The sequence below is a fragment of the Anarhichas minor genome, unplaced genomic scaffold (genome assembly GCF_050575085.1).
Source record: "Anarhichas minor isolate MPS153535 unplaced genomic scaffold, ASM5057508v1 ptg000090l, whole genome shotgun sequence".
Lineage (NCBI taxonomy): Eukaryota > Metazoa > Chordata > Actinopteri > Perciformes > Anarhichadidae > Anarhichas > Anarhichas minor.
Window position 1 is genome coordinate 1,232,600 of NW_027466536.1, and position 123,183 is coordinate 1,355,782.

The 123,183-nt window shown below is 41.7% G+C and overlaps 4 protein-coding genes and 1 long non-coding RNA gene across 10 annotated transcripts; 2 read left to right on the plus strand and 3 right to left on the minus strand.

The window, feature by feature from the left end:
• Nucleotides 1–2,246: 2,246 nt before the first annotated feature.
• On the minus strand, nucleotides 2,247–11,787 carry LOC142938866 (uncharacterized). Its single transcript, XR_012949699.1, has 3 exons — nucleotides 11,636–11,787; nucleotides 9,285–9,343; nucleotides 2,247–6,690 (listed from the first exon to the last, which is right to left on the minus strand). It is a non-coding gene; the product is annotated as an uncharacterized LOC142938866 (long non-coding RNA).
• Nucleotides 11,788–14,175: 2,388 nt separating this feature from the next.
• n4bp1 (nedd4 binding protein 1) lies at nucleotides 14,176–31,717 on the plus strand. The gene is made up of 12 exons (XM_076082094.1): nucleotides 14,176–14,694; nucleotides 17,339–17,566; nucleotides 17,743–17,916; nucleotides 20,099–20,625; nucleotides 21,472–21,835; nucleotides 22,119–22,451; nucleotides 23,104–23,339; nucleotides 27,133–27,263; nucleotides 27,477–27,573; nucleotides 28,211–28,318; nucleotides 29,098–29,199; nucleotides 29,378–31,717. Exons 1-12 carry the CDS (start codon nucleotides 14,383–14,385, stop codon nucleotides 29,754–29,756), a joined length of 2,991 nt encoding a protein of 996 aa, XP_075938209.1. The 5' UTR covers nucleotides 14,176–14,382; the 3' UTR covers nucleotides 29,757–31,717.
• An 8,599-nt stretch (nucleotides 31,718–40,316) lies between these two features.
• siah1 (siah E3 ubiquitin protein ligase 1) lies at nucleotides 40,317–60,634 on the plus strand. 6 transcript variants are annotated; one of them, XM_076082140.1, is made up of 7 exons: nucleotides 40,320–40,453; nucleotides 41,343–41,478; nucleotides 52,962–53,018; nucleotides 55,604–56,239; nucleotides 56,925–57,106; nucleotides 57,809–58,105; nucleotides 58,393–60,634. In XM_076082140.1, the coding sequence occupies exons 4-7, from the start codon at nucleotides 56,164–56,166 to the stop codon at nucleotides 58,762–58,764; spliced, it is 927 nt and encodes a 308-aa protein (XP_075938255.1). In that variant the 5' UTR covers nucleotides 40,320–40,453; nucleotides 41,343–41,478; nucleotides 52,962–53,018; nucleotides 55,604–56,163; the 3' UTR covers nucleotides 58,765–60,634. The 6 variants fall into 6 exon arrangements, with proteins under 6 accessions (XP_075938254.1, XP_075938256.1, XP_075938255.1 ...); XM_076082139.1 differs by lacking the exon at nucleotides 41,343–41,478 and having other exon boundaries at nucleotides 40,317–40,453; XM_076082142.1 differs by lacking the exon at nucleotides 55,604–56,239.
• Nucleotides 60,635–64,706: 4,072 nt separating this feature from the next.
• On the minus strand, nucleotides 64,707–83,647 carry lonp2 (lon peptidase 2, peroxisomal). Its single transcript, XM_076082135.1, has 17 exons — nucleotides 83,338–83,647; nucleotides 81,478–81,613; nucleotides 80,670–80,783; nucleotides 78,629–78,760; nucleotides 77,328–77,450; nucleotides 77,076–77,239; nucleotides 76,456–76,550; nucleotides 74,269–74,387; nucleotides 74,040–74,179; nucleotides 71,846–71,987; nucleotides 71,340–71,490; nucleotides 70,407–70,533; nucleotides 69,209–69,348; nucleotides 68,108–68,193; nucleotides 67,375–67,582; nucleotides 67,082–67,272; nucleotides 64,707–67,005 (listed from the first exon to the last, which is right to left on the minus strand). Exons 1-17 carry the CDS (start codon nucleotides 83,568–83,570, stop codon nucleotides 66,775–66,777), a joined length of 2,532 nt encoding a protein of 843 aa, XP_075938250.1. The 5' UTR covers nucleotides 83,571–83,647; the 3' UTR covers nucleotides 64,707–66,774.
• Nucleotides 83,648–87,083: 3,436 nt separating this feature from the next.
• il34 (interleukin 34) lies at nucleotides 87,084–105,056 on the minus strand. The gene is made up of 7 exons (XM_076082153.1): nucleotides 105,011–105,056; nucleotides 99,297–99,400; nucleotides 98,013–98,090; nucleotides 97,703–97,780; nucleotides 93,407–93,514; nucleotides 89,203–89,386; nucleotides 87,084–87,203 (listed from the first exon to the last, which is right to left on the minus strand). Exons 1-7 carry the CDS (start codon nucleotides 105,054–105,056, stop codon nucleotides 87,169–87,171), a joined length of 633 nt encoding a protein of 210 aa, XP_075938268.1. The 3' UTR covers nucleotides 87,084–87,168.
• Between the last annotated feature and the right edge of the window lie 18,127 nt (nucleotides 105,057–123,183).

Here is a 123,183-nt window from a genome sequence, read left to right on the forward strand (position 1 = left end):
AAATATTTTAAAAACATAATAATTAAGAGAACATTGTTGTTGTGAAATATCAGTTCTATAATAAGGGAAGGGGTGTCCAAATGATAATTAATCTTTGATGACACTTCAGTCAAACAGTCAGTGCAAAAATGACTCCATCTGCAAGCTGGTGTTTGTCAAGCAGTCTTGATTTGAACATTCTTGTTGCTGCGGTTTCTTATCCCCCAGACTCGAGTCCGTAGCAGCTGTGTGACGCTTTCTGCCTCTTTCCATTTAACTTCCTTCTCCTGAGCGCTGCAGTTGGTGTGAAAAGCACGTTGGCGCACCGTGGCAGCCTTGACATGCTCAAACACACACGTGGTTAGTTTGTGTCACTACCTTTAGTCTCACTTTTACACACACACATGCACGCGCACACACACACACACACATTTTATGACCCCCCTGTCCCATGTTCTCTCTGTCGGTCCTGGCTCCAGCTCCAATTACCTGGTGGCTACGGCGGCAGGGCCCTAAATGGGTTGTAGCACCGAACAAGCATGTCTGCAACGGATCGCCCAGTGGGAGGGAAGGAAGAGGAGGAGGAGAGAAAAGAGAATGCAGCGCTAGAGAGAAAATGAAGAGTAAAAAAAACAAAGGGGGATGAAAAAAACTGGAAGGTTAGACCGAGAAAGACGAGAGGAGGTAGAGGAGAGAAATGCAAGACAGGAGAAGAGGAGGAAGTCTTTGAGAAGATGCAGAAGCAGGGCGGAGGAGGAGAAGAATAAATGTGCCTCCTGCCGCTGGCCTGCAGAGGAGAAGAGAAGAGGAGAAGAGAAAAGGAGACGAGGAGGGGTACAAGACGAAGGCAAAGTCGTCTCAGTTTTGTTCATTCAATATTTGAAACAACATGAATGCAGGTTTGTAATGGTGTAAATGCATGTTAACACATTGATGGTGGTGGATGTGTTGGATTCTCATTCTCTCAGGTTTCCAACATCTATGTATCATTCCTTATTTTTCCTCCCATCCCACAGTTCCACATTATTAATCTCTCTGTATTTTCTGTCATGTCGCTGCCATTCTGTATGTTTTCCTCGTTGTCTTCTTGCTCTAATGCCTCTTTTCTTGTCTCTTTCCTCTTGTCTCTTCAGCGTGTGAGGAGGTAAAGGATAAAGGGAGGAGGAGGAGGAGGAGGAGGAGGAGGAGGAGGAGGAGGAGGAGGAGGAGGAGACAGAGGAGAAGGAAAGCTAGCACAATAAAGGCCAGGAGTGGGTGAGAATGAAAAGGAGCTGTCATTTCCTACCCAGCTTATTAAGAAAATGATCTTACTGGGCCCTAATGCAAGAAACAATTTGTGTGATTTGAGGTAAAAGCAAATTTGCTTTATTGGGCTATTTTTGTAACCAAATAACAGAAATGCAACATCAAAGGAACATTATTCTGAACGCCCGTTGGATACATTCAACATTCTTAATATAAGTGTATAACATGAAGTCAAAATGGCTTCTGTCATTTATACTATATTTTCTAAATGCCTACTGGTGAATTGGCCGTGGTAAGGCAGCCGTCCTGCCTTTACAGCATTTCTGTTGGTTCCATTGAGAATCTATAGGCATCAAGAACTTCATTAGCTTTAACATCACAAAACACAAGTATTTGTTCTTGTAACAGGAAGTTAGTTTAAAGGTAAATAAGTCTTATTTGTTATTGTTCCACGAAACAAAATGTGCTTAATATATTTTAACATTACGCCAATGTGGCAACACTTTACTTTAGTATTCATACGCTGAACACTGAATACATATACTCTATAATGCACAGACTTAAGGATATTTTTTAAACTGTTCATTAATATATTAACAATTAATGAATGATTGATAACACTGAATACTGTAAGTCACATAATAAAATATGATGATTCCCAACTAATACAGTTTGTAACCACTTACTACTCTTTAAATGTGTCCAAACCAGGCGTGTTGAGCAGTTTAGTTCAGTTTCAAATTCCCAAAACTCAAGGTCCACTTACTGGATCTTTGTGGGGCTTTCAGTCAGATCTCAAGGCTTTCATCAGCGGACGGAATATTCTCAGTCGTAATGAAAGGTGAAAAAAATAATTACATCTATAGATGAATAGATTAAATAATTTCATGGACAAATTCAACAAATGAATATATACTTCATATTCCACTTCAATGTCAAATAAAAAGATGTTATGTGATTATTATATTGTCAATCATTCATTATCTTTTTCAGATGCTTAAAAAAAATGTGCTTTCATTCTTGACAAATAGTAAATATCCTTATAACTATATTACAGTGTGTTATAAACAATATATTAATGGATATTTGCTGCCTGTATGTGAAACAGCCACAGTTGAAACTCTCTGAGTTTGTGTGCAGCGAATTACAGATCCTTTCACATTTCAACTGAGGCCAAGTTTCTTTTCTTTCCAAAAAGCACCTTCCCTCCATACAAATCAGTCCACTGGTGCGTAAACCTCTGCCGAGCCATACTAAGCGGTTATCAAGCATTCACAGGTTGAAAGATCCAGGAGCTCATTATTCACGGTTAAGTGAAACACGAGCTGATGTAGCATCCGGTGTCTCTGAGAGTACTTTGTGTTTAACACTGACAATCAACATTTTACATTTTACTACCTGCCATGCCTTATAAACTGAGGCTTGTTAAATGGTGTGGTGATTTATCTTCTGTTTCTTTGTTTTTATCCTTCAAACTGTGGTTGTATTTTAATTTTAATTTGAAATCCTTCGCATGGGCCATAAAGCTGTGTGTGCGTGTGTCTGCACACACAACAATGGTGTTAGAAATATTAGACCTGTGGTGATATTAAAGACAACACAACAGTGAGGGCCGGCTGAATATTATGTTGGTGAAGATCAGGGTGTAATACATTAATACAAAATATAATATGTTTGTGAATGTGCATCCACGGTCTCTCTCTCTCTCTCTCTCTCTCTCTCTCTCTCTCTCTCTCTCTCTCTCTCTCTCTGTAGTAAACACATAAGGCAGTGTAATGCAACATAGATTATTAAGTGACATTAAAGAGGGCATTATGTGTCATTATTACCACATCTTTCAACTGATTTTAAAGATGTACAGATGCTGACAGGTTTAATGGTGGAGTGGAATCAGGAACACCTGAGTCTCTGGGAAAAGTGTCAAACGCCGTACTGACCATAGTTATGGAATTTCCTGTGTTTCTGAAAGCTACAGTGACTTGGTGGCAAATGTCCGACGTGTAAACAAACATGGGCGCGTCATGTCATCATTAGAGGTACGACGGCCCTAATTTCACACTCTTTAGATCATGCAAACATGTATTTACTAAATAACAATTCAGTAAATTCATATCTATGTAGCTATTTGTGACATTTTGTGTTACAAAGTCAAGAAAGCAATGTTTAAGTCAAGCAGGATGTTGCCTCGCACATAAAAGAATGATCCCAGTCACTTCCACACAGCGAGGATCGGTACTCTGTATCAGTTAAAACCCAAAGTCCAGGTATCTGTATCGGCTACATTATGTATCACCAGTGGTGGAGGAGGTATTCAAATCTGGTAATTAGGGAACAATAATGATACCACAATGTAAATATACTTAATCACAAGTAAAAGTCATTCATTTTAAAAAGATATTTAATTAACCGTACTACACAAGTAGAATTCTTTTAAAATAAACTCGTAGTATCTTGAATAAAAGCACTCACAATGCCCCTTTTTAATAGTATTATACATGTTTTTGGATTGCTTTTATTATTAAAGAAGTCAATCCTCTAGAGCACACGTGTCAAACTCAAGGCCCGCGGGCCGAATCCGGCCCGCCACGTCATTTTATGTGGCCCGCGAATTGGCCAGCAAAAAAAAAAAAAATTTATTTTGGAAAAAAAATTAAAAGTTAGACTTGAAAATAAAAGTATCACCATGGTCGAAATTATGAGATAGAAAGTTGAAATTATGAGATAGCATGTTGTCTGTGTACCAACATTAACACTATCACAACAGGTGGACAGGAGAGGGAACAGCCCGTAAAGCGGTTTTCCAACAAGTGATTGAGTTGATAAAGATCGACAAATAATCCCAAAATGTCCACAAAGAGAAAAATTGATGCAGAGGGAAGAAAATGTAATTTAAGATGGGAAAGCGAATACATCTTTGTGCTTCAGGGAGAAAAACGGGTCTGTCTTCTGTGTTATGATGCGTGTCGGTGATGAAGGATACAATTCACGTCGGCATTTTGACACCAAACGCGGAGCTAAATTTAGCCTCCAAGAAAAACATAAAATTGTCCAAGAATTAAAAGGCAGACTGCAATCACAGCAGAATATATATATATATATATATATACAGACTTTTACAAATGTCAGTTTGTGAAGAAACACCATCGCAGACCGAGTTCAGGAACTAGCAGCTAATCTAACAACACAGCTAGCTAAGAGATGAGCAGGTACTTGTATTTTTCATTAGCTGATGATGAAAGCACAGACAACACGGACACAGAGCATCTTTCCATGTTTATAAGACCTGACTCTCAGTGAGGAGCTCTTGGATGTAGCTGCTATGCACAGGACGACGACAGGGAGGGCCATTAGTGATGCAGAGAGGTGACAAAAATAGCTTTGAACAAAGTTAATGTAATAACTTGTGTTTGATGATATTTGTCTTTGTTATTTTCTTTAATAGTTTGATCTTTGATAGAGTAATGTGGGTTTCTTAACCCTAAATTAAAATTATTTATGTTATAATAACAGAAATGTGCTTAAATATCATTTTACATTTATATAACTGCATGTACAATATTTTTACACTTGAATAAACAATAATCAAAAGCAGAGACAGTTATTTAACAATATGTTAGGAGTAGTTACAGTTATACAGTCTTACAGTTACAACCGGCCCTTTGAGGGAAACCGTGATGCTGATGTGGCCCGGAGTGAAAATGAGTTTGACACCCCTGCTCTAGAGGTTATTATTAAATTACTTAAAATAAAAAATTTAAAATTAACAACCACGGAAAATATAATTATATTATTGGATTACACTGACTAACCTGCGTAATCTAATTATATTCACTTTTGAATATGATTACGCAGGTTTGATCCCTTTATTGTGAACAAATGCACATGCAGCAAGATGTGAATCTGGCTTTTAAGGACACTGAGGTCATGTCTTTGGTCCTGGGATTTGTTGGGGGAGCGTTTTAAGAGTTGATATATTTAGTTTCGACAAATTTAAGGCCAATAAATGACTCATTTTCAAAGTTTTGTAGCTGGTAGTGTTGCGATCGCTTTGAGACAGCGTTCAGATCTTCCTCCTGGTACAGCCCTGAACTTTTACCTGAAATCAAATCAAATCTGATTTTTTTCTTCAAAGCTGCTACAATCCATATTTTACATTATCAGTGAATCTGTTTACTTAGGAGTGATCAACCTATAGAGAATCAGCACCTGGCTGCAGTTCCCCTCATCTCAACTTTCAGCTGATTGTTCTGGTTTTCCAGCCCGCAACTTACTGCTGGTTGGTTCACGGTCATTGCTCTCTCCGTAAGCTCGACAAACCCACTGTGCGGTGTGCAGAAATTGCTGAGCACCAAGCAGCAGACAAGTTAGCAGCAAGTTGGTGAACATAGAGGAGCGTTTAGCTGCTAAAGAGCCAGATATTTCCCTCAGGAGTTGGTGGAGAGACACACACACACACAGCTACTAAAAGGAGAGTGAACATTAGATCTGCATTCATCCGGCGGCCATGAACGCGGCGCCAAACGAATGCAAATACAGTAATTCTCCGTATCTGCGTCAAGCAAGTGATTGCTTGCAAACAGCAGCTTGTTTCTGCTGCCCCCATGTGGCCAAACAATACAAAACATCTCAATCAAGATGTTCAGCTTCAGACACTTTTTTCTCAATATCGGGGGGGGGTGGGGGTTAGCTACCACCTGAATCTACCTCATTAAAAGTGAAAAAGTGCGATCAAGTTGAATTCGTTTTTTTCTCACTCATGCCAGAAAAAAAGATCCCCTTGTTTCACTTTCCATCAGTTTACAGTCCACGCTGCCTTCTTACAAATCAGCCAAGAGCAGCATGAACATGAAGTCACATGACTTTTTTTGTCTCATTCCTTGGTCAGTCTCGGTGACCTCTCATCCTGCGCCGTCAGCGGGGCCCGGAGGTTTTGCACTGGTTGGCCTCGTTCATCCTCCTCTCCGTCACACCCCCATGCTGCTTTTGACTCAGAACTCTGCCTGTAAATGTTCCCTCTTTCTTCTCTCTGTTATTTCACCCAGTGAGTGTGTGTTTTTCCACGTCTCCATATTTTCAGCATGAATCTCTTGTGTTCTTCTTTAGCACGTATGGGCGGGTGTCTGTGTGTGTGTGTGTGTGTGTGTGTGTGTGTGTGTGTGTGTGTGTGTGTGTGTGTGTGTGTGAATGGGTAAGTGACTGTTAGGGTGTGTGTCCAACACCAGTCCCACATTCTGCATCACCATTCATCTCAATTTAACAGTGCTCAATGCGTGACTCGCTGCTGTGCATGTGTGCGTGCGCCTGTGTGTGTGTGTGTGTGTGTGTGTGTGTGTGTGTGTGTGTGTGCGCGCGGCTATCAGAGCCTGTAGATGTATAAATCATTGGTCGAGATTACGGCTGTTTTATTATTCATGATGCAGGCCTTTTATTGCCAGCGATATTTATCTCTTCGCTATCTCCCATGACCTGCAAGAGAAAGAGGGAGGAGGAGAAAGAGGGAGAAAGAGAAAGAGGGAGGAGGAGAAAGAGAAAGAGGGAGTTGGAGAAAGAGGGAGAAAGAGAAAGAGGGAGGAGGGGGGGAAGTCAGTGTGTTCGGAGGGGGTGGGAGGCTTTAGCTGAGCTGTACATAAATAAATTTGTTAAGTGGGCGGGTGTGGTTGAGTATTTGTGTGAGAGAGCGTGTGTGTGTGTGTTTTTGTTGTTGTGAGTGTTACCTTCAAATCTCCCAGCATGAGGCCGAGAAACCAAACGCAGCAGTCCTGCATGACACATTTTGCTTTTCCCTCCCTTTTGCTTTTCTTCCTCTTCACAGACGCACTATTGTTTTTGTTTTCTGGATAAATTAATTATGAGTGCATGTGTATTTCCAATGTTGTAAGTGAAAGTGCACCGTATAATCTGCCTTTGCTGTGATACAATCACTCATTCCTGCATAATCATTTTATAATATAATGTTATAATCTGTTTCCCGCCTTTCTTTCTTTATTCAGATGCTGTAGATGATGGATCAAGGTTTTACTATCGACCCATTTTTCAGCCCCACTACTGAGGCCTGAACTGTGGATAGTTGCTCATTCGTTAGCTCAGTCTATTCAAATCGCTTTGGTCCGGTTTCAGTCTCTGAGAGACGATGGTGGGACGGTTTCCCTTTTTTTTCTTCTTGTGAGCAGATTTGACCTGAGCTCCAGAGTCAACCAGACATGGCTGAACAACCCGAGTGCGAAACAAGAATCTATGTATAAGATGATTCTGCAACACGCTGGATTGAGTTCAATGATGTAATAATTCTCGTTGTTGATACTATGGTATCATTAAGGAAAGATCATGTGAATGGCAAATAAACATGTGTTATGTTTAGGCAACTAAAGAATCCTAACTAAGGTCCAGCTGAGTTTTAATGTCTGCATGCATTCAAAACACAAAAGTGTTAGCAAGGTATGTGAATCAAAACTCACCTGAAAGAAAACATGAATGCTTTTAGTCTCATCTAAAATATTGGGTAGTGTGAGGAATTTCAGTTTAAAAGCATTCCTAGTATATTTAATAGCACCCCTAGTGGTGGATATTATCTGTCAATATTTACTTATAGAGGTCTTAAACCAAAGAGCATAGTCATTGAACGTATTGAACACTGTAAGTATAGTCACTGAGTGTATTAAACACTGTGAAGAAGATTTGCTGAAAGGTATTGAACCATGAATGTATTAAGTGTTAGGTGAGTGAGGGAATTTCAGGTCACAACCATGCAAGGAAGTGAGTAGAGTCTGTGCCAGCGGGGGATGGACGAGCGCTGGCTGAAGAGGAGTGATTGACCAGGCCAATGGGTGAAAGGCCAGGAGGAGCTTATTGGATTTCAGCCAATCACTGAGCTGATCGATGGAGTGAAGAATGTGAAACATGAGACTTTTACTGACTTTCCTGGGGACAATAAGAGTCTTTTTCTGAGGACATCTTCAGACTCTCTGCGGGCCATCGGCCAGACACCAGTCTGCCGGGTGGCCCGGATTGGGCCTCTATTTCATGAAATATTATGTTATTAATAGTGTGATTCAGTTTGTAACTGTTTTTGCGTTTGTGGGATAATAAATCCATTTGATTTTAACTTGAACCAGCTGCTTTTTGGCACTGCTTTGTTGACGGAAGACGGAGCAGAGCGGTGGGGCGGCCTTCCATCGTCTGCGAGAATCTGGACCCTAACAGTAGTGGTGCTCTTCAGCCTCTTGTTGCCGAAATGAGTATTACAACAACAAACACAAATTGCACCGAATCAAACCTTCTTTTTTTCACCTGTTTCGCGGATAATACATTTTTTTAAATTACATATAAGATTGTCCTGATAAAACTTTTTTTAACATATTCTTAAGTCATAAACACAAGGCGAGAAAACTATTTCAGATCAGACTTCAAAAATGGATCACAAGTATTTGACTTTCCTCACTTGACCTCTCAGGGCTTCCGTAGAAAACACTTCCTGAATCATGGTGGAGGGAGCGGCAGCAGCAAATAGCATTGGCATGAGCGTATCGGCTGAGTAATTGTGAGTCAGGTTACAAATAGAAATTTTAAAAAATCCCAGCATGCGTTATGACTAATCATAGTAGGAACTGGTGTTATTAATAACATCAACAGTGGCTCTCAGTAACTCATGTACAGGGATGTGTCCCAAACCAGCCCCCTTGTTGACTCACTCTCTGCTAGTTGTGTAGCCTAATGTACGCTCAGTAGTTTACTCAATAGTTAGCAGTAGGTTAAGATTTGTGACACTCACTAACCATCAGCGTTTTGCTTCAACACCAATATAGCTATAGAGTCACACAATGGCCATTTTCACATCCTTAAAATGCAGCACATTACAGTGTTGGATATTTATCAGAAAATAGTGTAAATGTGAGTTTTGAGAGCTCAATATAGTGGACATATTTACGACTAGTAAAGGTAGTGCACGTCTGCCTTGGGCCTGTAGCTGTGCTGATGACTGGACGTTATCTGTTAGCTGATGGCCAGCCATTTTGTGAGGCATCAATGAAACAAAGGATGACTATCAGCTCATGCAAGCTCACCTTCGGTGCTCTGCTTGTGCTCCTTTCCATTCCATTTCCAAACAGTGCAGCGGCGTTTTCTATTGGACGTACAAGCACATCGGAGTTAAACAAAGGGGAAGTGTGAAACTTCAATATAAGTACAAATAGAAGACAGAGAAAATATTCGTATGCAAAATGTAATGTGACCACTATGCCTCATTGCGTGTTTGTGTATGCAGCTTTTTCTGCCAAAGTCTACAAAGCAAACACAGCCAGAAGATATCACGTTACCACGTCAATTATAAATGAGCTTTTCAATATGCTCGTGAAGCTCCTTAAATGTCAGCAAAGTGATGGACAGTTTCCACCACTGGAAAAGTGGCTGCTGCCAAAACAAACTGCTGGAAGCAGGCTGCTTCTGAAACACTTGGAAGTGTTTTGCTCTGCAGGTTTAAATCATACACAAATAAATAATGTTCGTTTTCTCCCGGGCTCTCTTTAATGTTCTTCTCTTGGGCTACATTTACTTTCTGATGAATGTTTAAGCCAGAATTCAAGTAATTAATTAATTAATAACGATCTAAGACCCGCTTCTGACTTAACAGGCGCCCGCTGGCGTCTTACTTTGGATATTCAAGCTATCACTGCAAAATTCAACTTGTGTGGATTCTGCTGGGTTTTGAGGCCATTTGAACTAAGTGGTCCCCAAAATACTGTAGTCTGTCTCCGTCCCTGAGTCTCTCTCTCTCTCTCCACCTCTATCACACACACACACACACACACACACACACACACACACACACACACGCAGTCATGTGGAACTAAAGAGGAGCATGTGTCGCAGGTCAGCCTCAGTTTCACCTCACAGGTGGCAGTCACAGCTGTTCTCGCACACGCACACACACACACACACACACACAGTAACTGCAGTATGGAGCCCCCTGGTGAAGCACTGAGGCAATGGGAGGGTGTTCACTCTGTTTAGACTCCTTAATATTTCCACTGACAACAACTTAACGTGAATTTGACATGTATTATGTTGGTAAATGTTTGCTGTGTTGTCCTGTATGCTAGAATTTTGAATCATGAGGAGTTAACACACTTTTCCGCCATTCTTTTGTCTGCCTGTCCACAAAATGTAACTGATAAGTGTAATGTCTTCTTCACAGAGCCACTGGCAGGATTTCAACAACTCTGTGTAGACTGACAGCACCACCCATCACAGGAGCACTGCCAAAAACTACAGTGAAACTAAGCAGCGCGGTACAACGGTGGATATTGCTGTTACCTCCGTCTCGGTTTTTCTCCCCCTCTCGCCACATAATACATCACAATGAACTTTAATAAAGACAATATTCCTTTGCTGGTGCGTCTGGACCTCAAATAATGAAAAATATTGATTTGAAACATCTTTAAGTCGATATTACTCTCTGTCATCAGGGAGCACGGCTAGAAGAGGGCTCCGCATCGAGTTGCATTCTGAAGGTTACAGCACCATCTAGTGGCTGCTGACGGTGCAGACAGCTTCAGTCACAATTCACCGTCACCTGGTTGCTGTTGCTTTCAGGGCCTGAGCAGCAGTGATGCATATTTTTTTTAGCTTCCTGGAGAAAGTGTAACCCAGAGATGGGGAATTCTTCCAATCTGCCAGTGCAGTAATATGCTGACGCATACATACTGACAGTAATCGAACTCTGCATATTACTCACGTGGCGGGGGCTTTGCTAAAAGAAGCATAAGGAATTTTAACCTGAACATTATCTGCTTCATGGAATGATAATTTTTCACGACAGCCCCCGTGCGTCAGTAAGAGGACGTGAAATTAGCTTTAAAAGAAAGATTATTAGACGACCACTGTCACAGAATGATAGAGCCAGGGACAGACAGCTATCTTGGCAATGTATTGATACAAATATTTTCATCTTATTTCATTCTTATTTTTATTTTCTATACATTTTGCAAGGGACGGAAATTAACCTACGGTCTTAAAGCTTGAATTTATCATAAAATACTTGCATTGGACGTACATATCCACTCTCTATAATGTATATTGCTACCCTTGGCTTTGTTTCACGAGTGTGAGGATCTTCTCAAAAAGTGCATACTAGATTTCAAGCCAGCAGGGTCAAATGTTCCCATGGCCCCAAACGTTTCAAGAGCGATGGTAAGGGCGGAACAAGGTGGGTGAGACTTTCTGAGTGGCGGCCTACTGTAAGTGTAGGTGCAGTGGAGATGATGAACTCTGACTGTACTTAGTGGAGGATGTGGTTTTTCAAAGCAACTTATTGTTTTTGTTTCAGCCCTTTGTGATATTGTGTACCTGACTGAATAAAACACGTGGGATGGCACTCACCAGCCTGGCAACTGCATGGTTTCACTCACCCTCCTACCTTTTCTTTAAAGTCAGGGTAAGTAACTTGAGAGTTCAGTACACTCATGGATGATGTCACCACAGCTCATGGATTCATTTTTTTGCTTCGAACCTGCTGGCCGGCCTTCTGCGTAGAGATGCTCTCCCCGAGTCGGCGTGGGTTGTTCTCCAGCTTCCTACAGTCCAAAGACATGCAGGTTAATTTAATTGTTGACTCTAAATTGCTTGTCGGTGTGAGCGTGAATGGTTTCCATGTGTAAATGGTTTCCTTGTGTCCAGTCCTGTGATAGTCTGCCGACCTAGACTAGACGAATAGACTTAATTACTGTAACGTGTTCTGTAACACTGTTATGAAAACTTCTGCTATCATCTGAATAAGGAGTAAAACATTAATTATTTTCAAGTTGGAGCGCTTTAGACTGGCAAGTTTAAATGTCTGGATTTATAAGGACTATGCCAGTCTTGCAACGGTTCATTTTCTAAAAACTTTTAAGATCAATTACTGGAAAAGTATAAATGCTGTCGAGTTGAGTCCAAATACAATTTGAATGAAATGACAAGCACAATTCAAATTGAAATGCGTTTCTTTTTATCATCATGAAACAGGTCTGAAGAATTTAGGTTGTAAAGTTTTGGAATACAAATAGTTCCAATGGCATAAGAGCACAAGTGGTCCTAAACTAATGCTTAATCTGTGTTATGAATATGAGGGCGTCCTTGGAAAATCATCTCAGCTGCAAGGAGTCCCTGGCCTCAAAAAGTTTGAGAACCCCTGAGATAATGGATGGATGGATGAATGTGAGCTTTAATTAATGGCATTGAGGTCAACTGGAAAGTGACTTAGAAATGAATTAGGGTTATCAATAAGTCTGAAGAGCATGTTTCAAAAGATAAGATTGTAAACTTGTTATTTGATATTTTGTATAGAAAAGTGAGGTTCAACTACTAATTGAGATGTTCATTTGAAGTTGGTTGAAATGCTGTGTATCATGTATTTATGGACATTTGTATTTTTCTTGTAAATCTTTTACATATGCCTCAAGTGTTTTCTTCTATAAAATGTATATAAAAAAAACAATTATACCATATGATGTTGTTGATTAAGTCACATATTGATTACTAATTGATTGTCCATAAAGAAACCAATAACAACATCAGATACCACGCTGATGAAGGAGAGATAGCAGAAAACATTTGGGCAATGACGCATGGTATGCTGAAGAGAAGATGAGTGAGGTGTTTCATTTTGATAGAGTACATGCAGGTTGCATAAATGTAGTTTCCATAAATAAGGGGAAACACAAAACATCCACGGTGATTGCTTTACAACACAAAGGAAATGTTATTCCAGCTCCATCGTTCAAACTACTTGATTTCAAAATCATATTTGCTTTCTTCAGAGAGCTTATTGTCCGATAAGACGCGTCTTTGTCTACATTTGTCATTCTCGCTTGTCGAAACAAATACAGGATGAGGTTGATATGACAAATGGTGTCTTAGGTTTCAGAACCGCAAAAACGCTACAGAATCACTTTGAAAAAGATTAGAATTAGTAACAGTTTCTGGCAGCACTAAAGTTCAAATATATAATATGATCGCTTGGTTTCAAATTTCAGTTTTCTGCCTGCTTGTTTGCTTTGATAGCTGTGAAGAATGTTAACAGAATTTAGCATCAAAAACGACATGCGTGAATGAGCTTATTAAACTGATTTCATGTCAAGTTTTGTCTCTCAGTTTTGATTTTGTAGTATTCCAAACCATCATTTACACATTATGTACCCAGTTCTAGACTGTGTTCAACCTTTAGTCCACATTCAGCCGTTTCCAATAAAGTTAATGTTTGCTGCAAATGTCTATAGGCCCCTACTGAGCTCCCAACTACGGTTCTCTGCACAATGTGACAGGTACCTTGTCACCTTCACGTTCCCATTAAGTCCAGTACAACCAGTACTTGAAGCAAATACAAGGACATTTAATTTTGTGTTGATTTTGGCGTCCCTTGTGGACAGAATCCGTAGTGTTTCCACAAGCATCAACACCACAAAATAAACTTTTAATGCATGCACATACTATTTCTGATATTTTAATTTAGTAATGCATATTTGCAAATAATCTAATTAGAAATATATGTGACTTTACGTTTCACAACACATCAACACACAAGCAATGGTGGAAAAGTAACTATGTAGGCTACATTTACTCAAGTACTGTACTTATTTGAGTATTCTACTTGACTACAGTATCTCCATTTTCTACTACTTTCTACTTTTACTCAACTACAATCTAGAGGAAAATATTATATTCGTTTTACACAACTGCATTTTGATCATTTTAGTTACTTTCCACATGGGCTATTCTGCTAAATTAGTACTTTTACTTTGGTACCTCTTTTGGTATTTGATGCTATTATTGTGTACTTTTATTTACGTCAAATAAAAAAATGCATGACTTCTCTGCACTATTACAGAACAAATCTGAGTACTTTCACAACTGCAGATAAGGATCTTAGCCGTGCCGCGAGGAGCACAACTGTCGTGTTTTGATGACGCCATCACTGGGACTTTCCGGATACGTCATTCGGGGCTTCCGACTTATTAAGCTAGCTCTACCTCTGTGTTCATGTCGTTAGACACTGTAAACGTCGCCTCGTTGCTCTGGAGTACACACCAAAAGATACCATGAAAACACCAAAGGCTCCCAACAGCGCCGAGAGGTTTGAATATTGAGACGTCGTTGTCGGGAGCAACGGTCAGACTGAGAGGCGGAATGTCAACAACGCGGCCTCTACTCGGAATGAGACGAGTCACCGAGCTAACGTGCGCCGAGCAGCCGGCCAGCAGGCTCCCTGCGTCAGCCGGGAGGCTGCAGCTAGAGGGCCCCACTGTGGACGAGTTTACGGTGCTAGAGGAGAAAGAAGATGAGCTGAAGTGTGCCAAGCCTCGAGTGGAGCAGGTTTTTAAAGTAACATTCACCATTATCGGTCTGTTGGACCACACGGGACAGCCGCACGGCAGCAAAACATCACGGCAGATATGGCTGCAGCTCCGAGGGAACAGAGACGACGTGTCGAAGGCAAAGGTGAGGTCCTCCTAAACGGATCGATAAGAGCCCACTGCGACACGGAGTTGTTGTTTGTTTGTTTGTATTTTATCCAAAGATAAGACCAAATAACCACCACACTGGCAGTACCGCTCAATGTCTGCCTGTTTGTGGCTCATGAACAGGTGTATCAGTGTTCCTTGATTGGCACCTCTCGGCTCTTTAGTCACACATCTCACCAGAATGTTAACTGTTATAACGCCAGAGCTGGGAGATGATGTCGTATTCAGACTAGGTATGGTGAAGATGTCGTCTGTTTTGTTTGGGTTTTGCTGGTCTATACAGGTTGTTGTTGTTGTTGTTGTAGCTAAGAGATACAGTTAAACAATGACTCTACCTTTTTAGACACCACATCCGCAGTACAAACGGTGTTTTCTTGACATAATATCAACCACCCCATGTTTAGATCAGATATTCACTGACAGCGACAGTAGTCATAACGCTCCCAATATAAAACCTCACTTTTGACATTGTGGTGTCAGGTCGAAGATGTCATGACATTTTATTTTGTATCGTCACTGGCCATCAGTTAACAAAGAAGCCACCAAATGATGTCATGAGTCACACCCATGGACATAAATACATCATTTCAGTTTCAAAATGTTTCTGTTTACGTGTTGCATTTGTTTGTTGTTGTTTGCGTTAAGACCTCTTGCCGTTTGTTACATGCACAGTTTGTTAGCCATTTTGTGGAGATGTGGACAGACATTACAACATATTGTATGATTTTCTTTCTCAGTTGGAATTTCTTTTATTGTGAGCATGTTGATATCAAGGACAGTGTATTGTGCTTGTATCAGTTATACAATCCTAATTTGTAAATGCATACTTTCCACCAAAAAGGTGAACTAAACAACAACAGTCAATTTTAGAAAGGCACCTGGGCCTGCAACGCATTTAGAGATTATACACTACACTTGCATATGCAAAACAGCTGTCGGCATCTGTGGCATTTATTTACCCCTGAGTGACTTCCCATACATCTGTCACACTTCTGCATCTTGTGTCATGGGTCTCTTTTCGTGCGCAAGTTGCTCCCACCAAGAACCAGCTGTTCCAAGCGAGCAGTCAACCGAGAATGTGCTGTGGAAATGGTAACTTTGCTGTCAGTCTGTTCAAGTCATGATAAGAATGTCACAGGAGTCATAAATGGCTTCCTGCCCAACCATACTAAAGTGGTGCTTCCTCTAGTTGGGAAATCACTGCCATTATTCCCATGACATCCTTTCTTGTAATGTAGTTTCACCAGTTTGCATCTCACTTGAACCGTGAGAAAAAGACCCTGCGCGTGATTGAAAAATAGTCCCGTTTTGTTACTTTCTCTTTTAATAATTTGCCACACTTTGAAGCTGCTTCTCACACACACTGGCGATGAAAAGCTATCTGCTTGAATTTTAGAAGGTGCAATACAGTTTGTGACTGGCTGTATTCAGTTTAATTGTAAATTAATCAATGGCTGGCCGCCAAGTATTTGCTTTTTATTCTTGAATATGTCATGAATTGCTTTATAGTGTTTGTTTTTTTATTGTTGCTTCGACTAAACAGAGGGAGAGTCTCTGTACAATTCGTCACTTTGGTTTAACGGTTTGAATTTGAACTTGAATGTTGATTCCTTGAATGTTGATTCCTTGAGGCAAATCTCCAAATACAGCTAAAATGCAGCCACTCTGTTTCCCCTCCATAGCCGTAAAATGTCCGAACAGAATCCCATTACCGGAGCTTCTTTCATCCTGTTTCATTGGTGTGTTGTACTAGAACTCTCTCTCCAACTGTCAATAGACAAATATCAACCTTTTTCTTACCATTCCTTTAGCACTCTGCTTGTAACGGCCGGAGACGCCTGTCTGTGTGCTGCTGTTTAATATAATAAATGGTGAAAGTTGTACAGAAAGCCATAAGGCAAAATAGCATGGCATACATACAGTAATACATGCTGCAGTACTCTTAAAAAGTACACTGACTTTAACACTGACTTTTCCCTCCAAAAATGTCAACTAAACTAAAAAACATATTTCTATTAATAGTTGTACGTCAGCTACAATATCGCAGCCCATTTGGTGGTTATTGCCGAGGGCCGCACCTCCTCAGAATCCAGACTCATTTCATTGGTTGTTTGATTTCAAAAGGAACACCCAAATATTTGTGAGCTGGTTCTCTTTCAAGTCTGACGTCCTTTCTTTCTGCGTCATTGTTGAGTCATTTTACACATTATTGCTAGAGAAATGTGACACAGTATCTGTTCGGAAGTAACCGCACCCACCTGCGGCTGATTCATCCGTACATTTCCCACAGCCCAGGAGATTCCCTGAATCAATGACAGCGAGTTGCGTGGGCGTTTGTGTGTGCTCATGAACTGAGAGAGAGCACGTACAAGCAATTTTTGCACTAATCCTGTAAAATAAATGTATATATTTCATTTAGCCTAACGTGCTTTATTCCGAATTTTGCCGAAGGATGTGTCACTAAAATTCTTGTATTGTAGGAGCCCTGTTTGGCTTCTGTTTGTTCTTTTTATCAGCGAGTGTGTGTGTGTGTGTGTTTTTTTTTCAGAGTTTGTTTGTGGAGTTGCAAAAAACAACACATTCCTATATAATCACAGCATTTTCCTCTCCTTGTCATGCAGGAATATGTTCGAGGACTCTGTGACCCAGAGCTACAGAAAGAAGAGGGGTACCCGGTGGACATGCACTGTATTTTTGCTGGGGCCCGGGGCCTCTTCCTGGAAAGGCTCATACGCGACACAAGTGCTGAAGTCGTGGTGCCTGAGCCGGGCCGCCTGCGGTTGTTGGGCCGGGCTGAACCCGTAGTGATGGCCCAGAGCAGAGTTCAGCAATTCGTAGCACTATTCCAGGTAGGGGTTTCTAATGATCTGTGGTTTTACTATACAGTAGTTTAGTCCAGTTGTGGGACGGACATTTCTTTTAAGTGTACAGAGGACTGTTCATGTACCGTCAATCTAGTAGTTGCAGAAGGCTTTACAGCAACTTTCCTAGTCCCATTGAAAATCTGTGTTTGTGCTGTATCCAGGAAAAGCGAAGTCTGCCGAGTGACACAGAGCCCACAGTGAAGCGAGCGTTCAAGTCCTTTGTGGAGGAAAGGGATGACAAGTACACTATGGAGCTTCTTCTGCTGCCCAGTGCCCTCAAGGAAGAGTTACTGGGACTGGCTCATAGCCCCACTACCACAAACACATCCTCCCTGGTTAGTGTATACCTTTTTTTTTTTTTAATAGGATTTATTACAGTACAGCAATAACCACTGTGTCTAGCTGAAATGCACTAGAGTGTCTTTGGATAACTGTAGAAACTTTAGAAAACAGTGGCTGATTTCCAAATTGTGTACTTTTTTTTTAAACTTATAGTACACACTTTAGCTGCCTTGACAAAGTACGTACTGCTGCTTTTGCTCGTATATCCGCTTGCATACTACAAGATGGTGTAGTAGAATATCCCGGTATTTTTGGCATTTGACATACTGTGTTTTGGGACAAACTAATAGTGTGGTAGTGGGTACTGGAACGCACTGTAATGTTAAACCCTTGGGCACTGTGTGACGTTCTGCCACAGCTCAGTCAAAAATCTACAAATTGTGGGTTGTTGGAGTGTAATTGTAACTTTGCAGCTAAGGTGCAAGGATTCCGTTGGTTTCATTTCACTCAAATACATCAAATCAAGACGATAGTGACGTGCATATCTCACCCCGACTGAAGGGAATTTACTCCCTGCTCTTGCTGGGAGAGGTCACCAGTTTATTTGCCGATACACTGGTCTGCATCATCAGTTTGACATTTGACGTCTGTGTGTGAAAATGTTTGTCAAGTGCCTCGAGGAGTCGAATTTCGGCAATATTCAGATATGGCAATGAAATGATGTGCGTTCGCCACTAAGTTAGGTAATCAACATGTCAAAGTAAATATCCATAGCAAGGTATTGAAAGAACTCCTGGTTAGATGTGCAATAAATGCTAAAAAAAAAGAAAAAAAAAGTGAGAATTTGATTAGTTAAAAGAAGCTAGAACTGCCGATTTGACATCCACCACCGTGGCCACAACAACTCGCGCAAGCCCGACTTTACCTCCAGCACCTATTTACTCCTCCAGCGTCTGCAGGGCTGACATCTCGGGGGAAACCCTGTTGCTGTTCCAGACGGTGGTATGATCAGTTCAACTGGATCAAGTACAGTAAGGAAAAAGATGCAATCTTTTGCAAGGCCTGAAGGTATTTTCCAGAGTCTCCAACTGAGTTGACATTTGCAACTCTCGCAACAGACACGCTTCATTGTCGGTTGGGATGCATTTGTTGGTGTAGCTCACTGTCTTAGGTTAACTAAAATCTGGATCTGACCTTAAGCTGGTGCTGCTTGGTTGGATTTTGGAAGCGCCGAATGAAATGGTCAGGATAACTTGCGCACCGATGCTCTCCTGCGGCACATTCAAACCAAAATAATATTTTTTCACAGCAGCGGAAGTGACCTGTGAAACTGACAAAAACACAAGGAAAGTCCTCGGGCATCAAGATCAACATCGACTTACAACAGATGTGGAATAGTATTCTGAACAGTGCATTTCGGAGGCTGCTCTGTCAACCCTGTGTTCATGATCTGGTAGTAATGGTGATTTAAAAAAATAAATCTTTACATTTGCTTTCAACTAAGTAGATTTGGGATTGCAGGATGATCATGGAAAATGTTGATTTGGAAAAGTGAAACACAAAGATCTCGTGCAGTTTTACAGGCCTGCCCAAATGTTTTTATGCGTCCGCGCTGGCGACAACCGTGGCCGGAGGAGTTATGTTTTCGGGTCGTCCGTCCGTCCGTCCGTCCATCCTGTTACTGCGAACGAGATATCTCAGGAACACCTTGAGCGAATTTCTTTAAATTTGGCAAAAACATTCACGAGGTCTCAAGGTTGAACTGATTCGAATTTGGTGGTCAAAGGTCACAAAACGCATCTTTAGCCATAACTCAAGACTTGATATTCTATTATGTCAATTTCACACAAATGTCTACTAGGATAAAATGATGAAGTGAAGACATTTTGGACAGACATGACTGGAGGCGAGGCGGTAATTCTAGTGTTTGTCCTTGGCTGCAGGATACCTTTTTATATTAATCAAAGTAAGGCAGGTTGTTACTGTTCCTGTTCTACAGGACGTGCATCTCCAAAAACTCAACATTTCTGAGACCAAACAAAGCTTGAGACGTGTTTCTTTGACAGCTTGACATTGTTCTATCCATGTTTTAACCTAATCTCACTTGTCCAATGAGAACGTTGAGTATTCCTGCTGGTCAGGGTTAGGGTTAGGATGGGCGAGTGTTTGAGGGGAACTTTGTTCTGTCCTTCTTAACCACGGTGATGTGATGCGATGCTGTGTTCCCTCTCCCAGATTCAGCTCAACCAGACGCTGCATCCCAGCATGGCCGAGGTCGACCAGGACCGCTCGCAGAGTAGCACCCCCGTGACGGAGCTCTCCAACCGCATACTCGGCACCAGCTTTGAGGAGAAAGGGAGCGGCGCAGCATCTGTCGGAGGAGGTGGTAAAGCAGCAGGAGCGATGGGCTCGGGTCCCGAGGCCGTCCTGCTCAACGGCACGAGGCCCTCGCACAAGCGGCGCTCCTCTGAGAGCGAGAATCGCGACACAAAGAGACAGTACTCCCTGGAGCGGAGGGACGAGTCGCCGGAGAGGGCGAGAGAGAGGGAGCGACAGAGAGACAGGGAGGGCCGGGGGGGCGGTAGCAGATCCAAAACGCCCTCGGCTTCATCCTCCCTCTCCTCCTCCTCCTCCTCCTCCTCCTCAGGAAAAGCAAACACAGTAGCCGGTGCGCTCATGTTGGACTCAAGTGAAGGAGTCTCAGATGACGGGGAGGCAGTCAGCCCAGAAACCAACCTCCGCTGCTTGGTCAATTTCTTCAGGTAAAGGTCGTAATAGTTTGAGATGTTTGCAAAACCTATTAAGGGAATTCCTTGTTAACCGGATATGTAGTTGTAGTCAAGTATAACATGGGGATTTTGTATTTACATTCTTTATTTGTGGTTTTGTGTCGGTCTATACGGGGTTCTAGATAACGGTGTGTTTAAAGGAAAGGTTTTCATATTTTAAGTCTGTATTAAAACCGTGCTCATAATCCCATCTGTGCATGGAAAGACTGAACTTTTGCTGTTCCTCCTGTACATACTGGCCATGAAGACATACCTTCGTAATGGGATTTCAATATAAGAGGTGGGGCTCAAAACTCCACAGTCCAATTTCTGTGCAGAAATGCATTCTAATGTTCAGATGAGGCTAAAATGAGGCTTCAGGGGACTGAGTTAGAAAATGAACTATATTTCCCTGCTGAGCAGCAGTGGTAGGATAGTGACAAACACACGGCTATAGCTTTGGAAAGTTCTTTCATATTAGCATTGGTTGAATTTTAGAGCACACTTTATACAAAATACGGACTGTAGAACAGAGGCTGACATTTTTTCAGGGATTTTTTTCCTGTGGGATTAACCCGGGATTGGAGTCAACTTCCCTATTGAATCATAACTACACTTGGTCAGTTTTTATATCTAAAGATGCAGTTCTAATATGAATAAGAACGGGACGGGACCTTTACTGTGGAACTGTTAGGAAGCGTTAGGAAGGCAGCCAGTATGGACAAGAACAGCTACCATTCAGTGTGCATATGGGCATGTATGAGTATTACAAATATTAAACCCGTTCTCAACACCTCTCTTCCTGTAAATTAAAACAACGTTGAAACTATTTTTCTTCAGAACCATGGGTTACCAGCAGGAAGTGGTCGAGCGCATCGTCAAGGAGACGGGACAGACGGAAGATACCTTCCTCGTTCTGGAGAAGATCGTCGAGGAAACCAAACGTTGTGAAGCGGGGTCAAACGGAGGGGAAAAAGAAAGACTGTTGAACTCTGTGCGCCCTCCAGACGCTCCCTCCTCATCCTCCTCATCATCCTCCTCCTCTCTGGTCTCTCGATTCCGAGACAAGGAGCGCGAGCTGAGCAGAGCGTTGGTGGACCAGGGCCGGTCTAAAGAGAACATTAAGCCCAACCAGCACGGAGGCAGAAGCAACGGTCTGGGGCACCGGAGGCAGTGCAGCAGCAGTGAGACCAGCACTCAGCAGGTAACACCCTTTAACAATCAAAAAAGACTGTTGCTTCTCAGTTCACCAGCCCACATCACATTTCCAGCTCTCGTATCTAAACTCCCACAGACGTATTCTGTTTTCTTCAAAGCCGCCTTGTCATCATTGTATCTTCTCTCCTGTGCTGAAAGCTGATTACACCCGCTGTACCTGCCTACATGTCCCAGGATGCTTTGCATGCAAGCTCTAGGAACTCTAATATAATGCACTGTGTTTCGCTCCCAAATGAACAAAAAACAAACTCTATCCAATCTCATTTCAGGCCATCACCATCAAGAGGAGCTCTAGTGCTCAAGGAGGCGCAGGAAACTACGAGGTTATTACCATCGACGACGACGACGACGTCCTCATGCACAGCAGAACAGCGGATAGTCGGACGTCCCGGATGATGACAGTACCACACCTGGACACCCAGTCCGGATCCAGAACAGACTACTTAGCGCGGGGAGGGGGCAGCGCCTCGCACAAGGACTACCTGTCGAGGGGCGGGACTCAGACGTTGGGGGGAGCAGTGAAAGTTGAGACTGTGACGGCGCTGCGCAGCACGCCTCAGTGGTTCACGGCCACCACCACCTCCTTAACACCGACCCCCAGTGTAGGTATTACCCTCAAGTCCACTCATGAATGCGTTTGGCTTTTTCGTTACTTCTCTTGGCTGTTTGACCGTCACGGTGCAGAATGATGTATGTGCAGAGTTTCTCTCCTTCAAATGTCTATTTGAGATCAAGATGAGTTCTACAATAAGAACTTGTTTAGAAGCCAATCACGATCCAATAATTTAGTTTAATTTAAATTGAGTGTGATGTGAAAAGTTAGAAAGCAAACTCACTTAACATTAACCGCACAATTCTAGTATCAGTATTTGTATATGTCTTTAGAGTGTCTAAAGGGGATCCACAATATATTGGCTGGGAAAGTCGGGGAAGTTGACGAAACAGTCGTCAGACAACTTCCCGTTAGTCAGCTTACATTCCTACTGATGAATCATTTCTGGTTATAGACTAGATGTTTAAAGAACCAGTTTTACTTCTGGATGAAACTGATAAACCATGAAACAAAATAAGACAATAATATGTAATTGTCTTATACAAAGAGGGACAAAAATACCAGAAAGAGTATGAAACAATGTATTTTGTCTCACCTTTCTGAATACAGATTTTTATTTCATTGAAATGTGTTGGACCAACCTTGATGCCTCCTTGTCTTTCTGTTATTTTACAAGTCATTTCTTCTGTTTTCCTGCTCAGTCGGCTCAGCCCATCCCCCGGCCCTCGGCCTCTCCCTATCAGACCATCGGCCACATGGGGTTCCACGGGGTCGGAACAAGGACCCCTCCTGCGAACGACCCCCCCGCGCCCCCGGTGACCGGATTCGCTCGTTTCAATCAGTCGCTGCGGACTCCCTACGCTCTGAAGTTGCCGAATGAGCCGGGACGTCCGGAGCTCAGGCACATCATCATAGACGGCAGCAACGTGGCTATGGCGTGAGTCTGCACCACACACAAGCAAATATGAAGCCAGAAACACACTGCTCTGGCATAAAGCAGGCTCTGCCCTTACATTGATACATGAGAAGTACATTTTAAAGGGATGTATTTAATAGCAGTGTGTCGTGGAAGCTGCATACCGATTAGAAACCTTCGTGTGGCAGAAAAAAAAATCAGAACCATCTTCACTGTGGATTCTAATATGCAGAAATAAGGGTTCAACCAAAGAAATCCTTCAGATACACATTCAGCAACTAACAAACAAAGCATCCAGTTTTTATTTCCAAGCAAACATGCAGATGACGTTTCTGTTGACAGACTCGGCACTTCTCAGAGGGAGCAAAGAGCTCTGTCATCCTGGAGTCCGATCTGTTTAAATCTCTCTCGCTGCTGTGCTCGGGCTCCTTTCACTCTTGTGGTGACACTAGTGTCATTCTGACAGCCTTGTGGCATTTGGTCGGGGGGTTTTTGTTGAAGTGTCGGTGTGTGTGTGTGTGCAGTGCACATAATATTAGTCCAGCTCACAGCATATTGGTGTCACTTCTGGTACGTTAAGACTTTTCTGTCTTGAAGCCCTACATTCTTAAAGTAAAGTCAAAAATACAAGAACATTTAGGACCAGATCTGAAGTAGAATGTTGACATGAGAAAAAAATATTAATTTCATGATGTTTATTTTTATTTATGATACTATTATCTCCGTCGGCTCACTTTGACTGTTTTAGCCGGTGTGTTCGGCTAACCGCTAACGGCTATATCGGACCTACCAGTATACACACATTGTATGATGAGTCTTGAGTTTGACTTTGAGGCGATTGCTTGTTTTCGTTGTTTGACTTTGTGTGTTTCACGATGCACGAGAGGCCTTTTGTGTCGAGGCGGGAGGTTAGCCAATTGTGGGCCGTGTTCATTCAGTCACAAAATACAGCAGTGGTCGTTGCAGACACACCTGGCGGAGATCCTCACTCTACTGAGTGCACATTTCTAGTTGTATTTGTTTATGATGTTCTCGTATATATTTGCACTTCGTTACTGTGTGACGTGGATATGAAATAGTTAAAAAATGTTAGGCCAGCTGTTCAAAAAGCAGCATCAGAACCAGCATACTTAACAACTTAGATGACAGTTGTAATGCCACACCTGTAGTATGTGCACCACGTTTTTTCCTTTTACACATGAAGCCGTCACCCTTCCCATCAACATCGGCATCGTCATCAGTTAAGGTTACACACACACGCTCTCAGTCACACTCTCAATCTAAATGAGCCACCTGTTAGGGTGCGTAGGCTGCAGCTACAACCCTTATTGTGTGGGTGCAGCAAAACTTAGCCCACGGATTCACACAATGTTGTTACTCATCACCTTTGTGTGTGTGAGCCCGGCAGAGCGAAAGCGAAAGCAGTATCAATATGATTTGATAAGTGTGTGTGTGTGTGGTGGGGGGGAGTACTACGGGGTGTTTTTGGGAAGAAAGGCCTTTTCTAGTAAAAATCTGTTTGTATTATCCAGAAATTATGCAACAAAGGAAGGATTGTTTGTATCACTCTCTGCTGATGTGTCATCACAGTCCGTTAACGCCGGGTGACTTCGTCTTGACTTCTCTGTTTTGCAACCGCTTCTTTTTGGGCTCAGTTCTGTGTCACTCCCACTCTCCCTCCCTCCTCCCTGTAGTCCTCCCTGCCTCCTCTCCAGAAGACTGAACATAGCCTGAACAGAAACCTTTGACTTCACATCTGTCATAAGGGATGAGATGCTATCATGTTTTTATGAGGTCATGTGAAGACGGAGACACGGTTATACGTCTGGTAGCCTGTTAAACCGCAGCACCCAAGACAAGAAAATATTGGAAATGTTTTCACGGATCACATGAATCCAGTTATTTGTCGTGTTCTGTTTTCTTCTCGTTTGTTTATTTTTTATTGGAAGCAAAAGGCCACAACTGCTTCAAAATGATGTCCCGGCTTCCACCGTGATTTTACTGTTTGCATTCTCTCTTCCTGCTCTGGTGTCCTTCATCACTTTCTTTTTCAACAGTGGATGGAACTTCCCTTGTGTGTGTGTGTGTGTGTGTGTGTGTGTGTGTGTGTGTGTGTGTGTGTGTGTGTGTGTGTGTGTGTGTGTGTGTGTGTGTGTGTGTGTGTGTGTGTGTGTGTGTGTGTGTGTGTGTGTGTGTGTGTGTGTGTGTGTGTGTGTGTGTGTGTGTGTGTGTGTGTGTGTGTGTGTGTGTGTGTCCCCTACCTTGTGTTTGTACGTCTGTGCTTGTAATGCGATGTCACACAAAATACGTTTGTAATCAGTTCCGTGCACTGCGACAGTGAGTGGAAAGTACATCAGTGTTTTGTTTGTTTTTGTTTGCCTCACTGTTTGTGCGACGGGTGTCGGACCGACGTCACTTTGCTGGAGACCTGCTAAATATGTTGTGTGTCACAAGCAGCCACACAGACCGTTTGCTGTGCGTCTCTGCTTCACCACAGCTCACGTGAGGCCAGATTGATGATCAAGTTAGTAACCCAGAGCAAAGGGAAGTTACCAGTAGTGACAGAAATGCACATGACAAGGAAAAACAGGGTGAACAGAAGCTCCATTCATAAGGCTCAGTTTAACCAATCGGAACAGTTTTGTAATCATTTCTCTCAGAACGTCAGTTTGCCAAATGCTCCTCCAGCACTAGTTTGGCTTTTTGGACTCGGGACTTCTTACATCTAGCTGGCCATTCAGTCTTGAGTCAGATTTAATGCACGGTCAAAAAGAATTCTGTTGACATGTAGATTTCCCCAATAGGTTGAATGATTATCACTGTCAGAAAGATGGAAGGGTTTTGAGGCGTCGTAATGAGGCAGTCTGTCCTTTAACACACAAACCTGAGACCATCAGATAAAGAATAACGTGTGTGTATGTATGTGTATATATGTGTATATATATATATATATCTCTTTAAAAACATCTTTGCAGAGGACGTCACTAATGTTTTGAACCTGTGGCTTGCAGCAGCCGCAGCCAGCTTCCTGCTCTCAGGGAGTTTCTTATCGCTGTTGGTGTTTGTTGGTTGTGATGTTTTGCGGTTTTCTGTCCAAGCGACCCATTTGTTGTATTACAACTGTCTGACGTGAGCGTACAGACCCAAACACACACCCACTGCATCTCACACCATCAGCTGAACCAGATTGTTGGCGTTGACGTGCAGTGTGCGTGTGTGTGTGTGGCTGCTTATTTGCATTGAGTACAACTAAAACAACTTCCATTATTTCTGTTTGCAGGGGAGACTATTGAAAACCAGTTTGACAGTCAGTGCTGACCTGCTAATATGTTATATTCTTAATTTCTTTTACTTGGTTGCATCAATAAGACCTAGTTTGAATTCAGCATTTGCAGCACTTCCTTACTTTCTTCATGTTTTTCTTCTTTTATTCTGATTCAACGATGGCCGTAGGTTTTACACATAACTGCAGGCGCTTGAACAATACTTCAGCGGTGACTCGGCTGAGCCAAGCTTGGCCTTTTTTGTAGCTTTGTCGCTCGTAGTGTGAACGCATCATTAGAACATCATTGACTTGTGAGGATGTAGTATGTAGAGATGGACACTTACAATTCTGACACCTCAACTCGTACTATCTGCCAATGCGATACCAGTGCTCCCTTTCACCCGCATTTCATTTTAATTCATTAGTTATTTTTATAGTGATATAAGGCTAGAGATGTTTGTGGCACCACAAACTGAGGTGGTGGCTCACGGCATCCACATGTTCCTCCATCTCACCGTGTCCCTCTCCTCTTCCTCGGCACCTCTCCAGGCACGGCCTTCACCGCTTCTTCTCCTGTCGAGGAATAGCGCTGGCTGTGGAGACCTTCTGGAGGCTGGGTCACCGGGAGATCACCGTCTTCGTCCCCCAGTGGCGTCAGAAAAGAGACCGATTCACAACAGGTACACATGTTCATACAGCGCTGTCCTGAAGAAGTAGAAGAGTGATGTGCTTCTCATTGTTTGGGGCTCTAATGAAACAGTGATTAGCAGGTTTAATTAAGGTCCCATTTGCTGTGGGGTTAAACCCTTCTAAACAAATTGTCTGTGCGTTTTCTTCCTTTCCCATTTTTATTATCATGTAATATTAATAGAATTATTGTTATCTTATTACAGAGCAGCATTTTCTAAACCAGCTAGAAGACCTGCGACTGCTCTCCTTCACTCCCTCCAGAGAGGTGTGTGGCCAGAGGATATGCTCACATGACGACAGGTACACACACACACACACACACACACACACACACACACACACTTTTCTTAAACCTTTGATTAAATCTGACTTCTTAGAGGAGAGAGTCCACCAATCTTGAGTTCTTTACATCCAGACAGCGACATGTAGACACAGGAGACTCTGGGATTGAACCGCTCGGTTATCTTTCTGTTCCGTTATGAACGTATCTCTTCCTAAGCAGGTATCTTAACACCGTGTCCCTTACTCTCACCCCACCCATCACCAACTACAGTCACACTGTATTTGCATGATAGAGATGAGTAAGCTTATTAGCTAGAGGACAGATTCAACAGTCCAAAAGTGGTGTAATATGATTCACAATTGTGCAATAACTGCTCTGTAATTGAACCCTGATTGTGAGTTTTGAAAGCCAGATCTCTCAGGACCTTAAAATTGATCAGCAAATATATATATGTTCTCCCAGATATAATAGGTCATTTGTGTTCAGGGTTTGTAAAGATTAACGTAAAAGTCATCCTGACTCAGCAATCCTCTACCGGTGGATTCACCTCTTGTGTGAGCCGCGAACGAGCGTCTGACCTTTGAGCGAAGGGAAAATCCAGTGTGTCTAATCACTCACACACACTCACACACACACACTCACTCTCTGTGTTAGGTTCCTGCTCCACCTCGCAGAAAAAACAGACGGGATCATCGTAACCAATGACAACCTGAGGGACTTTGTCGACACCTCGGACACCTGGCGCAAGATCATTCAAGAGAGGTGATTGTATGCTACGTATACACAGCAGCTCCGTCAGTCATTCGCCTCTACAGGATACTGGAAAGTCCAGCGAGGCAGACCGCCAGCTGGCTTACAAATGTTAAGGGCGTAGGTTACTATTTACTGCCAGTTTATTTACATTTACTACCATTCTTGTTGCTCTTAAAGGAAGAACAAACAGAACCCAAATAGCAAATTGACGTGGGGAACAAGACTTAGAAGTGTTGTTGGACTGATATGTAAACCTAATGCGTAGATAGGTTTTTGTTTCAGTGCATATGAAATACAAAACATTTAATTAACTATAATTTTTTGAGGTTTCATTTTGATTTAACATTTTAAAAAACATGAGAAATGGATATTATTAGGACAACTGGTCTAACACGCTCTACAGGTTTAACCTGTGTCCCCCATTCTACGCAATGGTGCTGTCACAGGTTAATTCCTGGTCAGACTAGTCTGACCAGCTCAGGCGGATTAGTTAGACCTGTGTTTGTGAAGCCAGGTTGGATAATGTGAAATATGTCCAATAGACTTGGAATTATTCTTCTGTTTCGATAAATTTTTGACTATCAGAAAACTTGCAAGCAGTTTGTGTTATTTCTTGTAAACGTCCACATTAAAAACAGCTCCGAGTTTGCACTAAGGATGAAGATGAAGCAAAGGCTTTCCTTCTGTGCCCTTACCCTCTAAGGCCAACATTTGTATTAGTTTAGACATTGGTCGACAATAGAATCACATTTGTGTAACGGTCATATTTCTTTCCTTTTCACTGATAGGTTGCTTCAGTTTACTTTTGTGGAGGACCACTTCATGATCCCTGATGACCCTCTGGGGAAAAACGGACCTCATCTCAACATCTTCCTGCGTAGAGACAACAGGTGTGTTTCAGCTGCACATGTTTGTACGGTTAGAGCCGAGAGGGAACCTGTGACATCGATCCTTTTTATGATTGTTACGTCATGTAAATACTTTCACTCGTGATACGATGAGCTAATGAATGTTGAATTATTGTTGTGGCAGTGTTTTCTCACCGCTCTCTCTATTCCTCCCTGTCAGGAGGGCTCCAGTCACCCCTCCCCCTCTGAGACCCCCGGACTTCCGGCCGGCCTCCCAGCAGCAGCAGCCGCTTTACGTCCAGGCCCTCCACTCCGCTCCTCGGCCCCCCACCTCCACACCTCGGCCCCCTGCCTCCCTGACGCCCCATCCCCCCACTGTGCACTGGCCCCACTCCGGTCCCCCCGAATGGCACCCACCCCGCCACTCCCATTCCCTCTCGCCCTCACCCCCTCCCCAGCGGTCGCCGGGGGATACGTCGGAGCTGAAGAGGAAGCTGTACGACATCTTCCCCGACCAGAAGCAGCGGATCGACCGCATCCTCAGCGACAACCCGTACATGAGAGACCTGAACGCCCTGTCTGGGCTGCTGCTGGGATAAATATCTGGCTCACGGACAATCAGCAGACACGCGCAGTACATATGAACACATGCAAGAATATGCACGTGTCGGCATAAAAATAATTTATTTCACCATTTCTTCTAGCCTGGAGGTCATGTGAAGTTTTTGATTTTAATATTATTTTCCACAATGACCGATTGGCAAAAAGTCTTTTTCCGACTGATATTTTTCTCGCTCTGCTCTTTGCTCTCAAATCGATTACAGTGAACAACGCTGGTGTCTACAGAGCCAAAATGTTAACACATCGCCATTTAAGTCTTTTTGGTTCCGATGGTCATAAATCATTGCAGATCCTTGACAAACAGTCCGGGGGTTCCTTGAATGTGGGACCATCGCTGGGAGAAAACGTTTTGGACCAACAGCGGTGAACTGGTCACACTGGTGCCGGTGGCTCGAGCTCAGTGCTTGACGGGTTTCCTCTCCTTGTTTACCATCAGACTCTAACGCGTCTCTGAATACACAATCGATGAGCTTTTTATGGATACAAATTGGGACATAGACAGGTTTTGCATATTCTTACGTTTTCAACATATTAGTTCTACACTTGTTATGTTATGTTCTGTAACAGTACAAAGTTTAACTCGATGTCAGTGAGCAGTTTCAGCATTCGATCATCGACAGTACTACTTTTTTTGGGCAGTGTACTTCTAGGAAGCAAGATGAGATCACTAGCTTTAGCATCATAAAATCACTATCAGTGACAGTTGATGTAGGACAGAAATCCCCAAAAGTCATGTTTGGATATTAGACACAACTAACCACATTAGGCATGTGTACGGCCAGTATTTTTAAGCTATATAGATGGGCAGTTATGACCGTGTGTAGTCCTCTCATTATTTCTGATTTAGTTCACTATATGTATTTTACAGGCTGAATTATTCTCACTTAGCAATCCATTTCTCATATTAAAGCAGAACTGCCCGTCTCTATCCCTTTGAAACATCCTGGCCTTCGCTCCTCAAATGATTTCCTGACTGAATCCGACATCACCAATTCTTTACCAAATGTCAAAACAATGACAACTAACTTGTTAAAAAAAAAAAGCATAATTCTTCTTTAGTCATACATCTTGTGTTTGATGATTTAATATCATTGAGGATGCTTTACCGTAGAATTTCATTGTTTGGCAGAAATGTGGCTCAATAATCAGACGTGTTTGAGTGGCATCACTATGACATAACCCCCCCCCCCCCCCCATCCCCCCATCCCCACGTCCTCCATCACCGGAGACGTGTTCTAAATGATCTCTGAAAAGCTGCGGAAGAACTCGGGTGCTGAAACTGAATTTGCTGCTCTGGTTAGAGATGTGGTTGAATGTGTCCCCAGAATCAGTTGTTTTTCAGGAGGATGTGGTCACTAGTTCTACATTAGCGTTCTCCGTTTGTAAGTCCACCACACTACAGGAGTTTGGATTTATCATTTAATTGATTGAGTTAAAGAATCCACTTTAATTTGAAATCACACACCATACGTTTGCTCGGCAGAAGAAAAATCTTGCAAAGACATATTTTCATGTTACATTTGTAATTAGTGTTTAATAGCTGAATTGAATGCACTGAAGGTAAGTAATGGTGTAGTGACTAAAGCAAGGTTCCATCGATGAATCGTCGGAGGTCTTGTGGTGTTTTTTTTAACATGGGCCGCAGCTTGCATATTTGATGTGCATCTGAGTTTTGTAATATACACACATTTTATCTCCTTGTAAGAGAAAAAGAATCTCTGCACAACAATTTTACAAGGTGTCTAAAAGTAAGTTTTGTTTGTACTTGCTATGTTGTTGTACGGATTACTGAAGGATTTTCTGTTTTTGTTGTATCATAATTCTTTTGTGTATATCGATTTTTCTTTTTTGTAAATAGAAGCATTTTTGGCTACGGTGCACATCTGGTTTTATGTATGTGGAAAAAAGGAAATAAATACGGTAGTCCCCATAAACCTTTTTTTGGGAGTGTAGTTTTGTGTTTGTTCACATGTTCACTCATCTACCATGTTTCAAATTGTTGTTCCTTCAATTCATTTTTCAGAGGCAACAAAACTGTGATGACAAAAGGTTAAGAATCACACATTCAAAAGAAAGTTTGCGACGTTTTGGGTAAGGCGCCCGTGCTTTCTTTAAAAGAATTTTATTAAAAGACTGATATCACTCTTCTGGACAAGAAATGGTCTATAACCACCAGTGAAGGTGTTCATACAATAACCCTTTAGAGGTGCTGGCATTATGATTTTAATACCTGTGACCAGAGTCAGGCAGTTTCCCCGCTCCTAGTCTTTATGCTAAGCTATGCTAACTGGCTGCTTAGTGGTAGCTCCATATTCATCGTACGGACATGAGTGGTATTGATCTTCCCATGTAGCAAGAAAGTGAATATAGGTGGTAAACTGTTGCTTTATATTTTTAAATTGTAGTTACAAGTTAATTACATTATGTAAATATTATTAAAATACATTGAGCAACATTATTTTTGTACAAATTGGCAGTTTTGAGTTGTTTCCTGAACTCTGATCTATTTTCCTGTCGAGATTTTTTTCTAAATCTTTTTTAGTAGTTGCCTAGTTGGGATTCATAGTCTGTACAACAGTTATTTACAATCCATGACAATAGTTATTGAGATATGTCAGTCTGGACCACAGTGGTGGACCAGCTGCGTGATCGACAGACGTGGCCATCCCGAGAGCCAAGTCGCTAAAAAAAAACATAGTGCAGCTGGCAGATTTTTATGGAAACTTCAAAATCCTTGATCCTTGCAAGCAGTTGCCAGGTCAGGCTGGCCCACAGTGAGCACTACAAGTTCAAGTTTTTTTTTTGCCATTAAAAAGTACAATTCAAATGCGATGAAATGCATCTGCCCTGGCTCTCTCAGCCCTTAAAAACCACATGTAATAAATAAGAAACTCTTTCGGGCATTTTCCTGAGGGAAGGAATGAGAAGAGGCCACATGCTGTTAAAACATGTCATGTCTTCATTGAGACATCCAAAAACTGTCCACATTTAGGGTCGTCTCAATCAAAACGAATAACTATCCAAAAGAACCGCCATGAACATTGGTTTCACTGTCCCGAGATGGAGAGCTCTATTTTCAACAAGACAGCACCCCGTCGTCATTGGGCAGTTGTGTGTATGTGAGACGATACACATGTTGAACACCTTTTTTTTCTTTTGGAAAAATGGAAAAAAAAAGAAATAAGAAGCAGAAGTTCTCCGCCCTGCTTTAATCAGATTCTGGCTTTATAATGTTTTAAAGGTGCTCACTTTGCCGTCATCTTCTTTGCATGTCTTTGTGCAGTGGGAAGGCCTGTGTGCCTTTAGTTTTCATGGTTTCCTGGAATGTGTTTCAAGTTCAGGGTGTGAACTTTGGATCGCTTTAGTTTCTGTCTGTCAGTGTTCAAAAAGCAAGAACATGGCAGATGTCATAGAGAACTAGAAGAACACTTCCACATGCTTCTCTCCAGTAACTCTTGCAATCAATCAATTCAATTTTATTTCAGACTCAGGTTCCAGATAAGACAAATATAATGAAATGACATACAAAAGAACAATACAAGTACATAGGCCTATAGCAATACTACAAATACTGCAGCTTCTGGGGAAAAAGGCATTCTGATGCACTTTGACAAAAATGCTTTGCCACAGTGCACTAAAGATACAGACTTTCTCGCTTTATTGCTATTACAAAAGGTTTGAAAACACACTCATGTTAATGGCATAGTGTTGCCAGAGTATGAATACAAAATAATTAACAGTATTTGACATTGGTTAACTCTGCATTTGACTTTCTCTCTCACCTCCTCACACAGCTGCTTCAGCATTCAGATGGCAATCCTGCTGTCGAGCTGTGGTCATGTGCTTCCGACAGCACAACAGGTCGGAGTCACTTCTGCAGATTGTTCACTAGGGGGCAGTGTGCACTGAGATATGGCCTCCGCAGATGCGTTTTCTCTCAGCTCACGTGCAGAGTAGTGCATGATGAAAGTGGACAGACTGCAGAGCCTCCGCGGAGGAAACGGATCAGCATGCCATCGCATCCCAGCAGAGACATGTTCTCCACTGCAAAAGAAGAAATAAACGCATGGACGGATATTTTCAAACTCTAACTCAAAATGTATTTCATTTGAGAGTATGTAACATACAACAGCATGTTATTGTTTGGATGGTAAAGGGGCACAAACATCCTGCTGTGGGTCTGCCACTAAAGAGTTGATCTTAGATCGAGTAGGGTTTTAATTCTCACTCACGTTTGATGGTGATATGGTTTGTGGTGGCACATTTTAGTAGTGTGGTGTTTTTATTTGAAATGTGGTTCACATTATCTTCTTCGCAGGTAGAGTACTCGGTGCTGCAGCAGGTGGTTGGCTTCCACACACAGCGGTACGACCCACACTGACTGTTGTGGCCTCTTTATGAAGCCCCTGTGTCTCAATACAACTATTAATACCTTTATTTTCTTCTATAAAATGCAAATGATTAAAACAGAGTGTTTAAAAAAGCCTTAAACTTCAGATCAGATAAAAAAAAAACTTTTATTTCAGTTGTGAATGAATTAAAATGTATTATGCCTCCTCACCAGCAATAGCCGTGGCCAGAGGCATTGTGTTTTTGGGTTGTCTGTCCGTCCAGGTCCATTCTCATGAACAGGAAAACCTGGAAAACTTTGGCCCGAAAGTCCATCTGGACTCGTGAATTAACTGATTTGATTTTGGTCATCAAAGGTCACTGTGAAGTAAAAAAAACAAAAAACCAACACCATAACTCAAGAATTCATACGCTTATTATGACAATTTCACACAAACGACATGATGAGGTAACGACGTGTTGGACGGACATGCATGTAAACTGCAATGTTGGTGAAGGACATACTACCGCCAGGTGGTATTGTAGTTGTTTTTTTTCCCTATTTTCCTAGTTCTTATGATGATGATTGTCAACAGGCGTGATTGATGAAGACAGCAGACGTGCACTCGAAGTTGGCTTAAGCAAAAACATTTCATATTGCTGTTTACACTCCATATAAATTATTGATTTAATTAAATTTGTAGTATTTCTTTATATCTATTGAAGTATTCAGTTGTGTTTTTGACTGGACAGATGCTGGCTGACAGTACAGTTAAATCTATGGCTTGGTTTATTGTAAGGAAGGCCAGATGTTAGTAATTATGAGGACTGTGGCTTTAATTTCATCTCCAAATCTACAGGCTGCCATCTTTTTGAGCTCTTTTACAAGCGTTGTTTTTCAATTAGATTTACGACATGGCACATCTTTGTGAGCAATGTTTATAGTGTGAAATTCTATTGAAACAAACTGTTTGCAATAACTGTTTCAGTTGTGGGGGGCTACGAATAGAGGATGACTTTTCATTAAAATGCCAAAGCACCCTGAATAACTGGTTTTAAAGTGTTGCGTTCTCTTGTGTGGTTTGTTTTAATGAGGGTTATGTTTTTGTAGGGAATCGGGATAATCCCTTTAGTCTGGTTTTTTATCATTTTAAACACGGCCTTTAAAACCATTTTTGTCTTTAATCTTTGTCCCAAGCCCGAACAAATGTCCTGATTAGGGCTCACATCACCTGTTAAAAAAAACACAATGAATATTATTTTACCACCTTGTTACTTCATGACTCGCTTATAAACCTGATATTGAGCTGATGATATGGTACAAAAGTCATCTGCAGGAGATGAGACCCAAGCTGTGAAACATTAAATACAAAGGATGCTAATATGCTCTCTAGATTCGTGGTGACAGTACTTGTTGCACCACCAAACCCCACAAACCCCAAAGATTTACATTTGCATTTCTGTTATTAGACAAACTGGGCCTTCCCTGACTCTCCTGTTGGGTTTGTTAGAGGCAGGACAAAACTTCGCATTGAGTTGATCAGGAAACGCTCAGCTCCACCCAACTTGAACCTGAGCAGCGGTCTAATGAGCCTGAATAACAGAAAACATCTGTTTGGTTGTGAAAGGCCTTTGACCAACTAGCATCCCCCTTCATTCCACCTCTTATCCAACACCCACATTGCAAAAACACTTTGCTTTAATCTGAAATATTTAGCTGGTATGGTCAAATTATAGTAGTATTTTTACTAGACTGGTTTTATTTTGTTTTTTAACCTTTTCTAGTAATTGTTAAAACACTTTTAAACACGCATTGAGGTTAAATTATTGTGCGTCTGTTTTTCTTTACTTTCATACTATTGCTTATTTTATTGGTTAATTCATTATCCCTCAGAGACAAAAGAAACTCACATAACGCAGACCAGGAGCAGTATTACAGAAGCAACATATGCCTCTTGCAAAGGCAAATACAAATGCAGGTGGCTTGTGTTTTCAGAATAATACAAATAAAAATACAAATGCTAAAAATCTGCCCTGGGGGAATCCCCTGGAGGCCAGGTATTGTAATTTGGGACAGATTGGGGGTACTTCTTGTAAGAGGCCTTTGCATGCAGTGTATACCTGCACAACTTTGACAGTAACACTGTTTGACTCAGGATTACAGAAAGAGAAGAACAGTTTTTTTTGTCTCCCTATGAATTTTTAGCATTAAACCCTTAGACTACACCACTCTTAAACAAGTGCTTTTGTATTAAATCGTCTTAGGTTCCATATTTTGGTACATATGACATCCCTAAAGAGTTGGTTCATTCTAAAAACAAATGTTTCTTTTTTTTAATTTTTAATTATTTTGAATGAACTCTTTTAAGAAGCATTAAATGCTGTTTTTTAAATATAAATAATCATAGGATAATAACAATATTTTGTCATTTAAAATGTTTTTAATAATCCAAATCACTTGAAACCCTTCAAAGGGCAACAGTGGTAAAGGCAGCACTCACACACACACACACACACACACACACACACACACAGATCCAGGTAAAATTGATGTGGCCTGGGTTTATGCTAAATGTTTTATCTAAATTGTGTTTTCTAATGTCATGACATCTTTTTCTCTGTCTGACACGTATAGCAAAAATAGGAGTCTTTGAGGCTTGTGGTCGCAGGATGTGATCGTGCCTCCTTCCACCACTTCTAAGCAGAAAATGGGGAAATACTGGTGCCTATTACAGAGTTGTGGCTTTTGCACACTTAATGAGGCCACTCAAGTCTGTGCCACTGTTTCCCTGTTTCTCTGAGTCAGACCCTCAATTGCCTTTCTTGTTGCTCCGCGGTCCTGTGTGTGTCATACTCAAGCCCGTAGTTATGGTTATAAAGACACTGTGTCTGTGCTGCACTTGTGCTTTGATCACTGCCACACAGACCATAATTTAATAGCCGGATTTCATGATCAAATAATTACATTAGTCCACTGTGAAGTTACTTGGTGCCCTGGAGGACTTTAGGCCACACGGCGGGATGGTCGGAGGAAAACATGACTTAATGTATTGTGGGGCAGAGTTTCTTCAGCCAAAGAAATAACCTCTTCTTGAGTGTGTCATAACTCTCGTGTCCTCATTTTGGGAACCCTCATGCAACATGTCATGTGACACATTTTGGACTTCCGCACATGCTAGACCAGACTCAAGACTGTCACAGAGGAAGGAATAGTTGGACATTTTGTAAAATATGCTTCTGCGGAGAGTTAGATGACAAGATTGGCATGTCTGTGTGCTAAAAGAAATGAAGCTTTGGCCAGTTAGCTTAGCTTAGCTTAGATAAAGATAGGGAGGAACAGCTAGCTAAGCTTTGACCAAAGGTAATAAAATCTGCCGATCAGCACCTCTTACTAATTGTAATATCATATCTTTGCTATGCTTTTTTGTTGCCTTTTTAAAGATCCACCCAGCAGGTTCCCCCTTCTTACCAGTCTTTTTTGACATGCGCTAACTAGCTGCTAGCGGTGTCTTCATATTGAGTTTATGAGAGTGTCCTTTTGACAGTTTCACAATACGAGCTGCCACAACAAGCATAATGACTAATAAATATGGTAATGTCGGATAAAACATCATATTTTCAGACAAACATATTCCGAGAAAGACGCTCTTGCACCGTGGCACATCAGCAGCATCCTAACAGTAATACTTCGAAAGCCACACACATTCCCGATCCAATCCGCTGCTGGCCTTAAACTCGGCTATTTCCCATGTTTGACCTCCCCTGACTCGCAGACAGCATACTTGAGCTGGAGTTTAAAGGACAGGGATTCAAAGCCAGTCCTCTCAAGGGTTTTCCACAAGAATCTCAGCAGCACAAGTCCTCAGTGAGAATCCTGAGAAACCCACAGCTAAGAATTTGCATTGGTTTCGGGTAAAGCGCTGCCAAACAACTTTATGTCTGGAATTTGCTGATGAACATTTCTGCCTGCTCCTTCTTCCTCTCGCTCATCTCTCCTTTCTGTTCACATATCTTTCCGCTCCACCCTCTGCCTCTGCTCTTCTCACCCTCTCCCTTGCCTCCATCACGTCCGTCTCCTCACTTCCTTCCTCCCTTTCTCTCAGACTCTCTTCTAGGCCTCCTCTCTCCTCTTCAAACTATCTCCCTTCCCTTCCACATTTTGCCTTTCCTCAAACATCTCTCATTGTCTTCTTCTTATCATTTGGATATGAAAAATAAATAATACAACCTGTATGTTGTTATTTCCGACCATGAATTCAAATTCCAGCAGCATACCATCGCAGCTTAACATTCTCTTGGGTTTGGATCACCCCGCTTCCTCTCCCTTCCTTCCCCCAGCCCCTCTCCCACTCCTTGCTGCTCTCTGTGCAGTTTCATTCCTTCTTCGTTTGCTTCATCATCTCATCATCGAAAGGAAGTGGGCTCACTTCATCCACAACTGGACAACTCTCATTCAACGATGCTGACTTTGAAAATGAGACAAATCCTCCCGACTAACTTTCTAAGCATTAATTACATTTGTATGATGAATATTTGTTTCATTCTAGCCTTCTATTTATCTATCTTCTTTCATTTGTTTCATACCAAGTGCATTGTTTATTATTCAGTAAAGCATACTGTGAATTTGGAAAAGTGTCCTATCCTTATTAGAGCATAGCAGAAGTAGTGTAATTTGTAATATGTTGAGGAGGCGTGTATGCTGTATTTATGATATATCACAAATACCACAAATGTCAACCTCTAAGTGGTACTAGATAAAAAGTCAAGGGATCACCAAAGGCACTGGGACTAATCCGCTGTGCACCATGAATATATCCACCAAATTTTATAGTAATCCATCTGACAGTTGTCAAGGCATTTCATTAAAAACCATAATGTCATGGTGGCATTCGAGGAAAAGTCAAGGGATTACCAAAAGCATTATAAGGCTTCATCCTCTGGAGACCATGAATGTCAGTGCAGAATGTCATGGCAATCCATTTTACAGTTTTTGAGATAGTTCAGTCTGGACAAAAATGGTGGGCCGACCGACATTGCCATCCCTAAAGCCCAGCACTAGCGTGGCTGGTAAGCAAATACAGCATATTCACATATTGGTGTATGCTATTTCTCCAGAATGTTTTTTTTATTATTCAACCTATAACTCTTGCAAAATGTGTTTTGTATTACCCATATGTTGGATAAAGAGGTGACATAGGATAATTAAAGAATGCACCATTTCCATCCAGAAGAAGAAGTGGTTGTACTCTACAGTGGTCTACTTTGTACTGTTCAGAGAAAGAAGTGGTGTACTCACTACGTTCAGAGGAAAAATGTCTTCCTCTCTGTATGATTACAGTAAGAAGCAGACTCACAGTCCCTAAGCCATTGTTGATGATCGGATGATTGGCTTAGCCCATATTTACAAAAGTCTGTTATTTCTCTCACTTTTCTTGCTGTCTGAGTCCCTCTCGCTACCCCAATGCGCTCAGGCTGCTGCTAGCCTGCTGGGACAATGCATTTACATAACCAATCCCCTTCTGTAATCCAGCCCGTGTAGCCCCTCCCACCCCCTCCCCACTCTCTTCCAATCTCTCTGATGGTGGTGGACTGGGACTCCCTTATATCCAGATTACTATGGAGGAAACAACATGGCCTCTTAATCTAATCTCACCCAGCTACATCTTTAAGTATCAAGACTGAATCTCATGGCTTCCTTCTCAAGTGCTGAGCTACTGGACGTGTTTCAAGTTGTCACCTAATGTGCTGTTAAAAATAATAACTCCAAATTCCTAATGCAATGTCAGGCACTTGTTTTAAGGTAATTAAAAAATATATTTCGTATTCATTTTTTTTATATTCCTTTTTGGTTTAAACACGTGCGTTTTTTTAGTTTTTTTAAAATTATTATTATGAATTGGAGAAGTAGAGGTAAACAGCACTGCCCACCTCGATTCTCTGGGGATAATGCAGGTGTGTGTGGTCGTGCGTGCATATGTGTCAATGGGCTGGGTGGGATTATTTATGAATTAATCGATTATAATTTATAGGTGAAAATCATCAAAACAATATCAAAGTAGGAAGCTGGGTTTGTGGCAGATATGTGTGCATGCATTTATTTTAAAATTGTTCATTTGAAATTTGGACCAATATGTACAATGTGCGATTCGTGCAGAGCGCGCTCCCGCGTCAAACTTCAACAACTGTGCGCGCTCTGGAGCGGCTGGTACTTAAAGCCTGGCGTCTCGTCTCTGCTACAGGAGCAGTGTGAATGTGTACACCGAACTCACCAATGAAACACGATTAGGAGGGATCCCGCGTCTTTCACTCATTTAATTGCAGTGAACTGAAGGATATTTCGTCCGAGGTAAGCGGGTGTGCCGTAGCGAGCGAGACGTCGGATTTTGGAGTGTAGTGTGTGTTGGTGGGAAAACAACAGCCCTGCTGTAGCAGACGTTAGCTTCTTCATTAGCGCGGTGCTAATGCTGGCTGGTAGCTAGCTGTGCTTGGGGGAAAAAAGCTGGCTAGCCGTGTCGGTAACTCCGCTTGTTTGTTGTCGTGACGCCTTAAAATGCAAACGTCTCTGCGGTTTGCTGTCGATTGGCAAGCCTGCTGAGCAAACGGGGTTGTCAGCGTCCTCTGAACGGTGCACGAAAAACGTGAAGGTATCGGTCTCTTGGCTTGTTCGCACACTTGCTAAGCTAGCAAGTCACCGATTCAGCTAGCTAGTAAGCTGTGGGCCACTGCTTTACGGTACAAGGCCTTGTGTGTCTATAACAGTCAACGCTAGCTAGGCTATGCCGTTGTCTGCCTTGCCAGACAAGGCCATTTTGCTTTCTAAGCAGGTTAGTTCAGGTCAACAGAAACCCACCGTGGCATTGTTTGGCGTAGCCACGTTACTGGCATAACCTGGTTTTGTGACTGCTGTCGAGGAGGTGATGAATAATGTTGACTCAAAGTACCGACTGCGGCTGCTGTCAGAGATCCACCGGGGCTGTGTGTGTGTTTGACCTGTCTCAAAGGAGAGGACGAGTGAATGTCAGCTTTTGGTTGTTATTGTTCTGATCTACTTTATTACACGCTCATCTCCGAGCAACAGATGAGCAGGTCGCATTAATATCTGCTAACATGGACACCTGTAGATGTGTTGACTATGTTGTCAGCATCAGAACTAATGATATCTCAGTATGACCTCATGTTTAAGTCAAGTGAGGGAGCCCCACTAATGATCACTTTTGTTTGTTGTTGTTCCTAAGTTCTCTGCTCAGGGTGAGGTGGGATGGATCCATGCTGGAAATAACGAGAGGTCGCCTAATTTAAAGGATTCACAAGAGAGACGAGGTCTAGTTGTCCAGGACAACAAACAGCAGTCTGGAAACTTTTAGATGTGATGTAAGTGACATTATTGTCGTCATCAATGCTGCAGATACATAAATGAGGCTACATTTATGTACAGGTTTGTTTGACAGGTTTCACTTATGGCCTAATAATCTGATGCATTATACAGATGCGTAGCGCAAAGCTCATGTTCACTGTTGTGAGTGCACCCTGTGGTGATGGCAGATGTTTTGAGGGCCAGGCAGATACAGTATGTGGTCTTCACTGACCAAGATAGACTACTCGGCAAGTGCAGCCACATCAGTCTTTCTGCATCTCATCAATGGAAATGACATGAATCGAGCATATTTCACAAACGCATAGAAGCTGTGCGTTGTCTACAACAAAGCACTTTGTCGGAGAACAACTTCAGAGTTAAGACTACTACAGAGGTAAACTCTGCTAACCAATTTCCAGAGGAAGAGCCTGTGTCATTCTGAGTTGACTATTGTCAAACTGTAGATGAAGAACCTTGCTGTCATCCCCATATTGCTGGTACCTTTGCAACTATCAACGGCACACAAATTGTGCTTCTATTAATTGACTTACAGCGCAGACAGCTTGTTGAAATGGGTGGGAAATATTAAGGCATCTATTTTGAATGGACATAAAAAGTCCACTGTCCATCATTTTAAGGTTTGATTTAAAAACAGCTCATAAATCTTACCTTTTCATGGCTAGTCTTAGACATTCTTTTCAGTCAAAATAATAATAATAATTGGAATCAGTCCTTGAGTGTGTGTGTGTGTGTGTGAGACACATATGTCGTCTTGAGATGAGGTCTGATGAGCTAAAATAAGCAGAAATCGCACACACACACACACATGCAATTCTGAGAAAAAAAAATTGGCTTGTTGTTTTTTGCTGAGTGTGCACTGCTCTGTACAGTGTTGGTTGTCTGTAATGCAGCAGCAGAGATGAACCTGTTTTGACCTCAGGGTTTTCTGTAGCTTTTAGAGAGGCTTAGTCGTTTTGTAATGTAGCCACCGGGTCTGGTTTCATATGTGGGTGGATGTTGACAGATGCCAAGATGACAGGGATTTATGTTACGGATAGGAAAGACTCACTCTCATGAAATCCTCGTGCTCGGTGAAATACAAAAAAAAAAAGATAATGGTTTGACGTTTCATATTTTGTTTAGCCTAGACGGATGAAAGATATAACTCCGTAGTAGTGGCACGTTGTCAGTAACTGGTTGTAACTGTTTGATGCATACAGCAGTACGTGTTCGGGACAGCAGGGGAAACAAAGATTGAAGGAAATGCATAATGTAAACAGTGACTCCTGGGCCATGTCTTCTGACCAAATAATTCATACAAGGGCTGCAACCAGCAGTTATGAGACAAAGCACAACTCTTTTTAGCAAACGTACCCACTCAAATACGAAATGAAGTCACAGATAATAAACGTTCTAAGAGCCCAATATGATCAGAATCCTAACGCGTTAATTCACTTCCCAACAATGATGTTAACAGGAACAGAGCTGAAACAAGTGGTTTAATAGCCACAGATAAAGTCCCTGCACACAAATTTCACTTATTAGAAGATGAGAACAATATAATATTGTGGCTTTTTTGATTGAAATCACTTCAAACTGGAATGAACTGAATTTAAAGCTGCAGGGCAATTCAGTGAAATTCATTTTTCTAAAATGAAGTACTTTATTTTAAGATGCACATTTTTCAAAAGCTTTCTGTTTATATAATATATTCTGTAATGCAGGCCTAATATTTTCTTGAAACGAGAGGACGTGTTTATTATTAGATTATAATTTATCCAGTTAAATTTGAAATCTGACAAATATTGTTGAAATATTATTCAATTTAACTTTCACTATTTTATTTGACAGTCAGTTGTTTACTACATACAGACGTTGGCTACATCAATATATACGGGACTAAATCATAAAGCCAGTTAGACATTATTGTGACGTTGCGGACCTTTGCATGAGGACATTCTCTCTAACTGCACCTCGTTAAACTTTACTTGAATACCCCAGCTCTATAGAATATCAGAAACTAGCAAGTCGTTTCTGTGCATTTTTATAAATTCCAATTCCTTTCTAATTGCTTGTTATTACTGACCAACAGTCCCATATTCATATTGACTATTGTATATGACAAAGAAAAGCTGCATATCCTCACATTTGAGACGTTTAAACGTGGCGCTTAACCATAAATCAATTATCAAAATAGTTGGCAAAATGGCATTTCATTTTTTGTCCACTTAAAAAAAAATAGATTCAGCTCTTATAAATAAATCTCTCAAACATTTGCAGATGGTAAAAGAAAAACAATAAACGGACACGCGTAGCAACATATGCTAATATATATATATATGTCTTCATTAGATCTCCTCTGTCTGTTTAGAGCCTGGCTATATGGCTATCCCAATATAGGTCATGTTTATTATTATCATATCAGCACTGTGCTCAATTTGGACCCATTCTCGCATGCTTTTGTTGGTACGTGGCCTTTCTGTGAACTGTTGCAGGTTAGAAACTTTGTGTTTTTGATTTCTCCTCTGCGGTAAATTTAAGTTACGTTGTGAGTTTTGAGGATGATGTCACCGGAAAAGTGTGCCGATAGTTGAGGTTTACAGTGGCACTAAAAAAAACCTGGCTCATCGACCAAAGTGATTCGCCATCGGTTCTTGCCTTCGTTCCTCGTTATCTCTCCGATATCCGATTTCTTCAACGTGCTTTTGCATGCTAGTCTGTCCCCCCCCCCCCCAGTACGTGCATGCCCAGTGTCACATGGCATACCAGTGTATTTCCTCCACAGGATGTTTTGTTAACTAGATGTCTATGGAGTTGTGCAAATCACATATCAGTCTTTAACAAAAACAAATCTTTCTTAAGCGGTATTTTGATGCTTTATCCAGGAGAGTTTAATCCTGATTCAAGCCGTGGAAGAGCTCCAACTGTGAGTCATGTAACATTGTCTATAGGAAAACAAACCCCCAATGAGACTTCCAGAAAAGGAACGTTACAACTCTATCTGTGCTTTCAGGCGGTATTGAATCTTTTATTATTTTTACTGTACTGGCACAACATCAGCAGCACGACAGCTGTGCGTGTGCATGTGTGTGTTAGTTAGAGAGAGGGAGGGAGACGGATAGTGACTCATTGGCTCTGTATCAGTGAGGTAATTCTAGATCTGTTGCTAATGCCAAAGGGAGTCCCTGCTTGCTTTATTGCTCTCCGTGTGTGTACGTGGAGGCAAAGACAAGGTGTGTGTGTGTGTGTGTGTGTGTGTGGGGGGGGGGGGGGCTTTGTGTGTGTGTGTGTTTGAGTTTCTCCTCTGCCCTGATATCTCAGCTCTGCGTGGCTTCTCCATGGTAACAAGCTGCTGCGCTGCACCGTTACTCTGTTGTTTCTCCTGCTGTGGAGAAGATGTGACGGCAAAAGCAGAGTAAGCTTCTTCAGTTAAGTTACCCGAGTGGTGGTGTCCGTGTATCATTCAGCGATTTATATTCTGGGCCAGGGCTGAGATAAGAGTACAGTTAGTAGAGAAGTTGTCATTCGACCGGTTCAGAAAGTCTGCCCTCAGCAAGCAGGTCTGTTCTTCTGAAGAGGCCTACGAACCGCCAAGAACTAATCTAGCGTTGATCCTTTGCTCCATGAAGAGAAAAGGCTGTACCTGGCTCTAAGCACTTGTTTTAGTCTCCGCTTAATGTTAAAGCACTTCATACACAAACATCAAGACCTGAACCAAAATGAATTGTAACTGCACCTAAGACTAAACAAACTTGAATCCAGAAGACGTGAGTAACAATTAGCGCTTCCTGATGCACCGCCTTCTGTTTGTTTGTGAGTGGTTTCCTCTGTTACCTTATCTGAGCCCAACGGGAGTACCTCTCATTAAAAGTGAATTGACTCCTGTTACATTGAAAACTTCCATCTGCTCTTACACACACACACACACACACACACACACACACACACACACACACAGTGTAGTCTCACCTTTCTCTGTTGGAACAGTAACATTGACAGTTTAGTAGCGTCAGAGAATGTGGCCCCCGGGAGTCGGGTTGTGGCCGCTGGTTGTTGGCCACTTGTGTCTGCCGGAGATTTCCAGCGCTGTCTCTAAACCTGGCTAAAAAACACACCGTCTTTTTGCTCTTATGTGCTGATCTTACATCCAAATGTTACGTCCTGTAGACGTCGGGTTAACACAGGTGTTTGTGGGGCCAGTAATCTGCAGGTCAGAGATTGTAAATGGACTTCCCTGTGTGTGTGTGTGTGTGTGTGTGGGGCCGTCCCCCGCATGGGTCATTCCGTATTAGGAAAATATGACTTGAGACTGGAAACTAGAATTGGCTGCAGGATGAACTCGGCGATGGTGAACTGATTGAGACCAACGAAAGCTCATCAAGGGTGATAATCAGATCTTCCGACGCATTGTTAAATGGCACGTGTTTGGCATGTGACATTTCTTTGAAATGAAAAAGCCTTAATGATCAATCAAAAGAATGCACTTCTGAACAGGTAACGGAAGAGAAGATATTTCTGCCAGATTAATACATGCCGGCCTACCGAGCAGCGGCAGCAGTCACTTCATATGGAAATGTCGGCTCGTGCTGCACTCTGTTCCAGCGCGTTTTACAACATCTCGATCTCACTTGGCATTTTGTCTCTCTTGCTCCCTTAATTTCGGTTCCGTAGTGCTGTATTTGCATGACAAAAGTGTGTTGAAGATGTAAATAATGTGTCTTCCTCTTTGTGAACCGCTGGCTGTAGGTGATGAAGTGTAAAGGTCTCTGGTGATGAACTGCTGCTCGGGTCCAGATGGCTCATTGTTGCGTCCACTGGCCCTTCTAATAACACACTCTTGGCATTGGCCTGTGTGTGTGTGTGTGTGTGTGTGTGTGTGTGTGTGTGTGTGTGTGTGTGTGTGTGTGTGTGTGTGTGAGAGACGGCGGGTTCTCTTTGTGCCCATATTTCTTTCTGCTGCTGGATGTCTGACTGCATTATGTTTTGTATTGTGTGGTGATAATGTGAACAGATGCAGCGTAACGACGGTGAGGAGAATACAGCAGAGGGGGTGCAGCAGTATGCCTCCTGTCTTTGGTTTAAGGGATCGTTAGGATTTTATCCATACTAGTTCTCTTATCGATACAGCTCACCCATACTCCTATCGGTTCTTTTTGATCATTTTGTGACAATTAATAAAAAATCGGTTTATTATTCATATGTAAACAGTCATTCTTGAGCAGCAAGGTTTAAATAAGTCAATATTGTAGACTATACTATTTCAATGCCAACAACAAATGTAAGTAAATCAATAAATATATAAAATAAACACTATTCTTTGCAGCAAAGGGCTAAAAAAGTTCAACCACACAGCTGCGCCCCTTATTAATAACTATGTATTAAACAATTCAGTATATACTGACAGACTTATTAGTTACCTAAATCCCTTTGACTCCACTGTAGAGAAGAGGTGCAGATCTCTGACACTCGTCCACTCTCTCCTGTGTCTTCTTCTCTGTAGCTGCTAGCGTGGGACTGGCGCTGGTAGAGGGGGGGGGGGGGGGGTCAAGTGCTGGGTCAAGGCTGCAGCCTAAATGTTGTGATAAATTGCTGCTATTACCTGTCTTACCTGTGAGGGTCACAGCGATCTTCTGGTTTCTCTGTAAGAGAGCATCAGTATTTGTTGCTTTTTTTTTTCTGATGTCACAGGAAAGGGGTTTGTTATTTGCAAGAATATTTACAAATCTGTACACGCAACAACAATCCCTCTCAATCGTCACTTCTGACCCACTAGAAGTGTGTGTCTGTATCTGTCTTTTCTTCTTATTTTGCTGTGTTCGGGACTCTTCTGGGTGTCAGCGAAGAGCATTTGGAGCCCACGTGGAGGTGTAACCTCCAGTTAATAAGCAGGGTGTGCATCCCATTCTCGTTACTATGTCGATCACCGCCGCTTTGTCCCGCCCCTGTGCTCACCGAGGCTCTACGCATGTGGCCCTCTCTTGCGTACGGTAACGCACGGGTTGTTACATCGCTGCGTGTTTTCATGTGCTTCTGTCTGTATTTGTTTCCTCTAGGGATGCACCGATACCACCTTTTTTGTCAGTACTTACATTTGAGTACTTACAAATACCATTAGATGTATGACTTTGAAAAGGAGCACAAAACTGTAGACAAGAGCACTACGTTCTTCATAGATCTAGCATCTTAATGTTGTTCTCAAAGTGCACCACATCGATTCATTTTACTTTAAAATATACAATTTCTTTGCCCCCGTGGAGGGTCTGAGGTTCACCCACCATACAAAATGTGATAGCTAGCCTGTATGCGCTAAGCTAGCTATTGCTTTATCTTCTGCTGACAGATTCTGGCTCACAGTGATATTATGGTTTCACTTGGGCTTCTGTTCCTGGCTAGTGTGTGTGTGTGTGTGTGTGTGTGTGATACTGAGTCTGCAAAAGGATGGACCAAAGGAGGGGAGAACATTTTGTACAGCTGGAATGATTCTATAAATTAAACGGTAACATTTTAATCATCGCGATGGATGTCGATTGAAGAAATGGATCACATTGTTTTGATCTGCAAATTGTGGCTTTTGGATAATTTTGCTGATGTCTGAACTCTGATAACAAACACACACACACTACACTCCCAAGGTTTTACAATTCAGCACTGAGAATTGTGATTGAATGTGATAATTACACCTATTACACTGTGGCAAACTGTGAGAGGGGAAGTCGATAGAAGGGCAGAATGAAAAGAAAGTGAGGTGTGGTCTCAGTGAGGGCAGCTGCTGGTGCAGCCTCCAGCCAGACTAGGCTGAAATATGAGACTCGCCCAACCTCAGAGCCGGGCGGAGGGAGGAATGAGAGAATGTCCACCGTGGAGAAGGAAGAAGAGAAAATCTGCTGGTTCGGGGCAGAGCATGCACACAGGGAAGTGAGGGGCAGACAGGGGAAAAGGAAGAGTCACTGACATGACAGATGAAATATAGCGGGGCAAATAAAAATGAGTACGAATGGAGTCGTGGTCTGTGTGAAGGAAATAGGTTGTGGAGAAGAAAGGGGTTGTGTGTTTGGTTGGAGCTGCCGAGAGAGAAAGGGGAAGGCTGTTAGTGAGCATGCTCTGATTGGACTAAACGTTGGATGCTGGCTTGGCTTCTCTCTCCGTCTTTGCACAGAAACACACCCAGCAGCAGTGACACCTACCGCACTCCAGGGGACAGACAGAACATGGCTTGAATAAAAGAAAAAAGTCAGAGGGAGAGTTACTTTGTTTGGGACTTTCCCTCCTTTTTCTTCTCCCGTGAGCTACAGCCCTCTCTTCTTCCACCGGGGAGAGAGAGAGAGCAGGGCTTTGTTTTCCAAATCGGCAAAGGATTGTTCTTCCAGCAACTCTTTTACACCCTATAATTTTTTCATAGAAACCAGCCCCCTTCTTTTGCCGTGGGAATTGTGCTTCAGTGCTTTAAACAGTGACTTTTGGAAGAGGATGTACCGTTCTGAAGCGGCATTGGCGCAGCGCCAAACGGACCCCGAAGATCCGGCACCGGGAAAACCAATGCTGGAACTTTTGTAAAAAGGATCGTTGTCCGGTGTCGGAGACGATCTACAGTGACTTGGCTAAACCCCGTCTGATGTTGTCTTTAGTTCCTAGTGGCTGATTGGGAGGGGCCAGGGAGTGGCAGGTTGAACACACACTGACCTGCTTGGTGTGCCTTCTTATTGTGGCATTCAGTTCGGCCTGATCGGCAGGTCGGACATAGACACTGCCGCTGTGGTGTCGTCCTCCCATTCCCATTATATTTTTTTTTTCAGGGTATCAAGCATCTCGGCTTATCCTTGTCCGGACACGGCCCTCGTTCCCTGGACCCTCATGAGCTTATGCTTCCTAAATGGGGGAGCGGGGGGGAGAAATGTGATCCTCTGTTTTGTGGTGTGCTCTGGGCAGCTGCAACAGTGCGGTTTCCATGGAAAAGGCCAGAGAAATATGGCGACGAGGGGCTGCGTGAGCGCTCTATGTCTCTGGTCCAAGTGAAACCCAAGCCAGCCAGCGTAGCACTGCAAGCTCCGCCCTGGAATTCCTGGTTCAGACTCTTCTCATGTGTCGCCACAAGGAGCGTGCACGGGACTAAAGGTGAACGGGCTTTTAAAAGGACAATGCACATGAGCTCACTTACTTCTGGGGAAAATATTGACCCCCTTTCTCCTCGATGCGTTGTGTACAGCTGTCCTTGTAGCTTCTGCTAAGGTGGTTTGTAAAATGCCTTTAAAGTCCCGCGCTCAGTCCAGCTGCAGCTCTCTGTGTCCGGTGATACATTGATACTTTGTGTAAAACAAGAGTGTGCGTGTGTTGTGACAGAATACGCGTTGAATAGCTTGTCCGGGTACAGAAGAAGCTTTAAGCACGCGTGTGTGCATTGTATGCGTGTATGAACACTGTACTTTGTGTGTGAGAGAGAGAGACTGAGGAAAGAGGGGGCTGTGAGTTGAGAACAAAGAATGTCATGTTTGTGTTGAAGCCCGGCTTGTTTTGTGCTCGTGCTCCGTTCATCTCTCTGCGGTCTCTTTCTCCTGTCTTCTTTACTGCAGCCTTCTCTTCTATCTGTTTGCTACCTTTCCTTCCTCGCTACTTGTTTCTTTCTTTTCAGTTCTTTTCTCACTTTTTTTGGCTTCGCTGTAGAATTGGAATCTCAGGATTCTGAACATTTGCCTCTTGTCAAAAAAGTCCTGTGTTTGTAGTGCTGAAGGTGTTTGTATGTGCCGTGTTTTCCTAGCGTGTGAATGTGTTTTTTGTCTTATGTCCAGTTGGCGCTTGCTGCAGGCTAACTTGGGTACTTTAAACTTTAAAGCATTTTGAATTTGTGCTTTGTTTAGATAGACTATAAACTCTCCCTGGAGATCTGTCTCTGCTGTGAAAACCACTGATGCTTTGTGACAATAACTACTTTTGTTAGCCAACATATTGCCCCAGAAATAATTGTGATAAACTATATTATTGTCATTGTCAACTAAACAAAGTGCAAAGTAATAACATATTAGCAATAAGTTAAAGGAGGGGGACAGAAGCAGCGTGAACAGAAAATACGTTTGAGTTGACTTCTTTTCTGTTCATTAGGTGAGGCACTGAAAACACCTCTTAGCGCTGCGCCCTATTGTTATAATGGAGGGAAGCCCTGCTCTTTATTCTGGCGTCATGTTGACATTCTTCTTTAAACAAACATGCACGTTAACACGACGGACGCTAAGTTGATAATGCGATGATCCCGGCGAGCTTAAATGGGATCCTTGTTGGTGCTCGATAAACACAAATGTAAATGCTTCAAAACCGATGTCACTTTCCCTCCATGACTGATGCTTCTAAGGCGTGCCGTTCTACATTACAACGACAACAGTGGCTACGTTTGCATGCACTCGATCATCCAATTACAATGTGAATGTGTGTGTTTCCACACATGGCGTGCGCATGTAAACCCACAGACAGGTTTTTACTCTCTGGAGTCTTTCATCCTGTTGGAAGTGGACGTAAAGAGATCCTTTCCTAATGTGCTTTCAATGTAAGCCGAGGGGTCAAAATCGCAAAAATGTATTCAAAAGTTGATCTGAAGCTCCTCTAAATGATGTAAATCAAGTGCATGTCTTTCAAAGTTAAAGACATTTAAGTGCGTGTTACCCTCTGGGGCAGCATTTCTTCGTTGAGCTGAAGTGGAGAGATGGTAACCAAAGAAATAGTACATTTTGTAACGTTGGGAGATATTAATCTGACTCTGCAGAAGCTTATTTACTTTAGATATAAATGTTTGGATACATTATTTCACAGAAAGAGGACTACTTGATGACAAGATTAGTGGAAGATTCTAACGAGCCGCTCGGCTGCAACAATAACCATTGCACTAACGGGGCCAATCCGGCAGCTGGGTCTCCAGTTCACCGGCCTGGGAGAGTTAGCCGCTACGGTGTTGCGTGCATTGCCGTGGAAACATGCAGCCACTTTCCCAGTTAGTCTCCACTGCAACCGTTAGTTTAGCAGCGAGGTCCTCAGCTGTGCGCCTGCCGTTCTGTTTGTCTTGGCTTCAGTGTATATACGGCTTATTGTAAAGGTGTTTCCCCTTGAAAAACATTCCCTTTTCTTTTTAGAGCGGCTTTGAACCACAGGGAAGTTTTTGTAGCCTTGAGAGTGTTGATAAGAGATGGAAGAGGAGAGAAGCTGTGCTGTGCCGTCCCACTGCAACATCTTTGGCATGTTTGTCACGTGTGGCGCAGAAAGCAGTGAAGAGTCTGCGTTTGAGTTTGATTGAGCGAGCAAAAAAAGTTGCTGAAATGGAAAGTCTCTGCATATCTTTCCATGTTGATGCATTCTCATGATGTAAAATAAGTGTGTCAACAAAGTGTGTAATGGGCTCCACCTTACTTTTATCGCTGGCTGAGTCGCGTCTCGTTCTCCGTTTTTCCAGCAACAAACTGACTTCTGAACACGTGCAGGTACACGCTGTTTAGGATCTATACTTTGTCTGCTGGGTCGGCTTGATGTGTTGCGAGTGGAGAACAGAAACTGGCGGTCTGTTGATGGGGGACACACTATCGACATGATTGAATTAGTTTTCATGTCCGAAACCTTGTAACAATGATCTTATACTGTGGACTGGAATATACGTATGCATTTAGAGTCTGGATATTATTGCATCGTGATTGTGTTTAACACTTGAGAAGTGATCTCTTATCCCAATACAGGTGTTTCACGGCTCTGTAACAGCTGTTGAAGCAGTTTCTTTTCACATAAAGTAATAACTGTTCATTTATTTGAGTGGAGAACGGCTTCTCTGCAGCCGGTATACTATGGATTCAGTGGCTGCGGAAGCGGTGACGGGCGTCTAAAACATTGCAAATCACCACTGCGTATTTGAAGTGGCTATTTGAACGGCAGACATGGAATATACCGAGGTCAGGACGACATTTTCTCTGGCTAATGGTTAGCTGTGCGGTCAGAAGTTCTGAAAAAGCGTATTGTCCAACCGCGAACCAACTGTTCCGTCACTTTTTGAAAGTGATTCATCAGCATAACACGATCCTGACACAGTAATTAGGAGCCACAAAATGTAACGTACGGATGTAGCTCTGTCTGCTTTATGAAATATGAATTGACGTTGCTGGGAAACCGGTGTGGAGCCAACAGACGGCACAGCGGGGCGATTTTAGAAGTCTAGCCTAATGTACATTGCATTAGCGGAGCAGTAAGTGGCCTAAATGCCTTTTGAATGAGCTCAGTGTATGAAAGTGCACATGATGGTCTCCTCTAGCCGAGGTGAGCTACCATGAACATCAGACTGTCATCGTGTCAATCACATCTCTTTCCTACGTGAACTAATCCCTCTGTGGTAAACTCGCTGTCTGTTACTTCATGTTTATTCTAGGCTTACTGTTGTGCTGTTGTTGTTTTTATTTGGTGTGATTCCCAGACAGTATTTTCTAACTTTGTTACTCATGTTTGTTTCCCCTCTTATGTTTCTTCTTCTCTCTCTTTTCAGAGGTCCCCACATTTCAAGAGAAGACGAAAGCCTTATTTGGAAATCTTATGGACGAAGGTTGGTATTTTTTTTTCTCTCCCTGTTGGTGTACAGCTGTGTTTGATGACGACGCTTCCAGCAGCCTTTTCTGTTGACAAACTTCCCAGTTCCTTCTATTCGTGCGGCACCATTTACTCGCCCCCCCTTTTGTTGAACATGCTGTATGAACAGTCACAACATAGTTGTGCTGTTCTGTTGCTGCTTTCTGAACAAAGAGGACCGCTTGTGTCCGCTCCACTTTCTGTCAGCATCCTTCCCCTCACCTCCTGACACGAAGCAGCGTCGTGCTCGTTGTGCTCCCTCTGGTTAGCTGACTCACACTCCACCAGACCCTCTGAGCTCATGCTTTCAGCGCCTTCTCTCACACAATGTAGTTCATTTTGTTACCAAGGTCCTCTGGAGAAGTATCGTTCCGCAATGTCAACATTGTAGAAACTCCAACCCAGAACCACGTGGACTGTAAATTCAGACTGCCACCTGCTAACAACAGAAGGCTGCTGGGCCATGCGGGTCCTTACTCTTGTCTTTATCTTGGCAGTGTCTCTTCTTAGCCCCCCCACCCCCCAATGTGCAACTGAAGAAGTGCTACTCTGTTTATCCCCCCACTGGCTCTCCTTAGCTGGGCTTGCTGCTACTTGTTGTTGCTTTATATGCTGCCAACTAGCTATTGTAGCCGGTGTTAGCCAGGAAAACCCGTGTGCCAGCAGTAATGTGTAACCACCAACAAAACCATTCAGCGTGTCTGTCTTACAGTGAGTGAAACTTGTCTTTAACGTTCTCGTAGCTATTATACCACCCCCAGCTCTGCCAAATCCCAAAGTGTGTGTTTGTGTGTGGGTGGGTGTGTGTGGCTCAGCCGATCCGAAGCAATGTGTTCATCACATCAATCACATCCGAGCTGGCTTTTTCAAACCTTACTGTGCACCAGTGAAAATGAGTGACGGATGATCTCCTTTTTTTTTTTTTGAATTGCGATCTTAAGTTGACATTCTAACATCATATAGTTGAATTAAAACCCTCGCATGTAGGCGTTGGGTGTGGCAGCTCAAACGTTTCTCAACTCTGAGACTGTTTCTCAACTCTGAGACTGTAGAACTGGCCCCCCCTTTTCCTGGCCTCCAGTGTTGTTCTATTTCAGTATGTACAGTTGTTCTGCTGACTGAGCTGCAGTCTGTATTCTTAGACAGCCAGTACAAAGCTACAGCGTTAGCTTTTCCAACCTCACATGCTAGGCGACTGTGACCGTGGCCTTGGCCGAGCTGAATGTTCCGAGCTAATTTGGTCCCGCCGCTCTTAGCGCTGCTGCTAGCATGCTAGCCGGCTAAGAAGTTCTATTAATAGCTGCCGAGGCATTATCTCCACCGCAGCAGAAGTGGTCACGGTTACAACTAGCTGATTATCTCTCTCATCGGGTCCAGTTGGTCCACCTCTGCAGATGCACTTCCAGAAGTGGGACCCGCCTGCTAGCATTGCTGCACCGCTTCCAAGCTAGACGTAACGGGGGAAGCTTATGCAAGTAGTGATGACGTAGATAAAAGCATCGCTTTTGGTTTAAGGGGTGAACCCAAAGCCTTCTGGGAGGAGTCAAAAGTGTCGACATGAAGTCATAAATCACTGAAATGTGAAGGTTTCCCTCAATAGAGGAGCACTCTAAAGAACTACTTACTCTATGCTGCTGTGTTTGGAAAACTAAAACGGACCCCAACTGTGCTTTTTAAAGATTTTTCATGAATAGCTAATTGCTAGTCATAGAAGTAGTAATTACTGAATCGCCATAAAGAAAATAAAAAATGACTTGCAATCACCACACAGACCCTCACATACATGCAAAGACCACCTATGATGTTCCCCGACTCTATTTCACACTTTTGATTTTTTTTTTTTTTTTTAACGAGCAGCTAGGATTGCCAAATTGAGCAGCCATTACCGAAGCGTTGGCAGCATTTTGCCCGTGGGTGTTCATTTCCCAGCTGTTGAACTGTCTGTGTACATATTGCAGCGCTGTCTCACCACCCGAGTCTCTTCTTTTGTTCTCTACCTCCCACTCACGCTATCCTCCCTCTCCTCTCCATTCTGTGTCTCCCCGTGCTGCGTCCGTCTGTGGGTTAGGGCTATAAAAAGGATGAACTCTGCCAGGTAGCAGAGTGGGTGGGGACACAGGCATGCACACAGTCATCCCACCCAAACCCTGTACTGCCCAGAAAAGACCTCACAGGTGAAACATCCCCTTATCCACCTGTCATTACCTCCCTCCCTTTTTTTTAATTATCTCCACACCCACACTGCTGTGGCCACTCTTTGCTTTCCTCTCCTCCTCCATTGTCCTCTTCACCCTTCACCCACCATCAGTTCCCCATGTTGCTGTTAGGTTTTTAGTTATTTCTATCCTCCACGGCTGTACTAACCCTGTATGACTCTAAACTTGCCTGTCTCGGTCCTCTTCCACCCCCCCCCCCCCCCCCCTCTTTCCTTGTTTATCATCTCCTTCATCCCTCCTTCGTCTCCAATAGCTCTCGTTCTGCCCTCTTTTCCTCGACACAAACCTATTCTTCTGCCCATAATTTTTGCTCTTCTTCTCTCTACTCCTCTCCTCTGCTCCACAGGCCACCCCATAGTTAAACACAAACCTGTTACCAAGGCAACTGCTCAGCACGATAGGAAACAGCAGCTTCACACACACACACACACACACACACACATCTGAGTTCACTTTAGTGTCTGGTGGTTCTTATGTGATGTTACGGAAAGACGGACAGAGAGCCGAAGTGTTCTCTGCTCATTCCTCATATAGTGGCATGGAAAGATTGTGTGCCCCCCCCCAAAAAAAAGGGAGTGCGGGCGCTCCAAATGAAATCCACATGCCTGCAGTTACCAGTGTCTTGACTCCCAAAGGCAACAGTAGAATTGGTTTAAAGCCCTGTGGTTACAGATATGACGTCGCCTACAGCAGTCACACACATAGCAAAGTGTGGTAGGTCGACTAGTCCACAGTGGGTAACCACACCGATCGCCTCTGTGAAGCAAGTCTTTGTATCATGTGACGGATTGATTCTACATTTCTACACGTACTGAATCTATGAGGAATGTAGTCGTACCGACAGAAGCCACATTTTAATCACAGCTACTGGATGCTTTTATTCTGAAATGTGTGAGTTTATTGTTGATGGCTGAGCAATGCAGTATGTGGCCAACACACGCAGTGGACTCTGCTTCCATTGCTGCAAGAGCTACTAAGCATGGTGAGTGTCACGGACAAGATGTAAAAAAACACCCCGATATGTTTGGCGTGTACCTGCATGTGATCATGTAAACTGAGTGGTGCAACCTATAAATAGTGCTCCTCTACAAGGCCCAACATGTGTTCACTGGGGGCCAAATGTCCCCAATCAATCCCCGGCTCCGGCTCTGCTAGTCGCATGTCGATGTGTCCTTGAGCAAGACACTTAACCCCAAAAAATTGCTCCCATAGCTGTGCCTACGGTGTAGAAATGTGATAGACTCTGAATTGTAAGTAGCTTTGGATAAAAGCGTCTGCTAAGTGACTGTAATGTAATGGTTATCTAGAATGGGCTAGTCGACATTTGTACAATACAATATTTACTCACAAAGGTAAAAAAAAAAAAAAAAGTCTATCAAATCAAGCACACAGGCCGGCTAGGATAACTAGGTACCATGTCGTCAGTCTCCGCCTTCTTTTCCCGCATCACTTTTTAGTGGACTGCCCATCAGCTTTGATGTAGAGGTGTCAGTGGGAGGTGCCGGGGACTTAGCGGTCATAACTCGTGCTGTAAGTAAGGAAAGTTAAAAAGACAGATCTAGACCTACTTCTCTCTGATCCAAAGACCGTGTATCTCTGATATAGTATCATATAATGTGCTGTAATCTGTAACATGTCGCTCTCTCTCTCTTTTCCCTTCTTTTCAGAAATGAGTCGCCAGACTGCCACCGCGCTGCCCACCGGAACCTCCAAGTGCCCCCCCTCCCAGCGCGTGCCCACCCTGTCGGGCACCACCGCCTCCAACAGCGACCTGGCCAGCCTGTTTGAGTGCCCCGTCTGCTTCGACTATGTCCTACCCCCCATCCTGCAGTGCCAGTCTGGGCACCTGGTACGTGCCGTCCGGCCTGGAAACTAACCAGAGCCGGTTGTTGTGTGCAGCAGAGTTTAGATGTCAAAATGAGCGCCTCACTTGATTTACATTTGAAGTTAAATGGAACTTAAATACAGGTATATTAATGTCCTCAACAGTTTTGATCATGAGTAGACAAAGCATTTGAAGCAGGAAGCGTTTTGGAAGCAATAGTCATCCCTAAAGATGCTGACTTTGGCATAAGCTGCAGATTTTAACAGCTGGACTGACTGACCTGACTGTATTTCTTACGTGCTATATAAATGGAACTATTCACATTTTTACAGCCTCTCCTCAATGCACTGTGTTCAGCAGCCTGCAGTTCAGTCGAAGCGTTGTGGAATTTTTGTCACGTGACTTTTGGTCTCAGCCGAGTCAATCGTGGCTTCCTAGTTGCGCTTTATTTGGGACGAGGTTTCTTAATGAGACTTGTAGAATACAATGTTTTTGATGGGATATCACAATTTTAGGCTTTGTTGCTTTTTCTGACGGAAGCGTTTGTTACGCATGATGTGTTCAGGGACCGTCGGAAAGGCGCAAATCTGACGATAATGACGGTTTTACAGCATCTGGCTGATAAAACGGTGTAGTATGGGCGGGTTTTGGGGGTTCAGAGGGGTTAAAGAGAAGAACATCTTGTGGAGGTAAAGCCGCTAACTTGTTCCCTGTGTCCCTCCCCAGGTATGCTCCAACTGCCGGCCCAAGCTCACCTGCTGCCCCACCTGCCGAGGCCCCCTGGGCTCCATCAGGAACCTCGCCATGGAAAAGGTGGCCAACTCTGTCCTCTTCCCCTGCAAGTACGCCTCGTCGGGCTGCGAAGTCACCCTGCCCCACACCGACAAGACGGAGCACGAAGAGCTGTGCGAGTTCCGGCCGTACTCCTGCCCCTGCCCCGGCGCCTCCTGCAAGTGGCAGGGCTCCCTGGACGCCGTCATGCCTCACCTGATGCACCAGCACAAGTCCATCACCACACTGCAGGTCAAACATTGTCTCCTCGGCTGCTTTATTGAACTAAGCGTAATACGGATATACAGTGACGTTTGTCAAAACAAAGGAAAGTCTGTGCCTAATAAGCTAGCTGTGTGTGTGTGAGGATGCTAAATGATAAATATGGAAAGTGATTTAAATACTTGCTTTTATATATTTGTGATAGCTCATTATGGAAAATGAAAGAAGCCTTCCCTGTGACGGTGAGACTTCTCATTATACTGTAGCCTTGAGACATGATGGATTAACCTGTCTGACCTGTGTGTGTCTCTAACCAGGGGGAGGACATTGTGTTCCTGGCCACGGACATCAACCTGCCGGGCGCGGTGGACTGGGTGATGATGCAGTCGTGCTTCGGCTTCCACTTCATGCTCGTGCTGGAGAAGCAGGAGAAGTACGACGGCCACCAGCAGTTCTTCGCCATCGTGCAGCTCATCGGGACCCGCAAGCAGGCCGAGAACTTTGCCTACCGGCTGGAGCTCAACGGGCACCGGCGCCGCCTGACCTGGGAGGCCACGCCGCGCTCCATCCACGAGGGCATCGCCACGGCCATCATGAACAGCGACTGCCTGGTGTTCGACACGTCCATCGCACAGCTGTTCGCGGAGAACGGCAACCTGGGCATCAACGTCACCATCTCCATGTGCTAAAGAGCCTCCAAGAGAAGAGGGTCAAAAAAGTTACGGATTGTCAGGGGGCATTTTTGTTTTTAACGGGGTCAAATCGGTTGTGACCTCACAGTGCCCCCCCTCTTCCCCTCCCCCCCTCTCTCCTCTCTGCCTCGCCCCTTGAGACGTGGAACTGGACTGTCTGATCGGGCAGCCGTGGATGCCCTGGGGGTGGGGATGGATGAATGGATGAATGGAGTGCAGGAATGGATAAACACATGGACATAACTGTGTAGCGACGGCTATAGACTTCGAAACAAACACACACACACACACACACACACACACACACACACACAAGAACATATATACATGTGAGACTCATGCACGCACATGCGATCTCGCCCTCTCTTGGTCATGAAAACACGGACACAAACTGAAAGGCTGTTCAGACAAACTCGTCTCTTCAAGTGATTTCCCACCACTCTTATTTTCGTGTCTCTCTTTCGTCTCGTCCCTCAGTCATCCTCCGACATTTCAGACACTGCGGCTCTGCCCTGACAGCTACACACTGGGGAAGCCTCAAGCTATTATTTCAACACAGACTCCCGGTCAGTGCTGGCCCCCCCCCCCCATTTCCTATGGTTTGCAATCCACCTCAGAACCCCTCCGACCTGCGGGATGGACCGGCTGACAACGTGGCTGTGGCTGGGTTTCACCCCGGTGGGTGTCTTCACATTTAAGCTAGCTCAGACTGGAACCCAGTGCCCATGAAGCGCCTCATCGCAGATTCTGGTGTTTATCGTCACCTGTGACTGACGTGGCTTATCGATGGCTGGGTATGGAACGGCCACCCACAGACATGGACGGCTGTAGCGCCCTGGAACCACAGACGGCCAGTTCTATCCGGGATGGCAGACTCATCTGGTTTCCTTCCGGTCCACATCGGTCCACCCGAGGCTGAAGATTGAGCATCTTAAAATAGTTGACTGTCGTTGTTGATAGTTCTTAGAACAGACTCTGCTCTCATACTTAGGAAAGCTCTCAGCTACAGCAGCCCTGGATTTATTTTTTTTTTTTTATTTTTTATTTTTTTTTTTTCATGGAGGTCACACACACCATTCATTACAGACAGTGTGTGCAGGTGTAATAGTGGATGAATTGATTGCGTGCCGGAGCATTTTTTCACTGCGTGTTAGAGGGGGGTCTTTTTGTTTTTTTTAGAACAAGGAGGAAACAAACACTGCATTTCAGTCGAGTCAGTTTTCTTTTGGAGTTTATTTTTTTTTAAGTCCGTTTCTTTTTAATTATTTTAGTTGTCTTTTTTTGTATGCGAGGAGAGAAGAACTCCTGGTATGTATGTATGTATGTGTGTGTGTGTGTGTGCCTGCGTGCGAGGTGGGCATGTGGCAAAAAGCCTGCTCATTTTCTCACTTCTTTCATTTGCTCTCGGCCTCCGTCTGCCGGCGTCGGCCTCAACCACTGATTGACTGATCACCCAACCAGGAATGAGGGACAGTTTCTACCGTTACAATGTTGCTATTGTTATTATTAAATGGAGATTATCATAATTATCTTATTTTGTAATGACTTTTAAAAACAAAAAGTAAGAGACAGTTGTAAAACTTGTGGCTAAACTTCGGTGTTTGTAGTTAAAAAGCAAGTTGTGTCATTCTTCTGAAGGTTTGTGTTTTTCCCGAGTTGGATTGTTTTTCCTCTATTCGTCTCTCTGTCCTCTCATTTGTGTGGTAAGTCCTTTCTTTCTTTTTTGTCTACGAGGAGGGAGGGAGGTCAAGCCAATCATCTCTCCCTTGCTCTTCATGTGGAGTCTCAGTAACGTTGCTGCTCTCCCTCGACTCCTTCACTTCTTTTCTGTTTTAATTTGTCATTAAATAAATCTATCTTTTTCATACCTGGTGCCTTTTCTTCTTTTCTTCTACTGTGTGCCTCAGACCTCAACACTGGCTACATTTATTTAATGCAATTCTGACGAGTACCAATTATTTGTCTCTATACTTAAAGGAGTTTTTGACTGCTAGTAACTCCACAGGGCATCTTTTTAAGATTTTTATTAGACAATTTCCTTACAGTCCCTCTAAGATATTCAGCTCATTGAGGAAAAAGCTATATTTTTTGTTCTGGCTTGCGATCAAACCACACGAGCCTCCTCAGCAGATGGGGTTTGCCCGGTTGTCATGGAATTGTAGATGTTTTAAAAAAGAAAAAATATTTCCGGGCCTCCTCTCCCATGCTTGCTTCAAAGTTCATTTTCATGACCGCTGCGCAATGACATGCCTTCATTTCAAGTTCTCAAAACTGCGATTTGATTTCTGATTTTTAGAACCGGAAGAGGGGAGCTAAAATCAGTCTGTAGCAGTACGTGCTCTACAAATAGCCAATGTTCTACCCGTGGAATGTGAGAAGTGTGCATACCTTGGTTGGTTACAGGGACGGAACAAGAAGCGGCAAACAAAGGAGTAAACTGGTTTGGCCTGAGTAGTACTGTATCAATACAAACTTCTCGGGTGACATGTCTTATTTATTTTTTTAATCGTCTCTCTTGGTCAGGGTTGGCTTGAGAACTCAAAAAGTTGCTAAGAAAACCCCCCGGGGATCATGCTGCCATAGGAATAAGGTGTAGAATGGCATCATGTGTCGTCCTGCAAATGAATATTTTATATTTTCTGTAGGAAATGATTTGTGACCAGGAAGGATCCTAAACTATACTGTTGAGTCCAGGACTGTGCCTCCTCTTAGCACAGTCGGGCCGTGTGTGATTGTGCCTGGCAGCCCACCAGGTGTGAATCGGCGCATCTTTATTACCTCAGCAAAAAAAAAATACAGTCTCAGCAAATCTTTGGCTAAATACGTCGACACTGCTAATTCATACTTCAAGGCTGTTCATCATGATCCACGTGCACTCGTTCAGCTTCTTATCAAAGTCAAATAAACACCTCAATACAGGAAGGTGAAACTATATCAATGCTGTTAAATGTTGAATTGATCGTTTCATCTGCTGCATAAACGGGTAGAGTGTAATGTAGTAGCCTGAGAGCCGGTGACACTGTCCTCGATGCTTCCCACGTTTCTCATTGTTAAGTAGGGCAGCCTGTGAGGTCAGATAGGTAGATCAGTCAGGCAGCATGGAACACAGTAATAGTGTTGTGCATAAGAGCTCAAGTTTTTTTTTTTTTTTGCTAAAAAGAATCCCTGAAGAGATGCGAATGCTCGTTCCTTTGACAAGTCTTCTGTCCGCTTGCAGGTTGCGCTGTGATCTCACCCTCTGGAGGTAAGAGACTGTACCAGAATGATTTGGGGGATTTTGAGAGATTCACTATATATAGAAAGAGCTAAAATTGTTACATCAAAAAGACATGGAAATATGATTATTCGCTTTCCGGACGAGGGTTGGAGAAGAAGAAATATTCCTCATGTCTTTAGGCCTAAAGGGATTTGGCCCAGCAAGACCACAAAATTAAAAAAATTGTCCATTATTTTAACAGTTCATTATCATATGCATGATAACAGGTATGTTTATGCATGGCAGTGGCACTAATAGGCCATCGCTCATTTTTCGTTTCCACATTTGTTTAAAATAAAAACATCAGTTTGAATAGCTTCTGCATGAGTATCATGCAATTGACAGACAATGTTGATATTGGTATCAGCTGACATGGTATGTTTATAAATGGCAGTGGCACGGCCATACTCACTGTACCCACATGTTTAAAATAAAAACATGAAAATATGAACCTGTGTATTATTTGAATAGCTTAGTATTGAATGCACAATAAAGAGGTATGTTTATACACGGCACTAGGCCCAGTTTAATATAAAATACAATTTTATACAATATATATAGTCGGGGGTCCGTGCTCCATCTCTCTATCAGTTTGGGGGTCCTTGGCCTGAAAAACGTTGAAGACCCCTGATCTAGATCTTCAGCCTGCCCCTACTGTCTTTAACACCCCCACCAGTGTCGACTCTCCAAAATCTTTACTTTGCACAATTTGATAAATATTTGTTAACTGTAAATTAAGTTTCTCCTGATTGAACAACCTTTGCCTACCTGTATAAGTGTGTCAATTATCTCCCGTTTGTTTCAGTTCTCATATTTATTATTTTTGTTATGTATGTTATGTTATTTCAAACTAATTTGCAATCATAACAAGCGTGGTCTTTGTTGGTGAAATGTTTCTTGTACACAAAGAACAATTACTCACTGTCAAATCTTTTAGGTGTGTTTTCTAGACTTACACGGGTTATGAAAAAAAGTAGGAAAATAACCTTTGTGTTGATTTTGGAAGTTTGACCAAGCTTCAAGATCTGAGAGACAATCATGATTTAAGAGTCTGCTTTTGAACAGCAACCTCCTGGCCTCCGTGTAGTATAACTCAACCTATCCACAAACATTTAATTAAACGTTGGAACACCTCACCTCTACTGCAATGAGCTCGGTTCCAGGATGGATCAGTAAGTGAAGATTTCTCAGCCCCCTTCCCCACACAAATAACTTCCCTTCAGTTGCCTACTGATCCTTATCCTTCATATGAGCACATTTTATCCTACAGTAACAGATATTAGTTTATGTATTTCAAAAAATGTGGTGCACGGTTATAAAATATCTGAACATCAAGAACTGGACAGTATCATCTTCAAAATGAATTGGTGTGTAATACAAATCCTGATTATGTTTGTTCAAACCTTCCCGTCCATCATGTGGTCACAGGCGTTCAGCTAGTCTGCGGGGACCACACCTGTAATCAGCTGATGCAAGATCACACGGTATAAACTGTGCGTGCGGGGATGCTCTGCCATGTGTAGTGGGTATGCTGCAGTATTCTAAGCCCACCTCAAGGGCCTCTGGGTTATACATTAAGGGCCTCAACTCAGAGAGGAAACGTGTGCTTGCGGTGAGGGGGGATGTTGAATCAAGAGGGCTTAGAAAGGTAGTCCTAATACTCCGATTTAACTGAGACTGGGTGTGTCTGCAGTGAACTTACTGTGACACACATGCAGTGTACATATATAGGCAAAAGAGCGGCAGGAATTGGTTCGGCGGTTTGCATCGACTCCCAAGTCCACAAGTCCATACTTGGCGTACTTGGTATTGAGAAAGGCCCGCAGACTTTTGAATTGGAACAGTACCAATACAAACTTTGTATTTACAAACTTCTAGGCTGTAGTTTTGTAATAGATACATATTTGTAAATTCATATTGCTTTGCGGTGTAAGGCAGACATCAGGGCGCTATTAGTGCAAATATGAACTGAATACAAGAAAAAGATGAAGAATTACATAAGATCAAGTAGATGTATATCAACAGTTAATTGCTGTGTACAATATTTTGTTATCCTCAAAATTATGATAACATGGTCGTGTTTTGATCAATATTTTATGATAACAATTAATCAAATGATGGCATGTAATATGAAAGAAGTGTCTCATAGCGTTCACTTTCACAGCATCATTTCCGGCAGCAGCAGGAAGCTGTTTTTAGCAGAACGAGCTTCTTTGCTAGCTGCCCAGCACCAAATAACAGACAAAGTTAGCATCTAGCTGGTAAACATAGTAGATTGTTGGGGAGAAACAAAGGCTCAAATATTGGACATTCATCATACTCCAGGTAAATGCAACTGTGTCTCCTTATCTGCTGGATATGTAAACAAGCAACTGTTTGCTGACAAGTTTGCCATAACAACTTGAAAGTTGATGCCAACGGCACATGGAAGAAGTTTGCCTTCAGGACTTTCTGCCAGAAAGGGTTAATTTAACCCAAACCACGATAACCTAACCAAGTAGGTCTGTTGACTAAAGATTTCAGGCAAATAAAAAGCTCTGTGTGCAAACTTCAAGTGCGTGTCAGTGTTGTGTTGACAGCTTCTTACTGCTGCCCCCAAGTGGCCAAAATCAGTTATTGCAAGTTGGATGTATATGTTTTGCTACTCATCAACGTAACAATGAGACAAATACACATAAGGAGCTGCATGCGATACATTTTCTTTATTTGTTTTATCATTTGACAAATTAAAAACACAATACAATCCCCAATTCTTCACATTGCTATAAAATGTCACAGCTGATGTTTGCTTATTTTCTTGCAAAAGAGAATATTTCTGGAATTGACACACATATGCTGTGTGCGACATCTGTACCCACGGAACTCTTTTGATGCTCTTTGCTCTTATATGTGTCTGTGCAACATGTTCTGCAGGACCTGCATTACCTGCATTTCATGGGGGGGGGGACACACACTTCACGCTGGTGTTTCAGATTACATCGTTACAGAGGAGAGAGAAAAATATGACCTCTGTGGCACAGAGTTGAAAATACTATTTTCTTCTGCTTCATATTGAATTCAGCTGGGATACAATTTCATCCCTGTGTGTGAGATTAATACAGTCCCTCACTGAAGGACGGGAACATCTGAAGGAATACAAAAACACTTTTTAAATATCAAGCATCTTTAATTCAGCTCTTAATTGGTTATTTAGAGGAACAGAAGTGCATCATGGTTAGTATGAAATCAGATTTGTGTCTTTTCTAAAATTACAGTCTTCTACACCACTCATCTTTTATATAATAGCAATAGGTTTTTTAACCCATTCTTTAGTCAGCACCTAGGAAACACAATTGTGGTGACAGACTTCAGCCTGACACTGACCTCTGTGCTGTGTTCTTATCTGCAGGGTATACAGTCTGCACACAGTACTGGGAGATAGATAGATGATGTAAGATAAAGTCAACAATCTTTGTTTAAAATATCGAGGCAACTCAATGTTATTCAACCCTAAAATCAGTCAAAACAATAACTAAATACATCAATACATTTATAGTTAAAAGCTTTATCCTTCACCTCCATTCAGTTGATTGAAAAAATACATTTCACATACATATATATATAAATATATACAAATCTGAATGGCTTGTTGAATCACATTCTGATCCAAGCAGCCCACAAAAAGATGATTGTGTTGTCCGAGCACCGAAAAGGTACTTCCTTCATGATATGGCCGCTTTGAAAAAGGAGTTGAAAAATAAAATGAACTTATCCTCGTCGTCATCGAGGTTAAAGACAAAATATAAAGCAGTTTTTACAAGTCATTTTTAACTAGCAATGTATATTATTGATGTATACAGTTACGATTAGTCTGACCTTTTTTTGTTTTAATTTTAACCCTCGACACAGGTGATGCACAGGACTCCAGACATTAAATGGGTCTGATTAATTCAGCCAGAAAAAAAATTTCATTTTGGATTAAGATTCTGTCGTAGTAAAAATATTTGTCCAGAGAAATTGTTTCCTCAGGCAGGCAGGGTCTCAGTCTGGTATCTGATACATTATGTATTGATCAAACTAGTCTTTAGTTGCTATTTGTTGTAAGATTTCCACAGCTAACGTCTTTAAAAATCTGCATTTTCAAGGTAAACACCCACCCAACAGGCCTGCCGCTCCGATCTGAATCATCAGCCGCTCCTGACTCACGTCCACCCTGCCTTGTTCTGCCTTGTTCTGCCTTGTTCTGCCTTGTTCTGCCTTGTTCTCTAAGGCGAAAAGCGGGGACATTTAAAATCTGTTTTGTTTATTGAAAAATGTGATTAACAATTTCAAATGGCTCTTATACACATACGTATATACCGTTTTCTTTTTCGACTAGTCGACTAGTCTAAGTTTAAACTTCCGTATCAACGTCAGGGAAATTAGTCGCCTGAACACATTCCATCATTTTCCACCATCGCATTCACAAAGTCTAGAAAATCGAAGGCTGAACCCCAAGAGGCACCAACATGACAACACTCTGAATGGCTTTACTGCCAATATGTGATTAACAAAGAGGCCATACCATTATCAGCTCTCAACAGAGAGATTGTGGCTTCATTTATCTCAAATTATCTTTTCAATTTCAAAAGACATTAGACCCTAAGATGTCCAAGCTGATGACCCATTCTCCTCTGTTAGGTCTATTGAGGAACACATCCTTCACTTTACATTGTTACTGTGTGTGTGTGTGTGTGTGTGTGTGTGTGTGTGTGTGTGTTTTCATCGGTGGGCTACAGTTTGCTGGTCAGTTGAGGCTGGGTGTGGCTGCTGGCTATCCCTGGAAACCCTCCATCAAAGGCGGCGTTCAGCACCTCGTCCAGGTTTGCGGCTGTGACAAAGTCGAGGTCGGCTGTGACATTGGCTGGAAGCTCCTCCAGGTCCTTCTGGTTGCGTTTCGGGAGGATGACGCGCTTCACTCCGGCCCTGTGGGCCGCCAGGACCTTGTCCTTGATACCGCCCACCTGAGGAAAACAGACCAATCCAGTCTGTTAAAACTGAATGAAACATGTTTTATTATTATCAATATGTGTCACTCACCGGCAGCACCAGCCCTCTCAGCGTGATCTCTCCTGTCATGGCAACGTCTGATCTGACCAATCGGCCGCTAAAGAGTGAGGCTAGACAGGTTACTATGGTAACACCTGCAGAGGGGCCGTCCTTGGTGACGGCTCCAGCTGGGAAGTGGAGGTGGATGTCTGTCCCTTCTAGCGGGTCTGGACCGCCCCCCACTGTTCAAACCCACACAAATGTCGGGTTCAAATGCATGTTAACGAGCCTATTTCACTGTTTACCTGCCGGCATGTACAGTTTATATATCTGTGTGAACTCACTGTTGGTGAGCTGGTAGGTTTTAGCGTTCGCTCTGAGCCAGCTGATAGCCAGATGGGCGGATTCTTTCATAACGTCTCCAAGCTGTCCGGTCAGAGTGAGCTGACCTTCTCCCTCCATCCGGCTGGCCTCCACAAACAGAATCTCCCCACCGAGGGGGGTCCAGGCCAGACCCACAGCCACACCTGGCAGGGTGAGCCTCTCAGACACCTTCCAACACACACACACAGAAGCACACACACACAAAGCATCTGTGAAGCTGTAGTTGGTGGAATAATCAGAAGAAAAAGACAAAGAATTCAAGGAGGGCTTGTAATCTTCAAACATTCGGGAATAAATGTGAAACAAAAGGCCAACATGATGTAATAGTGAAGACGGGAGAGAGCGGGTGAGATGAAAAGGTGTGAAGGAGTGTAGAGGGAGGAGAACAAAGACAAGTGAGATGAAAGACAACTAAGGCCCTGTCCACACTACTCCGTGGGCTCCGTTTTTTTTAGGGGAGAAACAGAACAAAAACACTCGACAATCTGCGTCGTGTTTCACATGATACTGTACGAGGACATCTCAAGTACCTGCTGCATTATTCTGACTTTATGTACGGCAGCTGTTGTGGAGCTCTGAGACATCTTCACAGGTTGCCTTCACATGAATGAGTTCAGACAGCCAGTGAAGAAAGACAAAGTCAATTCTGCACAGCTCTCTGTAATTGCGGACCCCTGTCGGTGTGTTGCTTACCTCCATTTCAAACAGGGGAGGACCCAGGATGTCCTTTAGGGCCACGTGGTCGATCACTATGGGCATCTCTGGGGGGGCGGCCTTGTCTGAGCACACATGAAATGAATTGAATCCTTTTGAGAAGAACTGATGTTATGTCATACAACCAATTCATGATGCAGCAGAACTACATCTGCTGAATACAAATTTCCATCACATTTTGGAGGGCCAAACACCAGATTAGAAGGGAAAAAACAATCTATGTTTGTGGAAATCAAGTGGCTGCAGAGTGTGAGGAATAATCCCATAACTAAAATGCATATAAACACACTGCATGCTGGACCTGTCCACACATCTGACATATTGTATAGAGAAACAGAACTATGGGGTGAGGCCTCAGAGAGAGAGAGAGACAAAAGCTGCAACCGTGTTACACACACACACACACACGCACACACACACACACACACACACAGACATTATGCAAAGATGCACAGAAAACCAAATATAGATATATCAAACTGCAAACAGTGAACAGAGACATCAAACACACACACACACACACACACACACACCAATGTTTGTACTGCATGTCCCTGGCATCAGTTACCTGGCAACACCGAGGGCTTTCTACAAAGCAGTACAAAACGACTTGCCGAAGCTGTTACTCCGTTGCCCCGACAGCCGAGGTACCGAACTAGAGCTCTCCTCAACACTGAGAGTACAGACTGCTTTTTTCTTTATCTATCTGTCCTTTACTAATGAAGCGTAAGATTTATGATTACCTTATCTAACATTGTTTTTCACTAAAAAGGATGTTCATGTTTTCACTGCTCCGGTGTTTGGTTTTATATCAAACCAGTTTGAACATCTTCACACCGGTGAAGACTACCAGTTGGGTGAGGCAGCATTTTTTGTTTCCGAAAATGATCCAATAAAAGCTGACAGTTCAAAGTACTTACAAAATACTTACAAAATAATAAACCGTATTTTTTTGGAAGTATGTACACATGTTAGCAGATTAGTGTATATTATTGCGACTAAAGGATTTGACCCTGTGCCTCCCACCGATCCAAAACGTCCCGTTGAGACGCAGACAGAAAAGAGAGCCCAGGTTCTTACCCCCCTGCAGCGGCGGACGCTCAGAGGTCGAAGCGTCCGTCACGGTGACTCTGTGACCTTCGGCAACTTTCACAGCCACCGCTCGGCAGATCGCCCCAAACTTCCTCTCCAGGGAGCGCACACCAGCCTCACGGGTGTAACTAAAATAACAAGCGCACACACACACACACACACACACACACACACACACACACACACACACACACACACACACACACACACACACACACACACACACACACACACACACACACACACACACACACACACACACACACACACACAAACAGCAGATGAATACAATTATCTGGGGGATGAGGTTTCACTGGTGCGGTAGCTTGGGTTGCTGGGTTTGTGCTCAGGAACACAAAACGGAGGAAAACCAGTTGATTTTAAACGAGCTGTCGTTTTGGTCTGACCTGCAAATGTGGTGCCCCCTCCAGGGCCTTAAAATCCTGAAGGTTTGTATTCGTCCTGCATTATGAAAGAACAAATCATCAAAATCTTAACCCATTCCAAATATACTAAATTTATATTCTTAAATGCCTGGAGTCCTGACAAAAAATACCATCTCACACTATATGTGAGGACGCTTTTGTTCACTTTGACTTAACCCCAAATCACATGGAACTCATCTGTTTCTTGTGGTTTCTAAAGAGATAAAGCCGGTAAAATCAGGAGTATGCCTCTAAGGATGAGCACCACAGCTGCATGCTGTTGGCCGTTTCTATAGTTACCAGCCTGGAGTGAGGCAGGTGTTGTTCAGAGGCAGCACACTGCCGGCCATCTGAAACCACTGAGAGCCCGTGTATCAGCAGCTCCATGTTTGTCGATATATTTTTGAAACATGCCAGACAGTTTGATCAGGCTGGTGTGTAGGTAGGTTGTAATGACAAATATTACTGTTAAAGGTTACTATGTGGTTGAGAGATATTCCATCTGATCAAAAGGTCCGATCACTGCTCATCATTCCAAACAAATAGCCGTCAAACCACTCGACATCTTCTGATGACCACTCATTACACACTGCATCCGTCATGGAGCAGACTGCTGCAATAAAACGAGAGGTATTAAGGGAATCTGGTGCTCAGAAACACTGCCGCTCTCATCCACAGGGGCCGCCAAAATCAATATAAAGTGAAAGTTACTTTAAATTAAGATAGTTTCATGTTTTTTTTTTACGAATGTTTGTGTGTACCTGCTGATTATATCCTGTGTGCTGTCCTGTGGTATATGCAGCTGTTGAGGTGTTAATCCGTGCTGCTCCAGCTGGTTTGGGATCAGATGACGGTGAGCTATCTCCACCTTCTCCTCCTGAGTGTAGCCTGAAACACGAGAGCGCACACATCGATAAAGCCTTCCCTCAAAGCAGTAACTCATACTATCTAATCACAATAAAAGAGAACTTATGCCACAGCGGGATTCGGAATTTCGCAGCCTCAGGCAGAGACGAGGAGCAGGCTTCAGACAGCTTGGAGCAACAAAAGGGTTTATACTAATTTTGAACCCATACGCAGTACTACTATGATACTTCATTTGCTGAATATTTAATGTGCTCAAATTACCTTTTAAATTAATACTGTTTTCCCTCGAACTACAAACTTGTGCCCGAAGATTTTATCAGATTGAGTTGGCTTTCTACCAGCAAACTGCTCCTGCTGTTTTTTGCGGTTTTGTTGTCGTTTGCGTGTTCTGTTTTGTCTATTTAGTTTTTCTCTACATTCCTTATTTCTGTGTCATCCCTGTCTTTACACTGTGTATGCATGAAAAATGAACTCAAATAAAATAAAACAACGTAGCGGTTGCAGGACACCGTAGCTGTGTACGGTCAAGCTTGGGAGGTGCACGTTTATCAGCCAACAGATACTGTGTGTGACAGTGTGTAATACAGAGTAACAAAAACAAAGCAGCATGCATTTCAAAGGAAGCATCTGTACCTGACTATAGGTTGTAATGCGAGTCATCATCTACAGTTCGTTTGTCTCCTCCCTGACTACACTGCACAAACCTCAATAATACAGATGCACTCAGTTTGGGAATTGTTTTGTCACCAGAACAAGAGTTTGGCTTCGAGATGAAATTGAGACTGCAGAGATGACTCCTGAGAGTGACTCTTTGCACCTAAACTCACCTGGTACCTGCAGCACCTCCATCCTGTCCAGCAGGGCAGGGGGAATGGTCGCCGTGGTGTTTGCAGTGGCAATGAAGAGCACTTGGGAGAGGTCAAAGGCCACATTGAGGTAATGGTCTGTGAAGCTGTGGTTCTGCTCTGGGTCCAGGACCTAAGGGAATATAGAGAGACTGTTTCATTGTGCGTGTTTTTAGTTATTCGTCAAACTTCATTTAGTTCATCTCAATTAGCCAATTAGCTGGTTGGTTCACAGAATAAACAGAGGAACACAAACTTTAAAAAAAAAGAAAAAATTTTAAACTTGGTGAAGAAGCAATTTTAGCAAAGGCTAAGGTCTACCGGCAGATTAAGTTGAAAGCATGTAAATATTAAGGCAGGAAGTCCAAAAACAGAGAAGGCATCTGATACTAATGGAAGAGGATCGGGACTCAAATCCACTCTTCACATGTGGCCCTAATCATATCCCCTAGATACAACTACACGGCATCCTGTAAAACAGAGCTGACCTCCAGCAGTGCAGCCGCCGGGTCTCCTTGCAGGCTCTTCCCCAGCTTGTCAACCTCATCCAGCAGGATCACAGGATTATTTACGGCAACAGTCTTCAAACCGTTGATAATGCGGCCGGGCATGCTCCCCACATATGTGCGTCTGGAGAAAATAAGAATGATTTGAAACTGATCTGCTGTGTAAATAGTGACAACAGAGAACCTTGACATTCATATTTGATCATGCCACATTGGCATGCTGGTCCCGCTCTTGTCGACTTATTGCATTACCTCGTGACAGTAATAATAGAGCGCAGACACAGAGCTCTCACAAAGTGTCGGGAACCTGCAAGCTGAAAGCGTGGAATGTGCAATTTCTCGGGTCCAAATAAAGGGTATGAACCAAACAAGTGGAGCGGTCTACCTCAAATAAAACATTCATCCCTTACTCTCCTGCTGTTGGTTAGCAAGACACGTGTTTCTCATCCGGTTTCTCAACTCTGTCCTGTTCGCCTTTAAAACACCAGGATCAGCTCTGCAACCTGAGATGAGTGTGTGTGTGTGTGTGTGTGTGTGCGTGTGTGTGTGTTTTGATAGAGATAACACTCGTTCGGGACTAAGTCTGTAAACAGGCGGATCAAAGGCGAGCTGCGTGATCTGACTTGTTGACTGACTCGTGTTACATAGGATACCGTGCAAGTGTGAGTCAATCAATAAACTCCAGTCAATCATGATTTTGTTGTTTGTGTTGCAATAAACTTGACTTAATGTATGATGTGAGAAAAAACAAACACAGTAATCGTTTATTTCCACCATCGATGTATATATTCTAAAGCGTAACTTTACGGTTGTCGAATTAAAATTAACTAAATTCCCCAAAGATTAAGACTGTTTCACCGAAACAGACGACCCCCATCTGAGGTTACGGCATCATTGAAAATTGATTGTGTAAAAGAGAACACCAGGGGTGGGCAGTGAGAGAACGGAGGGCATGAGATGTGACGTGGTGATAACATGGCTGTGGATCGTCGGGTTTTTTCCTTAATTTGAGTATTTCATTTGTTCCACATTTAGAACCTTTTGTTCATCACTGGCAGCAATTTCATGTTGCTGATGCAGCTTTTACTGCAGCATTTCTGTTTATGATCATTTACATTCTATAACGTAAAAATGACTCACTTACTTTTATACAGTAAGTTGCCAGATATGCACACATTTGAGTGCTTTACAGTAAAAGGAAACAGAATTTTAAAAAAACAATGATTTTCATATTGTCTATTGTATGAGGCCGTCTACTGTTAGTATGTGTTGTGATTGACTATTATACCTCTCGGTTTGAAAACACGTGCTTGTGTTTTGAAAGAAGGATTTAATATTGAGTCGGGTCGGCCACGTTTCGATAGAGTTACTGATAGAGAAAGCGTTTTTTGTATTTTGAATAATTGTAGTGTTGGTATTTATGTGGTTTTGAGCAGATAACTAACTATGTTGCTAATTGTTTGATGTAGGTGTGTTGCTGTGTTACGAGTCTAGAAAAAGTAAGCTTGTTAGCAATTCCACCATAAAATATTTCATTACTCCTCTCCAATAGCGTGGTGCAGGGATGACATATTTTAGGGGTATCTACTGATGGATTTTATATTGTAGAGCGAAACATTCAAATCTCTAAAGCTTGTGTTAACCACAGACCACTTTTCAGGCATCTAAAAAACCTATTGCCGTCCAGACGAGGGACCCAGATGTGCAGAAATGCCGACTCATTCCCGGATGTTAGGACTCATTCCTGCACCACTCTATAGGAGTCTTTTAAGAAAAATATATATATTTCAAATGTAATCAATAAACTTTAATCATGAGAGCTCATGTTCCACTCAGCAGCAGACAGCGCTGTGCTCCAATACACATCCACAGAGCCAACAGACTCATACTGCAGCGGCAAGCTGCTGTAGCCAACGTTTCACTGACCGTCTGCTGACACTAGATTACAGAATTACACGCTGCTCAAGAACAAACACCCACCTACAGTAAATTCAGCTTTCAGAACATGAATCTCCTCTAATTTCAGACAATAAATCCCTGGTTTTGAGACAACTCAGGACTTAATGTCTATTTAATTTACATGTTCATATGTAATCATGCCAGCCTCACCCACACCTGTGTTGTCCACTACTACTGCTGCTATAGACTCTCCGGTAGAGATGATATCTTATGATACCTGTGTCCACGGATGTCAGACTGGTCACAGACGCCTCCCAAAGCGATGCGGTGGAACCCTCTGCCCAGAGTCCTGGCTATGGAGCGTCCTACACTGGTCTTCCCAACTCCCGGGGGCCCCACAAAGCAAAGGATGGGTCCCTGAAGACAAAAGCACCGACATGAAATTCACAGATAAATATGGAGGTACATTAAAGAAATCCCTGACTTTTTGTCTTTCTAAGACACACCTTCAAAGAAGCCTTCAGCTGTCTAACAGCCAGGTACTCCAGCACGCGTCTCTTCAGCTTGTCCATGGCATAGTGATCGTTGTCCAATAGAGTGCGAGCAGCTTGGATGTCCAGGCAGTCTGAGGAGTGTGTGTGTGTTGGGTGGGATGGATGAGATGGATGGATCCCAGAGGGAGGGAGAAAACAGTTGCGTTAGTAAAGACAGTGACAAAGACAGTGAGGTGGGAGTAGAGAAAGAGGGATGAGTGTAATTTGAGGAAGAAGAGGAGAGTAGAAACAAGCTTTTTTTTCTTTTTTTTTTAAAGGACACACAATCCTCCAAAATTGTTAGATGAAAACACTTGCAGGACATACTTTAGGTTTTGACTCCTGACCCTGCAAACGCATGAACCCTCAAGTCTCTACTCATCTGAGGTTATCTGTAACCAAGGCAGACTGCAAAGACTGTGTCGTATCTTGCATGCGACAGTTCTGTTGAAGTGATGAGGAAGGATGCTCCGTGGACACTGTTCTTGCTGGTATAATAAAGTTTATTACAAACAAGCAACACATGCCATTACGGACGTCTAGATCGTCCGGAGGTCTCAAGTCGAATCCGAAAGTCCCTGCTTCTAGGGCGCTCGCTTCACCTTTATATAGGGTACATGTTATGTTTACATCTGGGCGGAACGTAAGAGAATGTATGTGGCCTCCTCATTCTACACATCCCCCCCTTCGGCCCCTGGTCTCCTGCACATCTGGTTTTCATCTAAGACAACTACACTTGGGGTCTTCGCTGTACTGTGTAAGACCTGAAAATATACCACAACTGTGTCTCACACGTGTGCTGTTTTGTCAGTTTGTGAAATCCATTTGCAGGGGTGCTGATATTCTGATATTGTGGTCGGCCACCACAGATATCCACATTATATCTTTGTGTGGCTTCTGTTGGGGAAATATTATTGCCTTGGACTTTTGATGGAAACAACTTTGGTTTGACATTTGGACACGAGTGATACAGGATGTGAGACTTCTAAGAGGCGTAAAGTGCGTCATCTAAAGCTGCATTAAGGAATGATTTGACAAGGAAGGGGCAGCAGAACACGCTGTAAACGCAACACTGACATTTTATCAACTTTTTTAAGTTCGTATGGCTCATATGTCAGCAAACAGTTAAACACCCATCAAAATTAGCTTCAGTTGGATTTGTGTTTTTGACAACAATATAAGTTTAATATTCCCTCTCCTTTCAGTTCTGGTTTGCTCTCCACCAGCTGTTGTTGGAAATAGCTGACTCTTTACTTTATAAATGCCACACTGTGTTCACCAGCGAGTTGTCTTTGACTTTCTCTCTCTCTGCTGTTTGGTGCTAAGCAGGTGACGTGCTGCGAGTTAATCACAGTATTTTTGACTGAAAACAGCTGTGGATGGAAACTGAGATTGGATGAGAGTGGTGAGACTGAGCCAAGACAGTAAAAGTCGTGAGCCGGTAAACCTAAACAAATGAGCTACAACACTCCTTTCACATTCACACTAAATCAGGGTTTGCAGTGTCAGCCAGTCCTCCCATTCATTTGAATGTGGCTAGTGAGTTTAGGCTGCGGCGGTGGGGACAGCAGGGGATGGCAAAAAAAACGAAATAAACTGAAAAGCTGAAACAGAATCAACCTTTGGAGAAACAAAGTGATGTCACGCTGCAGCGGCCAATCCCGTAACCGGCCATTAAGCCAGAAGACGAGCTGAGCTGAACTACAGAGGCTAGTGACAACTTCCTGTGGGAAGAGACATCTTTCACATTACACCTCGTCATAATACAAATATTGATGAGTTTCAGTATAGATGACTACACTGTGGATATATATCGGAGTAATCCGAGTTAAGGGTATGAATGAATATGAGAGGCAACCTCAGTAACGAATGTGTCAAAACGGTTTCATCCTTTCTTTCAGCTGACTGGCCGTGAAATTAAATGATTTGATCATATTAATTGGCGTTTAATATTTAAATCTGTAAAAATCGAATACCGTAATTTGGTCAGTCCAAAGACAACAGACACGCTTCAAAGCAAAAGCAGCGAACCAGGAAAATGCAAGACTGAGTGCATAAGACATGAGGCTGGCTTTAGTATGGTATTAATCTGAGGCATGTGACATATTATGTGGCTTGTGGACCTGGACTCTGCTTAGGGTCGCCTTCAGCTTTGTTTACCTTTGGTGCTTTTGCTCCACGGCAACTCTACCATCAAATCCAAGTAGTTTCTGGTCAGAGAGAATTCAGGCATGGATTGAGGCATCTTCTTCAATCTGAAAACAGATGAATGAGATTAATGAGATTTTGGACTATTTTGCTTCCAAAACATGTTTTCTCTCAGGCAAATGGAAAGAATAAAAAAAAAAAAAAAAAGACATGTAGGTGTTTATCTATTTGCGTCTGAAGATTTCTCCTAAATTCAATAAAAGTTAGCATAGATAGATAGCAAGATAATGCCTCATTTGCCTATTTAAACATAATATTTTGGACTAATCGCCTGTAGCATCTCCCCTTAAAACGTTGGATTCTTAGTAAAACAAAATAATTCAGCTTTATTCTTTTGAAATCTAATTAGTGGTACATGATCTTGATTCACCATCAACATGTGCCATTACTTTTACCAAAAATATTAGCTTTTTTTAAACAGTGCAATCAAAGGTAAAGTTTGCCCAAGAAAGCAGCCACTGCAAATAAAGGAATATTTTAAACTGCAGATGTTAAATAATTACATTTCACAGATGATTACAGATGATTAGGACAGAGAGAACATATGACAGGGTTTATCCGGGCGAGGTCACCTCTTGAGCTCTTTGAGGCAAACTCTGAGAGCGGCTTCAGGCATCTTGGCCGCGTGGACCTTCTTTTCCAAGACTGCAGTGTCATCGCCATCCTCATCTTCAGCTTCCTCTTCCAGGTTGAACCGCCGGCCCCGGAGCGCTCCACCTTTACGCACTGATAACACCTGAACGGATGAGACACGGAGAGGTGTGAACAGGCATATAAATACAGACACGGTTGAAAGGAAAAGGATAAATGCAAACGTTTGTTACCCTCTTCTCCTTTTCAGGACTTATTTTCCTGGTTTTCTGCAGCAGTGTTAGTCCCTCTATCTGTCTGGTCAACATGGGCAGAGCTTTCTTAAATCGCTCCTCCAAGGTCAGCGCATCCAGGACCTTTCCAGCACACATGGAGATACAAAAACCTCATTTCAAAATGCATTCACCTCAGGGAAAATATTTACATTCAGCCCACTCTAATGTATCTAGTATGAGACGTTTTTTCTCACTGGCACCATTCGGTAGTAGCTCTAAAAAAAGACTGTGGCAGATATTCCAATACTCCCCTCCCCCTACAGATCCAACCCAGGCACACCAAGGGGCCAATTCAGAGAGAACCATCTCAAGGTCCGATTCACAAACAGAACTGTGCTGATAATATTACAGTGCCCATACATTTTTGCAGCTGATGCAATTTGATCGTTTTTGCAACATTTTTTCTTTGCCACATGGACAATTACAAATGTCTGTTGAGCATCAAGAACACAGCAGGCAGAACAACGGCAGACAGAAACCCAGGTCCTAACTGACGAGGGGCAGAGGCCCTCCTCAAAGACTCAGGCAAGGAATTTAAATTGACAGAGAAACCCTATTTTAGATTTGATATCCCAGTCTGTCTGTCAGCGCTTTCCAAATTACAACATAAGACTGTAAAAGAACATGGCATGATTTCAAGCAAGAGAAAGGAAAGGAGGAAAAAAAGACAAAAAATAGCATTCAATGCTGCCGCGATCACTAGAAAGTCTGTGCCCGACATCCCGTATAAATGCACTTCAGTTACCACCAACTTTCTGAAGACGCGAATAATTACACCGTCACTGAGTGTGGCTATTAGCGCTGATCTTTGTGAATTGGACTGTTTTTGATATGAGGCTCATTTGCATAGAAAAATGGCCAATTTTGCGCCAAATGTATGCATATTACTTAATTGAAATACATGCAAATGGCACAGGCACACCGAGACGCTATTTGCTTGGCAGCAGTTAGTAGTGCATTCCACCCTGTGAGAGTGCTTTGAGAATTATGTGGTTTATTTTTGTCTTATTTGCGCAGGTTTAGCAGCTGCGAAATCTGGGCTTTGTAAATTCTATTATAAGCGGCACATTGCACACATTTTCCCTGTGATTAGTACAACATAAACAGTTACAAATATATTCCATCCGAGTAAGATGCTGTAATCACATTATAAGCCCTAGAATAAGTGGCTTTCAACCGTATGTCACATCCTGTTTCTTCTTTTATGTTAAGTAATTAGTTTAAAAGTTGGGTGACACAGACCCACCAGTTCATCTCACCTGTAGTTTTTCCTTGTTTGAGGTGCGGATCATGGAGGCTACCACATCAGGTAGAGTTTCCCTGGGCAGACTGTCCAGCAGACGCCTGAACTTAGCCACCACTGGAACTGACATGTCCAACATACCCAACAACTACACACACACACACACACACACACACACACACACACACACACACACACACACACACACACTTTGAAATTTGATTGATGACACAATAAGGCTTTTTTTTTTATCCATCACAGTGTATTACTTATTTTTTCCCTCTGTTTCATTTTGATTTGCACTTCTTTAAATGACATTCGAGAGTTCTCCAGGAGTTCTGGTACAGCTCAGGAATAAATAATTAAGCTAATAATTAAAGATTTACGATGAAGCTTTTTCATTCGATGATGAATCATCTCCTAAGTACTTTGAGTTATAGGCTTGTCGACTTAACACCAGCAACCTGCAGGTGTTCCCAAAGCAAGATAAGATCAAATAAGAAAGATCTGTTTTCATCCTGAGGGATATTTGTGTGCACAGTGTTGCAAGGTAATGCTGCAATGCACCAGCAAAGGCAGAGAAGAATAACTACTATTCACTAGTAAGAACAAATGTAAACAATGCTGGACAACAAAACACTTAAAAAACATTTAGACCTTAGTGTTTTGGAGAATAAGACTGAATGTAAACATAACTTTTCTTTCTCTTTAAGAAACTCCACAGGACAACTTTAAAAAAGAGCCATATTTAACATTCTGAACATTATTATAGCAGCAAACCACTATTTGCTATGTAACGATATAGTGGAGTAATGTATACCTGGGGTTGTAAATCACTGTGTTATCATTAGCGGCCCCAGTTAAGAGTAGTTAGTGAGGAGTAGGCAGGCAGCCAATGGCAGAATAAACAGGCAATAAAAAGGTGTTTTAAGAAGGTGTGAAACACTGTAACCACGAGAGGGCCTTCAACCACACAGCCATAACTGCCCACACAAAATATTGTGCAGTTTGCTGCAGCAGAATGAGAGATAAGCCGTGGACAGACACAGACCTGCACACTCAGTCACGGACGTGGACGTACACACACTCAAATACAAACACGGATGCGAGCACACACAAACACACACACAACCAATCTCATGATCTTCCTGGCGGAGATAATAACTAATCCTTTCAAGTTGTTTCTGTGGTAATGCTGGAGGGAAGAGGCTCAATTAGTCATGGATGTAAGTCAGGAACAAGAACAACTTCACGACCATTAAGTGTGCGAGCAGCACTATCAGTCAAGCTCTGACACAAAATATCAACGGCTTGTTGAACTTAACGCCTCAAACGCTCGGCTGACAACAAAATGTTTGTTTTATTATGTGTTCAGTAATGTCGCCAACAAATGACAAAGAATACTATGGTCACTGGGTGTTCAAATACAAGTGGAGAGGAAATATTCGCTGTACATGCAAACAAGCTTTTCATGTTCTAGCATATGCGACCGCAGAAGCTGGATGTGGAATCAACCCGAATTCTTTCACATTCTCTTAATAAATGTCACACTGCTGGGAGTTCTCTGAAGGACAACCCTTCCAGTGTTCTTTAATATCTAGGTCCATTGCTAAAGCCACATGGGATCTGAACAGAAACCATCATTTCTGGGTTGAGGAATCTCATCTGGAAAGAAAGTATTGTCTGTGTATGAATGACAACACGCTCCTTCTCTTCCTGTCATTTATTCTGTTTTATTTCATTTTTTATGTAATTGTCAGAACATGTTATTGAATTATTTCACATTGCTTACCTCTGGTATGCCAAAAAAAACAAGGTAAATAAAAATAACACTATAAAGAAGACATGGTTTTGTAAGTCCAGGACAACAAGCAGTAAATTGGGACATGTTTGTGGGACATTTTGTGGTCCTTCAACCATGATTGAGCCAAATCCTTTAACTTAATCAAGTAATCTGGAGATTTCTTCTTTTTTTTTCTCTCGTTTACTACCTCTCTTTCTCTTCCACATACACAAGCTAGACACACACACACACACACACACACACACACACACACCTGTACAGCAGCCTGGTAGAACTTGTGGGACAGCTCCCCCAGCTCTCCACCTTTGGCCGTGGCACCCTCTGTTACTGGGGTCGTGTAGTGCTCCAGTTTATCCAACTGCTCCACCTGCAATTCAATTTCCAATTAGAGAGGCACACTTTGACATCATGCACATCTGCATGCGTTAAATACTGAGTGACAGGTGTTTTGGTCCTATACTGGAAAATAAAAATAAAGCTACGAGTAAGGACGCCCCCAATCAGGAATGCACCCTTTGTCACGGTTTCATTGGAAATAGCAACATCAGGAGATTGAAGGTACCTTGTAGAGTTTTTGACCACAGGTGCTGCTGTGGAGTATTGTTTTTTTTACAAAATGGGTCCCCGCTTTGGTTGTATTGTGCAATCGCACAAAGACGCGTACACGTGCATGAAAGGGGGTGACACGACGCACTGCTGCTGGCTTCACACCATTCTGCCGATGGACAGTCGGCAGCGGTACTGCCCAAAGAAAACACTAAATGTAAACATTAACTTTTTGTGCTTGTTTTTGCTCGCACAAAAACTCCACAGGGCACCTTTAAGTACTGGCTAACACAAGTTGCACTGGTCAGTTTATTAAAGGTTCCCTGTTGGGTTAGAGACCTCAAGTACCACTATGGACCAACTTCTCTATGAATGGGTCCCTGTTTTGTTTCTCTCATGCATTTGCACAAGGACCCCCCACAGGGCAGTTTTAATCATTTACCGTGAGACGTCACAAGAATGATGATGGGGTTGTTGATTAAATTAACTATTGTCCGATTTTGAATAAAGGTTACCTCTGCCAGGACAAAGGGTCGCTCCTTCAGCAGACTTGACACGCTAAAGCGGCACAATCCAGTGATGAGGAGGGTGTAGTGGGGCTTTGGCCAGTTGCTGCCCACCACCTGCACTGCTATCCCTGCTGTACCAATTCTACAGAGAGACAGAGAAAGTGAGAGTGAGACAGAGGAGGTGGGTGATGACAGACAACTCACTGGAGGAGGCCTGTCCAGAGCTTTAACTCAAAGTAAACAATAATCGACCATGATGATTGTTTCAAGTTTGTTCGGATTCAGTCTTCACACTGTGGATCTGGTCAGGACCTCTCGACGACTTCCTGCTTCGGATCAAACAACTTTATTATAATCAGCAGGTGTGCTGTAGTATGTGGTAGCCTGAGATGTGAGATCCCCACAATTTACTGACACAAAATTGGGAAATCTATTAGTGTGACAGCTCCAATAGTTTCTTCAATGCTCAGCATTGACTGTGAGTGAGCATGACAGTGCAGCAGGACATTGTGCTACTTCTAGCTACGCATCCATTCACCGATCAGCAGCTTATGGCGATGGTGCCTGACTCAACAACCCCCTTCCACACACATATAAGAAGTGTTTCTGATTATGGGTTTGCCGTGGCTGGGACATAAATTCCTGGATGTTATGTAAAGTGGCAGCCACCACAGAGTAGAGGCGTTTGTAGCGTTTAAAGGGAAAAGACGTTGGATAACCAGCATTATATCCCTCTTTCCCCCTAACATATATGCCACATTGCTGTGGTTTACCACAACAACTCAAGGAACAGGGGCCATCAGATTGTCTCCGTTCCTTTTGTTTATAAGTTCCACCTTCTGCATCCTGGAGCCTTTAATCGATTAAAAGCCATTTAGGAGCAGTGGGAGGCCACAGTGCAGTGCTAAAATGCCAAGTTGGGTGCAAAACCCAAAGTTTAGCACACTTTTCCAGTAGCTGTGGTTGAAAGAGAGACAAACTGTCCAGAGACAAACAATTGCTACTTAGTAACCAGACTGACCTGGCAGACAGCTGGTTAAAGTCCACCTCTCTGCACTTGGCTGCAGGGCCACTGCTAAACTGTAGACTTTCCTTTTTTTTTGTGATCGAATTTGAGTTCTTCAACACTGGAGGTTAGATTGTGTATAGCAGAAAATCATCAGCCTCTCCAGTCTTTAAAAATGATAGACAGACAGATAAGAATACATAAAAATATAATAATGGGTTTACATGATTTTATACCCTCATTATTGATTATATGGGAAAGAGTATGAATGTTGCATTTCACATCTCAATTTCCAAATTTGTCAGACTGCTGCCATGCTAAAATAGAGTGAGCCTGAGGACATTGTTTTCCTGGAAATGCTTGCGAGACAAACCACACGACATAACTTCATCCAATTTGTGAGGAGTGACTGGGGACTTTTCTTTAGGACAAATCACACACTGCAGCTTCTGTTCTGTCGAAAAATATGAACCGCGCATAACACAAAAATACCTATTAGATTAAATATGACATGAAATGACTTTTAGAAACATAAAAAAAGGAAAATAAAACATCCGATAAGCTTCATAAAGTCTGCCATGCCACTGAAAGGCCAGCTAAAGACCTAACGTTAACCTTATGAAACTAGGCTACATGTAGCCACCTTTGAACTGGGACACATTGTTACATAATGGTTATAAAATATAAAATACTTTTGGGGAGCCAAACTATATGTCTACCTCTTGTCCCCTAAGGTCTGTCTACGTGGAGGGGTCCTGACCCCCAGGTTGGAGATCCTGTACAGTCACCTGGTATGTTTCTCACCTACAAAACAACATAAGCACCCATTTGAATACCTTATTTAGCTAAATGTGTATTACTTGTGTAAGGTGGGTAGGTCGTCGGTGTCGTGGTCTGGGTCTCTGGTGTTGGGGATTACTCCTATGATTGTGCTTTTCAGAGAAGTCCCCTTCAACAGCCGCTGGCTGACCAGGTGCATGTTCCGCGGAGAGTCCACGGTGAACCTAACGGTGGAGCCCGGGAGGAGCACCCCTTCATGGCTCAGCAGCAGCGGGAGACGGCTCGGTATCTGAATTCCGTCGCCGGATGCCATTGTCCGTTGTTTCCAGAAACCAGGTCACTGTATATGACACAACTCCTGCAAACAGATACGCACGACTGTCAAATGGACCGGACATGAGTAAACACAAGACTTCCGAGTCGTGTTTTCAAAATAAAATGATCACTGACGAGCCGAACACATAATTAAGCTAACCACAAGTGTAAACGAACCACGGGGTTTGGGATATTGTTTCTGAAATTATATTGTTTTGTCATTTGTTCAGTTTCGCACCGTTCTTTGCCCTGAAATGGAATATTTAGGATTTTTTCTGCTCTTACTCTGGCCCCCTTTTACTTCTGGTGTGTTCTGGATAGGCTACGGCAAGTACACATGGACAAACTGTACTTTATCCCTGCAAAATAAATTGTGATCGATTCCAATGAGAGCACCGCTTTTTGATCTTTTTCCTATCTTTTGTATAGCCTGCAAAGTTAATGTTGATCTGTTTCAAGTGATGAGAAACTTGCTACTTTACAGATTAAAATAAAAGACCAGTTTATAAAATATGATTTATTGCTATAGCTTTAACTTCTAATTATCTGTCCAACAGTATATCCAATAGTTAAATTAGCTCCACCCAACCAGATGCACCATTAAAATGTTACTTACATGTTAATACAGCAATAATAATAATACAATAATATAATCTGACAGGGTCCAATATGCTGCATAATGAGTACTTTCACGACAAGTACATTTCACAGATGATACTTATTTTACGTAATGGCTCAACGTACATATACCGTATGTAGGTTTGAGAGAAATAATTTGACCAACAAGATTTAAAGACCTGCATTTTATTATGCAAAACAATTGGACACGTATTTAAGGACTATCACTTTAATAATCACTGGACACTACACACAGGGTTAGTTGATAAAAATAGCTATTTAATATTTCTGTCTTTTATAAAAGTATTGTCACATAGCATAATACATTCAAACAAAATAAATAAATTCAATATCTTGTGTATAAAAAAAACACAGACAACAACCATCCATGTGTTTGCATTTCTCATCTCTGTTGTTGCAGTCAGCTTTGGGAAATAGCTCTTTATGTTCACAATAAGGGATCTTTGAATACACCTCTTATGTTTACAAACAGACAACCATACAGTTATATATGATTAAATACAATAAAAATACATGGGCTGCATTTAGAGCAATACACCAATAATTATCATTCATTTATTACATAATTAAAGCTGTTCTCATTAAAGTTCCTTTCAGACCCGACTCAAGCAATTGCTGTGTAACATAATCAGTAAACATTCTCCCCCTGAAGAGTGACACAAAGAGCCTTGGAAGACTTTCTGTGCAACAAATACCTGAAGATTATAAGTGAAACACCACATTACTTATTTAAATTGTGTAGTGTAGGTGCCATTTCATGTAATGCAAATTATAATTGCTACTTTGTATATTTCATTTGTGGTTGATTTTTGATTGAATGTATATCTTCTTTCATTTTTGGTTAACACCGAAATCTTACAGCATAGTAGTTAGTTACTATGTCATTTCATTTCTTAACACAGAAATAACGAGTATGAGTGTACTCTTTAATGTTGAAAGAGAAAATAAAATCAATTTGCACAAGATTTTAATAAGTGTGTTTTTGAAAACAACAATGGTAACAACTGCTTTGGAAATATGCTATCACAATAAACACATTTGGCCCAAAGTAATGAAGGGATAATGAATTGGTACACTATAAACTGACTAAACCAGCAAGTCAGGATTTGCAGGCATTGAACCAGACGCATCAAGATAAAAGTTGGCACCAATGCAACTCACGCAAGCAAAACCACAAGTGCATGAAGTAGTGAGCAAAGAATCTTGAGCCCCAGCTGTTCAAAAGACTTCAAGGACTACATTGTCCTTCATATGGCCAACGCATTATGCAATTTGTTTTTCACAGACTTGCATTATCCTTTATACGTTGAGCCTCATAATCATAGTGCCTCTTAAACTAAAGTATGATCTATATGATATGTATGAATATATTGTATTCCTCAAAACCTGACAATTTAATACATTTAATTTAACAGCAACAAGATGGCCTCGAGTTGAATTGCTCGAGTGGAAAGAAATAAAACAGTAGAAACTGATTTGCTTTAAAGTAAAATCTTTTTGTTGAAAGTGTAAAAGATTTGGATGTTGAGTTTCAGGTTACACTCAGCTTTCATTTCTAGCATGTTCACAGCTGAAATTCTGAAAGGAGCAACTGAAAATCCTTCAAACCATCCTTGGATGCCAATTTAGTTTTCTGTGGCAAAATGTAACAAACATCGAACTGTACTTATTTTTTTCTCGATTATTTAACTGTTTAAGACAAATGTATTTATTAAGAGAATAACTGTATTAAGAGAATAAATAGATTTGGGGCCTGAGTATAAACTACAAACAAGTGGGACTGTGAGGACACTTCATATTTGAAATGCTGTTGGTAATCCTTTAAGATTTGAACGGTAAGTATAAAAATGCATGACTTGGACGGAGAGAGATGCATGAAATGGGGCAAACATGAACCAACTTGTTTTGACAGCTTTTGGATATATGCAATTTGGGCCTACGGCACAGATCTAGATAATAATGCTTTAAATGTAAGCTGCAGGTAAGAAATGCATTGTCAACAACTGAAGAGGGAAGAGAAACCAGTAGTGGCTAAGGGAGGGAAACCCTTTCCACAACGCAAAATAATAACAAACTTCAAAATAGACTGCCCGGTACCTTCTTCAATACACACACCCCACACCCTGGGATCGGACCTTTGCTTTTACTTTTACACTGCACCCAATGGATGTTTTAATCCTGCCATGTCACCCAATGTATTAAGTTATGTTTGGTCTCACATGCCTTGTCTTGTTTCACTGAATAATTAAACAGTAGTAACAGTATGCCTGTAGGTTTGAAGTTCAGTCCATGTACATTGCGCTTGCTTTAGCTAAAAGAGGCGTCTGGCTATGGTACAAGTCAGCAGAAGTTCCTCAATATAATAGCACTACAATGTGTAGTCTCTCTTCCTGCTTCTTGTCGGTTTCTGAGGTGAACCTCGCAGGTCCAACGGAGCACATCACAGGCTTTTTGAGCAGAGATTTGGCAAAGCCACAGTGACATCAATTTGATGATCAGCTTCGTCCATACACGTGAACACGAACAAATCTCTTCCAAAACGTGAAACCCAAGTATCAAAGCATCAAGCTGAACTGCCATCAAGAGAAAAATACTTAAGACTTCCTTTGAGAGAGAGGGTTGGAAGATCTTAAGAGTATGAGCTTTTACTCCCAAATGAGCTTTATTACATTTTAGCAAAAAGTCCATTATGCTCGTGAAATCGCCATTAATATCGTTGCTGTACATACAATATCAGTCTGCTTTGTCTGATGGAGTGTTTGTCTCTTCATCATATTAGATAGATTTGGCAAAGACTTATTGATGTCCACAAATCAGACCTGAATCTTCTTGTTTCCGTGTGGATTGTCCTTTTACCCCTCTCAAGGGATATGATGATACCAATCCCCCATCATCAGTATCAACGGTGACAACTTCACACAGCTGGCCTCTTCTCAGCTTTTGGTATGTAAGTCCGTCTATCTGCCTTTCCTCCAATGGGAAACACTGCAGTCTGAAAAGTAGACAAGAAGAGAAACTTGAGTAACTCTAATAAATATTCCTTTTTATTTCGCCATATGTTTAACGGGCAATTTTTATGGTTATGAACCTGGGGCAACTCAGAGCTACTCAACTTAAGTTCAAATTTACTCTCAGGTTTCAAATTTTTGAGGAGTTAAAGTGAAAGTAGTTGCAGCTGTGCTTGATAAACTACACAATATTGGTGGCGTTCACAAGATGTTGCCTAAACCACAGAGACTCGGACCACTGTAACATGTTATTATCTGGTTAATTTCCAAAACATACACAGACGTCCTACTATTTTTATGTGCAAGCAAAGTACACATAAAAATACCACCAGCAGACTAAGGAACAACTTTTTCCTGAGGCCATAAGACTAAATAATACTACTAAATTAATAAATGACAAACACGCATGCAATCCAACCCCTGTGCAAAATGAAACCTCTTTATTGTTGTTTTCTAAGACGAATATTTGTATTGCTTCTGCTTTCATTTGGTTGTATTTATCTTGAATATTTGACCACTGCATATACATCAAATACATGCAGGATGAAATCTAGAATTTTTGTAGTATACATGCAATGTATGTTTTTCTGAATGATGCAAAAAAAGTGCTTAAATGAATAGTAGTATAAAGTAATTTGGTATTTTGGTGAAAATACCAATATATGTTATTTTCGAGAGTTGGATGAGAAGATGGATACCACTCATATGTCTATATGCTGAATCTGTTGCTAGCACCAGCTGCCGGCTAATTTAGCTTAGCCTGACGACTGGATACAGAATACATGTAGAATACAATGAAAAAACAACATCTTGTTTTGATAAACAAATACGTTTTCTTGCATTTCAATTATTTTGATCACAATGTCTAACAGCAAGCAAGATGGGCCAGAGGATAAACTGGCACCTAAGTAAAAGTACAAAAGTATAACGGCCAGGCTACATTAAAGACGTAATGGATGCGGACCGTTCGAGGAGCAGATGTGCCATGAAAATCTTAAAAAAAAATGTTTATGGGCTAAACCTGCAGCACACATACGGCAAAGGATTGTGTGAGTCACAGGCAAAACAAGACGATAAGTGATTGTGTGGGATCATTTTTGGACCCAGCAGAGTGCTGCGAAGCTTTAACTCCATCTCGAAAGTGCCAAAGACTGCAGTTCCGCAAATGGCTAATTGAAGCTGGTTCCAAAAGCGAGAATATCCCCATCGAATTCCATTTTAAAATGTCCAACCACAGAAAGAAAAACACGTTTACAGCATGGTACAAAAAACTGTAATGGTGTCTATAGCTAATTTCCCCATCTCAGTTAGTGCTAACTGTCTGCTCTGCTGAGGCACTTATTATTTACAGTAGATTACTTCACATACTGCTGGATAACTATAGTGAACCAACCAATAAAGCTTTATTGATATAATAACATCCTAATATACATATTGATTCTATTTTGTATTAATCTGAATTTGAAAAGTAACAAACGCGGTAAGATAAATGCAGTGGAGTAAAAAGTACAATATTTGCCACTGAGAGTAGTGGAGTAGAGCTATAAAGTAATTTTGGACAAATAAAGTTCTACATCTTGAGCTTGCTGAGAGCAAAGGTGGACACATACTCAACATCCTCCATAGTTAGGCTAATAGTATTCTGTTTTTGTCAAATCTAATCTCACACTTCATTTGGTTGTGGCATGTGGCATGCAGAAATGACACCCACTACAACATGTCTGCTCCACACAGTGTCTTGGCCAATGGCTGACCCAAAATTGAGATGAAAAACAAATGTTGATGGGCCCTTTGACATCAGGACTCCAACATACTAGAATGTCCTGCCAGGGGAGTTTAGAATTGCTATTCTTTGCTTTAAATTGTTCTTTACACAGCCTGCACTGCTGGTGCGTTAGTCTCTGTTATTATAGTACGTTTTCTATTCTAAATCTTAAGTTACAGCCTGCAGTTTCACCAGAGGGTTTCCTTTGTTATACTCACAGTCCCGCGGTGCTGCTGTGCTGGCAAAGCACTCGCTGAAGAGGCAGTGCATGGTGTGGCAGAAGTTATCCAGGAGAGTCGTTGGTGAAGCAATTCGCCAGCTGGACTCTGGCACTCTGTCAGGCTCTTCTGTTAAATGATCCCAAGTGTCCTGGATAGTCTCTGCAAGCTCCTGCTGGAACACCTGGAAACATACGACAAACACACACAGAAAAACAAACGAGTGAGAGGCGGCCAAGTAAGCTAAATCCATGATCCATGAGGCGCCTTGCATCTATAAATGTCAATATCTCAGAGGAAATTAATCAACAGCAGCGTGAAAAAAAACATTCACTGTAAGCATTTCAAAATGTGATAAGTATGGTGGTTCATTGATGGAAAATAGAAGAAAAAGCACAAAAACTTAACTGAGCTGCGAATCACTTTATTTCTACATCTTACAACCATTTACAAATCCATAATATTTCAAAGTGTAACTTGTGACTTCTTTAGCCTTAGTCTGTCCCTTCAGGCTGTGGGTGCTCACAACTTGCATTCAACCAAGCAGGACCTAAATCATATGACATGTGAGTTCACAACATCTTGGATATTTGGTTGTTCTTATTTATGCTCTTATTTGGTCGCATAGTCTTCTTAATCGTCAATATGGTGACAGTGTCCAACTGTTAAATTCGCCAAAAACAGGCGATTGTCCATGTCTGACAATCAAAGTGAGTATGTTAAGTAAAGGCAGTCATGAAGTGTGACATCATTCATTGAAGCCAACTTCACTGCTTCTCTTATCTAAAAATTATCTCAATTCCTTAAAGTGAAACCCCCATTTCTGAGCCTAACACAAAGCAAACTTCACAGCTAAACTGTACACTAAAATATGTTTTCTGAAAACATTTGAAGCGAGAAATAGGCCACACAGCAACAGAACTGTGATTCAGATTTGATTAGCATTGCCTAGTTTGACAGTTTGATCTGAGTTCATAGAAAATTAATAGAATTATTAAGCTAATGAGGCTAATACACAAAAGTTTTGTCAATCGCGTATGTGTTGAAATATTTCAATTCCAGTGAGAAATTTGTGTGACGCTGTGCTGTGAAAGCAAGATTCTCCTCCTGCCGTCACTTCCATCCTGACTTTGTTGAATCAGAAAAAAAATTGTAGCCGTCTGTGGGCACCCAGAGCTCTAGTACCTTATCTTTGTACATAAAATCTATGTGTGCTGTGGGACAAAAAAAAATGTCACTCCCGTATTTATGCATTTTTGAGTTGAGTATCGATGGAGCAGCTGTAATGTTAGTATAGTGTAGCGTTATTGCTTGTAGCAGTTTTGATAAATAATAACTAATAAAAAAAATCATTAAATCAGTTATAATATTATAATATAGGTAGTTTGTTGAAATCACATTCTTCCATCTCTCGATCTGGGCAGTTGGTTCGGCTTTCTCTTAAATCTTCGGACCTGGTTGTCTTCTTCGGGGAGGTTTGACTTGAACCATTTTTCCTCGTCTCCATCTCTCTTTCTCTCTCATGTCATTATGGCATGTTTGCCAGTTTCAAAATGTCTTTCATCTAAGAGTCTTTTCTTGTCTCTTCCTCTCAATAGTTGTTGGAACAAATCTTCAGCACGTTGGTGCATCGCAGGTTGGAGCAGCAAGGCTAAATCATATCTGTAGTGTATTAGAACCCAAGAAAAGAAGAGGCTCCTTCAGGTTCTGGATGTCCTCTCAGCCTGTGGAGATGTTTCGGCTCGCAGTGGGCCTTCGAGCCTGCAGACGGTAAGAACTGTTCTCTCTCCCCACATTCCTGGCCAGCAGGACTTCAGCATCAAAGAGAAGAAGAGCGTTTCGTCTTACTTCTTCTTGCTTTTATCTTCTTGAGAAAGGGGTGTAGGGTTTGGCGGGAAAGACAAACAACCCCCATCCTACGATCAACTATCTTGTTTCTTTCATTAAACATTTTACAGAAATAATACAAGTTCTATTTAATTCTTCCATAGTTGAAAGCTGGGCTTTCTCAGCTGCAGAACGGTACCAAACAGTTTGATATAGATCACTGACTAAAACCTGATCAATTAAAGTTGGAATGAATGAAACAATTACACAACATAGATATACCTTGCTATAATGACAGACTAATGAAGATATAAATGTGTACCTATGTGCATAATAAATGAATGGATTAAATTAAACTCAACATTTCAGCACAAATCAGTGTCCTGGGTGAGAGACAAGAAGGACAGGAGGAGGGGATCTCTCCCCTCTCTTGGGACAGACAGGCTGCTGGTCTGTGCTTTGGTTGAGAGGAAACATGCAGATAGAACCATCGATATCCAGTTTATATAGCAGGAAAGTAAAAGAATTGTAAACAGAGTTGGTTATCATGGAAGTAACTACGTATTATTTATAAACTCTGATGTTTTCACTGTTCGATTTTTTGGTAAACTTCAAGCTTGCACAACTAATGTATGAAGACACTATATTTAGTGAGTCAGTAAAGATGAGTTTTGTATGACTACAGAACCAAGATAAGATCAAATGCAAACAAAACGTATTCACAGTTAAATGAGTCTTACTTCCTACCTCTTTATTAGCATGACTAATTAACTTATATAAATTGAAATGGCCCAAAATATTAAAAAAACTAACTTAATCACAGATGTGGATTATATCACAAGGAGTCATTGAAGAGAGTTCAAGATAAAGGCCAAAACCCACATGTCAAAGCATGCATCCTATTGTGCTAGCTCAGCATAACATATCAATTAAGGTGGCATCAGAACTCAGTTTCTTTAAGTTGTTGTTAAAAAATATTTTTGTGGAGAGGTTCATTTATATATAAAATACATTTGTGAATCCTTCTGTCTGCATTCAATAATATTGAGACTTAAGTAAGGCCAAACCAGATAAATATCACAACTTGTGATCTGGCTGTGATCTGTCCAGACTTGCTGTCTGCTGACTTTAGACTCAGTCTACTTCAACAGCAGCCACAGGGCTCTGTGGGGAGGATGACTGATAGGTCATCGGTAGTGATCTAGAACAGTGGTTCCCAAACTTTTTCACGTCAAGGACTTCTAAACTGACACAAATTAGACCACAGACCCCAATTTGATTATATTTTGTCCCAAGGTCCCCCTATTTTTTGCTTTTAGTTGTATTATTACAGAAAGTGTATGGAATCCATGGCCAAAATAGAGACATTCTGTCATTGTTTTACTTATGATTGGAATTATAGCGAAAATCATTTTTGCTGGGGACCCCCTGGAACCCTTTCAAAGATCCCTGGGATTCCCGGACCCCACTTTGGGAACTATCAGCCTATAAAGTGTTTTTTAAATTGTAATCGCTGCTACAATTGGGCCAACATTGTATAACACAGGTCGACGAGGACACATGGTACAACTGAATACACTGGACCGGAATATCAGGTTTGTGATAAAATTCCAGCACAGATTAAATAAATGTTATCAAACTGTCACAGCTGTGCCACTACTATCCAGTTTTTTCCACCTCCCACTCACCTAATCAGTTCATTCAGTGCACCTGCTAGTCACACTCACCTCATCAGCTCATTACTCTCACCTGCTCACTCTGCCTCCTCCACTATTTAAACCCCTGCCTCACACACACACACACGCACACATTCACTGCTAGATCGATCGCCGCTTCCATGCAAGACTTTCCCTCGTACCCCCTTGGACTGATTCCCCATTACCGACCCTGCCTGTTTTGGACTACCCCGCCTTGCCTCTGCCCTGGTAACTCACTCAGCCTTCTGTCCCCGACCACCAGAACCTGCTGCTGTTTTCCTGTAAATATTCTCTGTTGTGTGTGCCGAAGAAAATAAAGTTTCGAGTCAAACTATCCCTGGTGTTTGTCGTACTGCTCCTGGGTCCTTACAACACCCGTTACACAAACTGCCAAAGTACTCAATACCCTGCAAAATATTCCTCATATGCACATCACTGAATCACTGAGTGTACTAAATTCCCCTTCAATGAAATCTTGTTGGAGCTTAACTAGAAGCCATATTTAATTGTCTAATAAGGGCATTCATTCCCTATATTGATAAATCGGATAAATGTGACATCCATCTCCTATCAATTATCCTCTGACCCCTACAGTCTGAGGGAAATTCACTTACTAACTGAATTACTTCATTTGAAGAGGATCTAAATACTGTGGTACAGATATGTGAACTTAAGCTTACCTCAGCGGGATGTGACTGTACAAGGACACCCTCTGCATCCCTGAAGCGTCTTTCCAACTCAGTGGTGTATGGACGTGAAGGATGTCTCTCTGGCATAACCCGGATGATCTGAAATTTCAATATATCTTTAGTTTAAGACAAAAAGATGCTCTCAAACGTAAAGACCGCAGACAACATGCTCAACTATCTTCTCCATTCAGATCTTTGACTCCTTGTACACAGACAACACAACATGTTAGTAAAACAACATAAGTGAAAGGATTGGAATTCACAATTCATATTTGCACGAGGAAATGTATTTAAATCCTACAAAATTCTTAATGAATACAACGTGCATCGTACAAAAAGAAGTAGTAAAAAAGAGCCGTCCTCTAATTAGCCACTGATGTGACACACCCGAGAGGAGGTAGTGTTTATTATATTCTTTTGGAATGTTTTACAAGTGGAATCTGTACCTTCACTTTCACCTCTTTTATTTATATATATATATATATATATATATATATATATATATATATATATATATATATATATATAGCCTAAACTGATGGCCAAAGCCAGAAGAGGTCTACTACCCGGACCCGATACCACCCCCACCTGCCTCGTAGGAGCTGTTTTTCCCCACAGGGAGGGAAACAGCCATGTCCTCATGAAGGACAAAGAGGAAGATCCTAAAGTCAAATCTGCAGCAAGCAGGGCCACGCTTTCAGATTGCCCAGCAGGCAAAATGTAAGCACAGTTGTCAAATCTCCTAAAAGGCCAACCTAGTGTTGGGATCTGGCCCTAGTCTAGAAGCACCCATGCTCCGTCCTGTCATACAACGTCTGATGGAAACTCCAAGATGAATGACTACACCTCCCAGCACAGCCAAAACTTGATCCTGGCCCCTCATTGGCCAAGAAATGGCCCCCCACTGTTCGAGACCTGGTTTATAAGCGAGCAGGAAACGCCATTCGCTCTCTTCCGTCCAGACACCGCTGGTGTAAGGAGATCCACAAGGCTCTCTTCACCCCGGACACGCGCTGGTGTCAGGAGGTCCACAAGGCCTCTTCACTCCGGACTCGTCCAGGGGACAAGAAGATCCACGAGGAACCGCGGCCTCTTCAAATCCTATCAGGTCACATGCAACATTCGCTGGTCGAACAGACTGTGTTTTATTTTGAGTTTTGGATCCTGTAGTGCGAGAACGGATAACTCCTATGCCCCGTTCTCCCACCCTTTTTGTGTACACACCGCCGGCAGAAGGTAACAATCTTTCCTCGCCGAAGATTTCCGGGAAGGACGACCCAAACCTCGTCCCTCAGCCGAAGTTAAAAAGCCCCTCTCTGCAGCGAGGAGGCCGAGTCTGCGCCAGCCAGCCCCGAGGCCGCGCCACCGAGAGCCAGCGGCTACTCGAGGACCGACTGATCCCCACCACGGGAAACGTACCCTACCGAACGAAGCTTCTACAAGTAAGAGTTACTGGTATCTGGGCCTAGCTTAGCATAGCATAGCATTAGCTTAATTTAGCCTATTCGTTATGTCGTTGTTATTCCTGTGTCTTGTTACGTTAAGTTACTGTCGTGTTATAACGTGTTATTGCGCAAGCATCGCGGACCACGGAGTCCCGTTATATTGTGTATTTTCTGCCGTAACTGTTTGCATTAGATCCGTCGCTGCTAGTGGATGTGGAGGTTGTGATTTTATCACTTCAAAGACCAAAACCACGGTGGTGAAGCCTCGTCTCGCCGACCGAGTTTCGGGGTGATAAGAGAACAATACTCGCATCTCACCGCAGTGATGAAGATGTGTTTTGTTTTGGGGATTATTTTATTTTGTTTGGTTTTATTCTCTGTTCTTTAAATCGGCTCTGTGAGTGAGATCTAGAACCGCAACTATCACCGTACAAGCGTGACCGGTCGGTTCAGAATCCGACCGCAGAGTTTACGAGTGATCAGCTGTTCCTCACATTCTCACTGCAGCGCTGAGCACCGCGCTCAGAGCTCCTCTCTCTCTCTCTCTCTCTCCCTCTCTTCCTACTAACCCGCACACACATAGTTAGATTCACTGATTTTGGGTGAACCTCTCAGACACGTGGTCGCGTAATCTATTGTCCCAACCCACATTGTGCGCCGTCCCACGTGGTTACACGTAGCCACCTCTCAGCTATCTTGTCGCGGGTCAATAGACTCCGCCATCTTTGCTTGTAGGCTCACACGCCTCTTTTTAGGTTATGTACCATCACTGTTTGAGTAGCCCCCCCCCCCCCCCCCCCTTTGTTTCCACACACTCACACTCACACATGTACATATATCTATATACATATCCTTACCCCACTTTATTCATTTGACTTTAGGTATTAGACATATAATTGTATGATAGTGTTTGTTGATTTTGATATTACTTGATTTGATCATTTATTATTTTATTTAATAAACTCTGTTATATTTTAAAGAGCAGTCGTCTGTGATTACTTGTGCATATGTGTGTAATAATAACTGGATGTAGTGGCCTGTGCTCGAACTTAAACCTTCACTTTCACTCTGAATGTGTAATAGTACTCAGACTATTGACATTATGAGTGAACGCTAATTATGAGACTTAGTTTTATTGTTTGGTTATTGGTCCCTGTTCGCAGGGTGGTGCCCCGTTATTATTAATAATCATTAATAATTGTTACTGACATTAATAATTCTATTGATGTCAAGAATTTAGTTTCTTAGATGCTGATAAACCAAACACGCTCTATGTTCCCAACACTAGTAATTAACTGAGGTCATGTCACTCATGCAAATGGGTGGCTCTTTACTCAAGATCAGAATTTTAATCCAAATTCATCTAAAATATGATCAAAATTTTAAGATACAGAACAAATAAGTGAGAAACAAAAAATTACCTAAAATTAAATGGAATTGTACAGTGCTTTTCTCTTCTTCCGACCACTCAAAGCGCTATAACACTACATGTCATCATTCACACCCATTCATACACTGATGACAGGGGCCGCCATGCAAGGTGCCACCTGCCCACCAGGACTATCTATCATTCATACTACATTCACACACCGTAGGCACAGCTACAGGAGCAATTTTTGGGGTTCAGTGTCTTGCCCAAGGACACATCGACATGGACTAGTGGAGCCGGGGATCAAACTACCAATGCTCTGATTGAAGGACGACCCTGAGTCAGTTGCCCACAATTAGTATCATTGTACTGACAACATGAGATGAATCTGATGAAATCCACTTTTTTGTTGATTAATGTTCGGCAAACCACCTCCATTGCCTTCAACCGCTATACTGGTGTGACGCAGTAGACTGTGATGGATTGAGTGACTTACTTAGCTTTGATTACCACTCAGTATTAGGTTAAGTGTGCTTGAAGTGTGGCTTAAGGCTGTTGCCATTTTTGTAAGTGGTACTCACTTACATATGAAAGCACACTTACTGTCAGTGTTCATGGCTGCAAGTTGGGACAAAGCAGCAGAGAGAGAGAGAACCCAACAGAACAAGAGTAGGCGAGAGAGACCAACACCAAACATAGCTAAACCAACTCTTTTGGTGCTTATTTGCAGTCAGTTCCCACTTAATTCTAAGGATTACATAGGTTCAAGCCCCATGGCCCTGAGGTTTTGGAGACACCAACAACAGAGTAGAGAGAGCAGAAGGACCTCATCCCACTAATTCAACCTGTCTGACTTTGTCAGCAGCTCAGGTGAGCGGCACATACTATTGTTCCTGAAGGCAAAATGTGTGGGTGCTGAAGCAGTACTTGAAACTCCTGGCCCTGGATAGCATGTGCCTGTTCCCTTAATCAGTCGATTACTGACATGTGATTTTAAAATTATGATCTTTATTGACTGATTGACGAAGGTTTAGTCCTATGATTCAACTCAAAACTGCATTGTATCTCAGTGTGGAAAAAGTACAAGGACACATGTCAAAAATGAGTTGTGACTGAACAACTGTGGACCTTTTTCTATCCGAACAGTGTGTCATTTGTGCCGCGCAGTGAAGCATTATGGTCATGCTTCAGCTGTTAGCATTTTATGACCATCAACCAATTTAAATAAACTTTTTTATAGCAGACAAAATAGAAGAAACATCTGCCATTGACAACACATGTTTTTTGTTTTAAAATAATTAATGACCACACTCAATATAAACTGCAGTGTAAAATCATTTTTGACAGCTCAGGGTTGTTCAGGCTGTTTGGAGAGAAGGAAAAGAGCACTGATTTTAATAAATTACATAAACTGTTTACACATGGGACAAAAATCTGTGTTTTTGGACCAAATAGTTTTTACAATATTCCTACCTTTTTTAACACGCCTTGGTTGACCTGGAACCACAACCTCTGGAGAACCAGCTCATCCAACCCCTTCACCTGTAACCTCTGATGTGTTGAGCAGAGGAGAGAAATGTCATCAATAGGTTTATCAGATTATGTGAATCTGCGACAAAAAGAAGAATGTTAAAGAACACATTTTTACAATTATTTAGATTTTTTTTATCAGCATTTAGCACAAAACTGTGTATACATAGAAAGGGAAGACACAACAAGTAAATTATGGTTATGCCATATTATATATTACTGTGTGTGTATATATATATTATCATATATTTACCATTCTGTTGATGTCTGACAGTTTAAAGATTTCCTTATGATGAACCCTAATAGTGTAGTTGATGGGGAAGTTGTGCTTCTGTAATGCAAAAAGAGAGAGAGAGACAATTATATACATTTCATAAGTCAGATAGCTTTAAACCTTGTTTGTCTTTGATTAATTGACTATGACATTTACTATCAAAAATAGTATATTTAAACAACTTCTCACAAAATCACACACAAATAAAAACCGTTGAATCAGAGTAATAAGCCAAACGTGTGCCATGTTCTATTAATAACCAAGTCATTACATTACATGACATTACATTACATGACATTACATTACGGTCATTTAGCAGACGCTTTTATTCAAAGCGACTTACAATAAGTGTATTCAACATCGGTTTTCGATTAATCACAATAATGACCCATCTGGGCCAATCACTAATGGGTTCCACATGAATTAATATGACACCAACATACTATAATGCATTTCACATTACTGGCAAAAAATAAATAAAATGCTTCTTCTCTCACATGCTTCACACACAAGTCAGTTTAATAAACAGCATCCAAGATACTGTGCATGATCGATAAAGGGAAAGTACAGATCCATTGTGTGCCCCGGTTTAATTGTTTAGGACAATTATCAACCTGAAATGACAATTTAAAGCGCCACTCTACCAGTTTTCCACAACAAGGTCAGTTTCTTTGTACTACTCAGGCTGTGAAAACGTTTCTATACTGTCTTCTGCCACTCTGGTGGAGCAACTGATATCATAGTGATGTCATTCGGGTCATCAACTTGGGCTTGTGGACTACAAACTACAGACGTGGGAGTTTACCAGGCAGAGAGGGTAGACAAAATACACAACACTATCGAGTTGCATTATGCGAACTGAAGGAATAAGTGTTTATGGCGCCTGTCCTAAATTCCTGAACTAAAAGTCAGGAATTTACGGAATTTTACTGAATTGATGGGAGTGCCCCTTTAAGTTTCATTGGTACAGAAAACAAGGTTTCAATTTTTATTTTGTGGAGAATTTCTTGCTGTTTATTTCTTTTCTTATTATTGTTGTCTCCTCTGTCCAGTTGGCTGGAGTCCGTCGAAAGTCATTTTGGGAAAGACGGGAAATCCCCAACTTCAGTAGAAGTGGACAAAGCTTCTAAAAATGACCCTAGAATACACAAGCTTCATACCCAGATGGCGATATTTAGAATGTGTTTATTTAAGGGTGAAAGTTTGCTTGCTTGCTTCCAAAACGATTGAGACATACTTGCAACCATGCCATTGTTCTCTCACCATGTACCGTCGCCTGTGGCTGAGGCTGTTGTTGAGCGTCCTCAAGGGTGTGCACATGCTGGCTGGTGTCGGGGCCATCAGAACAGGTGATAGCAGAAACAGGCCTACAGAAACCAGAAAACACAGAAGATGAGATGTCCCGATCAAGCGTTGGTAAAAAATACAGTCAAAGTATAAAGTCTGCCAGAAACGAGGGAAGGAAGCACACTACCTGTTGCCTGGCTCATTATTCCCCTGTTCTTTCATAAACAGAATTATGATCTGACTAATTCCCTAAACCCTCTGCAACACTCTGTCCTCTTCTCTAAGGTTCAAATAACCTAACACTACTTCTGCCTTTGCTATTGAACATAAACATTAGTTTTCTTAACAAACAGCCATTGCCTTTATTTTTCGAGACATTATAAACAGGAGGTTGTTTGTTTTGATAAAAATGACAAATGCTCTCATGTTTCCAGTGAAGACATTCATAACCACTGTCTTTTAGCTTCTATCAAAATGTCCAAGTAAAGGATACACAGTGTGTCAAACCGCCATTGTTGTTGACTCAACCAGCAAATCAATCAACCAAGTGATTATTTTGAACTGTCATTTTTGTGTCAATCTAACAAAGACAAAGAGTAACATATTGCATTACTTCAATTTGGTAGACTAGGCTACTGACACACCAATTTAGAATTGAATAGAAAGTTATGGTTTTGAGTAATTCTTTGTGAAGCATGTCTGTGGGCCTTTGAGAGGCTAGTGTATCCAGCCTCTTTCCACCCTGCTGTAGAAAACGTTCTCTTGCTCTTTCTTCTTTTGTGTTTGTTTGTGGAATATGTTATTATTATACCTCTTAGAACTACTTTTGCTTCTCAGAGTGCTTTTGCTTATGTCAGCGGTGCTGTTGGTTTCTAGGAAGGATACCCATTCCTTTTCGAAATACTGTATGAGTTATTGAAGTGCCATCTGGGTACGGTGTGTGGGTGAATTCCTGTTAGTAAGGGTGATAGGGATATGGTCAGAAATAATGAAACGGGATGATGGATTCTATGGCTCTATGCATAAGAGAGTTGATGTCAACGCGGGGGGATGTTTTGTGGTATGAGGAGTAGGAAGAAATGTCTCTATTGTCTGGGTTGTATAGTCTCCAGTTATCTTTCAGTCCACATTCTGACATATATTGTTTAGTTGTAGATGAGGAGTAGAGAGGCTTATGGGAGGTTGAAATGGAGGAGCGATTCATATCTGGGTTTAATTCAAAGTACCTTTTAATATGGGAATTTGGGAAGTTGGCTAATTCTTAAAAGTGTGAAAGAAAATGGAGAAATGTCTTTATTAGAATGACATAGGTACTGTTATACTGTCTTTTTCAATGCTGCTGTTGATGGTAATGAAACTCCCATCTGGATTAGTTACAGTTGATTAGTGAGAGTGTGATGTGTTTTTGCTTAGCAGGATAAAAGCATCTAGTGTTTTGGAATTATAAGTGTAATGATAGGTCTGGCCAATCCATCGGGCCCTCTGTGAGATGGGTTTCTTGTAAAAGAAGAAATCTGATTACAGTTTGTGAAGATGTTTCAATATTTTGGCCCTTTTAGCACGTAGACGGATGGACAATAAGACAGACAGACGGACATATAGGCTCTTTTCAAACAGAGATTTTGCCGTTCCGCCATGCCGGAATAACTCAGGCCCCCAATTTCGGCTCCATACCTTTCAGACAGAACAGGCTGTCTGAAAGGGACTATTGACAGACAGACAGATCAAACAAGGTGAATGAATAGATATTCAAGTAGATAGACACATTCTGAAGTCCTACATGAAATAATTTAATCGGTTCATTTGGATTTGAGTCATTTTTGTACGGCTTCACTCTTGTAAAAAAAGCGATAAACCATTGACTCTCTTTGTGTAACAAGACTGCCAGGATACACTGACCCTAACACTTCACACATTGATGACATGTGTGCCATTAAGAGATGTCAGTTGTCTTCTGCAACCCATCTTTCGTCATTGTCTCTACAGAAGACCATTCTTCAGCCAGAGTTTATTGTTTCGATTTTCTGACATGTTGGGCGGTGACAATCCCAATATCTACTGCCTCTGTTGAGAGGACATTTTCAGCCTCAAACGCATTAAGACATATTCAAGAAATACAACTGGGGAGGCTCGACTGTCTTCCCTGGCGTCCATGAATCGAGAAGGACTTCTTACTGGAACTAAAATGCACGGATGTACTGAACAACCGTGAGATTAAACTCTTTATTAACAAAGAAAGGAGGATGCACTTTGTCTTTATTAAATAGTGAACAGCAGCTTAGGTAAGTTAACTGCTTTTTTACATCTACAGTAGCTTTAATATGCTTGTTTATATGTTATTATTTGTACAACTTGTTTTTATGAAGATGGATTTTTGTTTGGTTTTATATGTGATAGGAACTATTGTTACGTCCAATGTTGCTCTGGGGACATATTTAGCCGTATTTACATGTATTTAAAAAAAACAAACACACATCTTACAATGAATGTTTAATAAAGTTACAGTTTTAAGTATAGCACTAAAATGTGAGTTATTTGGTTGACTGGGAGTATCCTGTAATTAGGGAAGGAAGGGACGGGAGAACCCTGGTCAATGCTTCTCTTCACTTTAGTTTATCAGCATGCTTTAAGGACAATTATGAGGAGTACATAATCACATGATTGTCAGGGGTGAATAAAGTTTTCATATCGCCCTTTGCTGCAGGTTTTTGGACATTAAAAGCGAACATAGCAATGTGGCGTACAAAAAAACCTAAAAAGCTCAACATTATAGAGGAAAAGCCAGCAGCTAATGTTTCTGATAATTAGGACGGATGCCTTTCTTTGGATACAATGATTTGTTAAAGATAAATTTAGAGAGTTATTTAATCTTTCCATTGTTGTTTTTTTCAGGCTTGCCTGTCGTTGATTCATATCCATCTATATCAACACAGCTACTGTATCTATGTCCCCATGTTTTTAGCCAGACCGCCCAGAAAATAATTGGTCAAAGTTTTATATATTGACGTACCAATCCCAGGTTTTACTTACAGTAGCTGCTTGAGCCATTAAGCAACACTTTCAATATCATTCTAGTGTGGAAAAAGTTACGAGTTCTCTGTACAACAATGTGACTGGTGAAGAAAGTTAATCATTTAGCAAGACAGAGGATTATCAATTTCAACTGTGACCAGATAATTGAATTATTTGTAACTTAAGCAAATTAGTGCCAATTTATAGAAACAGTTAGTGCTTGTTTCTTTGAAAGAGGAAACATCACTTCTTATTATGAAAATATAAGACCAGAATATGTAGTTGTTCTCCAAGTCTAGCCAGCTGATTGCATTATGGCAGTGTAAGTGGGTTACGCAGTTTCCATTTTTACTCAGTTTATTGATACTGTATAAAGGAAATCATCGCTGAACAGAAACACGGGCTGAAGGATAAACTAACCTCCTGTCCACAGCATTCTCACCATCTATTCAGGTACAAATGCACCTTTTTACATCCTGAAACTCAAATCCTCCCACCCATGACATCTAACAGTGTGCAGCCTGTGAGCTAGGCATAAACGTAGCACAAGTTATGCGTTTCAAAACAGAAACGTAGTAGTGTGGAGGTAGCCTAAGTCTTTGGCCCCTGGGATATGACCACATGTGGCACATGGGGTGGGTGATCAAACAGCAAGAGATTGACACACTGATGTTGTGGAACTGAGTTCTTTGACTTGTGTCCTTTGAGTCACAGGAGTTGAAATTAAGCTACTCTCTCCTTAAACAGAGTTGGGTCTTAAATCAACCACATTCTCACAAAAATAGTAACACGAAACAATTCCACCTCCAACTCAAGAACTGCATCATACACCTGAAGCTTTGGAAGGAAGTTCAGCTCTATGTTCTCATTCATTCAGTCTTTCACTGAAATACACACACAGCAGTAAACTTGCATCTATAATATGTCAGATCAGACAGTGAGTACACCAAGCTGCATGTCACTCTACATTGCAAAGGAGATGCTGAAAGTAGAAAGACCACATTTTTTTAAATGTAGAGAAACCCGTAATCCAATTATAGTGGGGTTTAAAGCATAGGTTACCACAATTGCACAACAGTCCTTCACAAAATATATCGTTTCCCATATATGTGGTTCAGCAGTGTAAATATTTGATGTCTGATGGAGAAAATATATACTGTGCCACACTGTTAAAGTTGTATGTCTTTTATCACTTCATTACACAAAATATCAACATCACTAATTAGATTAATCAGAAACACCTGTGTCCTTGCAGCCTTTTCATGGAGATAATACAGGGAAACACCTCTCAAACAAATCCTCAAAACTCCCATAACCGTAGCTCCTATTGCTCCGATATTAATATGAGAGGAAGGATGAGTTGAAGAACAGATCCTGTAAAAATTGTGTCTGTAGTGTAAAAAATGTGGCTTAACTGGCGATCTAGAAATGGGGTACCGTGTTCTGTGGAAGATGTTTTTGAAGCAAAATTTAACATTGGTCTCTATGGAGCAGAAAGTTGGTTTTCCTCTCAATTACAGGCTTCTGTGCCAAATGTGGAAATCTGTGGGATTCCACAGTCATTTGTCTACGACAAGGACAAGATTAGCTACTTCTACATCCAGAAATTATGCATGAAGAGTGAAGATTGTGGACTCAGTGGCAAAAGACAAATCTCTTTTTCACAAGAATCTCAAGCTGCTCTTCACTCTAGCGGTGACATCACGCACTCTAAGCTGCGCAATACACACCCATTATAAAGTCAGAAAAGGGCTGAAAAATCATAAAAGTTAAAATGGGACAGTTTAAAAAGTTTAAAAGATATCAGAAAGCTGAATCATGTGGCAATAGTTCAGGGTTTTCTCAACATTTTAAAGTTGAAATGGTGTCTGTAGCTGAAAGTATGAGGAAGTAGAAGGATTTGAAAGTTTAAAAAGTTTAAGAGGATTTGAAAATATTCTCCATAGACATCCCATTCAAAAAAAAGTTGCAAAAAGCATGCCCAGTGTACGTGAACACGCCTGTTTCGGCATCGAAAACGATGCTGAAACGGCCGTGTGGACGGAGATCGTTTTTGTTTTAAAACTCCGGTTTGAAAGGAAAACATATTAGTGTGGATGTAGCCTTAGTCTAGTGAATTGTCATGAGGGGAGCCCAGCCCAGTGGGGAGCATTAACTTACATGAGAACTCAATTCCCACAATCTCAGCCGGCCCACTTTTGCCTTTACAGTTGCAACTTATTTTAAGATGGACATCGTGTGACTCAAGTCATATTGAAGTGTTCATTGACTTATCCAGAAATGCCCAGAAGTATTAATGCCAATAAATATATAAATAAATAATAAACTGGACAATATGATGAGTGAGTATCTTCTAGTCTTTTTAGTAGTCCCTCTTTTTTTAGTATCCCTCTGCAATGGCTCAGCAAGCAAACACAGTCCATAGAAGAACAAAGTTGATTTGAATAACAGAGACTATTGAAGAATCATATTCGCCTCAACTGAACTTTGGATTTAGTTGTACCTTTCAGATTCACACTGACCTTCTAGCTGTCTGCAAATTATGGTCACACTCAGACATACAATTTTGTTTTTTACACTAGGACACAAACTCAAAAAAATCAGCTCAGCACCAACTGCAGCGGCAAGGGCCGCTACACACACACACACACACACACACACACACGGATGTTTCTTACCCAAAAGGCCTCCCAGCAGGTAGACTGAGGTGGACAGTTGGACCATACTCTTGAGCTTCAGTCCTTGACTCCACAGTGCTTTACCTCATCACAGTGTGTAAACACACACACAGGGCCGGACACACACACAACACTGATATCTGCAACTCTTCAGTGTGTATGTTCGGTGGGACACACATGAGTTATTGTGTTACCAGGTCGTCATTGCACTGTTGAGCGTCTCTGGAACATTCCAGCAGAGACAAATCCTGGATTTTAAGGCTCTTGTACTTCGGTCTCCCTGTTGCTGAGAGTCTGAAAACAAGAAACAAAAACCAGTCAGGGAGCCAGATAAGGAAATAAGCAAACAGTCAAACAAAAAAAAATGGCAGTCAATTCCACTGATGAGTTCAAGCCTGTAAAGTCTTGAAATAAAATGTCGACATATTTTGATATCATAGAATGCTTTAAACTTTTTTTCTTCATGCACATATCAGGATATACACATATATACACATCAATTGATGCTTCAATTTCCCTCAACACATTGATTTCCCCACCGACAACCGCGGTCTAATCTTGGACCTGGTCTGTTCCACTGGAATCCCCATCAACCACCTCACCGTCTCCGACCACCTAGCCATCATCATGGAGATCAACATCCCAGAACCCAAACACACGCGCATCATCACTCTCCATAATATCAAGTCCATCAGCCCCTCATCCCTGTCAGCCTTTCTCACTGACAAATTCTCCACCCACACCCCCTCCTTTAGCCCCTCCTACTACTCTGGCATCATCCACTCGAATTCCGCCAACCCCAAGGTCCTCTTCTCCACAATAAATAATCTTCTCAAACCTATAATCTCTCCCAGTCCTCCACAGCTGAGACATGTAACTCCTTCCTGTCATTCTACAAAGCAAAAATTGAGACCGTCTACAACCAACTGGCCACTTCCAGCCCCGCCCCGTCCCAACCCTGTATCTGTAAATCCCCCACTAACTGACCGGTCACTCTCCCAATTCTCTCTAATCTCCCCCTCAGATCTCAATAAATCACTGTTGGGCATGAGGACTCCGACCTGCGACCTGGACCCCATCCATCCACTTTAGTCATGGCCACCCATCCTCAAAAAGCCTGGCCTGGACCCTGACATCCCCAACAACTACAGACCCATCTCCAATCTCCCTTTTCTGTTTAAAATACTGGAACACACTGTTGCCCACCAACTCAAAACCCACCTGGACTCAAACCAACTGTATGAACCATTTCAATCTGGGTTCAGATGTCATCACAGCACAGAAACCGGCCTCCTTCTCTCCTCAGATGACCACTCCCTTATCATCCTAATACTACTTGACCTCAGTGCAGACTTTGACACCATCAACCACTCCACCCTGCTCTCCCGTCTTGAGTCCTCCATCCATATTACTGGCACAGCCTTCTTCTGGTTCAAATCATACCTCTCCGACCGTGGACAGTTCATTAGTATCAATAAATTCAAGTCTGACACAGCCCCAGCCTCTCAAGGTGTCCACCAAAGTTCGATACTCGGTCCCCTCCACTTCATTCTCTACTTGCTCCCCCTTGGCAACATCATATGCCACCATGGTCTCCATTTCTATTGCTATGCTGACAACACCCAAATCTACATCTCCACCAAATCCATCAAACCCACCACCCACTCCACCATCCCCAACTGCCTCACAGATATACAAATCTGGATGCAAGCCAACTTACTCAAACTCAACAGCGACAAATCATCATCATCATCGGCCCCAAATCACAAAACAAATCCCACCACAACTTCTCCCTCTGCATCGATTGCACCACTGTTCCTGCTTCCACACATATCCGTAACTTTGGTATTATTTTTTATCAAACGCCACGTCAATCGAATCACAAAAAACGATTTCTTTCATCTAAAAATCATTGCCCGTCTCCGCCCCTCCCTCTCCTCCTCAGCCGCTGAAACACTCATCCACGCCTTTATCACCTCTTGACTGGACTACTGCAACAGCATCCTGGACGGCACATCCAGCAAAATCATCAAAAACTACAATACATCCAGAACTCAGCTGCCTGTCTCCCAATATTAAAATAATAGAGGATACAAAACAATTTTTTCACAGTTAGAAAAAGAGACTGCCTATTGGTCCAATCTTCCTGTCTGCTCCATAACAGTTTCCCTTCTTTACCAGTATCTTGATCTACATTCAGCAGTATAATCATGGAGCTTGATTACTTTTGTTCAATCCATTCAATTCAATTCAATTTATTTAGAATAGCCCAAAATCACCAATCACAAATTTGCCTCTGAGGGCTTTACACATCTGTACACAGGGAGAACAAAAAAATGAAGAAACCTTAGGGAGAGCAACAGAGGAGGGATCCCTCTATCAGGATGGACATCTCCATCTCCAAAAAAAGAAAAAAGTTAAACCTCCTTAAGTGTAAAATTAATACTGGATCACATTTTAAATTGGATTTTAATGTTTTGGTGAAACAGAATTCAATTTAATCTAGTTTAAAGTAAAAAGTAAACGAGCATTTAAATAGCGGTCAAAATTTAATCTTTCTTAATTTTAATCTAGTTTTAAAGTTTGATGCGACATGATTTGATGTTAAAACCTGATTAAATGTGGTTTAAAAATGTATCCTTCTTGGAGGAACCAAGCCATTTTTGGAAATGGGAGCAACTGCACTGGCTGGATATTGTTTTACTCACACTCACACACAATCTAAATTCAGATTGCTAAAATTCAATTTCAAAACAGGAACCTGCCTTAAATAGCACACATGCTGTTTCTTAATGTATACAAAATACAACTCTAAACGAACACTATTGCACAGCTGACTGGAAATCACTGGTCGAGGCTTTGTTTTTCTAACCAGAGGCTGGTACCCTTTAATCCGTGCTTTCATCATGTCTACATCTTTGGCAACATTAGCGTAGACTGTACTCACACATCTATGTCCTACTTGGACCAGACAGTCACACATCACAGGAATAATTAAACTGGACCATTCATTAAGCTCAGCATCCATGCATGCATATCTACAAGAAACACACAGAAAACACAGCTTCCACCCACCGTCAATACAGTCACTTCTTCCAGTGAGCTGATTCTATAGAATAAGCTCTATTGCAGTCCTGCTGCACAGAATCAATGCTCAGAATGCTTCTGATGTTTTCGTGGGAAACACAGGAGCTACTGCAGGGGTCTCAAACTCCCGGCCCGCGGGCCGAATCCAGCCCGCTACGTCATTTTATGTGGCCCGCGAATCCGCCAGCAAAAAAATAAAAAATAAAAAATAATTATTATTTTTTTAAAGTTAGACTTGATAATAAAAATATCCCCATAGTCGAAATTATGAGATAGAAAGTCATAACTATGATAGAAAGTCAAAATTATGAGATTGAAAGTCAAAATTATGAGATTCTTAAACGCAGTCATAGAAGCAGCTCTGTGGCTGGTTACTGTACACTTGAAATGGAAATGTATTGTGAGTACATTGAAGACTACTTTAAACGTGGCTTTAAAACACATGAAATACTTCACGTGGGATTGTGCAAACGCACCCTTGAAAGGATTTTAAGCATTGAATAAAGTTATTGTAATAACTTGTGTTTGATATTTGTCTTTGCTATTTTCTTTAATAGTTTTATCTTTGATAGAGTAATGTGGGTTTCTTAACCCTAAATTAAAAGGATTTAAATTATAATAACAAATGTGCTTAAATATATTTTTACATTTATATAACTGCATGTACAATATTTTTACACTTGAATAAACAATAATCAAATGCAGAGAGTTATTTAACAATATGTTACGAGTAGTTACATTTTCAACCGGCCCTTTGTGGGCGACCATGATGCTGATGTGGCCCGGAGTGAAAATGAGTTTGAGACCCCTGAGCTACTGTGAGCTCCATAATCACTGGTGAATGGCACTGATTTGTCACTCAAACCAAAAAGTATCTATTTTGGGACAGAACGTTAACGATACACTTCAAAGCAATGTACTGATGACGTGTCAATAATATTCTTCATAGCTAATTGAAAAGACTGTTAAACATGTCTCAGTATTTACTTAATATATGCTCTATTTATGCTCCAGACAATAACCTATCTCAATGACATGTCATTCCTTCCCTCTCTGTCTCCCTCCATCTTTTATTCCTGTTTATCTGCCTCTAAATATTTACCTTCCTCCTCATCTCTCTCTCTCTCTTTCTCGTCCTCTTCATCTAGCTTTTGCAAGCTCATTTCAGCGCTCAACAAACTGCCCATGGCACCCAAGTCAGTAGTCGGCAGACAGACTCGATGACTTGGTTGGTTGAATGTGCCACCAGTGGTGAAGTCATGGTGTGGCAGGCAGCCAAGATCCAGAGATTAACAAATGACCGAAACCAACTGTTGGTTTCACAGCCAGCCAAAATGGAACAGTGTGTACGTTGTCATTACAAGATGTGCAGTCTCCTCATGACGCAGAAGAGGAGGCTACAGATTTTTTCATTCAAAGGAGCAGTGTGGGGTAGGATTTAGTGGCATAGTGTTGATGTTGCACACCAATCCGTTTCCAAGCGTGTCGGAGAACTACGGTGGCCTTCAGGTATAATGTAAAAACCTGAAAAGGCTCTCACTAGAGTCAGTGTTTGGTTTGTCTGTTCTGGGTTACTGTAGAAACATGGCGGTGCAACATGGCGAACTCGGTGAGGAGGAACCGCTCCATATGTAGATATAAAAATCTCATTCTAAGGTAACGAAAGCATGATTCTTAGTTTCAGGTGATTATTATTACCTTGACCTTAGCCATCAGCACTGCATGTCTAAACTTTATCTTAATTCTAAACCTGACCTTGAAACCAAGCATGCGTAGCCCTCAAACAGCCCTGGGTCAAAAAAAAAGAGCGTCATCACTGAGATCCAAACCTCAAACTGGTCCTCACCAGTGTATGAGTGAGCTATAGGAGCACACAAGGATTAATTGCACTGACACAAAGCGGTTTTCCTCTTATTTCTTCTTGACCTTTTCTGTTGCCTGAAGCCAAATATTGAACAGATCTGGGCCTGTATATGAGTCACATATAGGCAGCACACTGTAACAAATTGCTGGAAAAGACGGGAAATTGTAGACAGTAATGTACTGTTCTTCATGAATACAGTTGAATACAGTTAAGTATACCAAATGCTGATGCCTTGGAAGAAAAAAATATATATGAACACCAAACAACTGTCCAAACTTGCAGTATACTACAGTATTTTCTCTGAGTCCACCCATAACTCATCTGAGTAAAATCATGTTGCATCATGTCCCACTACTTTATTAGGCACACAGTCAACAAAGAAATTCAAAAATAGGCTTTAAATATCAAGGATCTGTCATTATATTCTAAATAAAAGGTGGAATAAGAGGAAGAGGAAGAATTGGAGAAGACAATTTTCACCCGACTAACCCTGCCTGCACCGAAGTGGACAGAGCACCACCTGCTGTTCTCCTACTCGCCTACAAACTGCTCCTGTGGTGTACTTAACAGGGTAATTTGAATGTTATCAAAGTCAGCGTTACCCTGTTATATGTTGTATTGACGGATTGTTTTGCCAACAACGATACTTAGTGTTCACCGCACGTTGCTAGCATGCATGCAAATGCTTTCAGCTAACTTTAGCTAGCATACCGTACTGTCCTTTAGCTGCTGAGTGGATACAATTTTATATTGTTATCTTTCTGTAGAACCATGTTACCAACAAATTTAAGTTAGCTGACGTTAGCTTGGTCATTTGCATTTAACATAAAGGCTGCGTTAACTTAGGTTATATCATTTGCTGTGTTAATTTAATTTAGATTTAATTAATGTCAAATCAAAGGTCCGGGGTATGATGTGATACCATATTGATGTGTTGTAAAATCTACGTAAGTTAAGTGCCTAGGCTGTACTTTGCCATTTATAGTGGGACTAATGTTATTTCAAGTAAACCGATTTGTAGGATGTGTCGTGTTGCTTTTCTCCCCGCATAGGGAGGGGAAAGTTGCTCATTATACAAGCTGTTGAAAATAAGAGCTAATGATGGCCCACTTCGATGAAAGAACTGATTTTTGTATCAGTCCCTCAGTTTTGTTTTTTTGTCTTTTATGTCTCCTATCACTATACACACAATTTCATTTTTAATTTTGATACTATTTTCTATGTTCTGCAGCTGCGGTCGACGTTGAGCGCACCGTGACCCTCCCAGCCGGTACATGACTGATACTGCTGGGTTGGTGTCACATAAGCAAGGCGTGGAGTTAAGAACATACAGTGCCTTGCATAAGTATTCACCCCCCTTGGACTTTTCTACATTTTGTCATGGTATAACCACAGATTCAAATTTATTTAATTGGGATTTTATGTAATGGACCAACACAAAATAGTCCATCATTTGGAAGTGGGGGGAAATATTACATGGATTTCAAAATTATTTACAAATAAAAATATGAAAAGTGTTTAGTCAATACTTGGTAGAACCCCCTTTCGCTGCAATTACAGCTGCAAGTCTTTTGGGGTATGGCTCTACCAGCTTTGCACATCTAGAGATGGAAATGTTCGTCCATTCTTGCCAGCCGGCCGGCTCTTGAAATTGAATGCTCATCTATTCGTGGTGCTACGGTATGGGTATTGGATAGCCCAAAAAGCACGAAGAATGACCAACAGTTAAGCAAACTTTTGTCCAATTTAATATACCATGTCAAAATCATTATGTTGCACATTATGAAACCCAATTATAATAAATTCTGAAGTTACACTACTGTACTGTTTCTATTTAAAAAAGGGAGCTCGTAAGTTAATAATATTTCATCTGTAATAAGAATATTTAATTTATTCGTTAGCTAAAATGTCCCCCGTATTTCTGTTCAGGATGGCCCTGACTATGTCCATGTCAAATTTCATGTGATTTTAGTGTACATTTATTGAGAGAATTAAAGGTAAATATAGCTCAAATGGCATTCATATTCATAATTTCAATATACATTATGATATTGCGTTCGGTCTTTTTATCGCATAATATGGGAAAGGTGTGTTTGTTTGTTATGAAATTAAATTGTGTTACTGATCACATACAGATCCTAGAAGGGATTATGAGTAGCAAATTAAGAATATTATCTCACAAAATCCTTCATTATACATAACATGTATAATAGGAGAAACAAATTAAAATATTGGAAACTTGATGAGTAGTTACATTGACATTTATTTGACATGTTCAATTTAATAAAACTAGGATGCTAAAATGTACTCAAAATTGTACAGTAACAGGATCAACCTAAACAGGAATTAATTGTAAGTTTCTTATAATCTCTTAAAACTGTTTTTGTAACAGTTCAAATATGGGGAAATTATTAATACCATAATGTCATTTTAGCTGGCTTTGCCTTTCATTTTCTCAAAAACTGGACAGTAAAATCACATGACATTTGACATGGGCATAGTCGGGGTCATCATGAACAAGACACCAGTGAGGGTTTACTAAAACCTCTCAAGGAATTCCTGTAATAAATGTTGGAATATGAGGAAATTATGAATATCATGTCATTTTTGCTGACTTTGCCTTTCATTTTCTCAAAAACTGTTTACTAAAATCACATGAACTTACATTGTGACATAGTCAGGGTCATCATGAACAATGATCCAGTGAAAGTGTACTATAAGTTCCTGTAATAAATGTTCAAATATGAGGAAATTGAATATGATTGTAATTTGAGCTTTGCCTTTACTTTTCTCAGTAACTCCACAGTAAAATCACATGAAATTTGACATGGACATAGCCGGGATTATCCTGAACAGAAATACAGTGGTAATTTTAGCTAACCAATAAATTAAATGGTTTTATTACATATCAAATAATAATGTCATAATATATACTATCGAGCCCCCTTTTTTAGTATAGTAGTGTAACTTCAGATTGTATAATAATCGTATTTCATACAATGTACAACATAATGTTGTTTTTGACTTGTTATATCAAATTGGACAAATTATTGCTTAATGTAGGTCTATCTCCGTGCTTTTGGGGCTATCCAAGCACCCGTACCGTAACACCACCTATAGACATGCATGGAATTTCAAGCGCCGGCTGGCTTGACCGAAGTTTCGTAGATGACTGCTCTCTTGACTGCAGTGGTTATTATGTTGCGTTCAGTAGATTTGCACCTAATAAACCGCATGAGTAGGATTTTTATCTGACTCGTTTTGGTGTTGGTTTATCTTGAAACCTGAACTCCGTCACTCCTACGTGTGTTGAGATCGATTGACGCAGATGTCACTCTTGCTGTGAGGAGCCGAGTCCCCCCTATGATTAACGAGGTCTCACGCTGCAGGCATGATCTAAGGCAGCTGATGCAAACTATGCGAAGTCGCGACTGGGGTTTGCATAACTCCATCTAGGCAGAGCAACAGATTTTATTTGACTTGCAAACCTTATCAGCGTTCCCATATTGACACTGTCCGCTGCCTCAAGTAAAGCGCCAACTGCAATAAATAACTTACGCACGCATGTCTGACAAAAGTGAAAGTGCTGCTGGACAACTAGCCCAAAGTCTACCACCTGTGCCCACGGCCACACAGTAAGAGCACACCTGAGTGGCCAAGAAGAAAGTTTGAGGAATCAAAATGTATACCTAAGAGCGCACACATACTCACATACATGGACACACACGCACCTGGAGGGTCCTTTTTGCCCCGGCTCCCGGGATGCGTAAAGGCTATTTCCGCTCAGAGGTGGCACGTTGAAATTAGCCTTTGTTGAATTAGAAGAAAAACCGATCCGATAGCCATCCAATCATAAAAAAAGTCGATAAAAAGCCTATAAAAATCAGTAAGGGATGTCCTGTAAGGGCTCTGTCCATCGACGCCGCTGTGGTGCGCTCTGTCTCAGTGTGCCGCTAAATGCCAACAGGCTGACCTAGAGCTCCTTCCAGTCAACTTCAAACCGCAGACACAAATACAGCCGGCTTTCAAAATAAAAGCTCGGAGTCTCTCTCTCTCTCTCTCTCTCTCTCTCTCTCTCTCTCTCTCTCTCTCTCTCTCTCTCTCTCTCTCTCTCTCTCTCTCTCTCTCTCTCTCTCTCTCTATAATAATTTCAATGAAAAATAGGGCCTAACTTTGTTTGTTGTTCCAGAGTTTAAACCTTTTAAAAATATCAGATTTTTCATTCAAAAATATACCCCTGAACCTGCAGCGTGTTTAACCATCGGCATATAACTTCAATCATTGCTGTGACCAGGTGTGATGCCTTTCATCACGTTTGACACTGTTTCGCCTCATAGTCTACAGATGTGAAACGACATGTGGTTTCCCGTAGCAGAGTCCCTTGAAACGTGTTTTCTAGCCGGAGCTGTCGGTGATGGATCCGGCTTGGCTTGACAGTAGTGTTGAAACGCAGTAGCTACGGTTGTGCTTGCTCTCCTCATAACAGATTAGCTACACCTTATCCGTCATTTGGTCTGCAGAGCACATGTTTCCATTCAGATTGTCAGTGCGCCTCCATTTACAACAACCAGCAAATGGACCTGATCGATGTAACATGCTTCTCCTCTCTTACATTTCATAGATTAAATATACATGGAGTAAGACCATGTGGTTAGACAAACCGCAAATACACTTTCCTCGATCCTCCTTGATTTATATTTTCTATTTTTTTTTTCTTGAGGGTAGATTAATTGATAAGAATGTAGGATATACAAGCATTATGCATCTGCCGGTGCCTTTTCAGTCACATTGTATACTAGATTGAATATAGGCTATACTGTGATGGCTGAGAAATACTACTCCATTGTGTACAGTTTTTCTTCTCTTTTTTTTGGCATCGATGTTATTTTCTGGCAGATTTTTTGTTTCCTGTCTATGACTTAACATGAATGATCAAAGGTGAAATGTCAGTTTACAGTACATGTAACACATTGCTACACAAAGTGACTTTTTGACTTTTCAACTTTCTCCTTTTGTTGAAACGGGAATCTGAAAAACTCAGTCGGTGTCAACAAAAATGTAGAACAAAACAGAGATTATTATTTAAGAAACATTTCCAGGCTTGACTGCCATGGTGACAAAACATGGTTTAACTGGGTATTTAAGCATGGATTCAATGTTTTGGGTGATTACCTTGTGCAGACATGCAATAGAGTTGTGCACTTTAGAGAATGCCTACGATGTACTGTGGAGGGTTTCTGGCTGACTGTGAGCGTGTAGACCTATATGATGGAGGGATATTACTGCATTAATATAGACCATGTGCCAGATCACACCGAGACAGTCAGAGCCAAAACTCCACCACATCGGCATGTCCCTCCAGACTGGCTGCTGAGCTCAGAGGGGAAAGCCCGCAGGAGCGCAGAGGCATGGACACAGTCAGCTCAGCATGACTGGACATTGTTTTAATGAATTTCCATTTAGTCACAAGGTCTTCTTTGATATTGTTTTTGGCTACTTCAAGGAGCTGGTCAAGAAAAGCAACATAATGGGAGTTGCAAACAAAATCTAGCCGTTAATGTAGAATCAAAGACATTAATGGGTTAAAATATTGTCCGCAGATTAGAGTCAAACGGTGCCACTTTCTAATAAGTTATCATTTATAATGGTTTTATATAAAGGTGTTATAAATTGTAACTGATGACCTTATTAATGGTTAGTATATAATTTACATATTCCTTAAAGATAAGGTAGGCTATATCCAGCAAAACTTTGTGGTTGTGTAAACTCCCTTTATGTGTTTAGTTTGTCAGGTAGACTAACCAGGCAAACATATTTTTCATGACCTGGCAACATAAATGTTTTTGTGATCAATGGCTTATAACTGATAAAACCCTATAAAATTATAGGTAATAACAAAAACTTTAAAATCCTGACAGAAAAAGCAAAACATCAGTAAAACCCCAGAAATGTCCCCCCTAAACCAACAGTAGCGATTCAGCCCAAGTAGAAATGCATAGTGGCCGAAAGTAGGGGACTGTATGGTTGCACTTGTTTTTTTTTATTGTGTTCAGCTCTTCCTTTCCATTGTTAATGGTTACATAAAAGACACCTGAAGCTTGGTTAACATGAATGCTAATAGACGATGCATTATCACACAATGAGCCGTGCGACACTTGACATATGACATATGTTGTCCTGATTTTGTTGGTTTAATGTCTTGCCTGGAAACTGACACAAATAATCAATTCAGTTTGTGTTTTTTGATTTAGCGCGGTCCTTAAGAGCAAAGATATGGGACCGTACCCAGAAGGTGCTAGCATGTAATGACAGAGCAGAGACGCTGCTAAAGGCTGTTGACACCAGCTCTGCCAATCTGCAGAATGATGAAAACTCATACGGGGTACTTTCGGCCTGAGAAACCAAAGTGAGCTCCACAACCTGCTTCTTAAAATTGTTGCAACTGTTCTCTACACGGAAAACTCTTCATCACACTCTTCTCACTGCCCTCAGTGGTATGTGATAGATGAGTCATACATTTGGTTAATGTGTGTGTCTTTAAAAAGCTATTGAACCACTTAGAAGTTTAACCAGGAACACAACGACATTTTCTATAGATGGCCAAAGTCTGTTTTTCCATTTGTCATGGGAGTCAGTCACGCTAGCTTCTCTATGAGGCTGTTGTTGTTTTAAATCCAAAAGTATTTCAACTTAATACATTATAAATCCCCAAAAATCAACGTGAAAATATGTATAAAAGTCAATCAGAATAAATTGAAATAATAATAGCACTGAGTGTAGATGACTATCGGCAATTTTCCTTTAGTCACCGAGAGGCTAAGTAGAGGAGATTTAAACTTGCGGACGCGCTGGCTGTAACGTTAAATGACTTCCGGAATCCAGTGGATGAGTTTCGAGTGTTTATTTGTGGGCAACAAATAAACGTTGATTCCGGATAACATACAATTATAACTCAAATAATGACAATATTAATGTGAATAACGTGTAAAATAACATGAAATAGCGGTCAACAAAAAATAAGGCTCCCTCTCCTTCCAATCCTTCCCCTCGTCTAACTCTACTGACAGCTGATAACCCCATTGTGGCTATCCCCAGCACCACGTGACTCAATCACCGGAAGTGCACCGGAAGTGACAAAAAAGGGCATACAAAACGACACCGGCCACACCTGGCTCCTACACTGAGTATAACCAACTTAAATAACACAAGCATACATAGTTACACAGGCACACATATTCCCTCCAACATACATGGGAAAATATCCATATCATCTATCAAAAAATCCAAAATAAAATGTCCTGTTTATTTGATCTCACTTTAAGGAAGTCATATGAGAGACTTTAGGATATCTGTGGTTAGCGTGTTAACATGCTCTCAATGACAATGCTAACATGCTGATGTAACGCAGGTATTATGTCTACAATCTTTACCATTGGCATGTTAGTGTGCTAACATTTGTTAATTAGCACCAAACACAAAGTACAGTCACATTTTAAGCTGATAATTGATGAACAGACAATATATTCAACATTGAATGTCTGTGCTAAAATTTCATGGCAATCTGTCTTATGTTGAAATGTTTCCATCAAAACCACAAAGATCAACTTTGGGGATCATAAAGTCATTAGGCTTTACGCCCCTGGCCAAACTGAGCAACAAAACATAACGGCACATAACATATGTACACTCAGTCAATATTATTTAACATTTAACGCGTGGAACACACTTAAAGTCACTTCAAATTGAACAAACAAAAGGCAAACAATTGTGCAACAAACATTGAAGACACAGCAGCAGTAAATTTAGAGGTCTGTTAAAAGAATATTCTTTTGCTACGATGCTGCACAGAGATGGCACCTTGAATAGTCCTCCTGTGATCAATGAGGTCACACATTGTCGAGCATGATCTATGACAGCTGATGCAAACTTTGTGAAGTCGCAAATGGTGTTTGCATCGGCAACTCAACTTCAGACACTTACAAACTTAATTAAAAACACAGCTGATCTCTTTTCATTTCGGATTTCTTACATAAGGTGATATGAGTTACTAACTATAAATTCCACTGCTGGATTTTCCTCGCAGACCTTTCTATATTTTGAAACTATATTTAGTATTTCGCACTGGAACCAGTTCACATATTACGCCTCTATTAAAGCTTGTAGGCAGTGTGATATGAGAATCGGCTCCACTGCATAGTTATAGTCTAGTGTAATTCAACAAAGAAAATATTTTTAAGATATAGAGAGATCGGACAGGAGCATCGAGCAGTATAATTACCTTAATATATGTTGTACTCTCGTATGAATGTTTCATGTTTTTGTGTGTGTTGTGCCTTGAAATGTGTATTACCTGACCCCAGGACTGCCTGCCTGAGTTAATGTCTGTGTCAATACCGGTCCGTAACTAATACCATCTTCCGCTAAAAAATCCAAACTATCCCTTTTAGTGTGCAAAGTAAGGATTTGTGGTTATTCAGGTTTCAAGAATTGTATGACGACAAGGAAATGAAAGGAGTCTTACATCTGAATGAATTCTAGAGTACAGGCTGCCTCTTCTTGATATTGAAGGTTGAATATATCGCAAACACAGCAGCAAGTCCCGTCAAAAAAGTTGGTGTGATGCCCTCAAGTATAACACGGCCCTCAAGGGTGATCATCCAGCGTCCAGTAGTGACTTGCCCTGTTCCACCTGAAATGTCAAGTAATGGCGACATCAAGATGTATCTCACCTTGAGTAAACATCTGTAAACTCAAAAGACAATGGCCAATCTGATGTGTAATATGTCTATCAATGTACACCAAGCATACACATGGATACTGCATACCAGGCAGTATTAGGAGAGGGCTTGCAGGTAGAGTGAAGGTTGTCTCAACATCAGCTGTGGTGGCAGACACCTGTAGGGAACAGACAAAGACACCCGTATTATGAATAATATGGTTTTTAAGGAGGAAAATAAACAAAAAGGTCAATAATCAGAAAACACTGAATGAGAGTAACCTAGAGGTAAAATAATTGGGCTCAGGGTTAAAGTTAGGTTAGGTTAGGTCTGAAGTATCCTCAGTCAACCTGCTGTAAAAAATAGATATGGCTTTCAAGATTTAAAACTCAGAGCATGAAAGAGAATATTAACATACATCTGTAAGAAGGACCAGTCCTGTTAGTTTCTGTCGAAGGTGTGCCATGAGCAGCTGAACAATACAAAGTGTCATCTTATTATCTTGACTATTAGAGTGGACATCCTTTACGTTTTGTTAGTGGGGTTTTTTACCCAAAAGTATTTGGTGATGGCTCTCCCACAATGAGTTCCAAGCTACGAAGCACGTTGATGTGTGTGAGCAACTCAAAATGATCATATGTACCGTATGCACCTTGGAGTGAAAAGAAAAGGCAATTTTCTTCTCATATCTTCAATGTCAGGTGGTGGAAGTTAATTTATATGACAACGTTGTAGACAGAAGTTGAGCTCAATTACATTTTTGACCTCTGCTCTTTGAGCTCCACCAGTCTTAGGCGGTTCTGCTCCTCAGTCTCATAGTTTCTTCTTGAGGGAGCTCTGGCTGAAATCTTGTACTTCCATCAGTGTCGTTTGGCCCCCTCCTGTATGTAGAACTGGATCTAGAGGCTCGGTGGAGTTCATTCTCTAAGCGTTTTTTCACTTGAATCAAAAGTGTTGTGTAACCTCCACCCAAAAGTGTCTGCTGTCATATCAGCAAAACTCGTTGGGTACTGCCTGATGATATTTTGAATCACGGTGAGGCACTGTGAGCGAGTAGGATTTGCCTACTCGTACCATCTGGCGGCCCTCCACTGGTTTAGGTCTCTTGCCGTCAACAATGGTCGAAAGTATTTCCTGTGGCATTTGTTCCCAAGGGACCTGGAATGTTTCTGGCCATGTTTTCAGTATTTGAGACGTGGAAAGTCTGTTGCTCCGATCGCTGTCTACTGCAAAGCTGTTGTAAATGCACGATCCTCGGATTGACTGGTGTTGGTGGTCCCATCAGCATGTGTGTGCAAGTGTGTGCATTCAAAGCAGTAAATAGCACATTCCCAATAGGGCTCTGCCTCGCAACATGACATGAATTTCATGGATTAAATCTCAAGGTGTTGCCAAAGGAGTGGAGAGCGTCTGGTGGCCTCAGGATTAGATTGTGGTGTTTGTTCATTCATGAACTATAAGATGGTGGAAACTGAGTGCCTAAAACATACAAAGACCTATCTCAGTCATATCACTGTTTGTCTTCTCACTGCCACATTGCCTGTTCACGTCCCACAGCAGTTTCAGCTCAGCTCCTCACTTGATGAGTTTGCAGCAACCAAACGTCCTGTTTTTTACAGGGAGCTTTATTAAGGCTGTTGAAGCAGAAGGAGGCTCAGTCGTAAACTAATAAACCGAATGAGCCAATTTGGTCGTAAATCTTTTATGTGTGTTTGGATTTGAGATAATCCTGTTCATTTTCTGACAACTTTTTAAAATGTTTGTCAATTCTCCATGTGAAAGTGAAGACGGATGAACCAACCTGCATACAGAAAATGTGCTTTATGTTATTTTGCTTTGCTGTTATGTTTTTAAGCAATGAACACCCCAGGCTAATTTGCACCTAGAACACCAGAGAAAGTAACAAACTGCAGTTTATTGTTGTGAAAGAAAATCAGCAAGACTGAAAAGACTATTCATCGATTAAGAACTGTGAATAATACTTTTAATAGTTTAATAGTTTTTTTAATAGTTTTGCCAACAAACAATTAAACAATTGTTTAATATACTGAATTAATATAATGAATGTACATGCTATTTATAACAATTTATTGAGTTTGTTTGATATAACAGTTGATTTAAAATTAAAGAAAGAGAATTTCAATTCAGATATTACAAATTGACAGATTATCTCTGAGTGCACCTACAGCAGTTTGAGTGGCTCACCCTCCATCAATCAGGCCACCAGTTGTAAAGCCAAGTGAGAAAAAGACTGCTAGTTGTTAACTAAGTCACAGTAACACCAGTGACTCTCGCAGAGTGTCTTAACACATCGTGTCTCACAGAACTCCCACACTGCACATCTGCTTGTAGCGTTAAATTCAAACTTTCATTCTTAAGAGGAAGATTGTGTTTTTTGGTCTTACAACCTTGACATAAATTTCAATATCGCATTTGTGCCATTTCAGTGGCAGAAAATAGATAATGCTGATCTATTTCATTTTTTTTTTTTTTTTACATAAAATCCAAGTAAATCAGTTTATCACTGATATAGACAAACATTTTCAGTATCAAGAGACCTTTGATCCATACTATATTTCAAGGGCAATTTAACGTGGCTTGAATATGAGCAGGTAACTCCCCTTAAATAGCGGCTGTGAAAAATAAATAGCAATTGTCATGATTATCATGTTCAGCCTTTTCTTTTTACTCCAACATTGTTTTAATATGACAGCAAATATATGAATGTATGTATATATATACACGTTTGTCAACTCTTTCTATCATTTAGTTTTGTGAGTTCCACCACACGTGGATGAAATCACAATTAAGTAAGGCAGAGGGCTCATACATGGGCCTGAATGAAAGAGACGTATTGAATCGCTGTATCGTAGACGCTAAAAAGCTAACAGCAAAATCAAATGAGGAGTCTAAATAGAGGAGAAAAGCCCTCTGAAAGAGCACCAGTGAGTTCTATGTTCCTCATGGTTTACCTGTTTCGTTCTTTATTTTTAATAGATTTGCAAAAATTTGCAAAAAACAGTTTTCACTTTGTCATTATGGGTTGTTGTGTATAGAATGTTGAGGAAAATAATGAATTTAATCCTTTTTGGAATAAGGCTGTAACATAACAAAATGTGGAAAAAGTGAAGCGCTGTGAATACTTTCCGGATGCACTGTATATGGACCCAAATGCAACACACAGGATTCCAGAGATCTTTGGCTTTTATTACCAACTTCAAATATAGCAGGCAGAGTTCAAACAGGGTCAGGATCAGAAGGCTGGTAGGTTTACCGGGAGTCAGGCAAGGCGGGTAGAACAGGGGCAGGCAGGATCGGTAACAGGAGATCAGTCCGTGAGAGTGTGCTGGAGAGTCTGGCATAGAACCGAAGAACAATCTGGCAAATGTGTCTGGGAGGCAGGAGTCTATATAGGGGCTTGATTACTGATCAGAGGCAGGTGAGTGAACAGGTGAAGGGAGTTTAGACTGATGGGGAGGGAGTGACTGACAGGAAGAGTGAGGAGGGTGTCGAGCTGAACTGTGACAGAGACGGAGCTGGACTGTTTCACTGGGGTTAAAGGGCTGATGCTCTCAGATCTTTGGATTGAAGTTCCTGGTCTGGTTTATGTTGCTTTATTTTGTTTCTCTACAGATGGTTGCAGTGCTGCAAACTTAAATTCACCGGTTAGAAGTGGACATGGAGGTGTTGACTATGTAGGAACGACACCACTTTACCATTGACTCAAAACATTGGACAAGAGCAAGCTAACACACGGCTAATTAGTAACAACCAAGAAAAAGGAGGGCTGCACACCAGCTAATGAATCCACAAGGGTTAATCCTCACTTGAACTCTCTTGGTGCAAAGCCTGAGTAAATCATTTCCCTGGGAAATGGGAGGACGAGTAACAGGAAGAGCCCAGCGCCCTGAAATTTGTGATGTCAAGAAAAAAACACAAGAAAGTGATTTTGTATTTGCTTATGTACCTTGGAACTGATATTATGGCCAATGATAGGATATCTACATACCACTAATATGAACAGTATACCACTCTGATTCAACGGCATACACCACTGATATGAACTTTCAAGCGGTAACTGCCTTCAGGAAACGGTACATGCTGTTGGAAAAGGAGTGGCATACCACTCCAGGCATCGGTATGTACCGCTGAACAACAGCGACATACCATCGGCCACTTTTCGATCTCGGCATCACTCAGATTGCTGGCACTGAGCACATGGCTTTTGACTGCATGTACCGTCCATTCAGTGCTTCTTATTGACAATTTCCTCTTTTTCTGGGGCCGCAGAAATCTTTTTTTTAAGGCAGATGGACTTGGTCTGAACAAGTCAGGAGTAATATTGTTCACCTCTAACCTATTTTACTTCCTGCGTCGTTCATCTCTTCCCTCGGCCAAGGAGAAGTTACAAAAGGAATCAAAACAGGAGGAAGACATAACGGCACAGCAGAAAACTCTGAAGGAGAGCCACCTCATCCCGAGCCTGAGGAGAGCTTTAATCATGG

Excerpts from the sequence above, each read along its gene's own strand:
- n4bp1 (XM_076082094.1), top strand. The coding sequence starts at position 14,383 with ATGTCAACAACGCGGCCTCTACTCGGAATGAGACGAGTCACCGAGCTA. Across the intron at positions 17,917-20,098 it reads CCACAAACACATCCTCCCTG|ATTCAGCTCAACCAGACGCT; the intron begins GTTAGTGTATAC and ends TCCCTCTCCCAG. Across the intron at positions 21,836-22,118 it reads GTGAGACCAGCACTCAGCAG|GCCATCACCATCAAGAGGAG; the intron begins GTAACACCCTTT and ends ATCTCATTTCAG.
- siah1 (XM_076082136.1), top strand. The coding sequence starts at position 49,321 with ATGCTTCCTAAATGGGGGAGCGGGGGGGAGAAATGTGATCCTCTGTTT. Across the intron at positions 53,019-56,924 it reads TGGAAATCTTATGGACGAAG|AAATGAGTCGCCAGACTGCC; the intron begins GTTGGTATTTTT and ends CCTTCTTTTCAG. Across the intron at positions 58,106-58,392 it reads AGTCCATCACCACACTGCAG|GGGGAGGACATTGTGTTCCT; the intron begins GTCAAACATTGT and ends GTCTCTAACCAG.
- lonp2 (XM_076082135.1), bottom strand. The coding sequence starts at position 83,570 with ATGGCATCCGGCGACGGAATTCAGATACCGAGCCGTCTCCCGCTGCTG. Across the intron at positions 78,761-80,669 it reads TCTACCAGGCTGCTGTACAG|TTGTTGGGTATGTTGGACAT; the intron begins GTGTGTGTGTGT and ends GTGTGTGTGTAG. Across the intron at positions 77,240-77,327 it reads GTCCTGAAAAGGAGAAGAGG|GTGTTATCAGTGCGTAAAGG; the intron begins GTAACAAACGTT and ends TCATCCGTTCAG.
- il34 (XM_076082153.1), bottom strand. The coding sequence starts at position 105,056 with ATGGTCCAACTGTCCACCTCAGTCTACCTGCTGGGAGGCCTTTTGG. Across the intron at positions 98,091-99,296 it reads GCCACAGGCGACGGTACATG|AAGCACAACTTCCCCATCAA; the intron begins GTGAGAGAACAA and ends TTTGCATTACAG. Across the intron at positions 87,204-89,202 it reads CACAGCAGCACCGCGGGACT|ACTGCAGTGTTTCCCATTGG; the intron begins GTGAGTATAACA and ends TCTACTTTTCAG.